This window comes from Crotalus tigris, unplaced genomic scaffold, assembly GCF_016545835.1.
Source record: "Crotalus tigris isolate CLP2741 ecotype Arizona unplaced genomic scaffold, ASM1654583v1 scf7180000019328.220996217465:2438092, whole genome shotgun sequence".
Lineage (NCBI taxonomy): Eukaryota > Metazoa > Chordata > Lepidosauria > Squamata > Viperidae > Crotalus > Crotalus tigris.
Genome location: NW_024097488.1, coordinates 1,875,911 through 2,019,611, shown reverse-complemented (window position 1 = coordinate 2,019,611; position 143,701 = coordinate 1,875,911). Strand labels below are relative to the sequence as shown.

Sequence of the window (143,701 nt, the reverse complement as noted above, 5' to 3'; positions counted from 1 at the left end):
AATAGGTTGGCGGAAGAGCGCGCGCTTCTGGCCAAGCTTCTCGGATTCACGCCAGATGGGGGGGGGGAAACCGCCACGCACATGCGCGCAGACGACCTCGGCGTTGGGAAAGGGGAGAAAGAGAGAGGGGTGAGATAGGTGGCGTTCTCTCTCAGCAGCGCAACAATGAATTGTAGCGTGGGCAAATATGTCATTCCAAATAGCAACACGGTGGCAGGACATTGCAACCGCCCATTAGTCGTAAGGAGTCGTTAGATTTATTATCAAATTACCAGAATAGCAGCAGTAACAGGAATTGACAGCCACCGCTACAGGTTTTTTCACCCAATACGCTAATTTAAGGATTCCTAAATTAATCCAGTTGTCTGAGACTGCACAAAATACTATTTTATCTATTTTATGTTAAAATTTATAGAGCCACCTGACTCCCATCATGGTTCTTGAGGGGGCATGCCGTGGGCTCCTTTCTCAATGAAACAGTTATGACCTCAGGTCCAGCTTCATATTACCTTCTGGGTGGCCACCAGCCAGGAGTGGCATGGATACAATAAATAGCTGGCTAGATTAGCCACTTAGACGATTCTTATCTCTCCAGGAGTTACAGATTCAAATGTACCCCATGTAACCACACATATGCCAGTTCCTTGTATGTAACAATGTACATACAATGTATGTACAAAACAATATAGTTTTTCATAACCCCACTTATAGCTTTAGAACTCCCTGGAATGCCTGGATACAAAAATTTGTGGCCCTTTTTGCATTTCTAGGAGTTTGGAGATGCCTAACTTCACCTCTTAAAAATCCTCAATACACCTGTCCTGTCAGGCTGATTTTAAGGCTGTAAAAAGGACAATGGGTATTTTACCCATTTAATATTCCAAACACATAAAAGGGCTTACAGTGTAGATATACCTACTCTAGTGATGTAATTGTAGGACTAATATAGCTAGTTTTAGCCACAAAAACCTCATTTTGCTGAAAAACTTTCATGTTTCTGTCTTTTAAGAGTCTCTCTCATTTCTGGGCCTCACATCCTGGCCCTAAAATTCCCTGAAGGCTTTGTAACAGCTTTTATCAAAGAACCATTCTGAAAGAGGATACCAATGGAAACAAGATTGGACCCTCTTCTTATTGTAAACAGGTTAGTTAGAATGTACTGAACTCCTCTTTTCTTCTGGCAGATAAATGAGCTAGAAAGTTTGCATAATTAATTAGCAGCCTTATCAGGTAGAGACAGAAGAACCTCTAGAGCAGTGGTTCTCACCCTGTGGGTCGGGACCCCATTTGGGGTCGAACGACTATTTCATGGGGGTCGCCAAACAACGCAGTCCACCATTTTTTCCCCCTTTTCTTTAGCTGTGCTACTCCCTTTTATTCTATTGGCTTTTGAAAGCCAATAGAATAGACTCTCTTGAATAGAGTCTAATTCTATTGGCTTTCAAAAGCCAATAGGAATTGTCCAGGCTGTCTCTGCCCTGCTGAGCCCGCCAAAAGTCCCATTCTGCAAACGGTGCTGCACCAATTGAGTAGTCCTTGACTTACGACCGGTTGAGTAGTCCTCGACTTACGACCGGTTGGGGGGTCGCGGCATTAAAAAGGTTGAGAACCACTGCTCTAGAGGAGCGTGAATGCATTGTTGCTTGTTGCCTATTGCTTAATAATTTCTATGGATGGCCCTACAAATACTACAACATTTTATACACCTTTGTTTTCCAAAAGTGTATATAAGTTATGCTAATTGAGTACTGGGGCCTCTCAATTTGTGATGAAGTCCCCAAGAGCACACCTCTTTGTGCTGTACAGAATAAACAGATTTCAGTTTCCCTCGTGTGTTAATTGGCTACTTTGCACTAGGGAAAAACAAATCCAGCATTTTACTAGGCCAGTCATGGTTTGACCATCGTAATGACATAACTGGCCATACTCCTTGTACCCCTCAAGGAGTACAAAAAGGTTGTCCTCCTCTGCTTTAAAAGGCTATTTGCCAATAATAGGAATATTAGACCCCTTTTTACTTCCTGCAGGTATCCTCCGAGACTCACTTAACCTGTCTGAAAATAACAAACTTAAATATTTATTTATTTGTCAAATAACATATTATAAATCTTAATTCCAAGTTAGAAGATACTTTAAAAAAGTGTAGGAAGTCATCACCCACCCTCCTAGAGAAGGAAATATTTGGAGGGATATTGAAAAAGGCAGAATATTATATTTCCCCAAATTAATAATAGGAAAATCTTAGAAACCAGCCCCCAGAAACCAGCCCCCCCCAGTTTCCCTGCCCCAAGTAGAAACTCGGGAAACCACTTTTTAAAAATGCAGATTTGATAATCCTATTCAGAAAGACTGGGGCCAGGAAGGTTTGAGCTGATGGAATTAGAAAAACAAAGATTCCCAAGGACAGAACATGATCTTTAGGACATAATAGGATTAACCCACCACCATTAGAATACCAAAAGCTCAGGTCAAAGTCCATTGCACAGGAACAGGAACAACTCCAAACACAAAAACCCAAGAAGGTATAAAAACCCACCACACCCAGCTCCATTTTGTCAGCTTTCCCAAAAATGCATGTTGTTGCTGTTCTGTTCTTAAATAAACTGAATCTTCTTTCCTAAGCAGACTCCATCATGTTTATTCCCAGCTTGGACTAGACCTGAAGGTTTTTCTTTCAACTAAAGTATTCTAATTTTTTACTGCAAGATGTAACTAATTTCTAATATGAGTGCACCAATTATGTTACCTAATTTGGTAATGAAATTTCTGCAAGAAAACAACCAATCTCTAATAGTTGCTTCTTATAAAATTAGGTTGATAATATACTGCAGGTAGCCCAGTAGTGGCATCCAAGAGGGTGATCAGATTCATTTGATGAAAACAACCTTTTGTTGAAACACCATAAGCTTCATCCCACATGTGTATCATTATATCGCACATTTCCAAAAGACAGTTTGCACTGCAATGGTGTTTTTGTCACATTACCAGAGCTGCAAGTGTGGGTGTTGTACAAATATATTAATTCCCAATATTTATGGAGGGAAATATTACAGAGGACAAAAATGTGCACAACATTTTAAAAATCTCTACCAACAAATTATATTTCAGTTACTTTAAATCCATAAACTACAGAACAAATTACTGGATATTTCCCACACCAAATTACAATTGTAATATGTTTTGTTAATATCATTTCATTGCCCCTATTTAAGTGAAAGTCCAATCTGGTAGTAGTTTACAATGTTGCTCATATATTAATTAAAAATAAATACATAAACATCCAACAGACATATTAGTAAATAACATTTGTTTCTTTGATATGGCTGCCCATCTCATACATGACTCTAGGTAGCTAACAGTTAAAAACAGAATAAAAAGAAACCAAAATTAAAAATGAGAGATAACATAACGTAGCAGAATTGAACACTCATTTAATAGAACTATAACCAAGAAATGGTAGGACACTCATTTATTATATCATTAGTATTCTTGTGTGTTTGTGTGTATTTCTGTGCAGCCACAATCATAAAGTGCAAAATACGATAAAAGAAAACTTCATGTAAAACCACAGACAGCTCAGTTTTTTAAAATCCCAAATGGATAATCATTCAAGTTGGAATTGGCTTACACTGGAAACTAATCTTCAGATTTGTTTCTTCGGATCTGCAAAACATTATTGCATGCTATTTTAATTTTTGTTAAAGTTGATGCTACTCACCTAAATACAATCATGAACACAGTAAGAGAGGTAGTTTGAACATTTCTGCCCTAGGTGATCTTAAAAATATATTATAATTTCTGAAAAAATTCTGAATAACATATAATAATATATATTTAGGGACAGTTTAGAGAAGAACAGTTTAAAGAAAAGAAGGTCTATGATTATGTTCACATATCATGCTGAACTCTATTATAGTTTGTTTGGTTTTCACTTAACATAATATATGACCCTAATCATTACATTACATACATTAAAACTGTGTTTTATGACAGAAGTGTGTTGCCCCCAATTCAGGTCTGATCCTGGGGCTGAGGCCAATGAAGAATACCAGGCACGAGGTGCAGGTTTTGTTTTCTTTTATTGAAGCACTCCTGACCAAAGGGATTCTGACCAAAATGCCAAGGTACCTCGAACCACAGAATTAAGAAAGCTTTATACATTTTCACTAAAGCAAAAGGCAGGATAAGGCGGGATATATAAGAAATATCTAATAAACATTTCAATAATGAACTAACAATTATTCTATTGGTATCTAGCTGTCCTGTTCCTAAGCCTTGGCCAGTGAATGCTTCAGGAGTTACCTAATACACATTCTATTTGCTCCAGACCATTTGCTCTATTCCTAACTTTTAGCTGAGCTTGCAAGATGCCTAAGACTTGTTACTTATCAGCTTTCTAAAACCATTAAGTTTGCAGACAATACCACCCTATTGGATCTTATTAAAGGTGGAGACGAAACAGCATACAGGGGGGAGGTTCAAAAACTATCCTCATGGTGCCTAGAAAATAACTTGCACCTGAACATCGCCAAGACAAAGGAGATGGTGTTAGACTTCCAGAAGAAAAGAGAGGAACCTGCCCCACTTTAAATCGGGGGGGGGGGGGCGTGTGGCGAGAGTTTCCTCCTTTAAATTCCTGGGAGTCAGCAAAGATCTCACCTGGAAAATCAACACAATCCAGGTGGCCAGAAAGGCCCAACAGAGACTCCACTTCCTTAGGGTCTCGTGAAAGAACAAAGTGGAACAATGACTGATGACCTTCTTTTACTGGTCCACCATAGAAAGTGTCCTCTCACATTGCATAATGGTGTGGTAGCTGGCTTGACAGCCACAAATAGAAAGACACTACAGGGGGTGGTGAGTACAGTACAAAACATTGTGGGCTGCCCCCTGATACCACTAGACGCCATCACTAGGGCCCGCTGCCTTAGAAGAGTGAGGAAAATCCTCAGGGATGATTCACACCCTGGTCAGCACTTCTTTACTCTCCTACTATTGGGTAGAAGATATAGAAGCATAGCAGCCACACCAACAGGCTGAAGAACAGTTTCTATCCATGGTGTGTGTGCATGCGCGTCTCCGTGCGCCCGTGTTGCGTCCCAGGGCAACACGGGCGCACAGAGATTCCTGAATGGAAAATAACTCCATGTATGATAGACTTGCGGGGCTGGCATGTTGTGCAATAGTTCACATGGTGCAATAAGATTGTGTGTTTGTTGTCATTGTGAGTTGTGATGGGGGGATGCACGAAGGGAGGCTTAGCCAATCTCATTGTACACATGTGGTACTTTGACAATAAAATGATTTTTAACTTAACTTTAACTATACACGTGCATATTTCCTGTGAATAAGCATTTTTTGTTCTTGCCAAACAGACTCCCCAATTACAAACTTCCTTTCAAGTGTATGACATAATCTTGCTTTGTTTTGGCAGCCAGCCCATCATTCGACAATCTGTGACTCTTGCATTAGTTTGGCGCTGAATGGCTAATTTTCAGTGTGGGGGGGTTAAGTTTCTTATTTACAAATAAAAAATGTTAAATATATCTGTTTTGAGCTTTTGTTTTGAAACAACTATAAAATGGTTAACTATGGCAGTGTTACTTTCAGAATGCAGCTTTGTTTTTAAAGTGATCCTAGCAGCACCATTTTTACTGTGGATTTATTGATTAGTATTGCACCTGAAAGAGACTACCATATCTTGTTTCACAAATTACTATTAATAGCACAGCTGAGCATGTGTGAAACTACCTTGCTTGTTTCCTCTCTAAGGCTGTTTTATTATTGTTACTACATGCAAAAAAGCTTTATAAACAGCTTTTGTAAAAAAAGCTTTTGTTAAAAAGCTTTACTTAAATATTCCTATATTCCTATGGAGTATATGCACACACATTTTATTTTGTCAATTTGCCTAGAAAACATTATGTAACACGAGAAAGTCACTTGTGGTTTTACTTTGTTTAAAAGTATTGTAATACATTTTATTTCTCTTGGCTTAACCACTAGAGAGTGGTATTACGCTATGCACAGATAATAAAGCCTGGAAAGCAATAATATCTACCACCTCTAGTGCTAGGAAACTAGTAGTTTTAACTGATAATAGTGGATAACTACCATATAAATATGCTTCTATCAGTAAATAATTTTAGTTGCTGCTCTGAAATGCTGAATACAATCTATAATAAAATATTTTTTTAGAAAAATGCAATATATCTAACTTGCACTAACCAGTAATTGTAAAGTCAAGCTCAATTTGACATTCTAATATTATATTTTTTAAAAGCCTTCATAAAATACAAATGCTTCAGATGACTCTTTATACAAAGCCTTGTGTATATATATTTTTCTCTCTCTCTTTTTGTGGTTTCAAATCAGTGTTGATTCCCGGCAACTGTCTGGACAAGTCCTTGCAATTTTGTTGATAAGATTTCAGAAGTGGTTTGCCATTGTCTTCTTCCTAAGGCTGAGAGAATGTGTGTGTCTGGCCTAAAGTCACCCAGCTGCTTTCATGCCTAAAATGGGACTAGAACTCATGGTGTCCTGGTGTATAGGTTGGTAGCTTAACCACTACAGGAAACTTGATGCTGTTGGTGATAAATGTTTGAAAGTATCACAGTATGTATTCTCTGCCTTTCCTTTTTTGTCCTTGATTTTCTGGGTAGACAACATGTGGTTCTTCGGTTCCAGAGGTAATTTTTTTATGACTTTTAAAACTCTCTCCGCCTATGAGTGCTGAGAATTAGCAGTGAGATCTCTTAAAGGAAATCTATTATGTAATGCATAAGCAGGCTTAACATAACAATAAAAAGTCTAGAAAAGTCCTGATCCCTCTTCTGTGTCTTTGTTAAATGCTATAAGGATCAGGAAGAAAGGAGAAATTTTAAGTGAGTATTTCTGAATGTTGGTTTCCTATGGACTGCTTCTCTGTGCACACTGCAGATATTAACAACTAGTCAAGGAGGATCTATTCAGATTCTCATATATGCAGCACAGTGAGACAACTTTCAGTTTCCCAAATAAATTGCTGGAAGGTTATATTAAAATCAAGTATAAGAATATGTGTAATACTCAGCAAGAAGCCATAGCCAGAACAATGACTGTGTAGTAGAAGATGGCAACTGGCAATTGAATGTGAATGATTTGTTTTAGTCAATGTGTTGTCCATTGAGCTGTGTTGAGGAGAAAGAGAGGGAAAGTTGGTGAAACAAGTTAAACATGGAAAAGGAGTTAGAATTATAAAATTAACATTTAAAAAAGGTAGAGAACTCTAATATACTATCTTGAGCTATCATGGCAAGAGAACTGCCAGCTTCTACCATGTTCCATCAAGAGAACAAGGAATGGTGCTGCAGTTTAGGGAGCTCGTGGGCCAGCAATGGACTCTAGAGATCTAGCACTATGCCAGTACTGCGCACAAACTTTAGGAGCCACCACTAAATTCCTTACTAATAAATAAAAGTTATTGAGGAGTAGCAGAGACAACAACATAAAGTAATTGTATTAGTTGAACATTAAGCTGGAGAAAGGTGAGAAAAGAAGGAAAGTTAACTATGTAGAAGAAAACTAAAAAGAGGGCAGAAGGTACAGGATAAAGCAAGATGGAAGAATTAAAATAATGAAAAAGTGGTCAGGGGTCTCAAGTGGGCCAGGTATTTATAAGTCAGGCCAGTTATGTAGGAGGTAAAATGATTTTGCTAAGAGAAAACATGCTGTCTTGTCTTACTCTAGGTGGACTGTGTGTACTTGTGAATTGGTGAATAGGATGTTGAAGGATCAAATGGAAAATATGAAAAAGAAAAGAACTGTCTTGCTCTTTGAGAAAAATTTTCAGGATCTTTGGGTCTTTCAGGGTCTTCTCAAATCAAAAGTGACTCTTTTCTGAGTAGAATGCTCACAGTGTTAATTTGATGGCTATGTCCAACCATGTTTGTGGTTCTAAGCATACTATTGGACTGAATCTCTTTAGCAAGATTTATTGACAAGGAAAGTGTGAGGTACAAAAATTCCAGCAACTGTACTGCTTCCATCTGCATTCAATACATCTCAAAATACATTAAAGGTGGAGACTTCTTTCTTGTTAATTTCTGTGCATTAGAGAGGTTGTTAGATTTTTCAATGATAATGAAGGCACTTGCAGCTGGTTATTTAGATAACCACCTCCTGAATCTGGGAACCCAGCAATACAAAGAGCCTGAGAACTAAGGATGAAGACTTGCTATATAAACAGTCAACAGACAATATTGAAAATTATGTGGTCAGGAGCTTCCATTAATTACTTGATGCTGATACGAGCATACTTTATATCCTCCAGTTGTAGGGCACTTTTTTTTAATAGCCATTTTGGGCTAAGCCAGAAGAGTCTGATCTTGTGGTATCTTCCTGCATAATGCCTGATCACAACTCTCTGAAATAACTTGGTAAATATTGTGTGGGTTACTTATAAAAAGGAATGTATCACTCTTTTGCAAGAAAAATTATACCTGCTTTAAAAAAAATAGCTAATCCTTTGATGTGTACAATATATTTGTCTCCTTGGATTTTAGATGAATATACTGTGAATCACTTTTGATCCCCTTTCCTTATTTCGCCTTATGCATCTAGCTGGGCAATGCCCAGCTCATACTTTGTAAAACATAAGTCAGACGTTACTTTGACTTATATGCTCAGGCATACATAAGATAATTTCTTTTTCAAAATACTGTTTAAATAGCCTTTTGAAGAAGCACTGGACATATATTTTTAAAAAGGTAATGCTTTGTAAAGAGATCGCTATGATCTGTATAGAGCAGTGGTGGCGAACCTATGGCACGGGTGCCAGAGGTGGCACTCAGAGCCGTCTCTGTGGGCATGTGCACCGTTGCCCCAGTCCTAATGGGCCACACCCACCCGGCACCCAACGATGCATAAGTGGGTTTTGGGTTGCAGTTTGGGCACTCGGTCTCTAAAAGGTTCGCCATCACTGGTATAGAGAATGCCTCTGTAAACTGGGAAAGACAGCAGGGCTCTGCTGTTCTATCTCAAAAAGTATATTTCAAGTTTTCTGTTATTTCTGCTGACAAGGAATTTGGATTACTCTACTTTTTAATATTTTTATTATGTTGGGCTGGTGTCCAGGCAACTTTGCCTATTGTAACAATATTTTATATATACCATGAACTGTCTCTGGATGCTGCTGGCAGTGACTTCACATTACTGTACTGCCATATTGTTGTAGCACTTACAACTGTGTTCTTCCAGAAGAGCACTAGTCATGCAATATATAAACAGGTTTCTTCTTGTTACCTGTCATTTAGGCAACTTGAAAATTGCATTATGTCTCTGCCTGTATTTGCCCAATCCATCTTCGCCACATGTTAAGGAAAGCATTGGAGAGTTTTTTTCTTGCCAACTAATGGCATTATAACAGGGAAAACACTCAGCCAAGAGAGTCTACCAACCGCTGCTCTTAAATTATTTCATTTTAAAGATGTAAGACAATATGGTTCACAAGCTTTGCTATTGAAACAGAATTGAGCTTAGCCATTGAGGCAGTACAAATTATTCCATCATACTTTTTCTGCTACTTGAAGCATGTTAATGTGGCTGTGAGAAAGATCCCATAACTAATACAAATCAAGAATACTGACTGGGATCGTACACTGTGGTAAGTCATGGTTTATGGAGTAAGTCACAAAGGCTGGATTCACACGCTAAAGTCCAAATGAAGCAAATTGCATTAGGATTTAATATGTGTATGACCCTAACTACACCATTCTAAACAACTGATCAACCTCAAAACTTCTGGACAGCTTTTAAAGCAGTTCAAGTTCTGTTTGAGCAGTTTACAAAAGCAACATCACAGATTAAGCACATTACAAAAGTCAAAACGCACCAGAATGTAATGAAGTCCAACTTAGTTAACACACTGGCAATGCTAGAAAATGGGAAGAAAAGGCAGACATCAATGAAAATGGAGATAGGGTAGACAGTAGCAAGGCAAAGAACCAGCAGAAATCCTGAGGTTTCCCACAGAGTACAGAAATTAGGATTCAGCCCAATTTGATTGAGGCATAGGGCTTGACTGTGACTCAGACCAGAAAGAAAGAAAGTGGGGATTGGGTGAGGGGAGCTAGCCCTTTTGGCAGGAAATAAGTCTGGTTCCACTACCAGACAATTCATTTATAAGGATGCTCTAAAATGTCTCAAAATTATGAGCAATAGTTTCAGTTCTTAAGAATACTTAATCATCTGCTAAACTAAGAAGGAATGGATATGGGGGCAGGAAAGGGAGATGGGGAAAAAAATCTCTGTTCAGAAAATCAGTCAGAGTGAAAAGAGTGTACACAGCAATATTAAATAGCAAATGATCTTGACAGAGTATTACACTGTCAAATTTCACGTTGCATCTTGCTGCTGCTTGTAAAGGTTCCAGCTTTATAATCTGATAGTAAACAAAATCAATCATTTCTTCTTCTGTGCTGTGAAGGTTCCTTTATGTTGCAATCATCTTATTTTCATATAAAGGCTAGATTGTATTTTGGGGGAAAAATGAACTAAAAATGCTTTCATAAAAGAGCTATATATCCAATGATATGCTGCAACCCAATACTGTTATTCTTTAGGGGAGGGAGGAGTAATTAAAAAACAAAATGCCAGACTATCACGTTCCATATAAAACACTTCCTGAAAAAGCTTTGCTTTTATCATTTTTCCCATAACATAATGATTTGCTGAATGTTGTTTGTAATTATTGTAATTACAATTACCTGTAATATGTTAATCAGCCTTTTGAGGCTTCCTCAGCCTGCAACATAATGATTTTTTAAATAGCTGAGTATGATATTTTCTTCCCATACAATCACTTTGCTGTTTTCTACTGAGGGGCCTCCTTAGAAATCAGAACGTAAGGGGTTTTAGTCTAGGAACTGGAGGCCATCTTCCACAAAATTCAACTATTTTCCACTGCTTTCTTCCTCCTACCCTCAATACTGTAATGAAAAGCAGCTGCTGGAAATTGCAGTCTGAAGAGGAAGAAAAGTGTACAGTAGTATTTTGATACTATTTTAATTCTTACTGTCCTAAATGGAAAAAATAGTCTAAAGCTTTTGGGGAGAAATGGCATGATTCTCTTCAATGGAAGGAAAAGATGCTCAGAGAGAAATGAAAGAAGAAAACGAGCCTGAGGGGACAAGTTCAACATGACCTCATCATTTTTTCTTTCTCTGATTCATATTGCATGACATTTTTCAAAAGAAAACAAATCTATTATTTGGAGGTCCTTCTGGACTCACAGGTACTGCTGGATTGGTAGGTAGAAGGAAGGCAAGATCAAGGTTTTTTCCTCCATCTTTGGTGGTACATTAGTTGCAGTCTTATCTGGTACATGAGGACTTTACAAGTGTAACTAACTCATGCCCTCCTGTAATGTATAATGTGCCTTAGATGGAGCTGCCTTTGAAAAACATCTGGAAGTTACAATTGGTACAGTGATGACCCAGTTATGTGGAGACAAACCATCAAGAGCATCTTATCCTGTGCTCAAAATCCTGCACTGATTCAATGAGCTTCTGAGTACAATTCAAAGTGTTGTTTTGACCTATAAAGCCTGTAAGACTTGATATCAAAGTACATTTAGGACTGCTTCTCCAGCCATAAGCAGCCAACCCACTACGTATGTACAGAAACATTTCTAGCAATCTTACATTTTAGGAAGGCATGTGTTATATACATGCTCGCAAGTTCAGCTTATGGTCATTCACTCACACACTCACAGACCTGGAAAACAGCCACGCTCAACTCACTTTCAACCAAAAGGCACAAATAATTCTTTAGAATACACAAAGACCCAATTAATTTAAGAACAGCAAAACTTTTCTGGTTATAATGTGTGTGTATAATATATATGTGTATGCATGCGAGCTCATCGCTTGTGCTGGTTATAATGTGTGTGTATAATATATATGTGTATGTGTGCCAGCTTGTCATTCGTGCTGCCCAGTTCCCCTCTCCCCCCTCAGCCAGGCCACCAAACTGCAAAGGTTGGGGACCACTATTTATTGCATGCATGCCATACACATTTTAATTGTACAAGTCACCATGATTTGTTAAGAAATTGATGAAAAATCCATAAATCTATTAATATATACCAATACTAATAACAGTTTCAAGTTTAGATTTCTCTTTCCAGTCAGAATTTTTACAATTTAAGTTTCTTATTGACATAACAATCAACTCTTACCAAGCCCTTTAAAGCAGATAATGTCTCCCCTCATGTTCTGCTTGCATCCTAACATCTGTGGGAGATGACCAGGCTGAGCCCGAGGGGGGGGGTCAAACACATCATCAGTCTTGAGTCCTTTCACACCCACAAGAGCTATAAGTCCAGCCCACCTTAAATTCTGTTGACTATTATCTACTGCCAATTTGCTTTGACCATTAGTAGTTCAGATTCTTGTGGAGCATATTAGCATACAATAAATCTATATTCATTTGAAATGCCTGGACTCCTGATTTCCTGCTATATATAGATAGAGTTCACAACTTCTTTATTCTATAATTTTTCAACTCCCTGGTTTATATTATAGTCCAGAGAGTTTCTGATTGTATTAAGTCTTTTCAAGGTCCAGCTTTTCTTAGTTTTTTCAATATCAATCAGTCAAGATTGCTAGATACTTCTAACTGCTGTGACATCTAAAAATAACTATTATTTCTGAAGAGGATCCTGAGTACCTACAGAGCATTGAAGAACCAGTGAAGATCTAGAAAGGAGGATGGTTATTCATAACAGTTCATAACCCCTCCAAAAATTCAGTTAGGCTGATGATTCCTTAGAAACAGCAATACCTCACTACAGGATCTCTGTAGATAACATATAGCAGAGAACTGCCATATTCAAGCCGGTGAAGCAGCTAAAAGAAAGACTTGCAATGAGAAGCTACAATTTCCAATTCTAATGACAATAGTGTATTTAATTCATTTGAGGTATTAGTCTTGCTTATTAAATCTTAAACTTCATTTATATCTTTTCAGAATATCAGAAATTATCTTGGTTTGAGGAATGATTTTAACAATCATGCAGGTTAAAAGAGTAAATAAAATTACATTTTTCATAAATTAAAAACAATACACGAGCATAATAATATACTTCTGTTTTTGAAAGAAAATGTGTGCAGGAAATTGTAACATTAGAGTGAATGCTGGAAAACCCCTGTTCTTCCCCTTTATTCCAAGAGAACAAAATTGTTACGCAGAAGAAATCACCACTTAGTTTTTTGATTAGCTTCCTCTCTGGGAGAGGTCAGAGAAATCTTTTCATACTAAAAGTAAGGCAAATAATTTTGATAGCCATCAGTCCCTTAGAATTAGATCAATACTGATGTCAACATTATGTGGTCTAAAAGAAAATATAGACTAAGTTTCTACTTTACACTATGCCCTGGTTTGCTTGGCCATGGTTAATTGAATGTCTCATTATAACACAGTTAGTTATGTTCACAGCCTTTAACATTGCTTCTAATCATAAAAACTTAATTCATAGAACACATTAAACCCAAACTAAGCAAAGTATATCATGGCTTTATACAACATTATGTTCTTCTTAGGTAAACCTGGGCAATAACATCAAATATAGCTATCTGGGAAAGATTTTGAGGTTTATATAGGCATCCATTAGAAGCTATGATGATTACTGCACCATGATCACCATGATTAAGAACATCGTGGCATCACTGCATAAATGATGCAAATGATATGACTTGTAACAAATTACATGGATCATGTGATTTGCAAGATGACATCCCCAGCACTTCAATTCCATAGACATCTTTGGGCAGGTGAAGCTTAAAATATGTGATTAGGGTTAAGCTATCTTTAGCATATTTTATTAGTTATCAGAAAACATTTATTCAAAAGCAAGCCAAAGTGATTTCAATCTGGCTTACTCCCCAGTAAATATTCAGGTTCACAACCAGCAGCATTAAAAATAGCTTGACAGTTAGCTGTGAACCTTTTTCAATGTTTTCCTCATCTTATTAGGTATTTTATCTTTATAAAAAGAGGTTAAGCTAGGATTAAGTAATATCCTATATTTTAGCATAGCAGCATCAAAGGGAGTTTTTGAGAGTGAGAATAAAATGCAAAATACATTTTTAAAAACAGCCCCAAGCAATAGTTGTTTGCCTTAAAATTTTGCTATATTTCCAAGATAAATAAGTTGGCATAGGTTTTCATAGACTATAGTCCACATCACTAACTGGACTTTATTTATTTATTTTTGTGGTATTAAAAGGTTCAGAACCTGTAAAAATGCAATGCTGGCGGATTAGCCATCAGACATCTGCACTTACTCCCATCTTGTTCATGAACTCTTTTTGTTATCAGACACTATTTTATAGATAATCTTTTTCCAAAAGAAATACTAGATTATTATATTCTCAGCTTTATGTATTCTCATATTGCTATGAGAAAGATAGCACATTGTGGGCTTGTTATGTGTAAATATCAGTTTGCCATGACTACATTTTAAAGATACCAATATGTGAAGTGGATCTGTATTTGAGGAGCACATTGTGGGCTTGCTTTGAGAACTGATTCCAGATATGAGGGAACATTCAACAAAATGTTCTCTGCTGGACCCCTCTTACAAGGCCAGGCCTATAGGTTTGGTTTACTTCTACAGTGAGTAACCTATTTTAATTTCTTACAATACTACCCTGTAGAGTGGAGAACTTGAGAAGACAGCCCCACCGCTCTGTGTCACAGTGTCAAAATGGCAGTGCCAAGCTTGATGAAACTGTTAATCTAGACAACTTTCGAAACACAAAACTTACAGTATTTGGATTGAGTATAAGCACTGGCTTGGCCACGAACTCAGAGCAAATTTATACATGCCATTTGCTGTATGAAACAATTGCTACCTCTGTGCTTGGGCACTGTGCTCATTTTTCTCTATTTGGCTATCCACCAGTCTAAACAAGATCCAAAGGCCGAAGGAGTATATTCAATGATTATTGTATGTATTTGGCAAAAGCAGGAATGCTAACAGCCATAGCATTTTATCTTGGCTGCTAAATTTTAAAAAGGGGGAGGGGAAGAAATCATTTAGCCAAGATAGCATAAAACACCAGCTTTCTCTTGAACTGTCCCTTCCAGTCAAGTAAGGCAAGCACAAATGCCATCCCCTGCTGAAGTATCTCCTTGCCCTCCCACTCACCTTTCTATTTCAAGCGTGCTTTCCTTTTCTTGGAACAGACAGTTGCAATGACAAGTCCAGAGAATTTCTTGAGAAAAGATGCTGGCAGAGATTCTTCTTTGGGATGCTTGACTTGCCCTCCCACACTTTCCTCATTTCTCAGAAAAGCCTGGAAGCTGAAAGACTGGAAGGAGGGGGCAGTGGAAGTTGCTCAGACCATGTGCATGCCTCAGCAGTCCAGGAAGAGAAGTGAGTAAGTAGCTTGTCATATTTAAGTGCCTCCGGCTAGATCTCTTGAACAGTCTGGGAAGAAACAGCTGGAGCGACCACACAGAAGGTTAGTACTTTGTTCACAATTTTATCTGTAGTTGGATGTTATGATCCAGCTCTGGAACAAGCATCAGGAACGAGTTCTGCAGGACCATAATCTGTGGTCTAATGTATTTTTTGTGGGTGGATGGACTGAAACTGATTTCAGCATGTCACTGTCTACAGGCTAGCAATCATCAAATCAGAACAATATGTTTAATTATAATATAGTCCTTTTTCTGGTTAACCAACAAAGGTGATTAGTGGGAACAGTTAAGAAGATAATTTCAGTTTGCTAGAACTGTTTCTTATGTGTTTTCTTTTTTAAAAAGAGTGTCGAGAGTGTATTTGCATATCAGGGAAGCTATTGTTCACCAAGATGGCAAACGAAGGGCAAGAGTGGACACTGTGTAAGATTCAGGAAGGTAAAAGTTTATTTTCAGAGGGAGCAAAACTTCCTGGATTTGGAAATATTTGTATATAAAATGATATAAGAAATTGTGTTTAAGCAGTTTGCGTAAGTATCAAGGATAATTTAGATGTAATTAATTTATCCTAACTATAGGCTGGGAGAAAAATTCCATGAATCACAGCAGCTGCATTTGGGTTAAATACACATTCACAAAACAACTGGCATACAACCTGTTCATGGTCTAGATACTAAGTAATTATAATTGATCATTATTACTGAAGAAATTGAATGAACTTTACACTTTTTGAGGTTCTGGATAAGTAATTTCCTTTCCTCCTCTTTAAGTGTATACATATACACAATTTATATAGAATTGAGATCTGTATACAAAATGGAAATGCTGTCTATTCTTTCTGGAACTATACAGGTAGTCTTCGACTTACAACAGTTCATTTAGTGACTGTTTGACGTTACAACAGCACTGAAAAAAAGTGACTGATGACCATTTTTCACACTTATGACTGTTGCAGCATCCCCATGGTCATGTGATTTACATTCAGATGCTTGATAACTGATTCACATTTATGACAGTTGCAGTGTCCTGGAGTCATGTGGTCCCTTTTTTGCGACCTTCTGACAAGCAATATCAATGGGGAAGACAGATTCACATAACAATTATGTTATTAATTTAACAATTGCAGTGATTCATTTAACAAACTTGGCAAGAAAAGTCATAAAATGGGGCAAAACTCACTTAACAAATTTCTTATTTAGCAACATAAATTTTGGGTTCAAATGTTGTAAGTTGAGGACTACCGCTATAACACAGTTATATGGATTACTGCTTATTGCCTATATATATAGGAACACAAAAATCCAGATGATCATTAGAGGGAGAGGGCAGCAGAAATTGTCATCTAATGGTTATCTGGAGTTTTCACCCAGCTAAGGTAACTCTAATGTTGCAACTTTAAACGTCAAGAGCCAGTTAATTCTGATATTTATTGGATATTAAAAACAAGTGAAGGGAAAATGGAGGCCTTTCCTTTGTCTTCCAGGGCTACCAAAACCTTCTACTACAGAGTTGGCTAATGTGGCCAATAGCTGATTTGTACTATAAATCCCAACTGATTTGGCCAATAGCAGAGATTGTGGGAATAGCAGCATCAACAGTAAATAATACAAACTAAAACTAACTGCATTAGGATTAGCTTGTACCCACTAAAACCGTGTCCAATTTCTAGAGGAAGATATACAGTATAAAAAGAAAGACTAATACTCCAAAATTGTATCTTTGCTCCTCTTTCAAAGATTTAGTCATATAATCATTTATCAGCTCTGCTAAGACAGCACTGAAAAGAAGGTGGTGGATATTGATCTTAATTTGAAGCAGGCACACATGAAGCAAAAAAATCCCTAAAATGATTAGATAATATAGTGCTTAGAGATTTAAAAGTTAGGTAAATTGGAACAACTTAATTAAATATTTACAGTAATATTACAGTAAGAGCCGAGGTGGCGCAGCAGTTAGAGTGCAGTACTGCAGGCCACTTTAGCTGACTGTGTTCAGCAGGTCAGTGGTTCAAATCTCACCGGCTCAAAGTTGACTCAGCCTTCCATCCTTCCGAGATAGGTAAAATGAGGACCCAGATTGTTGGGGGCAATGTAAATATATATATACATTGCTTACTGGTGTACACCGCTTAGAGAGTGCTTGCACTTAAAGCGGTATATAAGTCTCATAAATAAATAAATATTTGAAATATATTTGTAACTTGGGAGGAATAAGATTAAGTGTACAAAATAGTAAACTTTTCGGAGCATCTAGCTCATGTTATCCCAATCTGTAATCTGTCAGTTGTATTGATACTGCAACTTATAAAGTTCTCCACCATGCATATAATGAAGAGAAATTGAAAGGCATTAGGTTTAGGGAAACCTACTGCAGATATTACCTATCAAATTATTATCTTAGTTCACAGGGACAGAAGAATAGCTTACATAATTGTTTGAAGATTAAACTCATTTGTTTTAACCCTAGCCAAAACCAACATTGGTCCATTTACTATATCACCAGATGGGTTTCTTGCAGCACTTGGAGATAGGTAAGTAGGTAGGTAAGTATCCGTGTATATGTATACACACACACATACATATATTCTCTCTCTCACACACACACACACACACACACACACACACACACACATATATATATGGAATGAATAAAGCGCGTTCACCAGGAGAGTTTAAAGTTAAAATACTTTAATTAAAGTATTTTACTATATTAAAAGGTTGCCAAGCTTTCGTTGGGAAAACTCCCCAACATCTTCAGGGCTGAGAGACCGTTTCTAACAAGGTGATTCAAACGGGTTCCATAGACGTCTGCGCGTGGTTCCTAGACTGTGCTAGCATTCCCTGCTGAACAGCTGATAGGTGGGAGGGGGAATCGGAGTAAAGATTTCTTCCGTCGTTCTCTCGAGCACTTTTGTTCACATTTCCGTCGACCTCAGGGGGTATTGTTAAAGTTATGTTCCGCCCTCTCCCGGCAGTACTGGCTCTCGTTGCAGTGGGGGGATTTAGTTTGATGTCATTGTGTATCCTACCATGGAGGCGGGGCTTCATCGGCTGCAATTTAACATCTTTCCTCTGCTGCGTGCTCCCGTATTTACTCAGATTCCCCCTCCCACCTATCAGCTGTTCAGCAGGGAATGCTAGCACAGTCTAGGAACCACGCGCAGACGTCTATGGAACCTGTTTGAATCACCTTGTTAGAAACGGTCTCTCAGCCCTGAAGATGTTGGGGAGTTTTCCCAACAAAAGCTTGGCAACCTTTTAATATAGTAAAATACTTTAATTAAAGTATTTTAACTTTAAACTCTCCTGGTGAACGCGCTTTATTCATTCCATTTATAATTATGCCCGGGAGTCGCATTTTCACCATCATTATTGAATATATATATATATATATATATATATATATATATATATATATATATATATATATACATACATACATACATACATACATATGAATAAAAGAATAAAACACGATCACCGGGAGGGTTGAAGTAAGAATACTTTACTAAAAATATACTATACTTATACTAAAAAGTTGCCAAGCTTTCGCTGGGGGAACTCCCCAGCATCGTCAGGGCTAAAAGGCCCTTGCAATAAAGGTGGTTTAAGTAGGTTCAAGTAACGTTTGCGCACGGCTCCTAGACCATGTTACTGGCCCTAATTGGCCAGCTGATAACCAAGATGTGTCTATAACGTTATGTTCTTTTCTTCGGATGCCCTTCCCTATCCCTCCACTGTTGGTCTTTGGAGGCGTTAGTAACCTTACATCCCCTCCTCTTCCGATAATACCAACGCCTGCCGTATCGGGGGGAAGATTCGATCTGATGTTTTCTTGTGTCTTATGATGGGGATAGGGTTCCGCTAACTGTGGGTTAATATCCCTTCCCAATTGTATACCTCTCTCCTCCTTTGTCGTGTCAACAGCTCTTATCTGAGTATGGTATGCCTCAGCAATCATGTCTTTATTCTCCACCCCAGTCTTCCTTAACTTTACTAAAAATATACTATACTTATACTAAAAAGTTGCCAAGCTTTCGCTGGGGGAACTCCCCAGCATCGTCAGGGCTAAAAGGCCATTGCAATAAAGGTGGTTTAAGTAGGTTCAAGTAATGTTTCCGCACGGCTCCTAGACCGTGTTACTGGCCCTAATTGGCCAGCTGATAACCAAGATGTGTCTATAACGTTATTCTTTTATTCTTTATTCTTTTATTCATAATTATGCCTGGGAGTTGCATTTTTAACAATATTCTTGAAATATATATAATGTTTCACAGTTGCGACTTGAGCCTGCTTAACGCCCCTAGTTGGGGGCTGCAAGGCAAAAGAGATTGTAAAAAGTAAAAACTGCAGCCCACCTATCATTCAACTAGGCTAAAGAGCACTGTAGGGTTCATGTTCCAACCTGGCTGGTTCACCAAACAGGAAGATGTTTTTAAGATTCATTAAGGCAGAGAACAGAGAATTTTAAAATTCTGCCAAAAAATAAACATGTCTGATTACACTGAGATGTTGAAATGTTTGCAAGCAGTTCCCCCTCCCACACAACTGTATTAAAAATATAGTTAACTCTTGATTTAAGAAATAGGAGAAGAGAGTTGCAAGTGTCCTTTAAAGCAAATGTTCATTAAATCTGAATATGTTTTGCACAATCATTTAACATATTTTACACATAGCTAAGATTGTGAATGGGATTTTATGAATGTACAAAAATAGTGTGCAGAATTTACTACATCCAATATCTATTAAACTAAGGTCCATTAAATTGAGAAATTTACAGCATTGGCATCTATAGTAGTAAATGCATGTTGCTTTTTCCAATAGATGACATCTGCAAGGAGCAAGGTGCTTACATGGCTGGCTTAGCTCTGAGAACTGAATTCCATAGGCTTTAGAAGAAAGGAAACGCCCCGTGGATTCAGTTCTACAGCTAGACAGCTAATAAACTCCAGAGAGTCTGATCACAAGTGCTTCCAGGTATCATCAAAGAACTGCCAAGAACAGATTTACAAACTCATTCAATTAAATAATTGCCATCCATCATTCAACTTAGGCACCATTTGTTATTCTTAAAAAGTTAAAGCAGTTTTATTTTAAGCAGCTATTCACCCAACCCAAGCCAATCTTTAAAAAGTTTATGATGTTGCAATGTCACTTTTTGGCATGAAAGAATGACTCACTAAAGTGCTATAAAGACACTATCCAAGTAGAAAGGCTGATCTGATATAGTGGAAAGCATCCAATTTAAATGTGAGCACTCACTTTGAGCATAATGTCAGGCGCAAAAAATCAGGAACTAAGCTTGTTCAAATGAGTGCAAGCTTAATCTGTGCTAGCTACTACAAGAAACTGAACTACTAATAGGCAAGGCAAATTGGTGGTAGATAAGAGTCAAAGGAATTTAAAAAAGGCTGGACAGATCTCTTGTGGGCGCGAAGGGATTCCAAACTGATGACATACTTGTTTCCTACCTTGGGCTCAGTCTGGTCATCTCCTACGTATACAGTACTCTATTCTCAGCATTTGCTATGTGAATAAGGGCACTTCTACATAATTTCCCTCACAAAATATTTGAAGTTGAGCTATAATTTTTCTCACAGCAGCATTTGAAATGTTAAAGATATAGAGGGAACTCATTGCACACAGAATGGAAATAAAATAAATTGCCAATGTCCCTAGCTCTTTGTTATATGAATTTATTTGGGTTGTTTTCAAAACAACATGAATGATTTCTATGAGGTAAGCTCCAAATATGCTATTCTTCTGTGGGATTAAAAACCTCTTGCAAGCTCCAATGGTAAAATAGTAACGTTAGTATTTTTTAACCCATTATTTTCCTAATAACTCTAATTATGTTTGATGTTCTAAATATTGCTTATAAGCAGGAACATATGCCTCAAATCTGGGAATATTGAGAAAGCAGTCCCTTTCTGATGAAAGAATTGGGCAAATTGAGGCACATTGGTCTCCTCACAATGCCTCAGAGGTCTTCTGCAGCTAAACCAATCTACTTCTGACCCTGGGTTCACCATCCAATATAATTTGGCCCTGTAAATTACTTACATCTTTTTAGAGTAACATTTTAATGAATGGTACATAACTAGATTTGTGAGTGATCAATGTGCCTCATTCTGCAAAACTATTTGCTTTGGGACTTGATAAAGCCCTGGCTGAACTAAAGCAACAGATTTGGGATCTAGGTATCCAAAATGACAGTACCGAACTCTGCCATCCCTTTTATAGCACAAACATTCCTTTTTCCTAGTCTTGTTCCTAGGTATTTTATAACATCTCATATGTTCCATATAGGAGACTATTTACTTTGGCAAAAATTGGGGTGCTACCTATTAAGGCAATAACTGGTAGGTATATAAGCCTCCCATATGAAGGTTAAATTTATTTCTGTTCAGACTTGGAGATAGACTGTCTCACATGTTATTGTCCATTATACAGCCAATGGCAATCAATTGTCATGCTTCCAAATATTAATAACTCCCATTGCCATTGTCACCAGGAGACTGTTATCCTAGCACTGATGTTGTTACCTAGTTTGGATATTGAAACATTTGCAAGAAAACAACCAAGCTCAGAGAGCACCAAGGACCCCACAGACTGTTACCCTTTTCCTGGGTGGCTATTCTTCAGAAATCTCCAAGGAAGTTGCACAATTCTTATCCATAGCTCTTAGGAACCATCAGGTTCCTCCCTGATGTTATTCGTTGCTAGTTTTATTTATTTATAGCTAATTGCTTTAGGATTTACGTACAATTTTTATAGCTATTGTATTGTATGCCAGTCTTTTATTATGTTTGGTCTTGAACTATAAATAAATTTTCATTTGGAATCTGACAGAAGGAATTATGATTGTACTGAGCACAAGTGGGCGAGGATTGCCAAAATAATTACACTGGGAAATGGTAAAGTGATGTTATTCCAGGTACAAAGATTCGTAATTTATCTGTGTTGGAAATGATATTTTTTACCAGTCAGAAAATGCTGTAGCACTATATGTTTTTATTTGGTACAAATTTCACCATATTATATGACATTGTTATGGTTTTTTGTGGGACATGGAGGGTTAAATCAGTGGTTTCTACCTGTGCATGTGCATGCATGAGTGAGTGCACACACACACACACACACACACACACACACACACACAGAGAGAGAGAGGGGTCCTTTTTCTTTTGGAGTTTGTAATTTTTAAAAAATCTTTGTTTTTTTTAGTTCATTTAGTATGTTATTATTTATATTTATTTCTTATAATCTTGTTATAAAATACAATACAATGGGCACCCTCCCCCCCCCCAAAAAATATTTCTGGTTCAGCTGCTTCTCCAATGGAAATGGTGCAAAGCTAATGTAATATCATTACCTCTACAGTTGCAAGATTAGTGATTCCATCTTAATGTCCACTTTCTTCCAGTTCACCAGATTTCATTCTATGTCTTCTGGAGTCTGTAAGCTCATCTCCATTGCTTCTAAGGTAGCCATTTTGATCTATTCTTGAGAGTTTGGACTAACTAGGGTTTGGAATATCAGAAGATCTCCAGAGATGGTGAACACCTCAAAAAACAGGCTCTGTTATCTGATGATATGCTTAATCCAAAATTAAAAATAACAGACAACTTCTGTTTCATTTTGACAGTAGAAGTAACTAAACAAGTCATGACCCATTGGTCATGGAAACATAATTTCAGAGTTATTTCTTTAACATTTATACATGCCCATGCATCCTCCCCAACCCTTGCTTTGCTTCCCCCACGCCCCATATATCTTCCCCAACTTATACCACACCCACCACAACTTCCCTCTCCTCTGCAGTATCTCATGTATGTGTGTGCACCAAGCCTCTTGTACACCCCCTTGCCTCCTTGAGAACCCTCACAAATGTCATCAGACCTTGCTCCCTACCCCATTCAGCAGCAGCCCAACTGATCTTGGACTTGTGACTTCCTGCTAGCTTCCCCACTGACTTGTGGGAGGCTGGCAGGGAGCACTGGAAATGACAATCACATGACCATGGCTAACTGGCAGTATGGCAGCTCTAAAGCAGCCACAACGTTTCCAAATCCAATCCCATGGGAGTAATGGTTTCTGGATTTTGTATGTATTCTTTAAGCTAGCCCATTTGAGAAACACTGGTTGAAAAATTGTTGCCCTGTGATGCACCGTTTCACTCAACTGAAGGTTGCAAACAATCAAACAGACACAAGAGGTTTAGTGGTATATAAATAAATACCACTGCTTAGACTGTCCTCTATTTTACAGTTCTTAAACCTGACCCATCAAGTTTTCCAGAGGATGAAAAATGCTGCCATGACTATCACAAGACCAACATTTTTATATCACTTTTTATAACTGTTTCCCATTATATCAACAGCCATTAGGGCCATCTTATACATATATACATATACAGTACACATACACACACACACACACACACACACACACACACACAATTTGGAGGACTTCCATCAAAACAGTATTTCATTAGTTCCTACTTGTTATCTGTATAGTGATGCCTTAGATATACAGTCTACTCCTATGCATTCAGCTTTAAGTTCCCAAGTACATAATATTCTTAATGTTTAAATGGGTTCAATCCACAGATGTTTCAATTCTACTCAGAGTCTAATATACAATCCAGTTTTAACAGGATTTGTGGGCCTGTGAAACTTTACAGACATGGGTATTTACTGTATACTAAAAACTAGGTATCTCTCTCTTCATTCAGCACCATGGCCAGTTATATGATACCTCTCTTTTCCAGAGTGCTTAAGACTTAAATTTTGGAAACACTGCCTAACAGGAAGAACAGTTTGATAATTGGAATCAGTTACTAAATATGATCAAGCAGAAGATAGCCAACAATTGATTAATTTAACTTTGGACACAATACACTAAACATCTTTCCAATTCTAAGATCAAAATAATATTAAAGAGAAAATCAAAATTATTTGACTTTTGCCACAAAGTCAGGAGATAATAACCTGATGAAATAATTTCTTCAAAAAAATACAGTGTTATCATTATACTCAAAAAATATCCACTTAAACAAGAACAATCACACATTAGAACATGCTTGTTTTTATTTAAAATTGCTCAAATAGCTTGTGTACAAATTAGGTTTCAGTCTAATAGACAATCACAGCTTTGTGAATAAGATGATAAGATTCAGAGAAATAATCAATGGCAGAGAAGATATTGAAAAGGCTATTTTAAGAGTTAAGCAAGGTGAATCCTTGCTAATCTAAAATGACAATCCTGTCCCAATGTTAGCTTTCTGTGTATCTGAAATTACAGGTGAAAAAAAATAGATGGCAATGAAATACACTATTATCTTATATTGTCATTTCAAGTTTTAGTTTCTAAATAGAACCATAGTGAATATCTTATAATTATTTAGTTTAGTAGTTAGTGCCTCCCTTCCTTCCTTTCTGTCATACACACACACACACACACACACACACATGACAGAAAAAGATCCTTGGAAAGGTTTGGCGAAAATTTAAAGTAAGGGTAGCAGCAATTCTGATTTTTGCATGGCCTTTCCAATGCAAGAATCATTTCAGATACTGCCACAACAAGCAAGAGCACGAGATCAATTATACATAAAATATTAGTGAATGCACCACCACCACCCCTCCTGTGATTACTGGCTGCAGACAAAGCAATAGACGACTGTCAAATTTTAATGGAATACTATTTTTCACTACCCCCAGTGTTGTGCTTATAGCCCAGTTTTCAGTGTAAGCATCACTAGCTCTTAGAGCGGCAGAGATGAGTGCTTGTTCAGTCAGGATGGTTTAATCTAACTACATCATCTCTTTGATTTCTTTTTCTTCTTTCTGTTCCGCTCTTCACCGCTGTCCTCAGCTTCACTAGCAGTTGGGGTGGGTTCTTTTCTTATGATTGTCTTCTCTATCCTGTATTCTTGTTCTCCTACTCTGGGGTTTCCTTTTACAATAAATTCACCATTCTGGTACATTATGGAAACATCTGTCTTTGGATAGGTGCCATAGACTCTTCTGAGATCATCTTTCACGAAGTCTGGCAAGTCCCTCCTAGGCCCCATAACACGGTCAAGCCTACCCCAATGGAGCTCTCCTCTCAGAACAAACCCTTCAGGCCACAGATCCCAGTTTGGTCTCTGGATTGCCATATGAGGACGATAGTTACTGTAAGGCTGGTACAGAGGAACAGAAGTCACCTGGGGAAATTGCCAGAAAGGATAAGGGTAAAAAAAAGGACTTGGACCATAGATGTGATGGTACTCCATTTGGTTGGATAAACTGCCATTGTAACCATAGTCCATGTTATAGTCCATGATAGCAAGAGGCTTGTAAATGTTGTGCATTGGAACCTGGGGCAGGAATGCATAAGGAAAATTCTGAAACATGCCAGGATAGTATAGAGCCATACTAGTAGATGGTGCACACAGGTTCTTCTTAACCAAATGCCACTTTTTCATGAAGCATTTCACCTAGGTTTTTTCTTCCACACTGTGAGGACAAAGTAAGAGATGCTGAACTTCTTGAAAACATAAATAGTTCATATCTATTTATCAACTCTAAAGATTTAGAACAATTGCATGTAAAGTATACACATTTTCTAAAATGAAATTTGTTCAGGGACAACATTTAAAATACGCCTAAGGGTCTTTTTTCCTTACAAATAATAATTACATAATAAGTGCTCTAAACAATTTATTACAGTACTTCAATAACTTTGAAACCTGTTGAGACAAGTTGTGTGTACCTACTATGGTGTTCTAATAAACAAAAATGAGGAAGTTTTTTATTCAACTGCTTCACCAGGTTACAGGGAGTGATGCAAAATGATGCAAAGCCATACTCAGATTTATGTTGGAAAACTTAGGCTTGAGGCTACATTTTAAAGAGCCATGATTCTGGGTAGAAGAGAATTTCAACTTTGTCCCAATTGTTCCAAATCAGTTTGTATGTGCACATATATGTACATATGTGAAGTGTTCCTATTGCACATTAAGCACGGATTTAACTTTAGCTTCCCAAATAAACTATACTTGGATAGGTTTGCATAAACAGTTGTAATTTAGAACACAAAATTTCTGGGTTCACATCAAATGGGAAGCTACGCAGAAGCAACCCCCAGGGTAGCTTAATAATACTTGATTCCTGTGCCATGGGACTTCCCATATTATGCTTTCCCAATTGCATGCCTAAATGGAAAGCAGGCTGAAGAGTAAAAGCCAGCCACAAGCTCTGTGCTTATTTCCAAAAAATTCTTTATATCTCCTGGGTGCAATCTTAGAAAATAAAACAGAAATGGGCAGCGGTCTAGTATTCTGATAAGAAAACAGATAAAGTGCTAGCAAGTATCCAAGGAGACTAAACAGAGGGGACACCAGCACCAAACTCAGTTGTCATTTCCAAGGAAAGCAAGGATTTTGATAGTACCAGTGGAACGTGTCTTCCCTTATAAGAAACAGGGAGGAGGGGATCTGATTACAACCAGCACAATAGAGATGGCAAAATTAAAGTCTTCAACATTGTACTATGGTCCCACTGTGCCTCAATCTCCCCCAACCTTCAGCTCTTGGTTATATTAAAAATCAGCTAATAATAATAGTAATATTATAAACAATAATAAAGTAGTGTTGGTACTTCACAATAAATATTATGTTTTGCTATGCAATTCAGACACTATTGCATATTTTACTATTCCAGGAAATGGTAAATTATCTATACATGTGCTAAAACAATCATAATCAATTTACTGAAAGCTCATGCTGACTTTACTTCAGTAACACAGAGTTGGGTAAGCCAACTTTGAAGCATATCCTCAGGAATTGCATTTGAAGTAAATAGTAACTCTCTCCTGATAGAAATACAAGTTGTCATCTGAAGCTAAAAAGCAGCCAAAATATTGTTTTTAAAAAATCAGTGAAGTTGGCTAGCTAAAACAAGGACAAATACAACTTTTTACATTTCTTTCTCTTTTCATTTCACTGTCTACAACATCAAGGAGATAAACACTGACTTCCATTGCTAATTTAATATCAGAAGTAAACTTTCTTAAAATGAAAAGTCTAAGTCGGCCTCCTACATTCCATATGGCATTTTACAAGTTCCTCTATTAGAATTAGATTACAGTTATCTGTTTCACAATCTGATTTAGGATTTTACTCTTCACACCAATCCTTACTTTGCATTTTATACCCAACTATTTTTCCCACATGTCCTGTGTCTTGAATACAAGATTTCACAGTCTAGAATGGGATACACATAGAGATACACATCAATTTAGCTCTCTTTAAAGGAATAAAAATAGAATAAAATGCCCCCAAAATCCTGCATTAAAAAGTGAAAGCCACCTTACCAACAATAGTAGTAGCACAGCGGCAAGTAAATTCTGCCCAAGCAATGCCCAAGGATATGTAAGAAAATGCAATTATCACTGCCACAGCTCCTGCCAACCTAGCATTTTGAAAACATGCATATGCAAGTAGATAGATACCACTTTGGTGAGAAGGTAATAATGTTCCATACACCTCGATGTATAGTTATGCTGGCCATATGACCACAGAGGTGTCTTTAGACAACGCTGGCTCCCTTGGCTAGGAAATGGAGATGATTACCACACCTTGAAGTCAGACACGACTGATCAGGGAAAACCTTTACTTTTACTTAAACCTGAATAATATTCTCTCTCTCCCTCTCTCCCTCCCCCTCCTCTCTCCGTTCAGGTTTCAGGTTTTGTTGTCTGAAGAACAGGACAAAGGAAGACATAGCAACCAGATAAACTCTAGAAAGCAGGAGAACATTCTCACAGATATTATCTCAATCTTTTCTTCTTGAGATTATTGTACGTGTTCTGTTCCTCCTTGCCCTTTTAAGGTAACAGTAGTTTGGACTCTTTCTATAGGAGAGTTGTACCTCAGTAAGCAACAAATACTATTGAGATAGCTATGTTTAATTTTTTCCTTACCCTGTAAAAGGGAGTCATTTATCCCGTTACTAACTCTTTGTATTACCACTTATGCATTTTATCCCTATTTTTTCCTATCTATTTTATTTTGGAATTAGACTATGCATGTACTATATTTTATTTTATTTTATTAATAAGGTTGCAAGACTAATCATTCAGTAACAGTAACTACTACTACTACTACTACTACTACTACTACTACTACTACTACTAATTCCTTCCATTCCAGGCCATGTTCCAAGAAGTATGGATTCCAGGAGAAAAGAAACATCCAAAGTCATGAATGATGAAGTATGAGGATTTCATATTTTTCCTTCTTTTTGCTCTAGAATTACTCCATTGGAAGTAATTATGTCACAGCACTACATAACCAGCACATGAGCTAAGCTTTGTTTATATACTGCTGAACTGAGAGCCCCTCTCTCTTCATCTTTAAGTCAGCTAAAAACTATTCTGGCATGAAACATCTTGTCCCAGTGGCATCCCTATCTTGTAGTTGGATGAGGTTGCTATCTTCAGTCACCGTAAATAAATTATAGACTAGTACAACTAAGGGCAATTTACATATGGGCCTGAGAGGAGAAGGAGGAAATGTCATGAAGACAAAGCTGAGAAAACATACTGCCAGGACATATTTATGCCATGATTCAGTGCAAGCAGGGAATACAGAAGCTGTTTATTTTTTTTTTCTTATCCCCAAATTCAGAAGGCTAGCTAGACCATATAAAAACTTTCTACAACTGTCTACTTCAGTGCTTCTCATCCTTAGCAATTTTAATATGTCTAGTTACTCCCAGAATTCCTTAGCCAGTATGCCTCCCCTCATGCAGGCTGGGGAATTCTGGGAGTTGAACTCCAGATATTTTAAAGTTGCTAAAGATGAAAAACACTGGTCCAGTTAAAGGAAGTTTGTTGCTAAGATATTAATTTTTTTAAAATTGCAATAACTATTGAAACCATTTGATTTTCTCTGGATCTCCAACCAAACATTCCTGCATTTCTAAAATCTAGAAACACTTAGCTGGATTTAGCTAATCTCAAAAAGGGAAAAAGAATCACAACTGATTAATACTTAGATATGAGACTATCAGAAAATCCTAATGCTAAAGATGTAAGTTGGAGTCAAATCATCATGACAAGCCACTTTTATACAGTTGAAAAGAAAACAACAAATATATCCATATAGTCACTCAGGGGAAACTAAAAGAGATGCCAAACATAATCCAACTAAAAGGATTCTTTAATACTTTCAGTAATAATTTATAGGAGTGCCCACAGGATACGATTAAAAAAAAATTAAGAGAACAGCTGCAATGATGTGATCAAAGCTCCATCTTCCTCAGGTGAAACTTAAATTGCATCATCATGGCTTCTGTCTTGACTTTAATTTTAAAGATAGTTACAAAGCTGAATAAATTCCATTAACAAAGTTAAGAGAGTTTATCATGAAAAAAAATGATAGGTCTTTGGTATTCAAGGCTGTAAGCAAGGCTATGAAGTTTGAAGTATGAAGTAGCAAGCCTCATACTTCAAGCATTGGTGTCACCTAGTTGGATAATGAAATATCTGCAGGAAAACAACCAAGCTCAGAGAGCACTAAGGATCCCACAGTATTACTTTATACATTTGCATTTGTGTGAGTTTAGTTTTTAAGTTTAACTTTCTCCTACACATGACATTATATGTTTGGGAGCTAACACTGGGACCCAATAGTAGGACTATCAAAATTGTTGCTTTACAAAATAATGACTTAAAATTCCTATCTCCCCCATTATCAAAAGTTATGCTAGTTAGATTGTGAGAATTACAGTCTACCATATCTGGAGATCATTAAACTAGAGGAAGGTGCCCTAACCTTGTCTAGGTAACAGGCTGGGAAGTCTCACTAGCATTTTAAATCCAGCAACACATTCAACAATCAAACAGCATCTCCCAAGTAAGTATTGCTCACGAATTAGAACTGCTCTACTATTATAAAAATAACATATTACAGAAAGTTAAATGTTGTTTTTTGTAAATACATCAATTATTATATTTGCTATTCACAATTTAAAAATATATCATTATTAAATACTGATTACCTTTTAGGACTTTGAATCCCACTCTATTCTTCTACTTAAAAACAAAACATTGTTATCAAACAATCTTACATTTACCAGTATTACTTGCAACTCTCTCTTTCCTCACACTTATTACTTTCAGCTCATTGCTTCCCATTAGCTCATTTTATCAACCCCAGACAACACCTGGGGCAATTTAATTACCTATCATTCTTCTTTGTTAGGCAAGGAAAATCCTAATACAAATCCAATTCAAGAGGAATTCTGTCATTAGGCACAGATAGCCCATTATTTGGAATTATCTCTTGGAGTCAATTTCTTTCCGACTTTACACTTGTTTGAAAAACTTTCAAAATTAATAATGCCAAAACTAGTAAACAGAGTCTTTTTTCCCCAAAGGAAAATTTGAAAAAGGATATGTAGGAGAAGATATGTTATATTGTTTGATGTTAGCTGTAAAGCAGTCTTTCCCAGCATTGGGCATTTCTGGGTTTTTGAACTTCAGCTCCCAGAATTCCACTGCCAGCATGGTGATTGATAACAATCTGGCAGTTTAAGTCCATTAACCTAGAAATGGACAAGATTGGGAAACACTGCGGTAAAGTGTAAACCAGACATGTCAAACACAAGGCCCGGGGGCCGGATGCACCCTGCGAAGTGGTTTCACGTGGCCCGCGAAGCCATCCTGGAAACAGTGAGGGAATGGCCCACGCTGCCTTGGCCCTGGCCCAGGCCGGCCAGGAGCCAATGTACAATTTTGTGGTGGCCATCTATGCTGAAACACATTCAGTCTTAGCTCCACAAGGCCATCTAGAAACAGTGAGGAACCAGCCTCTGCCATGTCAGCCCCACCCCCTGGATGCATGCTGGGGAGGTGTCACTCTTTGTGAGGAATGAAGAAATGGACCATGCCTTGGCACTTGCCCTGGTCCCACCCCTTCTGCCAGAGACCCTCAGATCTGTCCCAATTCTGCCCAGGCCCCTACAGGCATTCTTGATGCGAACTATGTAGAGCTGGCCATGCCCACCCAGTAGGCCACACCCACTCCATCCACGCCCACCCAGTTTGCTGCACCCACCCTGGCCACACACCCCCCTGAGGGCAACCGCAATGCTGATGCGGCCCTCAATGAAATTGAGTTTGACACCCCTGGTGTAAACCCACAGAACAGGTTAGCATCACAGGCTATATTATTATAGTAGGTTAATTGTGTGATCCCCTTTATGGATTACTGCCTTGTCGTGGCGAAGGGGCTTGCGTAACTCAATGAAGCTATAAGCTATGCCGTGCAGGGCCACCCAAGACGGACAGGTTATAGAAGAGAGTTCTGACAAAATGTGATCCACTGGAGAAGGAAATGGCAAACCACTCCAGTATCTTTGCCATGAAAACCCCATGGACAGTACTAAAAGGAAAAAAGATATGACGCTGGAAGATGAGCCCCTCAGGTCGGAAGGTGTCCAATATGCTACTGGGGAAGAGCAGAGGGCTAGTACTAGTAGCGCCAGAAAGAATGAAGCGACTGGGCCAAAGCCGAAAGGACGCTCAGCTGTGGATATATCTGGTGGTGAAAGGAAAGTCCGATGCTGTAAAGATTTTTTCTCCATAGGAACCTGGAATGTAAGATCCATGAATCAAGGCAAGCTAGACGTAGTCAAAAAAGAGATGACAAGAATGAACATCGACATCTTAGGAATCAGCGAACTAAAATGGACAGGAATGGGTGAATTTAACTCAGATGACCATCAGGTATACTACTGTGGGCAAGAATCCCTCAGAAGAAATGGAGTAGCCTTCATAGTCAATAAAAGAATAGGAAAAGCAATACTGGGATACAATCCCCAAAATGACAGAATGATCTCAATTCGAATCCAAGGCAAACCATTCAATATCACAATAGTCCAAATCTATGCCCCAACCACTGGTGCTGAAGAGGATGAAATTGACCGGTTCTATGAAGCCCTACAGCACCTTATAGAATTAACACCAAAAAATGATGTCCTTATCATCATGGGAGATTGGAATGCTAAGGTAGGAAGCCAAAAGATAACCGGAATAACAGGCAAGTTTGGCCTTGGAGAACAAAATGAAGCAGGGCACAGGCTAATAGAATTTTGTCAAGAGAATACGATGGTCATAACAAACACTCTTTTCCAACAACCCAAGAGACGGCTCTACACATGGACATCACCAGACGGTCAACATAGAAATCAGATTGACTATGTGCTCTGCAGCCAAAGATGGAGAAGCTCTATACAGTCAGTAAAAACAAGACCAGGAGCTGACTGTGGCTCAGATCATGAGCTTCTCGTTGCAAAATTTAGGCTTAAATTGAAAAAAGTAGGGAAAAGCACTAGGCCACTCAGGTATGAACTAAATCATATTCCTGATGAATATACAGTAGAGGTGACAAATAGATTTAAGGAACTGGATCTGATAGACAGAATGCCTGAAGAACTATGGATGGAAGTTCGCAACATTGTACAAGAGGTAGCAACTAAAACCATCCCAAAGAAAAAGAAATGCAAGAAAGCAAAATGGCTGTCTCAGGAAGCTTTGCAAATAGCTGAGGAAAGAAGGGAAGCGAAAGGCAAAGGAGAAAGAGAAAGATACACCCAATTGAATGCAGAATTCCAGAGAGTAGCTAGAAGAGATAAGAATGCCTTCTTAAATGAACAGTGCAAAGAAATAGAAGAAAACAACAGAACAGGGAGGACCAGAGATCTCTTCAAGAAAATTGGAGATATGAAGGGAACGTTTCATGCAAAGATGGGCATGATAAAGGACCAAAATGGCAGAGACCTAACAGAGGCAGAAGAGATTAAGAAGAGATGGCAAAACTACACAGAAGAACTATACAAGAATGAGCTTAACATCCCAGATAACCACAATGAGATGGTCACTGACCTCGAACCAGACATCCTAGAATGTGAAGTGAAATGGGCCTTAGAAAATCTGAGCAACAACAAAGCTAGTGGAGGTGACAGTATTCCAGCTGAGCTATTCAAAATCTTAAAAGACGATGCAGTAAAAGTGCTACACTCAATTTGCCAGCAAATTTGGAAAACTCAACAGTGGCCACAGGATTGGAAAAGGTCAGTTTACATTCCAATTCCAAAGAAAGGCAATGCCAAAGAATGTTCAAACTATCGCACCATTGCATCATTTCACATGCTAGTAAAGTTATGCTTAAAATCCTACAAGCTAGACTCCAGCAGTATGTGGATCGAGAACTACCAGAAGTACAGGCAGGATTTCGAAGAGGCAGAGGAACTAGAGATCAAATTGCCAACATACGCTGGATCATGGAGAAAGCTAGGGAGTTCCAGAAAAACATCTACTTCTGCTTCATTGACTATGCAAAAGCCTTTGATTGTGTGGATCACAACAAATTGTGGCAAGTTCTTAAAGAGATGGGAGTACCAGACCATCTCATTTGTCTCTTGAGAAACCTATATGCGGGTCAAGAAGCAACAGTGAGAACCGAACACGGAACCACTGATTGGTTCAAAATTGGAAAAGGAGTCCGGCAAGGCTGTATACTGTCGCCCTGCCTATTTAACTTATATGCAGAGCACATCATGAGAAAGGCAGGGCTAGATGAATCAAAAGTTGGAATTAAGATTGCCGGGAGAAATATCAACAACCTAAGATATGCAGATGATACCACTCTAATGGCAGAAAGTGAAGAGGAACTAAAGAGCCTCTTGATGCGGGTGAAGAAGGAGAGTGCAAAAGTTGGCTTGAAACTCAACATTAAGAAAACCAAAATCATGGCATCCGGCCCTCTCAATTCCTGGCAAATAGATGGGGAAGAAATGGAGGTAGTGACAGATTTTATTTTTCTGGGCTCCAAGATCACCTCAGATGGGGACTGCAGCCAAGAAATTAAAAGACGCTTGCTCCTGGGGAGGAAAGCTATGGCAAATCTAGACAGCATTCTAAAAAGCAGAGACATCACCCTGCCAACAAAAGTACGCATAGTCCAGGCCATGGTTTTCCCAGTTGCAATGTATGGCTGTGAAAGTTGGACCATAAGAAAGGCTGAGCGCAAAAGAATTGAGGCCTTTGAACTATGGTGCTGGAGAAGACTCCTGCGAGTCCCTTGGACTGCAAGGCGTTCAAACCGGTCAGTCCTAGAAGAGATCAACCCCGACTGCTCTTTAGAAGGCCAGATCCTGAAGTTGAAACTCAAGTACTTTGGCCACCTAATGAGAAGGAAGGATTCACTGGAGAAGAGCCTAATGCTGGGAAAGATTGAGGGCAATAGAAGAAGGGGACGACAGAGAATGAGATGGCTGGATGGAGTCACTGAAGCAGTAGGTGTGAATTTAAATGGACTCCAGAAGATGGTAGAGGACAGGAAGACCTGGAGGAATGTTGTCCATGGGATCGCGATGGGTCGGACACGACTTCGCAATTAACAACATAACAACAACAACAATTGTGTGATGGGCCTTATTATTAAGAGCCCACATAAGTCTAATGGTTCATGGTTTAATATTATATGTGTCATGTGACTGTGGAACACCATCATTTCTGACTAGCAACAATGACATTTCAAACAATGACTAATTAATTTCAGCTCTTCGGTGGAAAACTCAATTATCCATGGCCATAATTTTGTTTCGTACTTTTTACTGTTTAAATGTTTATTATATAATTATTTTTGTCTGCTGCATTGACTTTTTATAATAGAGTGATGTAAAATTTTGTGGATAAATAAAAAATAAAATAAACAAGCCACAATCATAGAGTTAGAATCACATGGTAGAAGAAAATGACAGTACACACACATGTACAGTATTCATATCCTTTTGTGGCCCCAGGATATATCCAGAACTGTCTTGCAAAGTACAATTCTGCTAATCTGCTCCAACCATCTAGACTAGAGATTACTTTTTGAGACACTTGTCCCCACATGCAAGTGGTATGGACTAAGTGTTAGGCCTTAATTATAGTGGCCCCTGTGCTTTGGAATATGCTCCTTCCAAAAACAAATTTTATCCCAAGTCATCTTTTCTTCTGAAGAATTATGAAGACTGTTTTATTCCTATGGGCCTTTGACTCATGGATTAATGGTGAGCAAACGGAGATTATGTTCTTACTAGAACTGGAAGAACTATAATCACACAATAGAAGCAGTAGACAAATATTATAAATAATTATAGAGTGCTAATTGGAACAGGAAGTAATCTGAAGATTGTATGATTTAGCTATGTTTTATTGAATAAACTACAGTTTAATCACTGCCATTTACCAAATGTGCACAAAGTTTAAAACACATTTCACTGGTAGTTGATGTACACTATTACTATTTGATGTACACTATTACTAGTTGATGTACACTATTACTATTTAAGGTATGTTAATAGATACAAACGTTTCCCAATACAGTATTCTCATAAAACAGTGATGGCAAACCTTTTAGAGACCGAGTGCCCAAAAACTGGCCCCGCCCCTTGCCCCACCCCCTGCCCTGCCTGCCTGCGGGGTCACTCATCACCTCCAGGGTCCACTGCAGATCGCCCAGGCAGCCCAGCAGCACTATGGCGGTCACGCCCTCTGCCCGCGCCCTGCAGCATCAACTGTGCATGATGGGATGTGAGGGCAGAGTCTTGTCTATGCTGCCTGGCTGCCATGTCCTTGGCTGCGCTGCTCTGGGTGGGCTACGCTCAGGGGTGACTCTCCTTCAGGGGGGCTGCTGGAGAGGAGGGGGTCGTGGGGGGAGGTGAGGCTGGGGCAACGGCACGTGTGCCCACAGAGAGGGCTCCGAGTGCCGCCTCTGGCACCCGTGCCATAGGTTTGCCACCACTGTCATAAAACAGTCATGATATTCCTGTTCTTTTGTAAATAGAATCTGTGAATCATCAGTGGTGACTGATAATACAAACATTGTAACACAATATTTACCGAACAAAGTGAAATAACTATCTTTCTTGACTCATGTATGATGCAGACCTTCTCAGAAAAAGCTAAGTAAAACACACACATGGACATCCAATCATTGTTTACCAGTGTTCAGTGGTAAGAATGCAAAAAGTCAGAAAGTCTAAGGGGCAATTTATTTTCGCAATGCTAGCCAAGACATATTGCTCCAAACTTTTATTCAAATTGAATACTGAACCATTTTAACTACTGTATACAAAAGAAACTTTACTAGATACTCCATTGGTGGCACTACATTAAAGGTGGCATCCGGGCTATTTTGGCAATGAGTTTCTTTTTGGCAAACCAATTGAAGACATTGCAATAAACCTATAAAAGTTCCGTAACACATCACCGGAGGAGACAGACAGCTAATAATCTCTTCAGAATCCTGAACAATGCAGTTCCCTTGAGCATTTTGCAAATAGAACAACAGAAATGGAAGGAACCCTGGAGGTTTCTCAGTCTAACCCTCTGCCAGACATATCTTATTGCATTCTTTGACAAGTGACAAAATTAGTGGACCAGAGGAATGCTGTGGATATAATTTACTTGGACTTCAGTAAGGCATTTGATAAAGTAGATCACAACCTACTACTTGATAAGATAGAAAAATGCGGGTTAGACAGCATCACCACCAGATGGATCCATAGCTGGCTGACTGACTATACTGAGTGTGTGGTTCTCAATGGAACTGCATCCACATGGAGGGAAGTGTGTAGTGGGGTGCCCCAGGGCTCTGTTCTGGGCCCAGTGCTCTTCAACATCAACGATTTGGATGAGGGGATAGATGGGGAACTCATCAATTTTGCAGACGATACCAAGCTGGCAGGAATAGCCAACACTCCAGAAGACAGGTTTAGGATACAGGAGGATCTGGACAGACTTGAACACTGGTCGCTATATAACAAAATGAAATTCAATGGTGAAAAAAGTAAGGTTCTACATTTAGGCAAGAAAAACCAAATGTACAGGTATTGTATATGGGGTACCTTGCTCAATAATAGTAACTGTGAGAGGGATCTCGGAGTCCTAGTGGACAATCATTTAAATATGAGCCAGCAGTGTGCTGCAACTGCCAAAAAAGCCAACACAGTGCTAGGCTGCATTAACAGGGATAGAATCAAGATGACGTGAAGTATTAATACCACTTTACAATGCCTTGGTAAGGCCACACTTGGAATACTGCATCCAGTTTTGGTCACCACGATGTAAAAAAGATGTTGAGACTCTAGAAAGAGTACAGAGAAGAGCAACAAATATGATTAGGGGACTGGAGGCTAAAATATATAAGGAACGGTTGCTGGAATTGGGTATGTCTAGTTTAATGAAGAAAAGGATGAGGGGGGACATGATAGCAGTGTTCCAATATCTCAGGGGCTGCCACAAAGAAAACGGAGTCAAGCTATTCTTCAAAGCGCCTAAAAGCAGGACAAGAAGCAACGGATGGAAACTAATCAAGGAGAGAAGCAACCTAGAACTAAGGAGAATCTTCCTGACAGTTAGAACAATTAACCAGTGGAACAACCTGCCTCCAGAAGTGGTTAATGCTCCAACACTGGAAGTTTTTAAGAAGAAACTGGACAGCCATTTGTCCGAAATGATATAGAGTTACCTGCCTGAGCAGGGAGCTGGACTTGATGACCTCCAAGATCCCTTCCAACTTTATTTATTTATTTATTTATTTATTATTACTATTATTATTACTATTATTATTATTATAGCAAAAAATCTTATACCATCCAGGTCAAATGATTGTCTAACTCTAATCTATTCTTGAAAACTTCCAGTGATAGTTTTTCTTTTCTAAGGAGAGGGCAATTCAGGGGAATATGTCAATATCCCGAAAATGAATAAAAACCACAATCTTTTCCATAATTCGCATCTAACTCCTTGGATATACTGGAAATGCATTGCTTATGTTTTAAAATTACAGATCTTGTTTTGGTGGCTGCTACATTGGAATCCAAATGAACTGAGCAAATACTTAAATATTTCTAACTTACCGACTTGTATTGGAAAAAACCCCCACCATTATCCCACGTCACTGATCTGCATATCATCTCCATGATGTCCTACATACGTTTGACAACAATCAAAGGACAACAACAGTCTGGAATTATAACATAAACAGGATTTACAATATACTTAAAAAATTGAGACCGAGAAGAAAACATCCTGAAGCTGGACGCAAAGCATACGGATCTCGGTAAAATTAGTAATATCACTCCAACAACAACCATTTTCCTGACAACGAGCTAATTTTTGTTATTATTATTGCCCACATCAAACGTGGCATTTAAAGCTTCGCCGCTTTCAGTTTTAAAGATGGCCGTCCTGTGAACGTCACTTGAAACTCCGGAGGTGGGCTCCTGAGAAGTGAAGTACGGCTGCGCGATTCTGAAAAACGGAACAGGCGAATTCGGGCTGTAGATGCCGGTGGGGTTCGGTTAGTGATGGCTGGGTAGGCAAAACTCTTCATAATTTCCTTGAGTGTTTTTTTCCCCTCTTTTGTTTATAGTAATCTGTCTTAAAACTCTTTAATTCTGCCTCGTCTTTTTTCTTTTAAAGAATGTTTGTTCTCAGTCATTCCACCTTAATCCTAATTTTAAAGGGTTACCGCTCCTAGAGTGGTTTTTTTCCGGGTGGTCGATTAGCTTGCTACTGCTTGATTTCCTACAAATGTAGATTCTTGCCCTGCGTTAGACTATCCATTCGTCCATTGAGGTATTTCTTTAGGCTTCTTGGCGGCTTCTTCGATAATGCCTGTCGTATCATATTGACAGGCAAGCTGAAGGATGCTTCCTGAACTCCCGTTTGTATTCCCATTCAATTATCTGCTACAAGAACCTAGACCGGTGTTTCTTAACCTGGACAACTTTAAATTGTGTAGATTCCAACTCCCAGAATTCCCCAACCACTATATGTATGTATGTATGTATGTATGTATGTATGTATAAAGTTTCCAAGTTCAGAAACACTCATCTAGACATCGGAAGTCTGTACACAAGAACAAAACTGTATTGCAAATATACATATGTGCTATGTGATGATTAATTGTAGATTGTGTCACTTTCCTGTTATACTTCTGTGGAAAACGGTATGGCTGAAGGGCAGATATATGCACCCAACTACCTGCTTGTGTATGAAATTTTCACCTCACTTTTTGAGTTTTTCTAGCAGCAGCCTTTGCAGTTTGCAGTGCCTATCACCTGGTGCCAATGCCAATATCTAGTTTCTTTTATCATTTATTCCTGCCACAAACTAATGGTTCCTGGCATCATTTCTCCATAGATTTCAGTTGTAGTTACTTATTCTTCCTCCCATTGTTTTTCTCTTTATCGTTAAAAAATTATGTAGACAAAACAAACAGGTAACTCTCCTGAACACTTTACTCTTAAAATAGATGACATAGTCATAGAACAAGGCACAGTGTTTTCTTGGAAAAAAGGTGTTCAGATTCCAAAAGAGCCAATTAAACATTGAACATTAATGCCATCCAACAAACTCTTATGTGTTTTTTTATGTTCAAAAAATGTACAAAGTCCATGAATCATAGTGGGATTTTCTAGTTGACTTAAGCTGCCAAATATTTTCTTTTTGAGTATGAATATTATGATTTGCTTCCAATTAATAGCTTAGATAGGGAACATTTTGGCTAAAAATTTAGACTGAAAATGCTTCTGATTATAATTGTCAAAATGTTGACTTTAGTTTCGTGCAAGAGGAAATAAATCAGATTACACTGCTGAAGAATAAGAAACAATTTCCTTGTTTCAGTTTAACTTATACTTTGTGGGATTGTACAGTAGTGTTTAGTTGTGGTTGGCTATCATTGGAGGTTAATTTTGCATGTAAAAATCTTAATTTTAAATATATTTAAGAATCTATTTTATTTTTTTCCTAACTTTGCCCTCTGCCTTACTGCATTAGATTCCTATCTGAATTTTTAAAGCTAATAATTCTGTTCACATTATGGTGACATAGAATCATATAGATTGAATTGCAAAAGGTCAAGCTTAGTCTGAATTCAGAAAACACCATCCCAATGCAAAAACTGTGTTTCTTGTTTTTAATCTGCAAACGTTTCGGGTTAAGGCAGTTATGTACCAATGTGCCAGGTGAACTGCTGTTCAAGTATTGTAGTTCATATATTTCATCTTAATTGATTTTTAAACTTGCTATATTCTTTTGAAAGGAGTCTTGCAAAAAACTTGTGCTATCAAGAGACTTGTAATTCTGTAAACAACACATAAGCTGGTGTATTTCTAGTTTTCTCCCAGAAAGGGGATAAACCCTCTATAGAAAAACAAAAAAAACATCTTAGAAGTTAGGCTGTAGCTGCATTAGACAACATACTGAGAGACTTGGAAGAAAACCACATTTCACCCTTGAATATTATAAATACCATTCTGTGTGGTTAATTAATATACTATATCAATCCAGAAAATCGTAAACCTTGATTCAGCTAACTTTTAATGTACATATTGTGTGAACATAGCCTGCACAAAAAATGGGAATTCAAGATCCTATAGCCCAAAGACTCTGGAAATGCCTTATATGAGAAGATGACTATCATGTGTTATAAAGTTAGCACATTAAAAGATATCTTTTTAAAAGGTTAGGCATTCAGCATCTCTTCCTATTTAATATTAATAATACTTCATTCTAGCTGCCTTTCAAATTAGAGTATGATTTCCATCTTCCCCTTACAATTCTAACATACATCTTGAGATAGTATACAAGCTTAAGACATTCTAGTTTGTTCAATTTTAAATTTTGATTTAAAATTAATTTTAAATAATTTCATACACTTAGTTAAAACTATGAAGATGTATCAGCAGAAAAGTTGACTTGATTTGTATTAGATGTATATAAATATTCATAATACAATAGAGCTTAGTGAGCAGTCAGTTTGATTTGAAACCTACTGTCATCTGATGCATTATTCCTTTGTTGCTGTAAAGTATATATCCTATTATTAATTTCCTTTCCTACAACCTATGTAGGTTTTGAAGCACAAAGCAAGACTTGCTGAAGTTGGTTTCTTTGTTGCAATTTAACTTGTCTCTTTCTTTGAAAGAGGAGTAGGGCATGTATCAAAACCAAACATTAAATTGCCCAATTTCTTGTTGTCTGCCCATACAGAGTTGATGATGGTTTGGTCCCACCAACAAGTCAGCAAGTTCTGGACAAAGAGATCATTTTGGAACTGGAGGTGACATCAGAACATGAATCAACATGGGTTTGAGGCTTTTAGCTTGTCTATTCAACGTCCCCATTGGAGTAGTTTATGGATCCTTGTCTCTCTTTATTTCAATTTTGCATAACGTGTTTCTCCTCTACTATGTGGACACCTTTGTTTCTATATATAAAATTGATAAACTTTCCTTTTGGATTGGGGAGGTAAGTTCTTAACTTTGAAAATCCACGTTAGGCCCTTCCTTTCATGAGATAGCATGTGATATTTCAGAAATTAAATTATAATTTATTATGGCATAGTTATCATAGAAAAAGTCCAGTAGATGTGTGAACTATCATCAGTCAGTATTGGCCACATGTATGCAAACATGTGACCAATATATGCATGCTTATAGCATTTGCATTAGTTGTGATGATTCAGTGGCAGTGAAATGTCAAAACTATCGCTTGCTATAATTCTGAGTAAAGTTTAAAATGGAATGGAGTAGAATAGAGCTGGAAGGGATCTTAGAGGTCTTCTAGTCAAGCTCCCTGCTCAAGCAGGAGAACCTATACCGTCTCAGACAGGTGAATATCTAGGTGAATGAGTTGCAGTAATAAATAATTTCAGAGTACAGTAATTAGTCTGAAAGAATCTGGCATAAGCATAACAACATTTTATTTAGATTAGATGTATGCAATATTCAGATCCAAAGTGGGTAAAAGTGCTTTGCATCTTGTGTGGACATTCTTGGTGTACCTTTAAGCAACTCCTTAAAAGGGCATGTATATAGGCATTTCAGTTATTGTGGATATTCTTCCCAATATAGGCATGGCTAACTTGTAAAATAATAGATTAGGTTAAATATTTCAGTATCTAAGTCTCATTTTTTTTTGTTTTTTTCCTAGACTATTTTTCTGATCTGGAACAGCCTCAACGATCCTCTGTTTGGCTGGTTGAGTGACAGAGCTTTTCTTAGCACCCAGCAGTAAGCAGAGTTTCATTTATGTCCTGTTTCAAAGTCTGAACAGCATAGGAAAACAGAGGGAAGCTCATTGACAGTAGTTTTTTGAAAAAATGTAATAATTACATGTTTCATTAAAGATGTCAGATTTCATACTATTCGTAGCAATGCATCTTGCAGACATTCAGACACCCTAGTCAGAAACTAGCTTAAAATTGGAAGCTCCACAGAAAAAAGATAGCTATGTAGCTTGCTTTATTACTGTACTGGCAAGAATTTTTTTTTCTTAATACGCATGCCTTTGTTTTTAATTTCTCTGTAAGTTGATAGGCTGTGAAGTAATCAAGCTTACCCTCTTATATCAATTTAGACTACAATCCTGTGGATCTTGAACCAACCTTTCAGAGGCTTAGATTATATCAAAATGTTCCTTTTGTTTAGTTTGGAGAAAGGCCTTCAACTTTTTGAGAAATTTGATGGTACTTTCTACTTGTGTAGAAAGTAGTTTCCAGCAAAAGGAGAATGTCAGGGAAGAAACTCTGAATCCAGGCTTGAGACAAATTAGCTTACTATGTGGCAAAAAGATGATGTCTAGTTTAAGAATGAATGAATGAAATGGAGTGAAGTTCAACCAGTTTTCATGGACCATTTTTCCCCTTCTTTTTAGGTCTGGAATAGCAATCTCCACTCCAGAAGTTGTTTTAAAGAGACTCAAAGCTCTAAGCCGCAATGGTCCATTATTTGCCGCATCATTTCTGGCTTTTTGGATTGCCTGGGCCAACCCAGGCTTACAATTCCTCATCTGTCTCTGCCTATATGACAGCTTCCTTACTGTGGTGGATCTAAACCAGAATGCTTTGCTTGCTGATCTTGCTGTGTCTGCAAAGGATAGGACTGATCTCAACTTCTACTCTTCACTCTTTAGTGCCATTGGTTCCCTCTCAGTTTTTATGTCCTATGCTGTGTGGAACAAAGAGGACTTCTTCTCCTTCAGGGTATTCTGTGTGGCTCTGGCTTTCTGCTCAGCAGTTGGCTTTACCTTGGCCACATGGCTACTGAGGCAAAGGCTTCAGACAGATGGACACGTGAAATGGGATGAAAATGAAGCATTAAAAGAGTGAGTGGTGTTTGGTTGTCCAGTATCTTTTCTCATTTTAAATAACTGGCCCAGTGTATACAAAATATTGTGGGTAAACAGCGCCCACTTTTTCCAAGTATTGTTTTATTCCTTGTGAAAGAAATGACAAAGACTTTTCAAATTTTAAAATTGTAAAGAGTACAGGTCTTTTAAAAAGCTGTGCATGACTGAGCTTCCTGATCCATGGTAGGTGGGAAACCAGAAAAAACATGCTTTCCAACTGTAGTGGAAAATTTACATTATTAAACTATGAAGTTATTCTAACTGGATTTGGTACTAATCCCTCTACACTGGATGCTTTAATCCATATACTGTATATGAAAAAGCTAAGAGGTTTTTGCAGAACAAGCCTGTTCACTCTGATACTTAAGGGCTTTTTCTGCTAACCAAATAAAAAAAGTAATGCTAGAACAGTGATGGCGAACCTTTTAGAGACCGAGTGCCCAAACTGCAACCCAAAACCCACTTATGCATCATTGGATGCTGGGTGGGTGTGGCCCATCGGGTGGGTGTGGCTGAACTAAAAAGTTCAATCAATCAATTCCAACTTTGCAAGATCTTTTTTTCCCCGCAATTAGTTGAAATTGACTGATTGATTGAACCATTTTTTTTTTTTGCACATGGCGGCAGAGGCCTAAAGCAAAAAGGTTTTATAAAACCCAGCTGAAGGCCTAGGACTGGGGCGATGGTGTGCGTGCCCACAGAGAGAGCTCTGAATGCCGCCTCTGGCACCCGTGCCATAGGTTCGCCACCACTGTGCCAGAAACTGGCTACTTAGCAATTGACTAAGGTTATTTGATTGGATTTCTCAAAAACATTTGGCTAATATTTAGCTTTTTAAAAAACTTTTTGTAATGTTTTGAATAAAATGTTTTAATGTGTGCTCACTATCTCCTTTTATTCAAAATTATGTTTCCTTCTCTTCTGATTTTTTCATGATTTCTATCTGCAGTTTTCTTGGCAAGATTTTCAGTAGTGCTTTGCCATTACCTCCTTCCTAGAGCTAAGAGAGAGTAACTGGCCTAAAGTCACCCAGTTGGCTTGGTGTCTAAGGCAGAGCCAAACCTTACAGACTTTTAGTTTCTACTTTGGTGCCCTAATATCATGCCAAACCTCCTCTCTGTGTATAATTTATAATATAATTTAATAGATAATAAAGTCTGTTATCCAAAAATTAGGGATTTTAATTCCCATCAGATCTCATCGGCATAACCCCTAGAGGAAAGTGAGGCTCAAAATATCTGAAGGACACTAGACTTTCCCCTTCTGATATAATATAGTTGATGATAATTGCCTATCTTTCTTTGTGTCCTCTATCCTTCACCATGAACTTTCTAGCTTTAATATTGAGACATACAGAAAAAAGAAACAAAATATAAGTATCTCCTAAGTGGCCTCACGCTCAGTTGTATAATTCTTGAGCACTTTTGAAATGAACCCTGTAAATAGAAATGGAGCTTGCCTTCTGTAACAAAATGATGACAAATTACACTTGAAAGTTTTATTGGAGTTCTCTTTTAAACAAATTGTATTCTGTGTTGCTTTTGCTTTGGTGGCTGGATAAAAATACATCATTCTATATAAAAGCACAAGACAGAGACTATTATTCATTTGTATCCTGATATGATTGCATGACATGATTGTTTTGGAACTTTATCCTCTCTACCTAACCAAGAAAATAAGTGTTCAAGAAGATAACCCAAATTCATTATACTGACTGTCTTTAAAATGTGGAAATTTGTTCCTGCAGATTATACATTGATAATCCCTCTAGAAATCAAGATAAAAGAATCACACTGGCTGAGTACCTCAAACAGCTCTCCAGGCACCAGAATTTTCTATGGTTTGTCTCCATGAATTTAATGCAGGTAGGGGTTGCATAGTCCCTGTAACAAAACAGTATGGCTGCTAGGTAAAAGCCCAGTTAGCACATTGATAGGGATCCTATCCAGCAGAATATTGATGATCTTCCAGATAATTTCATAAATCTCCAATAATTTTCTCGGTCAAGTGTATTCAATATATGTTTAAATTACAATTTTCAGGCAGCCTGGTTGAGGAGCATGTTGGCTAAGATTTCTAAGAATTATAGTTCAACACATCTAGCAAGCAATGGATTGGGAAATTTGGAATTAGGAAGTGATGTTGATCTGAAAGATGTCAGAATGAAACTGACTAATCAGTCTTATCTTGGCTGTGTATGACAAGCCAGCTATTGGGAAGATTTATGATAAACTCTTCAGTTTCCCGTTTCTTAGACAAAATAATTTGTATGATGGAATAAGAACATTCTTCAGAAGTCTAAATATTTTTATGCTTTTTTCATTAAGAGAAAAGCAATGCCTTCCCTTTGGGAAGAAATTTAAAGTTAATATTCAAAAGTTATGGTGTGCAACAGAACAAAAGTTCCTTTTTTGCATTCTTCAGTACTTTTATATTACAAGAAGAAAGGTTATAAAGCTATTCTGTCTTCAAATATGGCATTCCTTGTTATATGATGAGTAGATCTGCTTAACATTTGCAGATGTTGATATATGTTGATATAGTATTAGTATTAATTGGCAGTGCAGACTCTGTGGTTTTTTTGCATATTAGCAAAAATAATGTACAACTGGAATAATGGATAATGTAGTAGAAATAATTGTTGTGTTACAAAGTCAGCAGCAACTGCATCTTGAAAATAATAAAGAATAACCCTTTTTAGAATAATTTTGTCACCCTGATGTCAATAGAGGCATGTATGAGAATATTCATATTTTCCTGCCAGGTTTTTAGGGTCTTATGAAAGGCTAACAGGGTTGGGGCCATTCTACTTTCTGAAGGGAGGATGTTCCATAGAGCAGTAATCACTGCAGAAAAAGCCCACGTTTTAATCCCCACCAGTCAACACTGTTTGGTTGACAGGATCTACAGCATGCCTACTTTGCTAGATCAAGTTGGATGGGTAGAGAAACTTGGAAAAATGACAATCCCTCAAGAAATCCAGTTCTAAGCCATGTAAGGCTGCAAAGGTGAAAATCAGCATCTTGAATTGCATCCAGAAACATACTGGTAATCAATGCAGCTCACACAGAAGTGGTGCTATGTGTGTCATATATCTGGCACCATTTACTACCCAGGCACCTGTGTTCTGCACCAGTTGAAAACTCTGAATGCTCTTCAGGGGCAGCCCCATGTAGAGCATGTTGCAGTAATCTTGCAATTATTCCCTTCAAAGGGTTTACTTAGAGTTGATTGTGCAATATAAATTACTTGGTTCCATCATTCTCTGGAGCAGATTTGATTCTTTCTGATTTAATACAGATCCACTGAACTGGCTTGAATATTTATCCTTGAGCTTGTATACAAATATGCGAGTCAGGTATTGCGTTAGGGATACAGTATGTTATTTGTTCTCTAATTGTCTTTTTATAGGTCTTATAAATGTGTTTTGCAGGTTTTTCATTGCCACTTTAACAGCAACTTCTTCCCTCTGTTCCTGGAGCATTTGCTGTCTGATCGCATCTCCCTTTCAATGGGATCATTTCTTCTAGGTAAGTCCAAGGTGGGAATAGTAAGAAGCACTGCTCAGCCATAGATTCTGGCTTTCCAGAAATTGTTCTGCAGATGTATTCATCTGCAATGTATAATGACTGTGTTATCTGGGCATATTTAGGGGTATGAAACAGGTAAAGCTGGACTGGAGAATGGATGTTATTCCTCTTTAAAGATAGAAAATATATGACCCATCTCAGTTGAATCATTAGGATCACCATTTTCTGGAAGTACATTTTTTCTTTCTATTTCTTGAAGAAAAAAAAAAGGAAGTTTATAGATAAGAAATGCAGTATCCAATAGTATAGATCCAAATTATGTAAGTTAGTTCTGGTCATTCTCCTAATTAAGTCTGGCAAACTGTAGTCTTTTAAAGGTAGCATTATATATATATTCTTTGTGTGTGAATTTCATGAAAACAAATAGGACCTGTAACAAGACTATAGAATTGAAGTCAACCAAACAGAATTCCATTAAATTTTTCTGTATCCTCATAGTTCCTTTTTCCTCTAACAGTTTACTGGATAAGCTTATTGTAGCTAATAAGTTCCTTAGTGATTTCTCCTTCCTTACCATCCTAACTCCCTCTCTCTGTCCCACAAATGAGTGATACTAAAGTGCCTACTATCACTTTGTCAGATAGTATAGTTCAGATCCATATGGAAACCAATGTTCAAGAGTCAGACAAATTTATTTATTCCAAAGGGTTTGGATTAATATTTCCAGAATCCCTAACTATCATCCATATTGGGTGTACGTTATGAGAGCTTTAATTTAAAAATCTAGATTTACAATATTTTTTAAAATTTCACTTAGTACAGGTTTTTTTTAAGTCCAGAATGAATCTAGGATATAGAATCATGCAGAATGTGGTTTATTTAGTATAAGTTTGGACTTCTAAATTTTAAAACAAAACAAATCTCAAACCCTATTTGAGATATTTACTTATCATAAATATTTATTCCATTTTAAATGGAAAAAGTCCTTAGAGATGTTAGTGCTATGCAAAGGCATTTGCTTAGCAGGAATCAATTAATGTTTACTTATGTCACTGTGAAAGGCTCTTTAGTTATATAAAACTTGAATTCATGTAATCTAAAGTATGTACACAATGAGAACAAACATGACCTGTTCTGCAGAAATTGACATGTTCTTTGGCTGAAAGAACCAGAATGAATATTCAGAACAATATCTATGCATGCTTCAATTTTCCTTCTCTGGGGAAAAGCTTATTGTCATACTCATCATGGCATCTGCCAAAGAGTCCTATTGATTTTGATGGATTTTCAGCGATCAGAAAATTGAGTGATTTAATTTCAAATGCTGTAGTAGTGAGTGTCTATACAGCAATGTAAAGAATTATGGACTAAATCTATAAAATTTGCAGCAAGTTATAATCTAAAAGAAAATTAGTGCAAAGTGTTTCAAAGGTGGTATACAAACTCTAGCAGTAATATCTAAGATAGACTGATCATTGAGAAATGAGAATGGAAATGTCATGAAACATCAGAAACATTGTACCACAGATGTTAGACATGTAGAAAGCCTCAAAAATACTAGAAAGACATGCATGATTTAATGTAGAAAATCTTGGAATTTAAATTTGAAATGAAACCACAACCTACTAGGAATAATCTCAGAAAAAAAATAAGAAAACATCCTAATTTAACAAAATAAGTGTTTACAGTAGGAAGAATAAGTTTTGCTCAACATTAAAAGAAAGATATGGCTATCTCATTGGAAATGTTAACTTGGAGAATATGAGATACTGGCAAAATAGTATATATAGAAGTTTCACTAAATTTAAGCCAGAATTGTTCCCACATATAAAACCTTTCACGCAGCCTGGCAAATATAATCAAGTTTAAATTTTTGCAAATATCTCAAATTAACAGATAGAAGCTATAAACCCAATGTTTTGTTTTTATATTTTTTTATTTTTATTTTTCTTCTATTTTTTTTCAAGTATTTTGATTCTTGTTAAATTTGCTCTGTTTATCTATTTTTTTCCTTTCATTAACACACTCACACTCACATACCAAGTAAGAACATAATGGGCACTTTAATATTCAATAATTAACGATCAAAAGTTTGATCATATTACAATTCGGTGTGAGTTGCAGTGGTTATCTCAATGTTATATTCTAAACTGTATGAAAAAGCTAGATTTTATTGAATATTGTTATTTTAAAAAGTAATTAATATTGACAGAATATTTTTCTCTATTTTTGATACTCTAAGCTATAAGTAGCTATATTAGCTATATTAGTCACAATGTTTGTAATTGGTCCAATGAAAAAATGTACAAAAGAGATGGTTTGCATCCATCAAAGAAAGGGAATGAGTTACTCGGCAATAAATTCACAGATTTTCTGGAGGAATATTTAAACAATGGGGACAGTGAGTTAATTGATACAGAACATCCCTGTCCCCGGCAATGTAAAAATTATAGGGCTATCAGGGCATGTAACATAGATGTGTATGTGGACAAGAATATCAACCTTGCTGTCAAGCAAAATCAAGCTTTTAATAGCAAGTGCCACACAAAGTGCACTAGCCAAACAGGTGGTAAGAAAATAGGGGAACTCAGGCACCACACAGGTTATGTAGAAAGTAAACACAGGGCCAGTCATAAAGGACTCAAATGTCTATACACTAATGCACAGAGTATGAACAGTAAACAGGGTGAACTAGAAATTCAGGTTAATGAGGGCAGATATGATATTGTTGCCATTATGGAAACATGGTGGGATGAAACCCACAAATGCAACACATAGCTAGAGGGATTTAAATTATTTAAAAGAAACAGACCAAATAAAAGAAGAGGTGGAGTTGCTCTCTATATAAGAATTAACTACATCTCTACAGAAATAGAGTACAACAATGATGAAAACTGTCTTGAATGCATTTGGGTCAATATAAAAGGGGGAAAAATGACATTGCCATAGGTCACAGGTCGGCAACCTGCGGCTCCGGAGCCGCATGCGGCTCTTTGAGCCTTCCCCTGTGGCTCCCAGCCTCCTCAGCCTTTGCAGAGAGAGACAGAGAGAGGCAATTTCGCTTCGCTTCTCTCTCTCTCTCTCTCTCTCTCTCTCTCTCTCTCTCTCTCTCTCTCTCTCTCTCTCTCTCTCTCTCTCTCTCTCTGTGTGTGTGTTTGTGTGTGTGTGTGTGTGTGTGTGTGTGTGAAAAAAAGAGAGTGCACTCACAGTGTTATCCGAGGAGCTGAAAAGCTTACTGGGTGGAGCTCCTCCCTTTGCTGCGTCTCTGCAGGAAGCAGGAAGGGCAGGAGAGAGCTAGCTAGCCTAGCTAGGCTGACTCAGGAATTCTGGGAGTTGAAGTCCATGAGTCATAAAAGAGACGAGGTTGCTTGTTGGACAACAGCTTGAAGCTTGCCAGGTGAGCAGCAGATAGGAGAGGGGGGAGAAAGAGAGAAAGAGAGAGAGGGAGGGAGAGAGAGAGAGAGAGAGAGGAAAGAGAGAGAGAAAGAGAGTGGGGGAAGAGGAGTGGCAGACCAAGGGCAGATAGAGAGGGAGGGAGAGAGAGAGACAGAGAGAGACCCTTTTGACATCTAAAATGAAGATAACACTGCATATATCCTTTTTTACCTTTATTATGGGTGTGTGTGTGTTTGTGTATTTGTGTGTGTTTGTGTATACATATATACACACACACATACACACACACAAACACACACACATGCACAAACACACACACACTGATAATAAAGGTAAAAAAGGATATATGCAGTGTTATCTTCATTTTAGATATCAAAATGGTTTTGTGGCTCCCAGTGTTTTGTTTTTGGTGGGAAACGGGTCCAAGTGGCTCTTTAAGTGTTTTGGGTTGCCTACCCCTGCCATAGGTATATACTATAGGCCATCCAACCAAACAGAGGAAATAGATAAACTTTTTGCTAGTCAGCTAACTAAGGTATGTAGGAAACACATCACAATAGTAATGGGGGACTTTAATTATCCTGACATCAACTGGGAGACAAACTCTGCACCTAGCTGACAACTTTGTCTCCCAAAAAGTAGAGAAGGGAACTAGGGGATTAGCCATATTGGATCTAATTCTCACTAACAGAGATGAAATGATAGAAGGTGTTGAAGCCACAGGAACCTTGGGAGGAAGTGATCATGCAATATTGGAATTCAACATTATGGAAGCACAGTCAAACTAGAGTCTTGGACTTTAAGAGAGCTAATTTCAATAAACTTAGAGAGGGCTTGGGAAGGATTCCATGGATAAGAATCCTCAAGGAGAAAATAACTCAAGAAGCTTGAGAAATTTTGAAAAGTGAGATAATAAAAGCCCAGTCTAGCACAATACCAACAAAGAAGAAAAATAACAGCTCCAAAAGCAACCAGTATGGCTGCATAAAGAACTCTCTGATAAATTGAAAGATAAAAAGGACAAGTATAAAAAGTGGAAAGAGGGGCACATAACTAAGGCAGAATATCAGCAAATAGCCCGAGCCTGCAAAGATGAAGTGAGGAAAGCTAAGGCTCAAAATGAACTGAGGCTTGTGACCAAAGTAAAAAATAACAAAAAAAAGCTTCTTTAACATGTAAAAAACAAGAAAAAAAGTTAAGGAAATGATTGGTCCATTAGTGGGGGAAAGTGGCAAGAAGGTGACAAGCAACTGGGAGAAAGGAGAACTATTAACTCGTTTTTTGCATCTGTCTTTACACAAAGGGAAAAAACAGCCCAACCTATCAAAAATAGTGCCATAAAAAGCAGAATAGAAACACAAGTTAAGATAGGCAAGAAAATGGTAAGTGAGTACCTGGTCCAGCCTAGACGAGTTCAAATCACCAGGACCAGATGGATTATACCCCAAGGTTCTCAAGGAACTGACAGATGTGATCTCAGAACCACTGAACTATATTTTTCAAAGATCCTGAAGCACTGGGGAACTACTAGAGGACTGGAAAAGAGCTGATGTAGTTTCCATCTTCAAAAAAGGAAAAAACATGGATCTAGGAAATTACAGACCTATCAGCCTGACTTCAATACCTGGGAAGATTCTGGAAAAGATAATCAAACAACGAATCAGCGAATACCTAGAGCCAAACAAAGTCATTACTAAAAGCCAACATGGGTTTGTCAAAAACAGATCATGCCAGACAAATCTTATTGCATTCTTTGACCAAGTGACAAAATTAGTGGATCAGAGGAATGCTGTGGATATAATTTACTTGGACTTCAGTAAGGCATTTGATAAAGTAGATCACAACCTACTACTTGATAAGATAGAAAAATGTGGGTTAGACAGCATCACCACCAGGTGCATTTGTAGTTGGCTGACCGACCATACTCTGTGTGATCCTCAATGGAACTGCATCTACAGGGAGGGAAGTGTGTAGTGGGGTGCCCCAGGGCTCTGTTCTAGGTCCAGTGCTCTTCAACATCTTCATCAACGATTTGGATGAGGGGATAGATGGGGAACTCATCAAATTTGCAGACGATACCAAGCTGGCAAGAATAGCCAACACTCCAGAAGACAGGCTTAAGATACAGGAGGATCTGGACAGACTTGAACACTGGGCGCTATCTAACAAAATAAAATTCAATGGTGAAAAAAGTAAGGTTCTACATTTAGGCAAGAAAAACCAAATGTACAGGTATAGTAGGTGGTACCTTGCTCAATAGTAGTAACTGTGAGAGGGATCTCGTAGTGGACAATCACTTAAATATGAGTCAGCAGTGTGCTGCAACTGCCAAAAAAGCCAACACATTGCTAGGCTGCATTAACAGGGATAGAATCAAGATGACGTGAAGTATTAATACCACTTTACAATGCCTTGGTAAGGCCACACTTGGAATACTGCATCCAGTTTTGGTCACCACGATGTAAAAAAGATGTTGAGACTCTAGAAAGAGTACAGAGAAGAGCAACAAAGATGATTAGGGGACTGGAGGCTAAAACATATAAGGAACGGTTGCTGGAATTGGGTATGTCTAGTTTAACGAAGAGAAGGACGAGGGGGGACATGATAGCAGTGTTCCAATATCTCAGGGGCTGCCACAAAGAAGAGGGAGTCAAGCTATTTTCCAAAGCACCTGAAGGCAGGACAAGAAGCAACGGGTGGAAACTAATCAAGGAGAGAAGCAACCTAGAACTAAGGAGAAACTTCCTGACAGTTAGAACAATTAACCAGTGGAACAACCTGCCTCCAGAAGCGGTGAATGCTCCAACACTGGAAGTTTTTAAGAAGAGACTGGACAGCCATTTGTCTGAAATGGTATAGGGTTTCCTACCTGAGCAGGGGGTTGGACTAGATGACCTCCAAGGTCCCTTCCAACTTTATTATTATTATTATTATTATTATTATTATTATTATTATTATTATTATTATTATTAACATCACTATATTGAAATAATACAAGGTATCAAGATTTCTAATAATAAAATAAAATGTATGTTTTAATGTCCATTTATTGCTTTTGTTTTTATTTTTAGACCTTTTTCAGATTTTTGTTTTTATCCTTTTATACTTTTATGTAATTTTATTTTTGTGTTGTATTTTTATGTTTTAAATTTTTTTGTATTGCACCCTCCTTACGTTGATCTTTGATCATAATAAAGGTTGATTGGAGGAAAAAAAATCAGACATTAGTTATGTCTGACCTTTATTATGGTTGATTGATTAGGGTAATGATGCTATTGTAAAAGGAGGAACATGATTGGTTGTAAGATATGTGTCTAGTCTGCCCTGCTAAAAATGATATTTAGTGCAGTGAAATCAGATCCATTTTATGCTTTGAGTTCCTAAAATCAAAGGTCCCCAAAGTAATTTTAGCTGGTTTATTCAGAATATATATAAGTTTATGTCTTCATTTCTTGCTGGGTACATAAATGCAAAGGAAGTCATTACCAAGAAAAAAACACCTCTAGTTTGGTATTAACTTCAGGATTTTAGGCAGGTCTGTTTTTTTCCTACACTTCCTCCAGATGATGAAAGATTCTTTCCAGGATCTTTTGTATATAAATAGAGATTGTGCCATTAAGCTCTGACTCTCCTTTATTTATTCTTTGCTTCAGGTGTTTCTTACGTCGCTCCTCACCTCAATAACCTGTACTTCCTCTCTCTCTGCCGGAGGTGGGGCGTATATGCTGTGGTGCGAGGGCTTTTCTTCCTGAAACTGTTGCTCAGTGTGATTATGTTTCTTGTTGGACCAGATTGGATCTACCTGCTCTGTTTCTTCATAGCCAGGTATTTATTGCTATGTTGCTATGACACTGGAGAATTTGGCTAGGTAAACATAATAGGCGAGGCCTGCTATGATAAAATATTAGACATACATTGATGTCATAGAAGTGAAGCTAAATTCTTTAACATTTTAATTCTGGGTGCCTGCTTGATTACTTATATCTCTTGAGATACTAATGTTTTTTGGAGACGACTGAAGAATCAGATTTCTGAAGCTCAGTGGGTTTTTCATTTTTTTTTTAATATTACAAATCTAGCTCCTGAGGAATGAGGTTTTTTAATATGTGTCATTGTGGCTAATGATTTGGTGAACAGAGTTATTGTTGGTGCCATGCTGAGGAGCATATTAAAGTGGGGACAGGTTTTTTAGCTAGAGCCCACATTTTTATTATTTTTATTTTTCATTAAAGTCAGATTGTGATGGCCACAGGAAATTAGAAGATATAAAGAAATGTATGAATAGGTTATGATAAATTTGATGCATTTTCATTGTGAGGAAGAAGGTTAGAAGGAAATAGATGTTTTATGTCCTAGAGAAGCTTATCAAACCTGCTCATTTATCACATATTTCGAACAGACTGTTAGGACAATTAAAAGGTAGACATAGAAAACACAGGAGAGTGCAATCAAAATCTTACACGCAATACAGCCATTTGAAGTTAGATTTCCCACGAGAACCCAAGACCTGATGATAAAACTAGGTTTTCAGCACCTTCGAGGCGGACAATAGGGTTAGGAAACATCTCACCTCAGTGGTAATGATATTCCAAAGGGGTTTTTTTTTCATATTTTTAATTGCAAAGAAATATTAAAAATTGTACAAATGAACTTTTACACTTTGTGCTGATAAATTTTGGAGGGAGCTGTGGGTGTTGCAGCTAGCACCTTTCCCCACATGCTTCTGTATTCCTTTTATGGGTCTTTTCCTGAATATCATGTACATCAGAGGTGGGGAACAATGACCCCTTTGTGACTTGTGGACTTCAACTCCCAGAATTCCTGAGCCAGGAATAGGTTCCCACTCCTGATGTACATGCACCTACATTCATGCGTATATTTATAGACACATACACATAAGCAAACAGAGAGTTTCTTGCACTGAGTTAACTCCCACTTGTTTCAAATCAGCCAAGAATGAAATTTCTCTTAGCCTGATGCTAGTGCTTTCTGTTAACAGCCTCCCTCTCTTTTTCCTTAGTAACCGTGTGTTTACTGAAGGGACTTGCAAATTGCTGAACCTGGTAGTGTCTGACTTGGTGGATGAAGACTTGGTGCTAAATCGGAGGCAGCAGGCTGCCTCAGCCCTCTTGTTTGGCATGGTGGCCTTGGTAACTAAACCAGGCCAAACCTTTGCCCCCTTGATTGGCACCTGGCTGCTTTCTGCTTACACTGGTAGGTGAAGGGCGGTGAGAGAATTGGATGGAATATCAGAGCAGGATAACTGATAGCTTTTCTGATTGGGCAGATAACACATCAGCAATGACAATATTCATTGTTTTGCTTTTTATTATCAGCTTATTAGTTACAAATCTTTTTTCTTGGGGAATAAGTCTAGAATAAATCTAGAAAAGCTCTTCTTAAGCTTGTCCTACATTTTTTGCTGAACTATGAATCTACAGGAGAAAAACAATCCCTTTCCCTTAGTGATGTGGTGGTTCATGTTTTGCTTTTTTAGATACTATACCAGTGAGCTTTGTGATTGAAATAACAAGCTAGGATATTTTGTTCATGAATAAACCTCATACCCAATAGGTTCCGCCAAAAGGAATGGGGGTTTCCTACACTAAATATGCTTGATGGAAAATATTTTAATCTAAACTTTTAAGGATTCTTGTTAAGAGAATTTCATTTTCTTTTGTTTTGCTAAGACCACTTCATGCAGGGAAATATTTGTATTTCTAGCGAAAGATCTTCCTGAGAAGTGCAGTTGCAGTATAAAAGTGAACAGAGTCCCCTGCCCCACTGCCCTGCTGTCACGTGGCCCTTACAACTGCACTTGTTTTTACTATTTTGCTAAAAAGAGAAAAGAAAATGAGTTTTGGTTCAAAATCGAGGGAACAGGCATGGTATATCTTATATTTGATTGATCAGAAGGGACAATTATTCCTTTTTGCCCTGTGAATCAAGTAGCCTTACAAAGAAGTAAATGGCCATCCCAATAATGTCCTGGTTATAAATATTGAGAACTTGTTCAAGCCTGAGTTCATTATTTTTACAAAAGCAGATAATGGAGGCATTAGGACAGCTGTTAATCTGGAAGTGCCTGAATACAATGGGGAAAGAAATGAAAAAAAGTTTTCAGTAAAAATGACAATGACAAGATAAAACTAGACCGTCTCAATTCTTGAAATCATTCTCATCTTTCGTGTTGACCCAGGTTCTCATTCTCATCTTTCTTTTTGACCAGGTTATGACATTTTTCAGCGGGATCCCTTGAGCAGTATAGTGAGTGCCCAGCCAAGGTTGGCTTCCAGTGTAGCTTGGAAACCTACACTACGCCAGGGCTGCTTCTACCTCCTTGTTTTTGTTCCCATGACCTGTGCTTTACTGCAGCTCCTCACCTGGTCACAATTCAGCTTGCACGGCAGACGCCTTCAGACAGTGAAATCTCAACGTCAAGCTTTTACAGAGAGTCACTCTCGAGAAATCAAGACTATTTAATTGCAAGTGAAGATAGCAGTGAGCAGCATCTTCTCACTGTCAATGACTGCATGACCCATTTAAAAAGGAAAAAGTGGGAGCAAAGGGGAATTTATTACATCTTTTTCAGATCAGCCTTGGCTAGTGGAAAATAAATGGAAGCTTTTGAATTATCTTGAAATTTCTTGTGAGGCCGTCCAGAGTCTGGTCAGTCTTGTAGAATTCATAGAGGTTTGAAAGTTTGTATCTTTGTATCCAAGGTTGTCCAGAAAAAGTGATATTTTGTCAATTAACTTGCTGATCATATTGATTCTAATTCATTTCCAGGCTTGGAACTAAACAGTCAGATTATAAATAGTCATATTAATGAAGAAGAGATAAGAGTTGAGTAAATTGGCAACCTTCTGTTCTTTGTATTACAACCCCCATATACTGTTTATAGACAGCTTTGTCACAGGTGACAATAAGGGTTATAGTATTCTATTATCTCTATTCTTTTTTGCATTGGATTGGTGGTCAAACTTGGTTTAACCAAATACAGCTAAAATAAATGTAACTTAATGATTTCTCACAGTGGGCAGTAGAGCACTTAAGATTCTGTGGTTTTGAAACTGGTCATGTACTGTCAACGTTCATCCTTTTCAAGAGAATGAATGTATACTGTATTCCCACTCATAATTCAAGATAGAAATTTGTTTTTAAAAGGAAAGTACTAAAGGCAGATGCAGCTGTCAGAATTTGAAAACATGCATTTTCAATCACTAGTCCTAATGCTTATGCTGAAAACCCACTTTCTCCTGTTCTGCCAAAAGGAGAGCAAGGGCTAGAGTGGTCTGTGTATTTCTACTGAATCAGTGCAAGTATTGGTTTCTTCAACAATTCTGGTTTTCTGAATTTTTCTGCCCTGTGCTAAAAAAGCTGCCACTTGCTGAGCAGAACTGGCTATGAAATTACTTTTATGCAGAAATAATGATCACAGGAAATTGCCTAGAAATACCCTTGATTTCCCCAAATGTTTTGGGCTACATTTCCTGTAAGGACCAAGTTGTATCCTCCTTTGTGTGTGCCAAGTCTCACTTTCTTTGTTTAGACAGTAGCCTAGCTGCTGCAACTGCCATTTTGCCTTCAAAGAACAGGGATCAAGATGATGAAATGTTTACAGCTTTTGTATTGTTGGATGGCTTCAGTAATTTATTGCTCTCAATTTATATACTGATTACATTGATTTTCATTTCATTAAACGTCCTTTTTAAAATCTATTTTGCGTTATGTGTGTGTGCATGAGAGACATTGATGGTTTGATTTGGTGGCTATATGGTAGTTGAGATGGCTTTTCACAAAAGTATTTTGTTCCTATCTCAGGCTATTGGCTGGCTTCACCAAATCATATTAATGTACAATTATTATAAGGGTATACAAATATAAGTGATGGTATCAGGACAATATACTTAATATGAACCAGTCCTAAGCCTTTCTCTCTCTCGTTATTATACATGTAAGAGAAGTCACAATTACCTACTAGGAAACGTGAGACCTTTATAGTATTTCCTACAGTTCTGGTCTGATCTGTTTTTCGGGCGGGGCACTAAGGACTATTGGTAGACAGCATCCTTTCCTCAAATCAATATCACAGCAAACTTTGAGAGCAACAGGGAGAAAATCAATTGTCTTTCTACGTCAAAACTTTCTGTGTATGTCCTGTGAGGACTTTTATATTTCCTTTCTGTAGAAAAAAGGAAGGAAAAACTAATCCGATGAAATCTCTTCATTTTTTTCTGAATTTAGCTTGCATGCCAAACTACAGGCACAGAGGCACAATCCACATGCCCAGAATAGAGAGCAATGCAGACATTGAGTCAGATATGCAAAGGTTTACATCGTATTTTTTCTTTTTTCAGTTAAGTTTGATTTTGTTTTATCACTAAGGAAAAGGAGTAGCTGAACCCTTTAGTCACCACACATTTATACTACATGGCCATGCAATGGTGCTGTAGGACTTTCACTTTTTTGCATTTTGACTTTTAAATTGCCAGGAATGTGAACTCTCTCTTGCTAGAGTCAGAAGGTGGATGCCAACTGTGGTGCTCCAAGACAGGTGGTGGCAGGAGGATCAATCAAGCCACTAACTCAAGTATATTATTAAAATATCAGTAATAACAAAAATACAAATTATATTAGGCCAGCTTGGCTGCATAACCTGGAAGTGTTCCTCCAACTCATTGGAATGTTTTAAACTGAAGAAAGCTTGTCTAGAAATGTAAGAATCCTAGCTGTCTTAAAGGATGCCATGAAAGCTAGGTAGAGGATTAAGATTTGGCTGTATCTGTTACAAACAGAATTACTTCCAAAAAGGACACCAACTTTTCAATATTTTTTTCTTCTTCTGTTTAATTGTGCCCAATTCTCAAAGATTGCCTGGACAAATCCCTGCAATTTTCCTGGCAATGTTTTTTTTTTTTTTCCCCAGAAGTGGTTTGCCACTGCCTCCTTCATAGGGTTGAGAGAAAGTGATTGGCCCAAGTTCTCCAAGCAGGCTTTGTGCCTAAGACTTAAACAAAAATAAGATCACTTACATTAATTAAATCATAAAGCAGAGTCTCCAAGCAAATAACCACACTGTATATTAATAATTTTATTTACGTACAGTAGGTAATACCCAACGGTGATTTTGCACATCTGTGTAAAGTATAGCATCAGACTGATAAAACCAGTGCTGGGTTTGTCTGTTTAGTATACAATTTTACTGCTTCTGATGTCAAAACAAAGGAAAAGTTGCCATGAATTAAATGAAAGGGGGTAATTAAGGATTGTTTATACATAGGAATGCTAGTTCCACAAACATACAGCTATAAACATGAACTAAAATAAATTACAGTAATGATTTGCCATCTTTCATACCAGTACAAGCTGTAGCCCTTATTATTTCCAAATATCCCTTCATTACTGCAATTACAGTACAAATTTCTTTAATACTAAAATTTTCTGTTTTTTCAAGTAACTCAAGCAAGACTCAAGGCCTCCAAAGTAGTAGCCTGCACTGGACACACATTTCAAATGGTATACAACTAGAATAAAATGTGACATTATGATAGTGCAAGGTAAGAAATACGGGCTATTTGCCCTTTCCTGCAATGAAAAACCAATCTTGTGGTCTTCCATGAGAAATCCCAGGTTACCCTGTACATAAATCTTGTCCAAAAAAAAAAAGCTAATACAATACTCAATATTTTTTTTGTAACTAGGCTACTGCGTCTAAATCTGCATTTAATTCTGTAGTTTTCTAAACTTTGTCTAATGTCAGTACCCCGGGCTTCTACTGTATCTGAACACATTTAGAACCAACAGAAAAAAGTATACTTGTGTAGAAAAACAGATCTACAACTCAAGCCTTGATCAACGCAACAATGACCTTGCTTGAGCCTCTGCTTAGAAAGCAAATAGTTAAAATCAAAGCGCATCAACTTCTCAAGATCTTGCTCAGGCATGCAATGAACTTTTGAATCAAGCATAGCAAAAATTTCATTTCAGTTCCAACAACACACTAAATGACTTGTTCAGGAAGGTTTAATTACAACAATGACTGAATTGTGAGACTGTTATTTTGTAATGAGGATATGATCTCCTAGCAATGTCACCTTAGATGGTTAGGATACATCCAAGGTAAGAAAACCATAAATATATCAGGAAATAAAAAAACACACAGAAGATAGTTATATGCAATCATTTGTAGCAGCATTTTAGAACAGCCTTGCAAAATGTAGCGTACAGTCATTTTTTTAGTATTTTAACTATTATTCTCAATAAACTCAGAAATAGAAAATGCTTTATGCTATTCTTTAGTCTTAAAGGATTGTTAAATGGGCAGAGTCTTTCAGACTCATTCTGAAAGATTGAGTATAGATTTTCATGAATGAAAATAAGGACATAATGCTGAAATTTGAATATTATTCATTAAAGGAACAAATCCTTTGCTCCAAAAATCCTTTTTATGTAACAGAAGAAATAGCTTCAAAGGACTCTACACATTCCTTACTACACAACTATTTATGTACACATAGAGAATTGCTGAATTCAGATATGTCTGTTTGTTTTCCTCCCTTATAAGTCAATTATAATTAAAGACTCTTCTGAAAAATATATCTGCTTTTACACTAGAAGGGGACTAAGCAAAACTTACTCAGGGAGAACTGTATCCTTATTCTATTTTTAACACTAAAGGATAGCTGAATAATGCACAAGACTACATGCATTATATGCATTTCTAATCAGCCTGCTTGCAAGAGAAGCTATATACTTTCCTCCATTCAACCAGTATGGATCTTGCTTTTATAAACACTAAAACAGAGGCAGTCTGCCACTAAATGTTCAGTTTGCCTACTTAAATCCTGTGTAATTTTTCTGTCACTGAAGGAAGAAGGAACACAGGCTTTCAACCAAAAACACAACAGGATCACATTTATAATATACTACAATAACACTCTGCTTTTCTCCTCTGGGATAGTACAAGTTCTTTAATTTTTACTCCTGACTACAGTTTCTCTTCCAATATTTGGCTATTGGTAGATGTAAGGCTTCTTTTTCTGATGCCTAATCTTTAAATGGACAAAAATGCAAAAATATTTGGTTTTCAGCAGCGAAGTAAAAAAAATGTAAGCACCAAAATATGTATAAAAAACAAACAAAAATGAGTTCAAAGCAGATTAATTCTCCTTTTTGTAGTATGTAAAATCAGTGGTTGACATTATTTTAGAATGCCAACCTTCTGGAGATTACTATTACACTCAAACATTCTAATACAATTCACTGTTTTCTCATGTGGTGCATTCACTGAAGCAACAAATCCAAAAATAATACAGCAGGGTCACTAAACAGACCTCATAGCATTTAACAAATATTTTGTTAAAACATTAGTGCTAATATTAAACTATGAGCAAATACAATATAATAGAACATAGAAAATGGTGGAACTAATTTTAGTAGTAGTTAGTAGTTCAGCAATCACCAAAACTTCTCAATAAATAAAACAAGTCTCAAAACAATTGCATGGCTCCCACCATGCTTGGCTGAAGACCCCTTGGGCAGAAATTGTGACACAGGCACAATGTCTTTGCATTTGAGGAAGAACCAAGAGTAACATTTAGAACTTGTTTAGGAAAAGAGAGAGGGTGCAGAGGAGGAACAGAACGGGCCATCGAACACATTTTGGAATCTCTTCCTTTAGTTAAATGACAGCTGTTTTATTATAGGCTGACAAAACCAATTGTCTAGAAAAGAACAAAGGAGGGCTTTCTGATCTAGGTCATGCATTATAAACTAGTTCCTAAAATTAACTGCTCCAACTATCATATCGTGATTCCGATTCACACACACCAGCCTAAGAATATACATACATGTACACAGCAGTAAATGGAGTTTAACAGTTAAGAATGTGCTTATTCTCTTTTCTGCATATGTTAGGGAAAAAAAGTGGGGGGAAGGAAAGCTCTGAATTAACCATCTAAAAAATGTCCGCTGAACATGGAAATAACTCATTTTCTGTACTCAGTTTCCACCTTGTCAGCCTATCTGAATTTGATCAAATATTAGTTGACATATTCTATTTCCATCTTATTATTCACTTTTATATTACCCAAAATTTCGTCTGAGACATAATAGGGTTTCCTTCTTTTCCCACAAAAGTTTGTGGGTCACCTAGGGGAAAAAAGGGGGGAACTGATTTTTCCAGTGAATTAAGTCTCATTTTCACCCCACACCACCAGTTGGAAGTCAGGTCAAAACCCAGCTTTCCCTTTGGCTCTGTCAAAGTCCAGGGTGTGCTGGCACCCATCTATCCATTCATGCACACACAAACAGAAAATTCCTTGGAGATTCAGAAGAGAGTTGAAAATAGGAACAAACATCTAAAGAGACCCCTGAATTTGCTTGAGTTAGAAGGTTTTTCGGTGGATTGCCCAGGAACTGTCTTCCTCATATTCTTTCTTGGAAATCCACATTTTCTTAAATGTGTCAAGTGAAGCCAGGATGGAGCCTCTGTAGAGGAAAAAGCACAGGAGTTAGTTGCAAGACTATCAGGAACATTTTAACTCTTTCTAAAAATACCATAGTTATTAAGCTGTTAATTAAAACTAAAGGATGTCTGGAGTTTTCTTTTCAAAAGTGTGGCAACAAAATAAAAAGCACTTGACTTATCTAAATCTATCTATCTATCTATCTATCTATCTATCTATCTATCTATCTATCTATCTATCTATCTATCTATCTATCATCTATATTACTACTACTACTACTACTACTACTACTACTATCCTGAATCAATTCAATGTAGAAATAGAGCTTTTTTTTTTTACTGAAGATTGACTGGCCAAAGTCAACTAGCTGACTTCTAAGTCAAAGCAAGGATTGGAACCTGGATCTTCCAGCACCTTAACCACTATACATTAGCAATCACACTGCCTCTAAATAAAGTGCACATATGCTGGGAGCATTCAGTTCATATGGCAAAAGTGAGTTCCAGTTAGCCCATTGAAAGTTTAATAAGTAAACTTGCTCTCTGGAATTTGTTTAATATCTTTTGCAATGCAAAGTCATGCAGGACTTTATCTAAACACGTCAGTGCAGGCAATGTTTTCTTACTGTGTGCGAAAATACATATTAGAACACCACCTTTGCCCATTTAAGAGAATAAATATAGGTCCTACTAGAGCTTCCAAGTCTCTTCATTTTAGCATATCATTATTAAAAAGTTTGTTTCAAACTTCCCTAAAGAGCCTTCACATTATTTAACTGCAGTAATTTGTTGTATATCATACAGAGTAAAAGACTCTAGCTTTAAATGAATCACTTTTTATTTTAATGAAGTGTGTAAATCCATGTAAAGGCAAGTAAAACTACAATTTCTGTGCAGGAGATGTTGTACATACCCAATCCATGTAGAATATAGTCTCTCTTGAGGAGCAGATATCTAGTGATTAAAATAAAAAGTGAGGAAGATTTAGAAGAAGACATTTATTGTCCAGACGTCAAACTTACAAAGCTCTTCTATTGCAGGCTATTGGATTTTTTTTTTCTAACAGTCTCAACCAACCAAATGATTTGAAAGTCAGAAAGGTACATATGACTGTGGTTGACAATTCATTAAAATGACTCTTTGAAGTCTAGAGTTGTGTTTACCTGACACACTGAACCATAAATCACCTTTATATTTTGGCCTACTACGTTTATTAACATAGCCACTAATGTTAATTTATGATTAAGTAGGTCATCTAAATCCTGAAAATTCATAACCATAGGTTAGTTAATCATAGGTAACTACATTATACAACCATAGTAATTTATGTCTCTCCAAATTAATTTACCACTCTAAGCGACTCCAAGGATCTTGAGAACTACAGTTCAGCAACATATGGGGCCACAGTAATCACATCACGCTGTTCAGATTTCACTGGAGGGGCACTACTAGCCATGGCAATAATGAAGAGCTGGTAAATAGATTGGCTCTTCGATAATTCCACTTTGGACAAGGAAAAGACTTAAGATTGTCCCCAAGTGCTAAAGACAGTTATCCCTCACAAGGAGACGACAAGACAGTGGTCTCAGGCAGGTTTAGAGCTCTAATAGGTAAAGGAATAGCCATCTTGCTCAAACTGCAGTTGGTGCCTTTGAAAAGACACCAAGTTTGCATACTTTGTTTTAATCACTTTCAGGAATTGCTTGTCAACTGCTTTTCAGCTATTGGGAACCATTAGATTGACAAGTTTTACCACTCTGAATGAGTTTCCATCAATTGTTAGCTAAGCACATTTAAAGTAAAGTTTGAGAACTTAAAACAATTTTTTAATAAACGGCAAAAGGGTGATTAAAACTTTGATTTTAGAAAGTTACAAACAACCTGAGGGTCCAGATAAATCTGAAATAAGATTTTGGAATTAATTATAAAGAATTCTTCCAGTAAGAAAATGAGTTTGTTTTGCATGGGGTTTTGTTTTTTTAAAAAACCAAAATAAAATAAGATTTTAAAAAAATGGGAACTAGAGGGAATTTGAACGAACTAAAGATTACAATTAAAGAAGAAGACTCAAACTTAACTTATAAATACAGAATGAAGCAAAATATTTTAATATTGGACATAATAAACGATAATTTTTGAACAAAAGATCCAGAAGTTAATTTTACCTCTATGGATAGATTGTGCCTAAAATATGTTATGAAACAAATTCTACTTGACAAAATTGAGACAGTTAAAAGTGGATTTAAAAATGGCATAGTACAAGAATGACATGCAAAAGTATGTTACATTGGATATGCAAAGAAACTGGCTAGCATTTTAATGATTAAAAGGGATTAAAAGAAGAAATCAAGAGAATGAGTTAGATAATTTTCCAAACTCTGTCCACAGTTAAGAGTTCCATCCTGACCAGCTCAAGGTTGACTCAGCCTTCCATTCTTCTGAGGTCACTAAAATGAGGACACAATTGGGGGGGGGCAATATACTGACATTTACAAACTGCTCAGAATGTGATGTAAAGCACTATGGAGCGGTATGTAATTGTAAGCGCTATTGCTATGTTTGAGAAAAAGGCTTGTTAAGGTTTTGAAGAATCTTGTGAGAAGGGATAAAGAAAAAGTTAAAAGAAAGAAAAAGGTTTATTAATTTGAAGGGATTAACTCTACTTTTACTTAGAAGTAAGAAGAAGGATAATACTAATACTAATGCTGGAGTTGGAAGGGACCTTGGAGGTCTTCTAGTCCAACTCCCTGCTTAGGCAGGAAACCCTTTACCATTTCAGACAAATGGTTGTCCAGTCTCTTCTTAAAAACTTCCAGCGTTGGAGCATTCACAACTTCTGGAGGCAGGTTGTTCCACTGGTTAATTGTTCTAACTGTCAAGATGTTTCTCCTTAGTTCTAGGTTGCTTCTCTCCTTGATTAATTTCCATCCGTTGTTTCTTGTTCTGCCTTCAAATTCTTTGGAGAATAGCTTGACTCCCTCTTCTTTGTGGCAAGCTCTGAGATATTGGAACACTGCTATCATGTCTTCCCTAGACATTAAACTAGACATACCCAATTCCAGCGACCATTCTTTATATGTTTTAGATGCCAGTCCCCTAAAATCGGTTTATTTGATCAAGGGTAAAATAGATATGTTGTTGTATCTGGCAACCCTTAATAGACTTTTGCTAACATCAGAACTGAAATGACATTTTTATGGATTTGTTTATAGACAAGAAATGGGACATGGGAAGAAGAGATCATTTGATGTATTTTAAGAGAAGGTGATAAGTTATTAAAATTGTTTATACTTGTTATGATGAAGCCAGCAAGCCACTTCTGCATATATTTCTTTTCTTTTTCTTTACTATATTTTTCTTTTTCTTTTATATTTTCTTTATTTCGTGTATCTTCTGCTCTTTTATGTTGTCTTTTTAGTTTGTATTAGTTTTTATTGTTGCAAATATAATTGTTAATAAAATTACCATTAAAAAAGAACATGCTTTGCTGAAATCTGAGTAGATTCTAGTTAAAACAGAGTATGACAGGGTTCTTAAGTCCTTTCATGTGAGGATTATATAGTCACGACATGTCACCCTATTGGTTACTAGGGTCGATTCTGCGGACCAGGTTGGTGTCCCCTTCCTCCTTCACTGCTCCGTGTGCATCCCTCCCGAAGCTGTGCAATTGGTGGAAAAGAATAACCATCCAAATAGGAGTGTATTGATCTTCAGGCAAGTGTATACAGTAGTTGTGCTCCCCTGTTACAACCTCCAAACAAGCTCTACATACCCTGATTTTGACATCTTTAGGGGCCAGTTTCTTTACTTCACTCAGAAGCCTATCACCAAAACCTATTAAATATAAGCAATAATTTGAGTTAACAACCTAGGATACTCTAAAGTAATCTATGTTTCCTGAAAACAAATCTAGAATCAATCAACCACTGAAACAACATCTACATCTTTTTCCTCTATAATAAAGTAATATATGAAGTGTGTTAATACATAAACTATACTAGGCGTCCCCAACCCCCTGGCCGTGGATCGGTACTGATCCGTGGCCCATCGGCAACCAGACTACACAAGCGGAGGGCAGGCGCACAAAGCTTCATTTGCGCACGAGACCATCCCTTCTTTCTCGCTGCTGCCGCTACTGCTGCTACCAATCAATGGAGGCAGAAAGGTTGGGGACCGTTGTACTATACAGATCAGATAAATGATAGAATAGGAAAAATCATTTAAACACACAGAAACTGTATTTTGTTAATATAAAAAAAGAGACATATTAAGAAATGCTATGACTATTTTCCCAGAAATAATATCTAGCTTGCTGACCTTCAGTTCCTCCAACAGGGCTGGAAGAAGATTTTTCTGGGAATTTTTTTTCCTATTTCCAGGAAAAGAATTATATAGAGTGCTGCTAATATTTACTTCCAAAGAGCTAATATTATTTTCAACAATATCAAACAAGATAAGGAGACTAAACTTATTTTAAGTTAAGTTCAAACCACATAAAGTCAAATAAGCATCAGAAGGAACCTTTGAAAAGTGTTGAGCCTCCAGAGAGCACAATGTTGGAAAAGAGAGTTCGCCTTAAGTCCATATCAGACTTTTGAATTGCAAAAACCAGAACTTCATGCAATCCCTCACATTCTTCTCCAATCAGATCTGGACGGAACAGTAATTCAGGAGCCCTGAATCGGGCAGGACCAATCTGCAAAGAGAACAAGAATATCAGCATTCTGGATGGTATATAAGAAATCTTATTTCCTAGATTGAAAAACTGCATCACATGAATATTCTTATGCTCATACAAAGACTTTCTTCCCATCCCACTAGTCTAATCTAAAAGGTCCCTTGAACAGAACTTGAAGTGCAGAGACAAGGACACCCCCTTCAGTACTATGGTGATGAACTGATGTGCTTATAAATTACTCTTTTTTAAGATTCTAAAGTAGGACTTAAGCAATCTGATGCTATCCAAATGTTTTGGACAACTTTAACAATATGTCAACTTTTTCATTGACTTATTGGCAGGTCAGGTGAGAACTGAAATTCAAAACATTTGAAAACTGATAGATTTCACATTTTGTTCTACAGCAGTTTTGAGTAAACAAAACTAAAAAAAGCTCTTACTGTAAATACAATCTTACTAAGACTGTGTCAGATGACTGAGACTAGAAGTAACAGTCATACCAATCCAGTGAGATAAAAAGGAGAAAAGGAAGGAATGGCAATTCAAAATAAACAAAGAGATGATTAAAAGATGAATGAACTTAAGACAAGACCACATATCCTAGAATCCTGAAGGAGCTTGCAGGCATCACTTCAGGGCCTCTTTCCATAATTTCTTTAAGAAATATTTAAATTATGTGAAGTTTTAACAAACCTCAATGGTGCTTCCATCAGGAAGGTAATATTGAGCTTTTTCAGTTTCTAGAGTTTCATCCTTCTGAGGGTTTATTGACAAATAGCAAGCCCGCTGTGGAGGAATGACAAGCAAAGATAATAATCATCAACATTCAAACAAGCAGCTCCAGATGCACTGTCATTCAATAGCTTTTTGCCTTTTAGTACTGTTTTTATTCCCATTTCTAAATGTAAGGCGCCTCACCATCCAAATGTCATAAAATTCTTAAACCATTTAGTGATTAAAAATGAAAAATTCTAGAAAATTTATCAAGAACCAGTAGTTCTACAAACAAAATCCGTGATAATAAAGCTTTCCAACAGCATGTTGCTTTTGCATAAGACATTATTTTGTGGAATACAGATGAATTTATAAGATGGCGTTTTCAGCATAAACAGCCTCATTCAACAATGATACAAAGGTCATAGAAGAGCTTTTACAGTATTTATTTGACTTACTACACTCAACAGCAATTCTGTAGTAAAACACTATATGATCTTTCCAGCCACACAGAATATGCCATTAAAATGGTATATCAGAATGGTATATTTTGAGTGTCTCATGTGTATTTATGTAAGATAAACTAGCTCTATTATCAAAGGTGAGTTGCTCAAGTGACTAAAGAAATTATATTTTTAGTGGTACTACTTCAGTTGTAGAATTCACTCTTTAGGGAGGCTTATCTGACACCCATTTTGTTATAATTTTAAGACAGATAAGACTTCTGCAATTTTCCAAGTATTGTTTTCCCTCTTCCTTTATCTGAAATTTCAACTTTTTGTGGTGTTCTACATTGTTTTAATTTTTTTAACATTGTGAGCCACCTGGGAAGGACAACTTGTAAATATTAAGTAACTAGAGTTTCTATGTTTTAAACACAGAGGTTAAGAGGCAATGTTTTTCTAGAATGACCTAGTAGCTTCATTATGGAACAGAAATTGGAATGAAGTAATTGTTTTCCACTCACTTTCTCAAGTATCATGCTATAACATAATCATTGACTGTTATAGTTAAACTGAGTTTTTACGCCAAAGTTGAAGTATCTATGAATAAGAATTAGGCACATCTACTTTATTATCCTTGGCTTTTGTAGAGCTCAGAAATCCTTCTACATAAGGAAAGTTTATAATCAGAAGGGCCGAGATTCGTGAATATACTATAACTAGTAGCTTTCCCGAAAAAGACCAGGGAAACAGCTTTGCCCAACTTTGATTTTTCTTGCTAAGATGTTCCTATTGCTTCTCTAGTAAGCAAATTCTGCATTCCTGACCCAATGGTTAAACAGACAGTGAAATCTTGCATATCAGCCATAAATTTACTGATCTACCAGTGGCAAATAAAGTCCTTGACTTCATGCAAAATACAATGTAAATTGGTCCCAAAGATGAGTATCGTTGATATGCTGTAGGTTTTTAAATTTGCATCTTTTTTTGTAATTGGATTAGACAGTAATTTGAAAGGATCATGTAACGGAATACAACCATTTTAGAAAGTGGTATTTATGGAAATGTCTGAAGGATTTCCCCGTTTTACCTTTTTTTAACAAAAGAAAAAAACTCCCACATATACGCAAAAAGCCAGGGTAAGAATATTCTGTTTATTTTTCAGATGTGATAGCTTTCTAAGCACCAAAGATTTCTGTCAAGGGGATTAATTTTAAAAGCTGTAATCTTGTGTCTAGTATATGAATGAGCATAGATAAGACTGTAATCATATAACTTCTCTAAACATACTGTGTGGATTGAGATTAAAGTAGAATTAAGAGACGATGGCCTTCAAGAGCCAAAAGAAAGCAGTTCTGCATCATAGATGCAATTTAAACAGACTTGTTTTTCCATCTTTTCTTGTAATCTGGATAGACATTAGCAAATGCTATGACATATATCAGCTGTAACTGCTCAATCCACCCTCCTCTGCTCAGTACCTTAAAACAGAAGAGACCCCAGAATCAAAAACAAAGGGCATCCATGCACCTCTTTTATGGTTTTGACGATCTCAAATTCAGATGATGTATGGAAGTCATAGCCTTCCTTCCGGAGATAGAGACGAAGAAAACGAGAGACATCACGGCCAGCTATGTCAATTCGCATAATGGAGTGGGGCATTGCAAAACCTTCATAAATAGGTACTGCATGGGTGACCCCATCCCCAGAGTCCAACACCACCCCTGTAGTTCGTCCTGTTGCATAACTACAGAAAAGAGAAAATCAATGGTATTTGATGGATAATCTGTAACACTTCCAAGACAGCAATTCCCTCATCATAATTCTATTCTAATATAGAAATAACTAAACAACAATCTTTATGAAAAAAAATCGGTGACAATAATTGATGTATTATTACATCAATAATGTAATACTGATGTAATAATACATAAATTATAATCAAATTAAAGCAGAGGAAAGTTAAAAATTTTAATCCACTATGAAAGTGAGGCATTGGACCAAAATCCCCAGAGTTTATACAGAAGCAGCAGTAAAAAATCCACTCTTTATATGTACTAACAGAGTGGATTTTTACTGCTGTTTCTATATTTGTAATATGGGTTAAAATCTCTTAATTGTCAAAGCAGACACCTTTGAGGAAATCTTTAGAAAAAATCCAGATGCAATGAACAAAGATCTACTTGTGTATGCATGTGGAAAATCTCCTTGCATTCCATATACAAAGTATTACAATGAATTGCAGAATTTATTTTCTCTTCCACATTGAGCTTAAAAAAAGGAGTAGGTAAGATACTTACAGGCTAAGCACAGCTTGCATAGAGATGAACAGAGCTGGCACATTGAAAGTCTCAAAGAAAACCTCAGCTGCTCGTTCACGGTTCTTACGAGGATTCAATGGTGCTTCCGTCAAGAGCACAGGATGCTAGTGATTAGGAACACAAGGGACTCAGCTAGCCAGAACTCTATGACTCTGTGACTTGTTATAGTAGAGAGAGGAATTACTATGTTGAAAGGCCATGTTTGCATCCCCTCATATGTTAAATCAGAAAATGTTAATCCACTTTTGTTAAATGGCTGAAGTCACACATCAGATAGCAATAGCACTTAGATTTATATACCACTCATAGTGCTTTACAGCCCTAAGCATTTTACAAAGTCAGCCTATTGCCTATTGCCTATTGAAAATGTTCCTCATTTTACTGACCTTGGAAGGATGGAAGGCTGAGTGAACCTTGAGCTAGTGAGAATCGAACTGCTGGCAGTTGGCAGAATTAGCCTGCAATACTGCATTCTAACCTCTGTGCCACTACAGAACATCTTATGGTTGTTTGGTTCTGACTCAGTGCAATGCACACTTTCAGCCATGACATACTCAATAAACTATTGCTTAGTCCCTGTATGAATCTAGCCAAATCAGGCTAAGCCAAAATAAATTGGTACATATTCTTACATATTACCTATTCTCACATTAAGTCAAAATACAGCAAACATGCTTGGCATCATGTGTATAAGACTTCAGGTCAGATATGAATATACATCCTTATTCTTCCTGAAATTCATTCCTACATTCAGAAATAAGCTAACAGCAGAAGCTTCACTCATAGAAACTTATAAGCCTGGATAATTTTCTAGACATGGAAGAACAGAATAAAAAATGCTAGCAGAGTTGGCATTGAGATTAAAAAGCAGATACAGGTTTTTCTATTATTTGCTGCTCCGAGACTTAGAGAAAGAAAGGTAGCTCACTTCTTCAGAGAATGTCTGGAGTTGATCTTTTGAATACACATACTGCCAAATGCGCTCCATATCATTCCAGTCCTTCACTATTCCATGTTCCATTGGGTACCGTATAGAAAGAAGACCTCTATGTTCCTTAATAAAATTAAAGAGACAAGACAACCAATCAGTCAGAGGAGATATATAAACACACATTGACTTGCTGATAAAAAGATTCCCACAAATAATAACTACTAAATTTACAATGGAAATCACACTTGTAACATAACTGAAGAAATATATTCATCATGCAACAAACCTTTATTTTATAACAGCAACTGTGTAGATATGTACGCATCCATAATGTATATGTTTCCTTATGTACAGATAAGACATGTGTTTGTTACTTTAATCTATTTGAGTTCATTCAGGAATATCTCTAATATAAACCTAAGCAAATGGCTGGAACCCCATCTGTTTATCAGGATGAACATATGAACTATAAATATTGGACTCTGTTTAGATAAAAAGCATAGGCTGTTTCTCAGTTTCTGGTGACCCTAAAAAAAAAAAAATACACTTTCAGTCAAATCAACATAGTGATCTTACCTCTGCTTTTGGCCCAATGAAAATGTCACCTTCCAAAGCTCCAGCCATAACTCGGACATGCTTTGGTCTGCCAACACTGAAATAAGTATCGCAAAAGGAAAAAATGGACCCATGAGTTCAAAAATTTACTTATGAGAGACCATTCCAGAATCATTAGATTAAGGTACTGCAACCTGAACTGAGTGGTTGAGTTTAATATCATAGGATGATTTATTTTAACCATGGTTATTTTAACCTTGGTTAATTCATAAATCATGGTCTACAAACGAGAGTCAATAGTTCATGCTACACAACCAATATCAAATATCTCTGAAATCCAACACAGGATTAATGAAAAAACTAATTTGTTTTGCTTCTTATAATAAGCTAAAGTGTTCCAATTTGCTGCAAGCAGCAAATTGCAAATATCCTTAAAATTCCCAATCAATTTCTGAGCCCCCCCCCCAAGCCCTCAGTATTAAGGGATTCTGCATCCTAGTATAGGCCATGGAATAGCCTAATGTAGGGGTGTCAAACTGCCGGCATCACGCGCAAGCCGTGCCCAATCCAGCTCCAGCAAGGGGAAAAAGTTGTGATATGTCATAATACGTCACATGACGCAATGAGTTTGATACCCCTGGCCTAATGCATAAGGAACTGTGTGTTCAATTGCCAGAGCCAGCATAAGTTAAAAGTCTCAGTCTACTCCATGCAGAAAATGTTCATAGTAGAAAATTATAGAACACCAATCAAAATTATGAGGATACTTACTAGTTTGGAAAACAGTACTTAGGTATTTGATCACCTGCAAAGCCAGCTTTAATCATGCCAGAACCCTGTTGGGATAAAAAACAAAGATCACCAAATGAAATGAAATAATTATTCATGAGTATCTTGGCTCCAAATCTATGCCTATCAACATAAGAAAAAAATAACCGTCCAAATTTAGCACCAGTGGCTTTGTTGAGCCCCTTCAATGAAAACCTCGCCCAATAAACTCCATTATTAAAACTGTATGACTTGTTAGTGAATTTCTATGACCACTAGATGGAGCACATCCCGTTACCATACTTAGGAAGCCTCAGACCACCCAAGAAGAATTCCTTTGTGTGGGACAAAAGTTTTTAGAACTAGATAGTAAGACAGAAGATCTTTTCCTCAAGAGAAGTACAAAAAACAAGAAAGATCCAGTGAACAGCACTAAATCACATCACCCTAATAGCTTACAGAACACAGAAGCATCCTCCCCTCTTTATATGTCTGTAGGAATTTATAAAAATAATATGCCAGACAAAGCTCGGTTCAGACAACAAACTTGCAAGGTTGAAATCGTGTTGGCTAATTTGGGGTTAATTTGGGACTCAGTGGCAATATTTGCAGAACATGTTAAAACTTTAGTTTAGTGCAGTGGTTCTCAACCTGTAGGTTGGGACCCCATTTGGGGTCGAACGACCATTTCAACGCAGTCCGCCATTTTTTCCCCCTTTTCCTTAGCTGTGCTACTCCCTTTTATTCTATTGACTTTTGAAAGCCAATAGAATAGACTCTCTTGAATAGAGTCTAATTCTATTGGCCAATAGGAATTGTCCAGGCTGTCTCTGCCCTGCTGAGCCCGCCAAAAGTCCCATTCTGCAAACGGTGCTGCACCAGTTGAGTAGTCCTCGACTTATGACCGGTTGGGGGTCATGGCATTAAAAAGGTTGAGAACCACTGGTTTAGTGCATAAATAATGGTTAATTTAAGTTTGGATAAGCATGCTATGTGAATGTAGCTTTGAAAGTAATAAAATCTCAGGTGAGTCAAACCTGACTCCTGGTGAATTTATGCACATGTTCATATACCCTTTGTAAGCAATAATAGAGAAATTATTTGCAATTGCCTTCTTCTAACATTTTTTAAATTTTTATTTTAAATTTTTAAAATTGCCTATGATGAGTTAATTTATAGCAAACCTTGAATAATAAAAAAATAACCTACTATGTTGTGTAAACAAGTCTTTAAAATACAGTTTTAATGGCTGTGCACAACAAAATCAAATATCTTTATTAAGCTTTTACAATTAAAAATACAGTAAAAGGAAGCTTTAACACAACAGTTGTTAGGGAAGGGAGGAAAATAATGGGAGACTAAAACAGCGTATCTAATTAAACATTTTTGCGCAGTTGTGTGAACTTGGTAAAAAAAAATTGGTGGCCTTATTTGTAAGTGTAGGGTTAGTGTCCCTTAAAGAGTAATAAACATAAAGTTTACCTGCATGGCCCTCATATTTGGAAATGATTGGTGCAATCAAAGCATGTTTTGGAGTTTTGAAGAAGGGGCATTGCATTGCATGAGAATGTGGGTGATTTTCTACTCTTCTAGAATCACAAGGACAATAATGTGAATAAGGGATCCCTCAAGTGGAGGCGATGTGACTGGCTCAAAAAAAGCTCTAGAAAAGGCCCATCTATTTTTGCTTAGTATTAAAACTGTTGAAGTATCCAGCAATAGAGGCCTTGTGACTATCCAACAAATGGCAATGGTGTTAGGTGCAGAACAAAAGGATTCTAACAATCTTCCTGAAATTAAAGGTGGAAACAGATGAACTTTTACAGGGAAGGAATCCACCTCACCACAGAAAAAGCTGTTCCATATTCCCAACTACCTAGCCTCTTTCTACCTAATTAGCACACAGAAGAATCCCTGAATCACATCATATAACAAAACTACAGACATGTTCTTCTAGAAGGAACATTTTTTTCTATGACTTGGTTATAAACCACGTGGAGATTTATAGGTAAAAATCACTATTTTGAATAGGTTGGGCAGTGAGTTCCAGAAAGAATTTTTGAACATAACATGGAAGTTTGATTCACCAGATTTACTATGATGAATATTAATTACCAATTACTAAAACCTATCTTCCAAGGTTCAAAGATGTATGCATCACAGTAGTGTATATTTTAAAAAACACTTTGGAGGATCCACAAGCACAGCACTTGTTTGCTAGTATTTACTGAACTAATCTTTCATTTGAGGGGTCCTTGGTGCTCTCTGAGCTTGGTTGTTTTCTTGCAGACGTTTCATTACCCAAACTAGGTAACATCATCAGTGCTAGTCTAGACTAGCTACAAATATTTCCCTTTATTGACTCTTCATTTCTCAGGCTTTTGCATAAAGCTTGGTAAAAATGCAACATTTAACAATCATATTAACTAATGAACTGATTCTTAATGCAGCATTGTCGTTTTCTGGGTCACAAAGAAATCTGAAAAACGACAGAAAAGGAGGCTGGGCGGGATCTAGGAAACGTTTCCTCACTGCACTCCTCCTGCAAGCCCTGTTTTACAAAAAAAAGTAGTGCGGGTAATTATACGCAGCAGCAAAAATACACATGGGGAAAATGGAGGAGAGCTAGGCAATGTTCGGGGCCCAGCTACCTAAGCCATTCTCTCGCACACTTTGACAGGACCAGCCGGTCAGAACAAAACAGCACCTTAAAGGTCAAAAAGAACAAATACTGTAGCCAACGCGCCAATAATCGCGCATGAACTCCGAAAAGGAGGAGCAAATCTACATCGCGAAACGCGAATCGATGACGCTCAACGAGAATGAGGACAGGGGGCCAATCAGAGAGCGAGGAGCTCAATAGGGCGTGAATTACCTGCTCCGTTGTTCTTCAGGCTGCGCCGTTCTACCATTGAATGGCAAAGGCATCGACCAACGAGAACTTGGGCACGGGTCATCGAGAAGGAGAAAAGAGCCCAACTTCGGTTGGAAATGGCGAGGGACAGAAGACTGCCCGGAGACGGGGCGGGGGGGGGGAGAGCAGAAAATCACCGGCTAACAGATCCGCTCACTGATTTCTATGAGGAGCAAAAAACCCTCCGTGCCAATCGCAGCGCCCCCCCTCCCCCCCTTCTCTCAGAGCAGACACAATCATGCTCGGACTCACGTTATCAATCACCACCGGCTGATTCGCGATCACATCGTAGGACTCCATGGCGAGCGCCTATGCGCCGCCGGCGACACCCACCTCAGTTACCTGCCAAGCAAGCGACAGCTCAGGGAGCAGAGCGCATGCTCAGAGCAAAGGCAAAGCTTGCCGGGAAAGCGAGTTTCTATGGAAATAATTACCGTCTCTGGAGTTTACGCCAGGAAACAGGAATTTTTTTCATGATTGGGTGAATGAATGAATAATACTATTTATTTGTTCTAGTAAGTTAACGTGGAGTACCGATTTGCAAAACTATTTTTGCCCTGGAGAGGAATGAGAGGTATTTTTAATCAATGAAGAAATCTAAGATTTTTGATACGACATACTGTGTACAACTTTAAAAAACCTCTATAACACACATATTGAATGCTGTATGTGTTGATGCAGATATCCTATATACAATATATTAGGGTTCTCATATTTAGTCATAAAGCAATGCAGAAAATTTAGCCATTTTACAGCCATCTAGGGACTACACAAAAGATTTGGAGACCAGTTATGATAGGCCTAATGTACTGTACGTTTATTTATTTATTTGTTTGTTTGTTTGTTTGTTTATTTATTTATGAGACTTATATACCGCTTTAAGTGCAAGCACTCTCTAAGCGGTGTACACCAGTAAGCAATGTATATATATATATTTACATTGCCCCCAACAATCTGGGTCCTCATTTTACCTACCCCGGAAGGATGAAGGCTGAGTCAACCTTGAGCGGGTGAGATTTGAACCGCTGACCTGCTGAACACAGTCAGCTAAAGTGGCCTGCAGTACTGCACTCTAACTGCTGCGCCAGTCCTGTTAATATAAATTCTAGTGCAAATATACAGCTATTATTTCTTTATTTTGATTCCTGCCTTTTCCCTTTTATTATGCAAGTAAAGGCACTGTTGTAATACATTTGTAGACTTCACAGATTTTGGGGAATGTGCTGCTTTCACTTTTGATATGGGGAAAGGTGAGAAAAAAAATTAGAAGGTCTTCAAGACAGAAGTTCAGAGGATGTACCTACTAATATCTTTTGAATATGATTTTTCCAGTTCATAGAAAGAATTATGCTGAAAATCTATTGTATGGAAACTTTTATATGGTCCATTGTATAAGCCATCTGCAGTGATGTGAACAAATGTGACAGTTTGTATTAGTATTAGTACCAGTGCTCTTTAACTTTTTCATAAATGACTTAGAAGTTCAAGTGATAATAGTGAGGTAGATGGTGAAAAGTTTACATTTAGATATGCTAAAAAAAAATAACATTTTCTTACAGTTAATTTCTTTAAAAGATTATGCGTATTTTTACAAAGAAAAATATTTTCAGGAAACTCAATATAGTATTAAGCTTATTGAGTTCAAACCTGTACCCCATGTCTTCAGAATGTTCGGTGTAGGGAAGGGACACAGTGGGGTACCACCAGGTTCCGTCTTCGGCCCAGTACTTTTCAATATCTTCTTAAATGACTTAGATGAGGGTATAGAAGGGGAACTCATCAAGTTTGCAGATGGCAGTAAGCTGGCAGGAATAGCCAAAACTCCGGAAGACAAGGTCAGGATTCAAAAAGATCTTGACAAACTTGAACAACGGGCCCTATCCAACAACCTGAAATTTAATGTGGAGAAAAGCCAAGGTTTTACACCTAGGCAGGAAAAACCAAAGATACAAGTACAGATTAAGTGAAATCTGGCTCAAAAATAGTAACTGGGATAGGGACCTTGGAGTCCTAGTGAACAATCACTTACACATGAGCTTGTAGTGTGTGGCAGCAGACAAAAAAGCTAATGCAATCCTTGGTTGTATAAACAGAGGCATAGAATCAAAATCACATCATTCTAAGTCCTTAGTATGACCATACCTGGAATACTGCATCCAGTTTTTGTCACAATATTACAAAAATTTGTTGAGATTTTGGAAAAAGTACAAAGAAGAGCAACTAAGATGATTAAAGGCCTGGAGACAAATACTTATGAAGAATGATGGCAGGAATTGGGTATGGACAATCTAGAGAAAAGAAAGATAGGGGTGAGCAGTATTCCAGTATTTGAGGGGCTGGCACAAAGAAGAGGGGGGGAATTTATTTTCCAAAGCACCAGAAGGTAAAACAAGAAACAATGGATGGAAACTAATCAAGGAGAGAAGCTTGAGATACTTCCTAACAGTGAGGCAACCAGTGGAGCAGTTTACCTTCAGAAGTTGTGGGTGCTTCATCACTGCAGGTTTTAAAGAAAAGACTGGACAGCCACCTGTCTGAAATTGTATAGGGCTCCTGCTTGAGCAGAGGGTTAGACTAGAAGACCTCCAAGGTCCCTTCCAGCTCTATTCTGATTCTGAGATAAGAACATAAAGTGAACTATCCTTTTAAAAATCACATATATATACAACATCTATTAAAGAGTTGCAGACAGAAAATTGCACAATACATGTTGATTGGTAACACTAGGACTGCCTAACAGCAAGCAATTTTTAAGATAAACCCAGCCTAAGGTACTGGTAATATTAGAATGTATTTCCCAACTTATTGCCCTCTAGGTATGTTAGGATTGTACTCCTCACAATTCTGTATCAGTGATAGTAGGAATTAAAGTACCAATACTGTATATATCACACCAGTCCATTAATACTTCAGTAAATAAACCATAATTATATTTTCACCACATTTTAAACAATGTAATGGTTAGCAAGTCGCAGTGCTTTTATTTGCTATTGTGGCAGATAGAAAATGCCATTAAGGGAGATGGAAAAATACTATAAACAACATTTTAATTAACAGAGGTGATGTTTTGAAAGCATTAACTAATATTATAAACTGGCTGAGTGTGATGACTTCTGCAATTCTATGAAGAAACATTTTTACAAGAAGTGCCAACCGAAAGTCACAAATGGTGTAAGATATTACACGTGTAGGGGAGTGTGGTTTTTCTGCACATTGTATAAACTTCCCTTTTCCTATGTGTGTGGTCTCAAGATATGAACTTCTCTCTTTTAGTATGTTAAAGGTAGATAAGAAGTCATCCCTTGGGTAAAAGCGTGGGTGACAAGCTGTATAAAAATGACACCCTGGGAGTAACTCAGGGTTCAGAATTTGTCATATGAATATTCTGAACCTTTGCGCAAATAAAACCTGTTTCCTCCAACCCTTTGGGTCTTGTCTACTGATGTAAGTATCGTGGTTTTTCCACTACACTATAACATGCTAAGCCACAAACAAACATAAACATTTATAAATATTACATGTATATGTACATATATTATTTATGAATCACACCACTTGAATAGGTGGAGGTGGAGGTGGTTGACGGGAGAAAAAAGACCTCATCCCAGTGCTATCCATGTCTGGTTCTGTTTTTTGCATGGTTTTACATTTTTAATGTGCACAGATTTAAAATTTTAATTGCTTTTCTATTTATCCTTTTACGTTCTATAATCTCCCCAAGTCGCCCTATCGGGCAGATGCACAGCATATGCCATATAACTACTGTTTCTATAATGCAATAGTGGACGATTCGTTAAAGATAAAACTCTTTGCCCTAGGATGGGTTCATACGCTACGATCTTTTAAACTAGGATTTGATAAATGAAGCAGAGTTCCCGGGATACACACATCGCGATAAACCGCAAGCTAGCAAATCAATGATGGCTTGCCGCGCGACATCGTTCTCTCTGCCCACTGCGGGCAAGAAAGCGTCAGCAGTGCAAACTAAGCGACGCCAGAGGTCAGAAATGCGCCGGCGAAGAAGGGGTGGGACACCGGGTGGAGGCGAAGGTGGGATTATGTCAGCCTCGTCTTTCACTACGGTGTGATTGGCGAAGTCGGTGGCCTATCAAGACTGGAGTCGGGGTGAGTGGGGGGACGCTTTTCCCTGCTCCTGCTGCTGGGCCCTGCCGGGGTCGCGAAAGGAGTTTGGAGCGAGCTGTGATTTGTCTGCGGGGGTCTGGATTGTCCCCCACCCGCTACGAGCCACATTGCTTCCCTCCGTTCTTTACGGGTTCCCTCATGGAGACCGTCGCCCCTGTTCCTCCTGGCCCCGGGTCGGGACCGTTTCCCTCGCTTTTCCCCCCGGGGCTACACGGCATCTACGGCGAATGCCGGCAACTGTACCCAGAGCAGCCCAACCCCCTGCAGGTCACGGCGATTCTCAAATACTGGTGAGTGGGACGAGAAGAGTAGGAGCTGGTTCCGATCTGAAGGCTTGTTCCGCGGGTGGGTAGGGGAGCGGTAATGGCATTTAGGAAGAGGCCTCGGGAGCTCCTGAACGAGTTTGGGCCTGGGCGAAGGGACCGGTGGGCGACAAAGGGCGAGGGGTCTGCCTCCTTGAATGTGGTTCTCCGAGGTTGGAAAGGTGATAAATGTGTGTGTGCGCGTGTCTGTTGTGAAGGTGGATCTGTCGGAAACTGGGAGTGGCTAAGAGTGGTAGAAGGACTTAAGTTTGTGACGGCTTGTAGTACTTGCATCAGAGATGGTTGATTTGGGGGAGAGAAGGAAAAGTTATTGGAACAGAGGATACCTTATTAGAACATTATGCCCAGAATGTTGTGCCAGGGGTTTAGGAGTTGCAGTCCAAAACAATGAAATGACACGGGATCCTGGCCTGTACTCAAATCTAAATCCTGGGTGGTTGAAACCCAGATTTTAAAAATGACTCCGAATTTGGAAGAGTGATTTACCAGTTTATAAATTGTAATTATTTATGGGTTGGTGATCTGATTCCTGTCTGTGTATGAAGAATATGGGAATGTTCAGAGAAACAGCTTGAATTTATAAAGGATTTAAAATTTTGTTGCACTGAATCTTGCATGCAAGATAGATTGAAAGGAATTGTTCTTAAATTTTGCCATAGTTACTCTGAATAAATATAACAAACCATTGGAAGCCTGAAGAATTTTTTTTATAAGGGCAATATTGATAAGGTTCTTCAATTTTCATAAATGAATGCATGCTTTTTCAGACTGTCCTTCATATTCATTATATCTTTAAAAGTTGGCTTTTGCATATTATTGCTAGCAGTGAGTGGACTGATTCTTTTCCTTGTGTGTAACTGTCTTCCACACTGCTTCCATTTCTTATCATATGCAAAGATATTTTTCCTTTTGGCTTAAATCAATATGTCTGAGTCTTAGTGTGTCCATGTAATGTTACACTTTAGCTCCACAATATATAGCTTTAAGGGGAAAAAAAAGTATTCTGAGAGCCCAGTGTTTATGTTACTTTGCTTATCTTTCAGCATTGAATACTCTTCCCCAAATGGATAATTTCTGATATTGTGGAAGTCTTACGTTTTCAGGCTGGATTATTAGTTTTGCTGATGTAGTCAGGCAGCAGTTGTGTCCATACATGAACATCTCCTCTTTTCATTAGCAGTGGTTTCATTCTCAGTCATATCGTCCCATTTTTAAAAAAAATATAATTAAATGTTATTGCCTCTCCCAATAAAGTTCTCTGAAAGTGGCAGCCTGCCTGCTACTACAAGCTGTAGGAATGCTGCCTGGCTTGGCAGTTCCCAATATAACCAGGCAGTCACTGATTTCATAAATTATCTAGTACTGGATGGTCACCTAAGTCACCTATTGATGGTTTAGGTCAAATTAGATTAGTTGTTCTTCACAGACATGGCCAATGTTCTGCATATACCATGACTGTTGTGAAAGAAATAGGTTGAAAGAGAGAATTGTAGTGACATTTCTGGATTGAAATATTGCTATCGATAAACAGTAGAGAAAACTGAAGTTGAGAAAGTTAGATGAATTTGCTTCAACTTGTAACAGTTTTGAATTCAAATATTGCTGCTATTTAATACTAAGGTCGTGAAATGGTTGGGATCATGGAAAAAATAAGAATACTTCTGTGCCAGTACAAGTAGCCCTGGACTTATGACTGGTTGCTTAGTGACTGTTTGAAATTATGGTGGACCCCAAAAAAGGGACTTAAGACCAGGATTCAAGGTTCTGACATCCTCCTCCTCCTGTAGTCACATGACTGTATTTTGGGTGCTCAGCAACCAGCCCACATTTAAAGCCATAGCCATGTGATTGCAATGTATAGTGTTTTTTTTCCAGAAACTAGTATTTACCTCCAGTTTCTGATTTAAAAAATGCCCAATTGAGAACAATATGCCCACAGCGCTTGCTTAATGACTGCCACATTTGTTTAATGACGTCACAAAAAAAGGTTGTAAAATTGGGCACAGTGACATGATGACCAGCCTAAAAACCATCATGATTTAAGACCAAAATTGTGGGCTCAATTATCATCATAAGTTGAAGACAATATCAGAGAAAGGACCTGGTAATCTGCCTTTTACTTGTCTTGATTACTGAAGAAGATTTAAGATTTTTAATTGTACAAGTCAATTAACACATTGTATCAGTCAGTCAACAATAAAAACATAACCAATCCATAAATGAAAAACACTTTGAACCTGCATCATTTCACTTTAAAATGTTTACCTCGTCATTGTCAGTTCAAATCAAAAGCCCGTTTAAAAAGCAATATTTTCAGGGTTTACCAGATTAACAGCATAAGATTAAAATTTTATTTGTCTACTCTGAAAATATTCTTAGAATACAAATATGGCTTCATTTCATTCTAGAAGATTTCATTCATTACCTAATATGAGCAAATGTAAGGTTTGTCGGTTCTGCAGTTTACAGTGGGCATTGATCTCTGCATAGAGCTGGTCTAACAAGGAAGAGAAGAGAAGAAAGGGAAAAAAAGAAGAAACCGAGTTGGAATAAAGAAAAATAATATGATGTAACTTATATTTCTTTGTAAATAAGAATATATACTCATATTGATTATAGAATTGAATGCAGTGGTATGACTAGTTTGTGCAAATTGGCACTAAGAGTGAAGGATTTTGATTCCTACAAAATGATACGGAAACTTTATAATGCAAGCAATTTTTTATGGTAAAAATTTTTATTTTTCAGGCATAAGCCTATTTAAAATCATCCTGTTCTTCTCTTGAAAGTGGTATTTTGCTTTTTTTGTGCTTATGTAAAATTACTAAATTAGCTTTCCTGTTGATAGGGATATCTGTAGCTTGGGAAGAGCACCTTCCTAAACCCTTTTAAGACTGACATCTGGTGGTCAAGCTTTTCAAAACTTTATTTAGGTCTGAATAAAAAATGTTTCACTTCTACAAGCCTCACCTGGTGGCACCATCTAGGTGACATAGTCTGCATTCAGAAGCGAAACGCACGGTAATCTGATTATGAATAACTTTTGACTTTACCAATAAATAAATAAAATTGCAGGACCATGGAAACTATGAAATCCAGTCTGTCCCAAAAGAGACTTTCTCTTTTACTTTTTTAAAACTCTATACATTCCAATTGTGATTTTTAAGATGTCTAAATAGAGGTTTTATTCAATCTTATCCTCTTCTCTTACTTTTTTCTATCTGAAAAACTATTAGGTCTTTCTGTAAAGTGTTTGTTTTAACTTTGCTCTTAATTTTTTTTCCATACAAAAATGGAAACTACTTAGGCTCTGATCAGGCCTGTCCTGTGATTATCTCATTGTTTATTGTATTTCTCTTCTGACATCATCTTGTTGAAAACTAGGCTATATTAATTCTACTATAGAAATTGTTCTTGCAGTTTTTTTATATAAAATATCCATCTCTTGGAACTTCATGCCATACATGTATGAAATGAACCAAGATCCACTTTATTTCTAATTTGGAAAAAGAAATGTTATCCACCAGTTTTGGGTAACAAATGGCATATATCACTAATTCTGATAAAGATGGTGATTACTATGATATGTTTCACAAAAGCAAAATATGCTACTTCAGTTTTTTTCTTATTGGTTTGCAATGATTAAAAGGTTATTGCTGTTTGCTAGTTTTATTAATAAGATATGATCCTAATAAATACTTTACAGGTTTTCCTTAATAGCAGAAAGATAAATATGGTATGTAATTCTGAATCTAACTAAACTGAATTTAACTATTAACTAGGTCAACACTCATATTGTATTCTCAAATTGTGCTTTGATTTGTTTTTCTTAGGCTTAGCATCATGCATGCAACCAACTAATTCTGTCTTATCAGCAAACTATAAATAAATCATGGCTGATATAATATGTGAATCTAGCCAGTGCCTGAATCATTTTTAGATAAATACTCCACAAAGGCACATTATATTTTTGAATTTATGTAGGATGCTTATGGTATAGTATTATGGAGAAAAAAATAGACATATCAACAATGTTTGTGGACAATTCTGATGCTCTCAAGATGAAAATATTCATTTTAATTATGTTTATTTGGCTTTTGCAGTACACTAACATCTTTGCAGTCCTGTAATTTATTCAGTGTTGAAACAGGAAAAGAAAGAAAGCCAAGCAATACAGAACTTTTAAGATCTATAACAGTGGTTCTCAACCTTTCTAATGCCGCAACCCCATAATACAGTTCCCCATGTTGTGGTGACCCCCAACCACTTATACATCACCGGGTACCAGGGGCGTGGCCAAAGAAAAGGGGGGGAAATGGCGGACAGCCTTGTTTGGCGACCCCCATGAAATGGTCGTTCGACCCCAAATGGGGTCCTGACCCACAGGTTGAGAACCACTGATCTATAACTATGTAGCTATGATGATATCTGGCAAATTCTGATTTAGCTTCAAAAAGAAGCATTAACTGTTTTCAGAAGGAAATGGTGTAATAATGTGGAGTAGAGATAAACCCATTTACTTGAAGCTATTTCCCAAAACTGGATTAAACAATCTCATTTCTCTTTCTTTCTTTTTTAAAATAGGTTAGGTGGACCAGATCCTCTGGACTATGTTAGTATGTACAGGAACTTGGGAAGTCCAATTCAAAATGTTCCTGAGCACTGGCATTATGTAAGCTTTGGACTAAGTGACTTATATGGTGATAACAGAGTGCATGAGTAAGTCTTTAATTTCTATATATTATGATTTGTTGTTTTCTGAAGTAGTTGGAAATACAGTAGAAAAAGCATAAATACATGCTTCGAAATAAATAAAGACTAGTTACATGCAAATAAATAAAGACTAGTTTTGTGCATTCAGTTAAGAAATGGTTAGTTTTAAATTTCCAAAATCTCAAAAGATCAACAGTTTTCACATTTTTTTCTGTTTCTACTTGAAAAAAATGGGAAATTTTGAACAAGAACAGGAAAGTTTTGTGAGTTTACAAGTGAGAAAGAAAATTATATGGTATTTGGCAAGCTCATAGCCAAAAATATTTACTATAAATCCATGCTTATAATTTGGCGTTCTTTTGGATGAAAAGAAGACACATCCTGTAAGAGATTTATAAGGCGTTTGAGGATAAAATTGTTTACTTCATGCTGTGTTTTTGACACAGTACCTACTAAGACTACTACTGCACCACAATTGTCTGGGTTCACTTTTAATTTTTGAGACTCAAGGACATAGATCAGAGTTCATCGTTGCCCTAATATTTGCATACTATCTTGATCCTTGACTATCCTGACAACTGAGCAAGCTAAAGAGATTGGGTGGCTCTAGGAATAGTGAATACAATGTGATACAACTACCCTTAAAGAAAACAGTGATCCTCCAGTCTCTGAAAAAGTCAGGTCTGGATCAATATTATATAGATTACTATCCAAATACTCAAAAATTAAGCTGCAGATCCCTGATTGTTTCAGCTATTTCCAACCTGGTTCACACTTGGTTTTGGAAAGGATCAGCTATAGTTATCTAGATTGATGATGCCATGCAACAGATGGAGAGGATAAAACTGCTAGTACAGCTTGGTTTTTCAGCAATTGTAGTATTCTCTGGACCAGTGGAGGTACCGTGTTAAAATAATTTCTTTGCAGCACAATTCAGGAATTGGACTTATTGGCTCACAGAATGACAACTGTTGTAATGGCCTGAATTATTTTAGTCATACTGAATTTGTAGGAAACATCAACTAAATTTGGGCCTGCCTTGGGTAGAGTATGATAGTTTAGCCCTGAGAAAGGCTGACAGAAGGAAATCATGATACCACTCTTCAAATACCTAAAAGGATGTCACTTAGATTTTAGAAGACCAGTATCTGTGGTGTCTCATTCTAGAGTGTAGGACACAGAGTACTGGATTAAATGACAACAAGGGAAATTCCAATTACATGTTAGAAAAGTCTTCCTAATATAAAGAGCAGTTCCATGGTGGCTCCAAATAGCTAGAGAATGATGAACTCTCTTTCACTGGGTGTATTCAAGAGGAGGCTAGATGGCCATTTGACTGAGATGCTTTACTTTGTAACAGAGCTTTCCAATGTAGCACAGCGGAAGACCATAGATCTCCTGATACTTCATACTTTACCTTGTTTTGGTTGAAAACTGTCAAACGTAGCTAGCTTAAGCTTAGCATCTTTATTGCAGATAAGGACAAAGCCCTGCTTAGCATATGATTGCTCCTGGTGTGTTTGCCAAAAGTGGCTGAGTGCTATTTTTCAGTAACACACGGGCATGCCTTTTCTGGGGTGGTATTTCTATTGGAATGGATTCCCACCCTCCCTATTGTAGGGGAGTTTATGAAATGAAAAGTGTTCCTGTTTCCATCTCAAAAATTGCATCCAAGGAATTCTGTTGATCCCTTTTGGACTGGCTCTAGTTTAGTAGAAGAAAATCTGAAATATTTTGACTTCTATATTTTGGCAGAAATGAATTCTTTAATAGTTTCAGATGGCTAAAAAATGAAATTCATAACAAGCTTTTTGGGGCTGCAAGAATCTGGGTATGCAGAACAACCTTCTTTTAGTCTGTATCTGAAAAAAAAAACATGTATCAATGATACGTGAATAAAGTATCCAAAACATGCATGTCTTGGTTTGTATATGAACCACCTCAAAGTAACTGTTCTGCATGTAAAACAGTTTGGGCATAAACTGATTTACACATCCTTGTGTTACTATATCTTTTCAGCGGTTGTTAGAGACAAACCTCTTTGTCCATTCTTTCCCTGCATAAATGTTAAATTAATGGTTTCTGATTTATTTGTTTTTCTTTTCATCACACTTTTTAATGAATATATTTTATTTTGTATATATTGTTTTAATAATTGTATTATAAGATGCTTTGAGATGAGATGCAATTGTACAGGAAGCAGTATTTTTAAAAATAATAAATAGGATACTCCTTAAAAATCCATGAAATCAGAAGATTTGGAAGCACTAGCATACAGTGCAAACTAGGTTTTAAAAATAGTTCTGTGTGGTATAATTCAAAGAGATCGTTCTATTTGGGTCTTAAAGTATCGTTTTTAGGGTATGAAAAATTGCTGTAATTTATAGTTACTGTTATGAAATAACTTAGAAGGAAATTTCAGTGTGAAATTATGATTCATTATGAAATTTAATTGTAATTGTCTATTGCATGTTTTCTTGCTTATAAGTGTTCAATTAAAAAAAAGTATTGCTGCAAGACAGTATTTACTTATGTATGTTTAAATAGAATTGTTGCATTTATGTATCACATAAATAATCTGTATTTTATATTCTTTCATTATTACTGCCTGTTCATGGATTGCATACTAATATGTAGTAGATCAACGGCTCTCAATTTATTCTATACCCCGCACCCCTAGAACGCTTCTGATATATTCTCACACCCCTTACAAAAGTTCGAAATAACAGCAACGAATTATGCATATACACTATAATTTTGAAAACCCAAGTTTTCACACCCCCTGCAATATCGTCTTGCACCCCCCCATCGGGAACCCCTGATGTAGATGATACTACATAAAATGACTTTTGGCATGATTCAGTTTATTAAGTCATAATTTATTTTAACAGTGATTTGTGGCATGGACATAGTGACTTGCTTCATGGGTAATCTTAAGCCATAAATCATTGTTGCAATACAATGGCATATTACACTAAGTGTCATGTATCTCCCAGACACCAATAGTCATAAAGCAGTTAATGTAAGGTGCTACAGATTTGGCTCTGCTTTTGTTGCAAGTGATGCATCCCAGACAAAACTATCTTGCTGGAATTATACTTTATAACATGTAGCTGTGCGCATGTGATTGTTATTGATGTTACGTAGATAGTTCTCAACTTACGATCACAATTGGGACCGGAACTTCAGTTGCAAAATGATGCAGTCGTTAAGTGAGTTGTGCTAAATTTTAATCACCTTTTTGCTGTGTAACTTTTGAATGGCCATTAAACAAACTGTTGTAAGTTGAGGAATACCTGTAATGCATCTGTGATAATATGTTTTAAAGCTGAGGATTATTAACTTTGTTATGTGCAAGAATTCCTAGTGATGTGTTCAAAAGTATTTGAGAAAAAAGAACATTATGACCAATTTGTCATACATACACATATACATATATACATATACTCTGATGACATTGGCAGTTAGCCAACGAAATCTAAGTGTATTAAAACAGTTTTGTTTGTATTTTATCCTGGTGTTCGATTATCTTCTTGAACATATATATATGTGTGTGTGTGTGTGTGTGTGTGTGTATTGCTCCTCGAAGCATGAAGCTGAAAACACCAGCCTGAAGATGACGAATGGGACTTCGTCGAAACGTCGCCAAGACACTTCCAATTTTACACGGGAGAAAACCCGAATAACCAAAGACCTACATACAAACACCCGTGAAAACCTCAGAAAACAAATATACATATAATATATGTGTGTGTGTGTGTGTGTGTATGTATATAGATATAGATATAGTCCTTAATTACGCTAAAATATGAATCCCGGGTATACTTATATTCAAGAAGATAATCGAACACCAGGATAAAATACAAACAAAACTGTTTTAATACACTTAGCTTTCATTGGCTAACTGCCAACATCGTCATAGTAAAATGCTGGTGTTTTAGGAGCTTGCTTATAAAGCTGTCCGTTTTTGCGCTCTGCTCATGGAGCGACTTACCGGTCTGCCCATCCCAATTGGGCGTATTGCTGTGGGTTGATTTTCTAAAGTCTCCTGTCCTATGGCCACCCGTCCTTTTGGCTGTGCCCTGGCTCCCCCCCCCGTGCCCTGGCTCCCCAAAGAGCCTCTCCCCAGCAAAGAAAGATCCTCAGTGGTATATAGAATAAATTGCCACTGCAACTACGTTGGTGAGATGACCAAATGGCTCAGGACCAGGATTCACGAGCAAGAGCTGGCCATCAGACGGCAGGAAAAATGTTCACAAGTATGGGCACATATGGCCAGCTGCAACCACACGTTCGTTCTTGCAGAGGCGGAGACCATTGCCCAGGATACCACCAAGGGTGGCCGACTACTTAAGGAGGCCTGGCTATCCGACGGACACTCGATCAATTGCCACAGAGACCTAATGCCAGCTTATTAGGCATTAAGGGAGTGGGAGGAACAACTTGCGATGAAGGCAACAAGCGTCGGCCATGCAGGATCAGAATGGCTGGCCCATGTGACAAAGAACTACAACTGCCGAAAGGAAGGAATCCCCAGTGCATCCTGTGCAAGAACTAAGGGGGGGAGTTAGGGCACAACCAAAAGGAGGGGTGGCCACAGGACAGGAGGCGTTAGGGAACCAATCCACAGCAACAGGCACTCGGACACGAACCAGGCAGACAAGAAGAGCAACCATAAGGGAGGAAATGATCCCTGAGTTTAAGAACACACGGACTGACGCAGGACAGCTAGAAACAATACGGCCAATTGGGGTGGACAGACTGGTAAGTCGCTCCATGAGCAGAGTGCAAAAACGGCCAGCTTTATAAGCAAGCTCCCAAAACACCAGCATTTTACTATGATGACGTTGGCAGTTAGCCAACAAAATTTAAGTGTATTAAAACAGTTTTGTTTGTATTTTATCCTGGTGTTTGATTATCTTCTTGAACATATATATATATATATATATATATATATATATATATATATATATATATATATATATATATCTGTGTGTGTGTGTGTATGTATATTCATTCTACCTATACTATACACACATACTTATATCATTATATAATTAGTCTTGTTGAAAATAAAATATTTGGTTGACTATATCAGGAGCTGGCTTGAAACTATAGAGTATAATATAGTGATCATTTTAGCTGGCAGTGCCTGTTTTACCCTTTGTTTTGCAATTCAGGATATATTATCCACAACTTTTTATTCGGTCTTCTCTATATGTGGTTGCTCCAATTCTGTTTCAAGGAAAAAGAAAATAAAATGTAAATATTTTCAACCCATTTGTTTTGGGATAGTTATATATATCTTAAACCTTTGGCCACATATCTTACATGCAAAACCTGAATCTTTTATGCACCCCACTAAGGCATTTCAGCACATTTCCTGTTCTTTGTTGGTGGTAGACCGCCCTGGAAGCCATGACCACCTTCATTTTTTGTTTTGCTTAAGTCTGATGGAATATGCTTGGCTTTAAAAGTCAATTGTTTGAGGTAGCTAATTTGAGAAACAGCCCACCTACAAAGAGGCTGACATGAACTACTTAAATTCAAACACAATTCCTAGATCTAAAATATATCAATATTATTAAAAACTCTTTTTTGTTGTTCTAAAAGCATGGAGAGATATTTGCTTTATATTTATAGCACAGTAGTTGAACTTAGAAAGATTGTTTTTAATAAGAGGAATGTGACTAAATTTAGCTCAGGGCAAAGCCGGTCTGCAGCATATCTGCATGTGCTTCTTCAGAGAATAATCTCCTTTCTAGTGTAAAAACAGTTTTTCAATATTACATACTGAGAGAGGAAAGAACTAATTATTAAAATTATTAAAACAGTAAAGATAGACAGATTCTCATTTATCTTTTTTCAGTATTACAGATTGGCCCTTTCTTTCTTCCTGATTTCCTTACTTTGAATTCTATCCTCTTTGCATCTTTTGCTATCACACAACAATGCTGGAGGACTGATAATTAAGAATTCCAGTGCTGCTTTTATCAAGCCCTTAATTGTATCTGGGAGTTTGACAACTATGTGTGACCTCTGCTTGCTAATACTAAACTCATCACCCCCTCTCCTCCCAACACAGCCACTTTGGCATTCTTAAGGTCAGTTGTGCTTTCTGCAAGCAGTCCCTGAGTTAAGAATAAGGTTGGTTCCCCTAGTCTGTCTTTAACCTAAATTTGTATTTAAGTCAAAACAGGCTACTGTATCTATACTTCCGCATAACAGACATGAACACTGCAATTCAACCTTTAATGATCCTTTCCTAGGGCAGTGCAATTCTTTAGAAAAAGAACGGTCTCTACTCCTATTCTCAAAATTCCTTTTGGCTATAGTGGCAGATTCCATGAATTTGTCTAATTTTCAGAAATGTGTGACTTGGAAAACTTGAATTTAAGCTAGAGGGACAAGGGTGGCATTTGCAGTCATTGTACAGTATAAAGATTAACTACTGTAGTTTAGAATTTCATAAGAGTTGTCTCTTGTTTTCCTTGTAGAAGACCCAGAAGGGCTACAAATTCATAGCCCTTCCTTCCTTCTAAATCCAGAGAATCAAAAAATCTGTTTGCTAATTTGATCTTCATCTGGAGTAAATGGTTACAGCTACCATACATGCATCCTTTACAGATCAAAACACTAATTGTATAACTTCTAAAATGAACTTGGTATCTTTGTAGAAAAAGGCATCTTGCTGAAGACATTTACTAGTCATTGCAATTTTGTCTGCTGCAGTAGCTATTGAAAGTTTGGGAAACTATCTAAGACTGTTCTGATGGGATGAATATCTATTTTCTAGCAGCATGGAAACTAATGAATTATCCAAGTTACATTAGTAAACTTTCTGCATAAATTCCTCTAAACTCACCCACTTTTATAATTGCAATTTCTTGATGTGATACTATTGGAACTTGGGAGCCATTCTAGACTGACAGATACTATTTAATTAAGCTTTGTTTTATTTTTGCTGCCATTATAAATTAGTTTTGCATCTTTCTAACTTTCACTATTGTGAATTTGTATTGATACAGAGGTATGCTAATAGAACAAGTAGAATAAATGAACAGTGGATTTTTTAAGCTTATATTCCTGAACCTTTGTTATGAAACTTTTTGTGGTTAATTTCCTTCAGGTTTACTGGACCAGATGGACCAAGTGGTTTTGGATTCGAGCTGACATTTCGCCTTAAGCGTGAAACTGGGGAATCTGCACCACCCACCTGGCCAGCAGAGTTAATGCAAGGCTTAGCCAGATATGTCTTTCAATCAGGTATAATTTAAATATTTACTTTAAACACTAAATAATGTTTTTTGCAATAATTAGTTCTGAGTCTAACTCCTATTTCATATATATTTCATTAGTTTGAATTTTGCATAAAGATAAAACTCATATTTTTATTTTGATAAAACAAATTAGAGGCTATGACTTGCACTAGTAAGGACTCTGGAAACTGTTCATGATCTAGGAATAAGGACTTTGAATATTTAGTTGAATAATGGTATCCAGATTATTTTACAGACCAGTTTAAATCCCAGGCTTTTTTTGTCCTGTCCTTTTGAGTTATTAGTTCTGTAGCTACTTGTTTTCCAACTTGGAACGTCTCTGCTGTCTATTTTTTATTTACAAATTGGTTTTCTCTGGTTTGACCGTTTGAAATTCCTATTTCACCAACTTCAGTCCCAACAACCAATAAATAAATCAGTTCCTACCCCTCTTCTTAATTATTGTTTAGAAAATAGTTATTTTTCACCTGAAAGACATCTTTCTTTTACTGAAGCCTTGTTTGCTAAGCAATTCCATTCAATATTATTTGACAGCCAAAAGTTTAAATCTTTCTCTACCTTCTTCTGATACTTCCTTTTATCTTAAATGTTATAAAATATTTAGCCCTTTTTGCTTGCAACACATTTTGCTGTCATGTTTCCAAAGTTAAAATATACCTTCAATTGCCGGGTCCTTGGTGCTCTCTAAGCTTGGTTGTTTTCTGCAGACATTTCATTACCAAACTAGGTAACATCATCAGTAGGAAGTGGGGTTTGCTCTCATTTTATATAATAATGACTTGCCCTGTCAATGGTCTTGGGGGGAATGCTCTTGGTGATCTTATTTTGAATTGGATAAAAGGGAAGCAAGCTCAGGGTGAGAACATTAATAATTGAAATCTCTTCTCCGTTAACAAATTTTCTAAATGAAATAAGATTTAATAGTCCAAATCATTTCATTATGTAACATCCTATCATAGCACCTTTGCTTTACTCAAATAAATATTTTTATCTTGTATTTTTCCTTTATTTCCATTTGGGTATCTATTACTTTGTAGTCTCTATACTCAGCTAATAGACAATTCCTATCTTTTACTGAACTTTTTATGGCTTTCATATTAAAAAAAAACCTTGGATGTTTTATGCTGTTTAAATTGGCTTTTGCTTCAAAAGCTTTATCTGTTTTTACATTGAGTCTCAATGGCTGTAGCCTTCTGTCATTCAGTGCTCTCAAGCCTCAGCAGTGTTTTCTTCCTGTGTATCAAGTAGAGGTTGGGTAATATTTCATGGGATAATGACTGCTTTGACCTCTGAACAAGAGGTACATGTTTCAGATTTACCTTTCAGTGGTTATTGAGTGAATCTTTTTAATCTTGCATTCAAGTGGATTGTAGTGTTGATCATTTAAGTGTTGAGAGTGGCAGTTCTTTGGAAGCACATTCAGATTGCTCCAATTATTATTTGAATCAGTGACATCTTTGTTGAAAGTAAGAGTTTAATAAAAGAATATTTAAACTACTATTATAAAAATATTGTATAGTTGATTTTAACATTGTGAGTAACAAAAGTATTACAAACAAAATAATAAAGTAATTTAATTGATCGTTGGATACGTGAAAGTATTTATAATTTCATTTTAAAATTGTTCTAGAATGTCATATTTTTTGTTCTGTTACTTATAGTAAGCATTTTCTCATATGACGCAGTCAAAGATATTTTAAAATAGGTAACATTTCTAATATGTAAATGGTTTTTGTAAGCATTTATTGGAAGTCATAAGGATTTTAAATTTCCAAAATAAAAGCTTATGTCACCACACAATATTGTGACTAATTTAGAATCCAGTTTTTCAGTTTGCAAATTACTTTTGGCACCACTGTAATTATAGCACACCTCACCTCAGCTATGATGTGTGAATCCAGTGACAGCTGAGAATCAAGTTACCGTATACTCTAAGATTATAAACCTTCATCAGCGTCATCAAAAACAGGCTTACTTTCTAATTTCAATTGTCACTATCAATTCCAGTTTTATTTTTGCAATGGCTCCTCCTTATTGTCTGATTTTAATTTTTCCCTCATCTATCCGTTTCCAAATATTTTAACGAATTGGGATCTTCAATTCCTTATTCTATTCTAGTTTTAAAATTTGCATAGCAAATAGATTTATTAAAGATAAGTATTTATAAATATTTTTTGTGGGGTTTTTTTGTCTCAACATTTAGTGATATTCATTGAATTTCAGTAAATCTCAATTTATTGAAGTATTTCAGAAATTAAAAATGCTGGTGGTCCAAATCTAGGTATTAATAGGTGTCATAATTGTTATACTGCCAGTGGGTGGCAACAGAAAAATGATAAAGAGTCTTAATTCTTATTCATTAATTGATTTAAAGTAAAAAATCACAGCATCCATCCATATTTTTCATATAACAGGTTATGGTTTTTAAAATAATTGTTATCTGCGTCTTCTTACTGGCTTTCCATTCATTTAGGATATTTAGAATTTTGATACGATTTGGGTTGAATGATAACATTGGAAGATGATACAATCCACTGAAAATTAAAGGAATTAGTCGTCGTTTCAGTGGTAAAATGTTTGTTTAATGTTTTTTCACAAAACTTCAAATTGCATAGCAGTAATCTGTCTTGATAATGATTTGATCCAAGTATTGTGGGAAATCTCTATAGATATAAAGACAGGTCTTGCATGTTGTTTATGATAGCATTTTTTAAAGCTTTGGTATTGGATTTACTCACTCTGAGGCTTTTAAATTGAATCCATATAATTTTTCATATAGCTGGTTTCTGTAGTTTAATTGACAGTCGGTATAAATGTTACGTCTGTAAAAGAAAGACATTTCTTAAGTAGTCTTTATTCAAATAGACAAAAATAGATGGACTTTCAACAGATATATTATATTAGCATTTAAAAACCGGTTGCAAATGGTTAGGATTTCCTGAAGAAAGAAATCTAGGCAGTAAAATACAGAACTGAGAGAATATTGTGACAAAAACACAAGCCTCAGGAATAAGTCTCTTTTATAACTCCTTTCAGTATGGAAAATAGTGACTGAGGTTTACATAATTAAAGCATTTAGTTAATCAGAGTCTTGGCTAGTGTTGTACATGACTTGGAAGACATTGAAAATTGGAATGCTGAGGACTCTTAAGATGGCTTTGAATATTCTTGAACAGCTACATGTCCCTTTTCTTTATAGGTCTTTACATGCTTTTGAAATCTGAATGTATCAGTTGATTTTCCATACATGTCTGTTTAAAATAAATGTGAAATATATCTTGCTGAGGTTACACTTTAGTTCCCTGCACCTAATTCTCTGGCCAAATTCCTGTAGCTTCATGGTAGTAAAAAATCCAGGTTTCCCTCAAAGGCTGTGAGGATTTCCAATGAAAATATGTTCTTCCTAACCTTCCTGCAAGATATTTTTAAAGTGGACCTGGAGACTAAAAGTTACGTTACTCCCAACCACCAAGGCCTAGCTCTAATAAACGATCTAACTTTCATATTTGTTGAACAGTAGAATTTTGTTTTCCTGTAGCCATGAGATTAATGGGACACGTTTCATCTAAGCCAGGTTTTCCAGGATCAGATTCTGTATGGATCCAAAGATTCCCTGTAATGGGGGCCAGTTGTTAGAAATGCATATGCTATTAAAACTTCTTTGCATTGATTCTTTTGTGCAAACAGATAAAATTAATAGAAAATAATGGCATATCTGAGCTTTTGATACCGCCATTACAACAGTACTGTAAGCCAGCAGCCAACTATGAATGATTATAATAAATGGATTTTAACTTTACTGGTATACACTAAGCATTTTTATTCTGACTAGTTTGTAGAAATAAATAAAGTAAAAGTAAATTTTTGACAAAATATTTGGGCCACTACTTTAGGATGTTTTGCCAGGGTCTGAACAATTTATTTATCAAGGTCATATTCATTCATTAATTCCTGCCTTTATTATTTTTATAAATAACTCAAGGCAGCAAGCGTACCTAATACTTCTTTCTTCTCCTATTTTTTGTACAACAACCTAGTGAGGTAATTGGTCTGAGAGAGAGTGATTGGCCCAAGGTCACCCAGATGGCTTTCATGGTTAAGGCAGAGTTTGAACTCCTGGTGTCCTGGTTTCTAGCGTGGTGCCTTATTGTTTTTGTTATAACTTTGTAAGTCACATTGACATTTTTTAATGAAGAGTGATATATAAAGATGCAAAATAAAAATAAGTTTTCACTACATTTTCCTGTTTATTGGAAGTTAGGGTTCCTGCATGGGTTGGTAGGACCAACATTTTATGTAGAAAAATTCATGGAATCCAATCCAGAGGAATGAGTAGGATGGTTAGAGACAAATTGTCCTTTTGTACCAGCTTGCTAAGTAGAATGAATTTTAAAGAATATAGTCACTTCATAGAAGACTTGTTAAAAAAAATATCAGAGTGGTAACTTTCTTTGCCTTCTAATCAGTGATGCCAAATGGGTGTGACAAACAATCAAGATGGCAGTCACAGCAAGTGTGATTGAAATCTCAATATTTGTATATACAGGTAGTCCTCGATATACAACAGTTCATTTAGTGACCATTCAAAGTTACAACAGCACTGAAAAAAGTGACTTAGGACCATTTTTCACATGGCCATGGCAGCATCACCATGGTCACATGATCAAAATTCAGATGCTTGGCAACTGATTCATATTTATGACGGTTGTAATCTCCTGCGGTCATGTGATCAGCTTTTGCAACCTTCTGACAAGCAAGTTAATGGAGAAACCAGATTCAGTTAATAACCATGTTATTAACAATTGCAGTGATTCACTTAATATCTGTGGCAAGAAAGGTCATAAAATGGAATAAAATTCACTTAAGAAATGTTTCACTTAGCAACACAAATTTTGGGCTCAATTGTGGTTGTAAGTTGAGGACTACCTGTAGATGTTAGCCATTTCACTTTAAAAACAAAAAAAATCTTCATTATTATACGTAAGAACAATAGAAAATAAATGGGTAGTGTTTCTGTTGTAATCTTTTTATGGTGATTTGATGATTGTTTTGACCATTTATTGATTATTCCAGTTTTTTAAGAAGATTGCCTTCATTCTTCTCAACAGAAAACACATTCTGTAGTGGTGACCATGTATCATGGCATAGTCCATTGGACAACAGTGAGTCTAGAATCCAACATATGCTCCTTACTGAAGATCCACAAATGCAGCCAGTTCAGACACCATTTGGAATTGTAACATTTCTCCAAGTATGTATTCTCTAGAAGTCAGTATTCTTATAACTGTCTATAAGAAGTAATATTTTATTTTTCCAGATAAACAATTATCTGTAATTTCATATTTTCAGATATTGAAAAGACATTATATACCATTTCCCATTAAAAATTATGTAAGTAATGTTGGTTAAGGCTAAATTTCCCATGATAATTTTGGTAGTCTTTTAAGTCACTTTAGTTCATGGGATGGACCTCAAATCTGATGAAAATGCTAGCAGATGCCAGCTTTCTGAGCCTTGGGGGTGGGGAGAATGTTTCTTCCCTCTGGAGTCTTTCTGAGCTTTCTAGAGGGGAGGGAAAGGCTCAAAACACTCATGTTTCACTAACATTTTCCCTTCTTCTCCAGAGCATTTCTGTGCCATCTGTTAGGGTGGGGAAGGCTAATGAACGACCACGGGTGTTCTGAAAGGCTACACTTGATCTTAGCCAAAAGGCATTCGCTAGAGTTTTCCCCAGATTTTAGGTCCCGTCCCTCACAGCACAGGACTTTTCCCCTTTTTTCTATCATTTAAATTTGTGCTGCATCATGTTAGTTTTTCCAATATATTTTCTTGTTATGTATAAAAGATATTATTATTACATATTACATAATATTACATATTGCTCTAGATTGTTGGAGTATGTACAGAAGAGCTTCATGCAGCACAGCAGTGGAATGGGCAGGGTATACTAGAATTGCTTCGGACTGTTCCTGTGTAAGTAGAACATTTTCACCTGATTTGGAAGTCAAATTAGCAATTAAAAGATAATGTCTGATTAAGTTCAATTCAGCCACTTCCTAATGCCACACTTGAAATAATATTAAAAAAAACTGTATACTTAAATAGTTGAAGGTTTTTCCCCTTCTAATTTCACAGTACAACTTGAAATTGCAATTTATTTGGTTAGTTTATGGCATGAACATATCACACAAGCCAACTAAAGCCCTCCAAAGCATCCTAAGTAAACTAAAAGACCTAGCAGGCCCAGAAGAAAAAGCAGGAGCCATCTGCAACATATAGTGTAAGGACTATAACAGCCACTGTGTAGGACAAACACAGAAGACTAGCAGAGCACATCCATGAACAACAACTAGCAGTCAGACGATGTGATGAAAACTCCTTTACTTCACAACACATGGACAGACTTAATCATAGTTTCAGCTGGAAAACAGACCATCCTAGACCAAACCAAGTCCAAAAATTCTAGAGAATTCCTGGAAGCATGACACTCAAATCAGCCACCAATAGGCACATAGAGAGAAATAACATCTATATATCATTCATTCTTGACTGCAGCCAAGAAATTAAAAGACGCTTGCTCCTGGGGAGGAAAGCTATGGCAAATCTAGACAGCATTCTAAAAAGCAGAGACATCACCCTGCCAACAAAAGTGCGTATAGTCCAGGCCATGGTTTTCCCAGTTGTAATGTATGGCTGTGAAAGTTGGACCATAAGAAAGGCTGAGCGCAAAAGAATTGAGGCCTTGGAACTATGGTGCTGGAGAAGACTCCTGCGAGTCCCTTGGACTGCAAGGCGTTCAAACCGGTCAGTCCTAGAAGAGATCAACCCCGACTGCTCTTTAGAAGGCCAGATCCTGAAGTTGAAACTCAAGTACTTTGGCCACCTAATGAGAAGGAAGGATTCACTGGAGAAGAGCCTAATACTGGGAAAGATTGAGGGCAATAAAAGAAGGGGACGACAGAGAATGAGATGGCTGGATGGAGTCACTGAAGCAGTAGGTGTGAATTTAAATGGACTCCAGAAGATGGTAGAGGACAGGAAGACCTGGAGGAACGTTGTCCATGGGGTCGCGATGGGTCGGACACGACTTTGCAGTTAACAACAACAACAATCATTCAAAAGAGGCAATCAAAAACCCCAAAAAGAAAAAAAAAGACCAAAACACAGCAATCAACATCCAGATGAGCAAAGATTAAAATCAAGATGAACACTAGACCAACAATCAAGAAATAAATACCTCAATCGGGGAACTACCAAGTCAGATAAACAAGCTAAGAGTAAGGAACAGCCTAATCAAGGAATCACCAAGATCATTCTCACCAACACTGAGAGAACAAGCCTATAATATATAAAATGAGATCAATCCACAGTCCCGTCTTGCACTGATGAGCTTACCTAGTTCGGTAATTAAATGTCTGCAAGAAAACCACCAAATTTAGAGAATACCAGGGATCCCAAACTTCAATCCTGAGTTACAAAATATTCTCTTCTATTGGTTAGGTTAGGTAACATGGGGAAAATAAATATCTTCAGAGTGAGAATATTTTAGGTACCATATTCCCTTAGGATTGTGATACCTAAAGAATTATGTACATCTGTACAAATTTGATAGCCTGCAAAGAGAATCTGAGAAGGCATTTTATGGTCTGAGATACAGTTAGTAAAGATGCACAAGACACCCTAAAATTCTGGGAATAGTTGCAGTTAACTGTTGTTTTTTTGTACATCTATAGAGCAGGAGGTCCATGGTTAATCACAGATATGCGACGTGGGGAAACAATATTCGAAATAGATCCACATCTGCAAGTATGCATTTTAATTATTTAGTTTATTGATATTTCATGACAAATGGACACAATTACTTTTGTTACCCAAAACAATTCTCTCCTTGTATTTGAATGTTCTCAGAAAAAATGGTCAGTTATTTTGTTGCTTTGCTACCAATTTTTGACTTGTGAGTCTTCATGCTTCCAATCCTTGGGAACCATGGTCAATAAATGGCTCAGTTCAGATTAGTTTCCCTGTTGTTACTGAACTGGGTCACAGGCATCATTTCCTTCCGTCCTTCCTTCCTTCCTTCCATCCATCCATCCATCCATCCATCCATCCATCCATCTCTGACATATGTAAAACTGCACAACTCCAAAATGACTCTGGATGGCATGCAGTAAAAATAGTTAAAACAGAATCAACAAAAGGGCCAATCATGTGCAGATTCCCTGATACCTTGTGTGCTTGGGGGAAGTTGGGGGATATAAATGGAAAGGCATCTGTTCATTGTCTTTTTTCTAGAAATCAATATGATTTATGATAACTATAAGGATTTCAAAAGCTTTGAAAAACTATATGTAACCCTTCACTCCTGGGTTGGAAATAGACTAGCATGCTGAAATTGATCTTTGTAACCATTGACTGTGTTGGAATATTGCATGTGAAACTTTTCAGAGTGAGGTCTTCCTTCAGTATACCAAACATCATAACCTATAGTTGATGGATATGTAGTTTCTGACAGTTTCTTCAGTGATATTATCAAGCAGACCAGGTTGTACATGTGAGAAGGAAAATTGAATCGCTTTTCTTTCTTTCTATTTTCATATCAAACTGCTGCAGTTACTGCTACTGACTTTAGAAGCCAAGAGTTAGTTTCACAGCATCATCTGGTGGTGAATGTTAGAATTGAAGACAAATCGTTTTCTTCATTTTTTGAACCGGTAGTTTCCATGAGATGCAGGAATATCTCTTTCTGCTATTGATTTTGGAAGTGAAGCATGCTGGGAGGATTAATGGTTGGAATTCATTAAACCTTTGAATCAATGCTACACTTTCGTGAAATGTAGTTTTGAATTAAATGCTATGACTCAAGACATCGAATGATAACTGGCAACTCAGACATACTGCCATCGCTTGGTGATGGAGCATAGGCTTCATCATGCAGAACTACTGAACTTCAGTATCTCTAGATAGGGCTGGAAAAAAATCCCATGAAGCAGTGTAAGTGACATTACACTGGGCAGAGCTACAGTATGTTCTGCATTTTAAGCCCATTGTATTCATCGGCATTGATTTGCGGCTAACCTTTGTGTCTTTAGAGCAGTGAAAATAAGTGTTGCAGCTCTTAATTTCTCAGACATTTAGTATTTATAATATATATATATATTAGATCCTGTAATGACAGAACTATATTCTCAAATGCTTGCTTGTTTGGGATCTTTTTAAGCAGGACCGAGTTGATAAAGGGATTGAAACAGATGGCTCAAATCTAAGCGGTGTCAGTGCAAAATGTGCCTGGGATGACCTTAGCCGGCCACCAGAGGACGATGAAGACAGCAGAAGTATCTGCATTGGTACACATCCTCGACGATTGTCTGGAAAAGGTAAGTTAAACTTTGATCAGACCAGTCTAAGGTTTATTTTCTCTCAGCCCAATCCACCTCACAGGGTTGTGAGGAAATAGATAGATAGATAGATAGATAGATAGATAGATAGATAGATAGATAGATAGATAGATAGATAGACAGACAGACAGACAGACAGACAGACAGACAGACAGATTGATTCCTGGATCTCTTAGTAATATGGCTACCATACCAAGAAACCTAGCAAATTTTTGACGTCAATTCTAAAAGTTAAAATATTTATTTCCCAGTGAAAGTGAAAATAGAAGGCAAGCATTTTCCAAATATACTCAGACCTTGTGCATAAGCAGATTTTTAAAAGTTATTTTAAATAAACAGTATTATAGCTAGGCAACCGTTTCCAGCTCAAGAATATATTAAATTTCAAGTTAGGTCTTCAACAAACTTTGTCAGTACTGTGAAAACCAGTCTTTACCCAGATGCAAGGTTGTGCACACATGTTCATAGATAAGCCTCCACCCCCTACTCCACCCCCACATATACTGTACAATCTTATGGAAATATACATAATTTTACTTTTCACTGAACATATATGTCAGTTTCCATTCCCCATTTGAAGCTCACTATCTCCCAGTTTACCCTGAAGAACATCTATAATGATCTCTTCCCCTGACTCTTATTGAGTACTTATGCAGAGATTCCCTATATACCCTTTCCTTAGCAGCCAAAATGGAGCTTTTTGCTGACAGGCAGTTGCCTCCCCCCAAGTGAAGAAGGCAAACTCTGTTTCCCGGCCAATTGCATTTTGAATCTTTTTGCAGAGAGAAGGGCAAACATCTGGGAGGAGGCATAAAAATAGTCAACTCTGGGTTTTTCTATTGTCATGATTTCAGTGTGGCTATGCAGATAGAATGTCATAGAACTAAACATTATAAAGCCTGTAAGTACAAGCTGATAACAAATGGAGTAAGATCATTTTCAGGGTAGTGCACACTGTCAGTCAAAAAGTGAGGTAAGTCTTGAAAACAACATGGGAGTTACTGATGCAGGGCAAATTCACAGAAATTTTCTTCTCCTTTTCTCTCATTGCAGCGTCTCCTGAAATTTCATTCTGTAATTGAAGAAATCTTTTATTTGCAGAAAGACAATTCTCGTTCTAAACTGTTTATTTAGGAAATACTGTAGTTAAAGGGTGTAATATTTTACAAGCATAGGTTTTAGTACTGAAAAATTTGTATACCAATGCCTGTGACTTTGTGTTAACTCTATAGCATTTTCCCATTCATAGGGAAAGGGGTAAACTCAGAGGACCAACATTGCTATTATATACTGTAATGCTTCATTCAGTGCAATGTGACTAATGTTTTCCCAAAATCATAATTTGAAATATTACTCAAAGCTTAGGTTTTGGGATTGTTGTTTATATTAAATGAAAAGAAATCATAGTTGCCAGTTTGCTGCAAGAAACTAGGGTTTTTGATATACACATGAAAAAGGAAGTATATGGTCTTTGTTTTAGTATTCCAATCTACTGTTTGAAAGATCACCTCATCTATATTTAACCTTATTTTTACATTTTTGAATTTTCAGACACAGAGCAAATTCGAGAAACTCTACGAAGGGGACTAGAGATTAACAGCAAGCCAATTTTGCCCCCAATTAATACTCAGAGGCAGAATGGATTGAACAGTGAGAGAGCACCGTAAGTTTAGTCTTATAGATGAATCTTGAAGTGAGAAAGAATGAGTTTTTCTTAAGATAATAATGGAAGGAAAGGCTATTTTTTTGTATATAATGTTTGTTGGTACTATACTTCAAATATATTTTATTTAACAATGGATTTGCAACATTTTATACTGCTTTTAATTTAGAAAATTAAATTTAGAAACTACCAAAGTGGTATTGGATATACAGTATATAACAAAATATGAAACAAAACAGTAAAAATGGCTTAAATAATCAAAGGAACACAAATAACAACTTATTTATAATTAGGGCAGTTGAAAAGAGTCAGTGGAAAACCTGGCTAAATAAAGAACATTTCAATTTCTGCAAAAATACTCAGGTTTGGGAATGCTAATCTCTGCTTGGTATTTACTCCACTGGGTAAGCATCATTAAATTAAAGTAGCATAAAACAGAAATGACCTTAGAAGTCATTTAATCTCTGCTCAGTGCAGGATCTCTTAGAATATGGTTTTAACGTATGTATGCATGGATGGATGGAGAGAGAGAGAGAGATTTTTATGTGGTAAAATGGGCAGCCAATACATTTTATAAATAAATAAACAAATATCTCTAACCAATGATCCAGCCTCTTTTTCAAGTTCACCAATGAAAGAGAACTCATCACTTCATCACTAGCAATATGGGATACACAAGAAGTAAGTGCATTTAGGTCATGTTACTTGGTCTTTTGTGTACATTAGGTATAAAAGTGTGTGTGTGTGTGTGTGTAAACAAAAAAATAATTTAAGTTTTTTTTCTCAGTTTCAAATGTTCCTTTGCCCTCTATATAATATGAATAATAGTATATTATTGTTCACAAGTAGACAAAGGATAGTTGTTTTCACGTAAACTCTGAAATACTCAATGTTAACAAAGAGAGTTTTTTTGTCTGTACCCTGAGTTGGCTGTTTGACTTATTAACATTACATTAGGTTCTGCGTGTCGCTTTTTGTAATGTTATGAGCGTCCAAGGATTGCAGCCAAATTTTGTAAAAAAAAAAAAAGGAAATATTTTCACCTTTAGAAGAACTTTCAGGTTGATAGAACTAGAAAATATCTAGACAATCTTTTCCCTCCTCTCCCCCCTCACCGCCATATTAGCCCTGTAGGGACTGGGTGCTCTCAGAAGTTAAATAATGTAGAGTGAACCGGTGGTGTGTAGAACATGATGCCTGGGCTAATAGTCATAGATTGTTCTCCTTGGAAGAAGAGCTGGCTGAAACCTTATATAGTAAAAGCTATTTAGAACAGACGGTATGCTACAATATAACTTTAGCATTTTATATCTCTTCTGTAACTTTGTATCTCTAACTTTAGTTATTATTAGTCCTCTGTTGTAAAAATAAACAAATTATTATATCATTACTTTTTGTCCAGATTAAAGTGTATATAACAAAGGAAGTATTTAAATGTAAGTGCAGCATTGCAAATATATCATTTTTTCAGCATTACCCAATCAGCGCTGATCTTTGGTATCAGTGTTTTCTGATATTTTTATATTAATTGTCTGTTAAAATATAGCACAGTAAGTCATGAAGACTCTTGAGTTAAGTAACTTTAATTTACTTTTTAGAACTTTTAATTTAAGTAACAAGTAGCAGTGGAATATTGTATTTGTGCACGTCCACTTCTCTGTCTCTGAATCAAATGCTCCAGATAGTAGAGCTCAGAAAAATAGTCAGCATTTAAGGATAATTACCCTAGTTTGTTATTTTATTAGAAAGCTTTAATCTCTTAAACAATGTATGTCATAGCAAATCTTAGTTTCTTCTTTACTTGGACTATAAACTTTTATTGAAACTTTGGTCTCTCAGATTGAAATTCTGGTCCGCAGAAAAAGTGTAGGGTAGTTAAACTGTGTAGCAAGCAGTTGTTGATTTTTTTTCCCTGGAGAATTGATAATGACTGCCTTCAAATGACATGGTTTATAACATCTCTCTCTAATATTGCAGGAAGACCAAAGATGATTGCAAATTTGTTTATGCGACTGTGGCTTCTATTGCTTTCTTAGCAACAGTAGAGATGTGGTTTTCCTGCAGAATATTAGCTTTGCTTCAGCTACCCAAATCCAGAACTAAAATTTAATACAGCAGTACAGCTAACAGTGTTCATCTTAATTCATAAGATGTAGAAACCAATTCAGTCTGATAGTAAGAACAGAAAACAGAAGGAAGAAATAGTTGAAAGTCAGCAAAAGTCACCTTGGTAACTGCTGCATTGCACTCATTAAAAATGAAGAGACTTCAAACATTGACTACAAAAGAATTTAATCATCTGAAGAATTAATCTGACAACTGCCCACACTTACACCTCCCACAATCCTTCAGTCATTCAGAATGAGCTTTAATCTCAGATTCCTTCTAGTTCCATAAAATGTTAGATATGCAGTCTCATGCTGGGGCATTTCCGGCATATTGCTCTCATTTAAATGCATCTTCTCTTTCCTAATACAGAAGTCACGGCTCTTGTCAGGTTTTATTCATTTCTTTATGGATATAAGCTGAGAATCCACGAATTATTTGTGTTGGTTGAGTGGAGAATTTTATGTGGTGGTTTTTAAAGTATATTAGTTAATGAAAACCTGAAAAAAATTGTGTTAAATAGATCTGATTAAGAGTACTTTATGTGTGCAAGAATAAATGAGGGTAAGAGATGATAATCCTAAAAATGAACATAACAAAAATAAGTAGAAATAAAACTGAAAACACCCGATATAAAACCTGTATTAAGCTCCTGCTTTCAAAGGTACATTTGCAGAGAAAAAAAGCTGCAGTAATAAGTTCTTAGGCTCCCCCTGATTTTCCCTAAAGTGTTAGAAATTCCATCACCCCCTCAACTAGGTTGTCTTCTTCCCCGGGACCATGCATGGTTTTCATTCAAGCTGAAAGAAAGAATACTTGATTCTTTATTCAGCTTAGTGTTGGTTATTGAAAATCTTATATGTGGGTGGCCCTGCCAATACCCTTCTTTCTTAAGAACTGGCAAGGCAAAGAGAAGGCCTTCATTTCAGATACAAAGAAAATGGAAAAACCTCTATAAACAGAAATCTCCTGATGTCAGCCGCTGGATCTAACAGGTTTTAATGAAAGATCAGTTTTAGGAAAGCTTGTCCCAGGACCATTATCTGGTCAGAGGTAAAATTCAATAGAATGTGGTCAAGTGAAGAAATTAGGCAGGATAACTTTCAGAGTAAAATGCAAACAAAATGCTGAATTGGAAACAAAGGTCTAATAATAGATTCATTTATTTTTAAAGTTAGAATTAGTTTATAGTTTGTTCCAAAGAATTATTAATATAAACATCTCCACTGAAGCCAATAATTTGTTTGGCAGAAATCCAGAATATTGGGATATAAATATAACTATATATCTTGATAAAATATGTGACAAAACATAATGATTTAATACCGGCTCCTGAAATTACAAACAATTTTTATACTGTACTTGGTGTATTCACAGTGCTAAAGATATTCTGTAGATTTGGATATCCCAGGCTTTTGTTCATAACCTTACTTCCAGGCAACGTTTGTTCTGAGTGTTGAATTTGTTGATTCTGAGCAAGATAATTTACCATGGTCAGAAAACCATAACCACTTAACCATATAGGATAACATTAACCATTAAGAAAATTCAGTTGAGACTCTTTTTTACTAATACTATATGTAGAAATCTCAATTAAGTCTGACATAAATAAATTGTTACTTCCGTTGGTTGGAATGGATTGGACTGTGGGTTTTTTAAAAATTTACTTAGCACAAGTTTCAGGTATGTCAAAAGTGCATCTTTCCTGTGAAGTATTAAGTACACCCCAGATCCAGCTCTCAATATTCTCGCTGCATTCACCAGCCAGGTAGTGCAAAGATCAAATCCACCCATGGCAGAACTGAAGTCATAGATAATTAATAATAATAAAATTATTATATACAAAATAAAACAAGTTGGCGAAATCTCAGCAAAGGGGACTCTACACACAGAGCTGATATAAAGGCCTCATATATATTTTGTAAAATATGTTAAGTCTTACAACCTAAATATTGCTCCAGTAATTCTCCGCTTAAGGATTTACAGTGCCAGTTTGGTATAGTGGTTAAGGCTCTGGACTAAAAAGCAGGAGACTGAGAGTTCTAGGCCTCCCTTAGACGTGAAGGTTGAGTGACTTTGGGCGAGTCACTCTCTCTCTCTACTCATTATACCTCATAGGATGGTGGTGGTGGTTATGGTGGTGAAAATAGGGGGCAGGAATATTAGGTTATTCTCCACCTTGAGTTGACCCAAAATATATTTAAAAGATGGGATAAAATCCAATACCTTCTTTGATTTAGGAGTCGTAAGGACAGTTTAGAAAGTGACAGCTCAGCAGCAATTATTCCTCATGAACTAATTCGCACAAGACAGCTTGAGAGCGTGCACCTAAAATTCAACCAGGAATCAGGAGCATTAATTCCACTTTGTTTAAGGTGAGTAGAAGGTTAGTTTTCGTATGAGGGGCTGTAAGGATCATTCTGTTGTCCCTACATTACTGAGGTCTTTTCAAACAGACTTAAAAGGCTAAACTGAATATGTTTACAAAGCATTTAAGCATGTAATATTATATGCCCATTGGGGTTGAGGAGTGCCATTCAGAGGGTACTGCATGAAATGAGCAATGTGCCTTTGTTCAAAATGTGAAAGTGCTATATCTCAGAGATTTGGCATGATCCTTCAAGAGACATTGCTTTACTAAAATAGTAATTCCAGTGCAGATATCTTCCCTGAAAGCACACATATTCAAACAACAGGGGAAGACCTTGAAATGGCTGTATAAAGTCTTTGAAAGGACAAGACGCTTTGTTTTGCGCAACCCACACCCTCTTTCCTGTGGCCTCCCTGCACTTGCATCTTAGCCCCCCTCACTCCAACTTGTGTGTGGCCTGCACAGGGCCTCCTAATGTGTATTTTGTGGTTAAGAGAGCAAGCTGGGCTGTCTGGATTGTCATTGGTAATTGACGTTAACTTCATCATGCTTTATACCACATTGCTTAGTGACAGCAGTCTGGTCCTAATTGCCATCGTAACCTGAGGACTATCTGCATTTCAAGGCTTTGGTTAACTCTTAATATGTCAAGTCTCAAGTGTCTGAACTGATTGTTAACAATTCTAGCATATTATAATATGCTATATAATCTTACCACAATCTTGTATTTTGCTATATAATTAGATTATTATATCTTTTTACTTGAATTCTAAAATAGAGAGTTTTCCTGGTAACCTTAGGAAATCTTCCAGCACACATATATTATCTTAATTAGCTATTCAAATACCCTTTTTGTTTATGAAAAAAACAAACATTACATTTAGATGGAATGTGTCTGGAAGAGAGAAATATAGGTGAGATATAGAATTGTTTTCATTTAACTGCATCTCTTTCATTTCATTGATCATTGTACTGTGAAAGCGGCTTGTTCTGTGATACAAGTCATTGAGTTTGCAGTTTGTGTATATTGGAACTTAGATGAATTTTCTTTTTTTATCCATTCCACTAGATTTGTAATTACTGTAGTTATAGTTGTTTTCTTTCCTTCATCTCTATTTCATTTTTTTTCTTGAACTCTAAAATTATGGGCCTAAAATATTATATGTATTGAGGAGTACGTGACGTGACAGAATGCCACAAGGGGAAGACCATATTGATTTGAAAGTCATTTTTTTGTTTATTATTTCAGAGGCAGATTATTACATGGTCGGCACTTTACATACAAAAGTATTACAGGAGATACAGCAATCACTTTTGTATCTACAGGAGTTGAAGGGGCCTTTGCTACAGAGGAGCATCCATATGCAGCACATGGACCCTGGTTACAGGTATTTTATTTTTATATTTTTTATTTATGAATAAGAACCTATTTCTCCCTTTTTGTTTCAGCTGCTTTAAGTTCTTACTAATCTTTTTTTTTTTTTTTTTTGGTTTTGCTGTATTATTTTAGGCCAAGAATGCTTTTGAAGTCTTTAACATTTTTTAAGTATTTAGAAAGTGGAATTTTAAGCCAAAAAGAAATGGCAGTTTTTAATACTCTTCTCTATGTAAACAGCAGTTTTCTCTTCCCAAATCCCAGAACATTTTACAAACTCTGTATCCTCTAATTCTTTTTTCCACCACTGCAATGCAGTTGCCTTTGTAATCACTGTTGTTTTCAAACAGTGTGCAGCAATTGAAAAGGCAATCCTACAATATTTGAACCTGTTAAAAACTCAAAAAGAAAGCCAAAATAAGTAGCCTTGCAAAATATCTTTAGGTTAGCATGAAGAGGCTTATTTTTAAGAATATACCGAATTCTTCCTTCTTCCCTTAGAAGAAACAATGGCAGAATTTTTAAACAGTTTTCTAGAAAACTAGTTATGGTTCCACAAAACACACTATTACTGCATCTTTCTATCTTTTGTTTTATATTTGATTAAATCTTGGGAATCCTGTGCACTGAATATGTTGTTGCATCTTTTGTAAATTCCTTCTGTTGTGACTTCTTGCATTTCCCATGGTAACTAATCAAGACAGGAAGTAGAACTAAAACACAGAATAAAGTAGCAGACTCAGCAAACAGTCTTGTGAGGAATTAGTTGAATTATGGTGTATGTAGCTCACAAGGCCCATATATTCCTAAGCATTTTTTTTTCAAGATACACTTCCAAAAGCTGAGAGTTTAAATATATAATCTCTACCTAATTTTAAAAGAATAAGAAGAAATCTTATTATGCAGCTATTTCTGATTTAACATGGTTTCCAAAGTTAAATTTATTTTTTTACTTTGAGTCCTTCTGTTCTTAGCTTCTCTAGAAGTCACAATCAAACCTTCTATAAGTATTTCGTATTTTTAATGTTGCCTACAGGTAATGGCCTGCTTATATTTTTGACTAGAATGTCTTTAGTTTGTTTGCTGTGAAACTGAATTTTCAAGTACACATGGATGAGTCAACAGTAGGTCCATGTTCTGGTTATGTTTTCTGTAGCTTTATTGGAATTAGCAAAAGGAATTATCGCTTAGGATGTATAAATACATGTAGCACCAGGGATTTTTCATAATAATTAAAGGATAGTCTGAAATTGTTGGCTTTGGGTGTGCTCTTTTTTTGAAAAGCTACCTTTATAGGTTTTATACACCTCTTGACAATGCTGGTCTTTAATTTAGGTAGAACTGAAGAAAACTGCCTTCCATTGTCTGTATTATGATAAGCCATGCTGAATGGGAGAAGAACTCAACATGTCTCAATCAAGAGACTTGGAATCCATACTTATTCCACTCATTCTTCGTGATTCAAAGCAGCCTAAATTAGGTTGGAGCAAAATTCAGTAATTCATTATCCTCAGTGTTCTTCCTAAAGCACCAAGCTGCTTGGTAACTTTTACTTAATCCTGTAAAAACATTTTCCACCAAATATTCTTGGCATGCATCAGGGGTTTGAAACCCCTGTCAATTCTATGCTCTCTATAAATAAAATCATTATATATATTAAAAGCTTAACACAAGAATAATAAGCTAAGCACTACAAAATAGCTTCAATGCTATGAAATATAAAAAGTTGCCTTACAGGAGGTCAGATAATTCATTTGTTTAGCTCAGCATGATCTCTTCTGACTTGGTAGGAATAACTTAGGTTTCAAGCAGAGGTTTGTCTCATTAATCGCTACTTGAGATTGAATTAGGGACTTTTTGCATTCAATACATATTCTGCATCAATGAACCATTAATATCTGACTTACATTCATTAATTTTAATAAGTGCAAGTCTTGTAGAGATCAAGTGTTTACATATTGGGATTTATACTTTGTTTTACCACGAATGTTCTCCAGATATTTTTAAAACAAATCAAGCTCCCCTCTGATACTCATCCTCCTTAAAGATGTAGCAATAGAAATATGAGTTTGATGATATTCATTGATTAATTGGTTCTTATGAAAGAAGGCAATTGTTTAGATAATTTTCACATCTCAAAAAGATGCTGTTATGTAGGAATTATTTCAGTTTTATCATTGTGGAATCTTTGTTCTTCTCAAGAACTTAGAGATATCATGATATGATTTGTACTTTAATCATGTCTTTTTCAACCTGTTGAACTATAACTATAAAAAGCCAACACAGTGTTAGGCTGCATTAACAGAGGGATAGAATCAAGATCACATGAAGTATTAATACCACTTTACAATGCCTTGGTAAGGCCACACTTGGAATACTGCATCCAGTTTTGGTCACCACAATGTAAAAAAGATGTTGAGATTCTAGAAAGCGTACAGAGAAGAGCAACAAAGATGATTAGGGGATTGGAGGCTAAAACATATAAGGAATGGTTACTGGAATTGGGTATGTCTAGTTTAATGAAGAGAAGGACGAGGGGGGACATGATAGCAGTGTTCTAATATCTCAGGGGCTGCCACAAAGAAGAGGGAGTCAAGTTATTCTCCAAGACACCTGAAGGCAGGACAAGAAACAACGGATGAAAACTAATCAAGGAGAGAAGCAACCTAGAACTAAGGAGAAACTTCCTGACAGTTAGAACAATTAACCAGTGGAACAACCTGCCTCCAGAAGCGGTGAATGCTCCAACACTGGAAGTTTTTAAGAAGAGACTGGATAGCCATTTGTCTAAAATGATATAGGTTTCCTGCTTGAGAAGGTGGTTGGACTGGATGACCTTCAAAGTCCCTTCCAACTTTACTATTATTATTATTAACTTCTAGTCAAGATGTTATTAATTATGCTGACTGAGGACTCCAATCAAAAGCTGTTTATCAACAGAAAACATGCATACAGTTTGTATTGCTCTGATATAGCTGGATATAGGCGGAAGGATGACAGAATTAGAATTCAAAAAGTAGACTCCTGTACTATAATATACTTAAATATAATGTAAGACAAAATAATTTTATTATTGTTAACTATCTTTGGGTTAACTATCTTTGTCTTTGCATTTTTGAAACCTAATTACTCTAATGAAAGATTAATTGCTGAGTCTGTGGACTGAAGTGTTTTATATGAAGTGTCATATAAACTGAAATAATAAATGATAAACCAGCTTACAACTAAGATAAAGTAGGAGTGCACTATGATAGATTATAATAAAACTGTGATAATATTTTGCAGTGCAGTGAGTGGTAATACAAAAGTACAATATTTAGTAACTCTATAGATTGGGATGTTTAATATTAATAGATAACATAGATTGTAATCAAGTTCCTTGCTTGAAATTCTCTTAAGAATAGGGTAAATTGGCAGGATTTTCCAATCCTATAAAATTAGCAACAAAGCATTAAATAACTCATGTTCTGTTATGAAATGTATCAAAGAGCATTATGGAAGGCGGAATGTCAAACTTTACTACAGTAAAGGTATGGCAATATATCAAAGCAGTAATGAATGTAAGTTTATTATAGTCAAAGGAACCAAGAGCAAACAAAATAACAAAGAAAACATACATTTTTTACATAAGAAAAACAAGTCATTCAGCAAATAATTTCTTCCTATGTCTAATTATGGCAGGGAAAAAATTGGCTACCCTCAGAGTCACATTATTATATAAAAGAAAATTTACTTACACATGGTTTAAATTGACTCATTGAAAAATCAATAAAAGGAAAATAATGGTGTCTTTCAGATCATGATGCAGTCCACAAACCAAACATATGTGCTCCATAGACACTATTCTGAGTAATTTCGAGGTCTGAATTTTTGTGCAAAAGGTATAATCTGGAATCTTCCTAATAGAACTTGAGCTAGAAAGGCTTTTAATTGTACTTTTGCAAAAGTGATCTGATAAGTATTATGATGTAGATTGGTTAAGTATGAGGCCATACATGAATTATTTTGATAGATGCCTAAATGAAGTGGAGAATAGTTAGTTTTACTAATCAAGTCCTTTGAGCTTATATCCCAAAGTCTTTGCCTATGTTAAAAAAAAAAAAAAAGCTGAAATATGCCCCATTTAAAAAATAAGTGATCTGGAGAGAAACCTATTTGACTAATTTTCTGACATGCTCTAGACACAGGCCGGATGTGTCATGATGAAACTGTGCCCACCCCATTGCCAGCAATGGAAAAAAAATTTGCGATACGTCGCAACACGTCACGTGACGTTGCAAGTTTGACACCCCTGCTCTAGTTTAAACCAGAGCCAGTTTGGTGTAGTAGTGAAGTTACCAGGCTAGAAACTGGGAGAATATGAGTTCTAGTCCCACCTTAGGAATGAAGCCATCTTGGGGACCTTGGGCCAGACACTTCGTCCAAGTCCTAGGAAGGAGGCAATAGCAAACTATTTCTGTAATCTTGCCAAGAAAACTGTAGGGACTTGTCTAGGCAATCTCAGGAGTCAACACTGACACAGAGACATCGTCTCTCCCCACACACAAAACAATTAAACAAGGAACCGATAAATGAATCATCGAGTTAAGAAGTAATCCTGAAGTGGAATAAAGAGTTTTCATAACTAACCATGTCCTGGCTAACCCTTGTCCTGTTTCTAAACAGTCATTTGGTACACAGCTGAATAGTGTTAAGTGGCCTGTTGCAAAGTAGGCCTGAATTTTATAAAGCCCTTGAGATATTTTATTTATCAACAGTGACCCCATAAGGGAGTATTGATAATTCTCATTACAATTATAAATTAGTATGTGTTGTTTAACTGAAAAAAAGCACAGAAGTGCAAATAAGGTGGCTTTTGTCTACAGAAGATAGAACAGCAGTGTGTTCATCAGGACAAAGAATATTAGCCAGGTAAAAAGCTTATTCAAGAGGCTAGGAACTAAACTACAATCAATTAAAAAGTGTAAACCATGGACTTCTGGTTCCAGATCTTATAACCATAACATTGAGTAAAAGTCAATATAATACTCACATGATATTGGCAGAAAGGGAAGGAAATTTTGTTCAGTTCGAACTGGTTAGAAATTTTTGTAATCAAATCTTGAGGTTTGATAACCGAAAAGCTTTAATATGGGAACCAACTTGGCATAGAAAGAAAGCTAGAGTCAGGTTTAAACATGATATAAAATGTTACTTGATGGGTTAAAAAGGCTTTAGAGAGTTTGTTTGATTTAATTATGAATGAAGGATGGGAATTTCTTGATATTATACTTGATAAGTATTTGAAGGTGTAAACTTTTTCAAGGACTTAAAAAGATTTTCTATAGCTGTAGATTGATGAAATGATAGAATATATTTTTAAAAATAGAACTGTATCTGTTGGAGTTATGTTATTATTTTAAATATGATAACTATGTTGTAATAGAGAGAGAAGAAGAGCTATTTGTGATAGGGAAAAAATCAGTTTCAATGAATGACCTATTCTTAAGGATACCTGAAATCCCAACTATATGTTTACTAAAACATAATTGGAGTATGACAACTGTAATTAGTAAAGCTTAAAAACAGGATATAGATTATTATAATCGCAGGTGATTGATGATTTTTGTTTGATTGAACTTTATCTAAAACTCTATTAATTTTAATAAGCAATATTATATTTAGAAAACAGAGAGGAAATTTATTTTATTTTATTTTATTTATTTTTAAAATTTATAAGCCGCCCCACTCCCGAAGGACTCTGGGCGGCTAACAATAAAAAACACATAAAATATAACAAAACAACAATACAAAAACAATCATCCAGGGGTAAGGTTTTATAAACCCCAGGCCTGCCGGAAAAGCCAGGTCTTAAGTAGCTTATGGAAGACCAACAGGGTAGGAGCGGTCCTAATCTCCGGGGGGAGCTGATTCCAAAGCGTGGGCGCCATCACAGAGAAGGCCCTCCTCCGCGGCCCCGCCAAATGGCACTGCTTGGCCGACGGGGCCTGAAGGAGGCCCAGCCTGTGGGATCTAACCGGACGTAGGGAACTATGAGGTAGTAGGCGGTCTCGCAAATAGCCTGGCCCTGAGCCATATAGGGCTTTAAAGGTAATGACCAACACCTTGAATTGGACCCGGAGACCAATAGGCAACCAGTGCAGCTCACGGAGGATAGGTGTAACGTGGGTGTATCGAGGAGCACCCAATATCACTCGCGTGGCTGCATTCTGGACCAACTGTAGTCTCCGAATACTTTTCAAGGGTAGCCCCATGTAGAGTGCGTTGCAGTAGTCCAAACGTGAGGTGACAAGGGTGTGAGTGACTGTAAGGCGAGCCTCCCGGTCCAGGTAGGGTCGCAACTGTGCAACAGGCGAACTTGTGCAAAGGTCCTCCCAGCCACAGCCGTCAGTTGATGTTCCAAATTCAGCTGTGGATCAAGGAGGACACCCAAGTTGCGAACCCGCTCCAAAGGGGGTATATTTTCCCCCGCAAGAGTCAACACTGGACAGTCGACATGATCCTTGGGAGGCAAAATCCAAAGCCACTCGGTCTTGTCAGGATTGAGCCTGAGTCTGTTAACCCCCATCCAGACCCTCACGGCTTCGAGGCAACGGCCCATCACATCGGCCGCTTCACTGAGAGAGCTCAGAGAGGAGATATATAACTGGGTATCATCAGCATACTGATGATGTCACCCAGTGGCTTCATATAAATGTTAAATAGGAGGGGAGAGAGGACTGACCCCTGTGGCACGCCGCATTCAAGGGGCCTCGGGGTTGACCTCTGCCCTCCCACCAATACCGATTGCGACCGGCCAGAGAGATAGGAGGAGAACCACCGTAAAACGGTGCCTCCCACTCCCACCCCTTCAAGTCATCGCAAAAGGATACCATGATCGATGGTATCGAAAGCGGCTGAGAGGTCAAGTAGCACTAAGACAGAGGAATAACCTCTGTCTCGGGCCCGCCAGAGATCATCCATCAGCACAACCAAAGCGGTTTCTGTGCTGAAGCCGGGCCTGAAGCCAGATTGAAAAGGGTCTAGATAATCAGCTTCATCCAGAGACCGTCGGAGCTGGAGCGCCATCACTCTCTCTACAACCTTCCCCACAAAGGGGAGATTGGAGACTGGACGGAAGTTATTTAAATCAGCTGGGCCCAGGGTAGGCTTCTTGAGCAGGGGCCTCACAACCGCCTCCTTCAGGGATTGTGGAAAAGACCCCTCCCTCAATGAAGCGTTGATCAACACCTGGAGCCAGCTTCGTGTCACCTCCTTGGCAACCGAGACCAACCAGGAAGGACACGGGTCCAATAAACAAGTGGAGGTGCTCATTGCTCCCACCGCTCTGTCAACATCCTCAGCGGTCACAGACTCAAATTCATCCCATAAAACTGAGCTAAGATCTGCCCCAGTGATTTCAAAAGGCTCTGCCCAGTCGGAGTCTAGGTCTGTCCGAATCCGAGCAATTTTGTCTGATAAGAATTGCACAAATTCCTCCGCTCTACCCTGTAAGGGCTCCCCAGCTTCCTGAACATTAAGTAGGGAACTGGTCACCCTAAACAGGGCGGCAGGGCAAGATTCTGCAGATGCAATAAGTGCGGAAAAATGTGAACATTTTGCCGCTCGTATCGCCACTAAATAAGTCCTAATATAGGCTCTTAGAAGTGTCCGGTCGGATTCGGAGTTACTAGCCCTCTAGCGTCGCTCTAGATGTCTCTTCTGACGCTTCATCTCCCGTAGCTCCTCGGTAAACCAAGGTGCCCTCCGGGATCCACAATCACGGAGAGGTCGCAAAAGCGCGATCCAGTCTAACGCCCCTGATGCCGCCTTATTCCAAACAGCGACCAAGGACTCAGCCGGTTCGTGGAGGAGGCAATCAGGAAAACCCCCAAGCGCTATTTGGAAACCCTCCGGGTCCATTAAATGCCTGGGGCGGAACCACCTAATCGGTTCCGCCTCCCTGCGGTGGGGGAGTAGGACTGAGAAATCTAACCTCAACAGGAAGTGATCCGACCATGACAAGGGAGAAGTGACTATACCCCTTAAATCGAAATCACGTCTCCACTGTCCCAAGAGGAATACCAAGTCGAGCGTGTGTCCTCCCCTATGGGTCGGACCCTGAATTATCTGGGTCAGGTCCATGGTTGTCATGGAAGCCATGAACTCAGCCACACCAGAGGATTCGCCGAGTGACGGCAAATTGAAATCCCCCAGCACCATAAGCCTGGGGAATTCCACCGCCAACCTGGCTACCCCCTCCAGCAGCTCAGGCAGGGCTGTTGTCACATAGCTGGGAGGCAGGTATGTCAACAACAAACACGACTGAACCCTTGAATCCAACCTCAAGAGAAGGGACTCACACCCAACAACCTCTGGGGCTGGGATCCTGCGAGGTCTCAGGGATTCTCGGACAAGAATCGCCACTCCCCCACCCCTTCCCTGGAGTCACGGTTGGTGCATTATCTGAAACCCGTCTGGGCACATCTCTGAGAGAGGAACACCTCCCTCTTGGCCCAGCCAGGTCGGCCTCCTCATCCAGTATCAAATCCCGGATGAGGGGGGCTTTATTAATAACCGACCTGGCATTAAGAAGCAGCAACCTGAGGCCAGGGTCCTGAACACCCCCCTCTCCAGGTATTGGAGAAGAGTCCAAGGGGTCGGAACAGGTAATCGCTCTAATGCAGCGAGTCCTTGTTCCCCGAAGATGGCCCACCCCTTGGCTCCCGCCATATCTACCTCTCCCTACAATAACCGGGATGTTCCGGCCCACCTCCACCCCCAAAAACTCCCCACCCACCCCGCAGGTCTCCCTCCCACCATCCCCATTAATTTTTGATAATTAATTTGAGCTATACTTATATGATTTTGTTTTTGAATGATTTGACACCCTGACCACCACGTTGTGTCCTAAGCTGGAAAAAAACGGAAAAAAAACAATAATTTTTTTTATATAAAACAAGTGTAAACCATGCAGAGTCCATTGGGAAACAAATGCACCATTATCAAATGAGTACCTGGTTTAGTAATAGTAAAAGTGAAAAATATATTAGAATACTGATGTGTATATATGTATATATATATATTAGAATACTAATTAATTGCAGATTGAGTATGAGTCAGCAGTGTGACATGACTGCAAAAAAGGCTGTATCTTCTCATTCTGAATTACAGGTAAATAATATTTTCACTTTGAGTATTGTGTCCATTTTTCATATCACAGTTTAAGAAAATTTCAGAGAAATTAGAACAAGTTCATAAAAGGGAAGTACAAATAATTAGAGGATTAAAAATATAGGCTTTAAGAGATGAGTATAATTAGTCTTGAGAAAAGACAATTGAGGAGAGATATATCTTAAAGAGTGATTCACATAGAAAGTCAAGATCTATACACTATCATTCAAAATGTAGAATCCAGAATAATGGATTTGGCTTACAGAAAGACAGATTTTGATTGCTTGTTTTTTAAATAGCAATAGTAAAAACAATTTATTAATAATGTCAGTTATCCAAAGAGTGGTACGGTTCTCTTTATTCAATTATGTTCAAGCAGACACTAGAAAACCATCTGTCTGAAGGTTCTCTTTAATTTAGATTTCTGCATTGAGCAGGATTGGATTTGATGGTCTAAATGTCACCTTCCAGCCCTGTAATTTTATGATTCTGCTGATAATACTAGTATTTCATAATGATTTGCAGAATGACATGTGTTGGGATTTTGTGTCACCTCCACAAATCTCCCTGAAGTAATTTTAGCCATTTATGGAAATGGAAATATGGTAACAAACACATTCCATTCTTGCCATTACTAGTCCCATTATATACTCCTTTTCTCTTTGCTTAAACAAGTTTAGAAATGATTTAACATATTGTGCACTAGGCCTATTCCAGTAAGGAGATCTGGAGGTAAACATTTCACATTTAATGGCTTTCCCAGAATTTGTGACTTTATATACATCATTTCCTGCATGTCAAGCAAAGTATCCTATTTTCTTCTAGGTGCCACAAGAAGCTTTTTTTAAAAAAGGCTTGATTTTAGAATGTCTTTCTAATTTTAATAACTCTAAACAGCCTATATTCTTAATTTAAAAAGAAACAACAGTTTTAAATTTTTATTTTTCCTTTTTTTATTGAAATTTTTATAAACTTTTTACAATAAAATACCTCCCCCCCTCCTTCCCCCCATAACCTTCCCCCCTCCTTCCCAGAGTTGAATACTGGGTTAAAAAAAAAAACAAGAAAAAAACAAATTAAATAAACATCAATCAACCATATATACATCCAAAAAGATTAAAAATGCTTTAACTCCAATACATTAAAAACAACAAATCTAACCATAACTACTTTAAACTATAAATTATTCAAAGGCTAAATAATACTTTCTAATCCCATATTTATTCTGTACAAAATTTACCCATCTTTTCCACACAGAATTATATCTCTCTTGTGAATGGTCTTTCAGATAAGCCGAAATTTTAGCCATTTCTGATAAATAAGAAATTTTAAGAAATCATTCCTCTAAAGTAGGCAAGGAATCTTTCTTCCAATATTGCCCAATCAATAACCTTGCTGCCGTAATAAAATTCAACATTAAGATAATCTCTTTACCATCACAATCTTCAATAATACCTAACAAAAATAATTGTGGTGTAAATTTTATCCTTCTATTAAAAATTTTCTGAATTTATATTTCTACATGACCACCAAATATGATAGTACGTTGCATCCAAACACCCACATCTCCAGCATTTGGACTGTAGATTCGGATACATACGAGACATCTTTTGTGGATCAAGGTGCCACCTATAAAACATTTTATAAAAATTTTCTCGTAAATTTTGAGCTTGGGTAAACTTAACATTCCTCACCCAAATCATCTCCCATGTATCTAATAAAATCGGCTCTTCAAAATTTTGAGCCCACTTAACCATACAATCCTTAACTAATTCTGTTTCTGAATCCAATTCCACTAAAACATTATAAACTCTTTTTATATGAGCTCGACTTTGATCTTTAATTTGTTTCATCAAATTCACATCTTTCGTAATAAAACCCACCTTTTGATCTATACTCCATCTTTCTAATAATTGCCTATACTGAAACCAAAAATAAATAATATTTTCTTGTGTTAATTCCTCCATAGATTTTAATTGCCAATTATTCCCTTCCCACTTAAGCAATTGTTTATAAGAGATCCTATCCATTTTCACTCCTTTCTTTATCCCCTCTATAGCATGCCCAGGAATTCCCCACAACGGTATTCTAGAATTTAATCTATAATATTTCTTCCAGACACGCAATAAAGCAATTCTTAAAACATGGGACTTAAAAACCCTATCCACCTTTTTATTATAAATTAAATACGCATGCCATCCAAATAATAAATCCCATCCTTCCAAAAAAAGTATATTTGAATTTGTTAAGTTAACCCAATCACTAATTAACGTTAAGACCACCATCATAATACAGTTTCAAATTCGGCACCTTGAGTCCTCCTCTCTCTCGAACATCTTAAATAATTTTAAGCTTAACTCTTGGTTTTTTCCCAGCCCAAATGAATCTATTAATACCCTTCTGCCATTCTTCTAAATTTACCTCTTTCTTTAAGATAGGTATCATTTGAAACAAAAAAAGAAATTTTGGCAGAATATTCATTTTAACTGCAGCAATTTTCCCTAACAAAGATAATTGCAATTTTTTCCAATCATTAAGCCATAACATTTCATAATTATTTTTATAAAGTTTTACATTAGAATTAGTTATATAAACCCCCAAGTATTTTACCTTTTTTACAATTTCAAAACCTGTCAAATTAACTAAAATCTCCTTATCCAAATTAGACATATTTTTAGATAATATTTTAGTCTTATTATTATTAACTTTAAAACCAGAAACTTGCCCATACTGATTTATAATCTGTAACAGCTCTACTACTGAATAGGTTGGTTGAGACAAAGTAACAACCAAATCATCAGCAAAGGCTCTTAATTTGTAATCTTTCTTATTAATCATTATTCCCTTTATTTTAGGTGATTCACGAATTTTAATCAACAAAATTTCTAATGTTAAAACAAACAACAAAGGGGACAATGGACATCCCTGCCTTGTACCCTTTCCAATTTGAAAAACCTGAGATAAACCTCCATTAATTATAAGATGTGCCGATTGTTTTTGATAAATACTTCTAAGAGCTTGCAAAATTTTATCCCCAAAATTCATCTCTTCAACCAACCTTAACATAAATTGCCAATTTAACTGATCAAAGGCTTTCTCAGCATCTAAAAAAATCAAACCTGCAGGAATCTGATTATTTTTATCCAAATATTCTATTAAGTTAATAATTTGTCTAACATTATTCTTCATATATCTCCCGGTTATAAAACCGGTTTGATCAGTATGTATCACTTGATTCAATACAATCATAAGTCTATTCGCTAAAATTTTTGAAAATTTTTTATAATCTATATTCAAAAGAGATATAGGTCTATAATTTTTAGGTAAAGTAAGATCTTGATCCTCTTTTGGAATCAAAGGTATAAAAGCCCATACATTTTTATTTTTCTTGTTCACTAAGCATCTTGGCTTTTTTGCCTAACTAACTTAACTTGATTAAGACTGATTGTGCAAAGGAGACAGCAGGTTTTATGCTTCATGGAAAGTAGGATCACTTGTAAGGAAAGGAAACTTGCAGTTGAAAAATAGGAGGCTTACATTCTTCACCAGTGGATAGCCTTAGGATCTTATAGCCCATTGCATGAAATGAATATCTTCAGTCCTCTTTCTCCCTGCATGTTCTAAGACAATGAAGTTTTCTGCAATATCTATTTGAAAGTTATTGCATAGAAAGCAGCAGAAGCTGTGGCACTTTAGAAAGCTAACCATTTTAGCATTGATATTTATGTACTAAAGTCTCCTTTTTGGGATATATGTATATATGAAGGGAACAAATTAAGTCATTGTCAATAAAAACAAAAATATAATTCTGTATAACTTTTAAGATGTAGAAAAAGAACATCCATATACAATTATACTAATATGTGTTTGAGAGGAAACCTGCTATTAAAATAATTCAGTTACATCTTTATCTCTATATACAGATAAACAAAAATTGCTACACATTTCATCAGATTTCCTTCTGGTTTAATGCTGCCAAGGGTTCACTATTCACTATCTTTTGTCCCTTATTCATTATTTTCCCAATATGACAAACAAGAATTACAGGGCAGACCTCACTTTTTTTTTCTTTTTTTTTTTTAAAAAAAAGTTTTTATTGATTTTTTTTAATACAATTCAAAAGTTCTTATTCAACAAACGTGTTGTCTGAGTATATCATTCACTAATACAAACTGAATTCCTAATCCCTTATTCTTTTCTCCATCCATTAATAAAATAAATCCCAAGTTTGAAAATATTCTGTTTCTTCTTTTTCTTTCCTCAGAGTAAGTCTGTCCATTTCTGCACAATCTAGTATTTTTTAATTATTTCTTCCTCTGGTGGTATTTCGTCATTTTTCCAATATTGTGCAAATATGATTCTTGCCACTGTTATCACATGTAAAATCAAGTATATACTTTGTTTGTCAAGCTTTTCTGGTATTATACCTAATTTAAAAAGTTAAGGTTTAAAATCTACCTGTTTTCCCAACAACCTTTCTAGCCAAGTATGTATTTTTGTCCAATATCTCTTTGCTTTAACACATGTCCAGCACACATAATAATATGTACCTGACTTGTGATTACATTTCCAACATCTATCTGACATATTTTTAAACATTTTTGCTAGTCTTGCTGGTGGCAAGTGCCATGTATAAAACATTTTATATGTTTTCTTTGTAAGAGGTTGACATTGTCAATTTATAATTTCTTTCCCATAAGTTTTGCCATTTCTCTAAATCTATATTGTATTCAAAATTCTTTGCCCACATTATCATTGTTTCTTTTACTTGTTTGTTTTCCATGTTCAAAGAGAGGTTAATGATATCTGATCAACAATCACTTATTGATTGTCCATAACAGTCATGCAGTGACTGTTCAAATGTTCAGTAATGCTGAAAAAATAACTTCGTGACCAAGGTGCTAATGTATGACCTTCACAGGGACCATGAGTTAAAGTCCCATCTTACCCATGAAAGCCATCTGGGTGACTTTAGGCCAGTCAGTCACTCTCAGCTCAACCCACTTCAGAGGGTTATTGTTATGGGGAACATAGGAAGAGGAAGGTGTATTGGATATGTTCACCACCTTGACTTATTTGTAAAAAATAATAAAGATGGGATATAAATATAAAATGTCTCTCTTTCAGTCATATGTTCACCATTAAGTCTGTTAGTGCATGATGTCCTGTCCCTGACACTTTTTTCCTATCTTTCCCCCCTTTGGAGAGATTACTTAAACAAGCAATCTCTTTCTAAACTGCTTTTCTCAAGTTAACAATTAACATGTTAATTAGCTAGCTGGCAGCTGCTGCCTGTGACTGACAAGATCACTTTCATACTTTCTGTTTTTATTACCCTCCTAATAAGCCTAGGGTTTGGAGAAAAAAGCATATTAGGCAAACATAGGCATTAGTATATTCTTTTCAATATGTATTCCCCATCTTGTGCCTTCTTACTCTCTTTTAATCCCTTCCTCTCAAATGAATGTAAATGGAAACATTAATTCCCTTCTTGTTGATTATCCCAGGGTAAGCATTCCAAAGGGGGAAGGAATGGGGGGGGGGAGAAAGCTGAAGTAAACTCATAAGCACAATTGTAGTCAAATGATTTTTTACTTAGTGACCAAATCATTTAATGACTAAGTTGCCAGTCCCAGTTGTAGTTGCTAAACAAGGACTACCTGTCACGGTTCACTTGACTTGGCAGTTGTGTGTCCTCTTCATGCAGCATATATTGGAATCTCCTTTTAAAATTAGTTTAAAAATTAGTTAGAAAATAGCAACATTCTTTCATTCAGATTGTATTGGTAAGTTGAAATGTCCTCCATTGTTTTCTGAGTCTTATCATTTCCAGTTTTATATTTGAATGATCTTTTTCATACGCATAAAAATATGTATAGAAAACAAACAAATTGCTGGTAGTTTATATCATATCACATATCAGAAAATGTATAGTATAATTATTTTGTGACATTGTAGTTGAGTTATATTATGTCTATAATAGTGTTGACAGTTCTACCTTCATATTCACTGAAGTATTTAGGTTGATTATAGAGTTTGGGCCTTGTGTTTGATTTTGAAGGCCTTCCTAAACAAAAAAGACAAAGTAATATTTAATGTATCTGTCGTTGAAGTAAATACAAGGCAAAATAATATTTGTCAAAGGTTTTTAAATAAAAATATATGAAGAAAAAGATAATCACTTTGCCCATTTAGTCAGGAAAATATCTTTATGATCAATTAAATCTTGGGAGTTTACCATATCTTCAGGAGGAAAAGCACTATAAAGATAACAAAAATAATGCAGTTTTCCTGATTTCTTGGAAATATTTCATTTTTTTGCAGCAAAGGCCATTTAAAAAGAAATATCTTCTTCTAAACCATTTATATTATTGTATCCTTTTGCTTTAAAATACACCATTGCTGAGAACCAAAGCTTTGCTCAGATATTAATAATGGAGTGTTTATTCAGTAACAGCAGCAAAGATACGTGTTTCCTGACCAAACGGGCAAAGTGACATTGGTAGATTCTCTGCTTCCCCATTGTTTTCCTCATGATATTTTTCATTCAAAAACGTATGGGGAAAAAAATCATGGAATTTTGTCCAGATACGTCAGCACTTTGATTGTTATTGTGTCTGTTAACATCATTTGTTTCTTATAAATTCCCGTGTTAGATTAGGATGTTATCTAGAAGCAAAGACTGTTCTTTCACTCATCGCTATAAATGTAGAATTTCATATTTCAGAATGGGCAATATAGTCTTTATGATAAATTAAAGGTACTTTAATTGGGAAATGATAGTAACAACTGATATGATCAGAAATAGATTATAGTGCTAGTCTGGTCCTTTGCTGTACAGGTAAGGAAAGCCCCAACTTTCTGCAATATTAGTTCTAGCAATACTTTTATTAAAAGCTTATTTATTTCTCAGGGTGATTTTTGACAGTTATGCTATTATTTTCTGAATACAGGTCGTCTTGTACCTATAGCCATTTGTTCAGCAACTGTTCATTGTGGTGATAGTGCAGAACCCTGGTGCTGATGGTTATGAGCAGTATTCAGAGTTCCAGGCTATACCAGCACTCCCATGGTCATGTGATTGTATTCTGGATGCTTGGCAACCTGTTTATACTTAAGATAAGTTGCCATGTGCCTGCATCACTTGATCTCCATTTACAACCTGCCCTGCCTGCTTCCCTAGAAAGTCAGGGAAGAAACTGGCAGGGATGGTCACAAGTCTCCTGTTGGTGCACCCTTCCCCATCCCTCTGCACTTGCTCCAACCAGTCATGCACCCCTGTGCATTTTCCCCAGACCACACTGCACCCCATGCAAACTCCCTGACCTGTATAGTGTCTCTTGCCTGTTGTAATATGAGGGCTAACTACATTAATGGAGTTTTCTGTTATTCTACTTTTCTACACTGCATAGTTAATTGTTTTCTTGAAAAGGTGCCAATGTTTTAATTTTTTGTACATGGGCCAAGAAGTTCCTTAAATTACTGACTATTTGTCCCATTCATCTATTGGAAGACCCTATTTCTGGTTACAGGACCCTTTGGAAGGACAGCAGATAGTTTTTCTACTCTCAAGTTGAATAGATTTAATTGGATTTCTGTAAGAATTTAAAAAGAAGCACCTAATCTTTTTGCTGAAAGTTATATATGAATTCAATATGAAGATATGTTTTTTAATCAGATTATGAGATTATATTACTATTCTGGTATAGTTAATGAATTGAATTTGCGTAAAGTCAATCACTTCTGCCTGCAAAGAACAAAGAGTTTTTCCAGAGATGCACAACTTTATGAGTATCCAACTCTATAGTATGAACCATGAGTTCCCTGTCTCACCCAAACACACTCCAAATGATTCTTGCTCTCATACTCTATGAGTTACCCCTTTCTACCCAGAAGACAATAGCAGACACTATACAAAGGCCATGTAATTTTCAGCAGCTGTACATGACATATTTTGCTGCAGTAATTATGCAGGGTAACAACTGGAACTCAAACATCCACCTTTGTAAAACATATTGGATACTTGATTCCCATGAAATGCTTCGTTCATTAGGTACACTTGGCTAACTTGCTGATGTGATTTCCTGAATCTACCAACCCAATATTGAATCATATCTCTGTGACTCATAGAAATCCAGATGAAAGAATCTTGTTGCTTACCTGCAACTGTTGCTTCTTGAGTACTGATCTCTGTATTTCATAATGCACTCTCTTCCAATTTGAGGTTGTTATATTAAGATACGTATATTTTATTTTCCATCTTCTCCTTTTTTTCCCTTCTGCCCCAGTTAGCCAATATGACCGTAATTGTACATAATCTTCTAGGAGAATGGTACGGGGCCACCAAAAGTTTCTTATTCCTGGAATATCCAGGATCAGGCACTGCAAGATGCATAAGCCATATGTATGAATTTGTATATAGGATCTGCATATGTTTGGCTTCCGGTTTGTGATTGCGGCATTGGCGGATGTGCTGGACGATCGCTCTCTCCGCTGTCCAGTTTTCTCCCACCGGGGGAACCTGAAAAGGGTTAGAAGTTGCCCTGGAGGGGCGATGAGTGTGAAGAGGACTCCCGAGTGATCGTGGAAAGGCGGCAGCCCTCCTGTTTGATCCCGGGCAACTCTTTGAACTGACGAGGAAAAGATCGGCCATTAATATGGCCCAACACTAAGCTGCTACCAGCCGAGGCCAAAATTACTAACAAGCACTTCGAAAGCACCACGGAGGAATTGGGTGAGATCTTACCTTCTTTGCACCCCAAGTATTTTCCTGTAAAAAGCTGCTTGAAATTTATTCCCCCTGTGAGGAGAGAGGAAAGAGAACATTCTCCTCCCACCCTCTAAAATGGCAGCATCTGACTACCTTGGGGAAATAAAGCCTTGAAAAGAACAATTAAATAATTGGATTTGCATCTATTTGATATTTGGAAACCCAAAATGTTCCTACTCTCATGGGGACTTGCTACTCTATCTACTCGTAAAAAAGATGAAAAAGAACCTAAATTGGATAAAAACCTAGACTAGGATTTGAAAAAGATTTTTAAATGTTATTGAGGACATTTTGTGGCGAAACTTGGTACAGCAAGTGAATATTCTTGACAAAAAGACCTGCTCATAGCCCAGATCTGTCCTTGGTATTATCTAAAAGAGATTAAAAGCTGAGAGAAGAGCTGGGCAGTGAAATTGCTTTTTAGGACTGTGGAGGTGAATACTTACTGACTCTTGTCTAATAAAATAGCCTTCAGTAAAGGACCAGCTATAACCATGTCAGAAATGGAGGAGGACCAGCAACAAATTTCAGCTAATTATAAACTTATACTTGAAAAAATTCTTGAAGCTACTGAGATAATTAAATCTAGACTGAAAGACAAAGGCGCCAGCTTAAATCTACAAAGCAAAACTCTGATTGCAACTAAAGAACTTACAATCCAAAAAACAACTGAAGCAGAAAAAAATAGCACAAAGACAGAGGACTTTAAAGATCAACAAGTACAACATATTGAAATTTTAGACAACCAAACCCTGATTGCAACTAAAGAACCTACAACCCAAAAAACATCAGAAGCGGAAGAAAGTAATACCAAGACGGAGGGCGTTAAAGATCAACAAGTACAGCTTACTGAAAACTCGGACAATCAAACAACAACTACAAAATTGGATATGACTTTCTACTTAAACCAGACGAAACCTGAAGAAGAAGAAGAAGACCAGATCGAATTGAAGACAAATATATTTAGAGCAAATATGGGGATCTGAGCCACCAGGGCGACAACTTAATGATTATAAATGGGCCAGTTTCTTTAGAAAATTGACAATTAGATGGTCTCCTTTAATTCAAGTAACATGCACAAGAATGAAGGGAGATCTATCTGATGATCTAAAAGCATTGGTATGGAAGCCTGGTTGGCATAAAAAGAAAGCTAGAGTTAGATTTTAAAAATGGGGTCTTTTCATTTATTAGAGAGTATCCTAAAGTTTCAACTAATGGGCTAAAGGGAGATTTGGAGATGAAGGGAAATTTGATTATTAGATTTAAATATTGTTGGAAAATAATAAAAAACAAGGGATTAATTGGCTTAATATTGAGGATTTAGATTTATAAGGGAAATGAAAATTAACTATTAGGAAATAGCTTTGAATAATTGTTTAGCCCAGATAATGCAGATGATGGATTTGAGATAAAAAGGATACTCCATTATTGTGGTGATGTATTAGAATAAGAAATAGAAAATGTTTTATGAAATAAAATGAGAATATATTTACGGAAGTAATATGTGTATTTTATACTATAACTTTTATGTAGTGAAATAAAGAAGATTTGGGCTACCAGAAAATTAAATACTATGGATATTAAAAATTAAATTGGAATATTGCAAAAACTTAAAAGCAGGATATGGTTATGTATAAGCAAAAACATATTGATACATGTTTTAACTGAGTTTGATATAATTAGAATTTTACTAGCTTAAATCTGATATAGCAAATGTTAAGGGAAATAGAGAAGGAATTTTTGATGATGTAACCTGAGATATGTACTAAAGATTTTGTTATTGAACTATTGACTAACCCAATCACCATGTTGCTTTCCAAATACTAAATTGGAAAATTGGAAAACTAATAAAAAATTTGTTATAAGGATCTGCATACATTTATAGGTAATCCATGAAAGTATTACAGTTATAAGTAAGTTACAGTTCTTCTACATTGTAAAGCAAATTATCTCAAAATGTAAGTATGTCTTCTCCATATATTAAAAGGCTTTTGATAGCTTGATTTCTCATATTTTGCAGTTATAGTTAATTAGTTCAGAAAATCTGCCCCCAATATCTCTCAGCAAGGCCAAAATTAAATTTTAAAAGTAGTAATGAATTCTGTAAATTTAAATCATAGATCTCAAAACCAAGGTAAGTCTTGCTGCTTATATAATCATTTACAGCCCTTTGGTGTTCCAAAATTTGGATCAAGCAATATGAAACACAGATTTTCTTTTTAGAGTATTTGGGTTTCAAGGAGGTATGTTAACAAATTATAAACATAAGAAGGCATTGATGCTTGCATAATGTATATCCTGCTGTATAGCATCTGTTAGAAACTACTGGGAAAGAACATTTGGAAATTCAAAGTCTTTTACTTCCAATATGCTAACAGTTGCCACCCTGGGTGAAATAAGCTTTTTATCCCCCTTCAGCTGATGCATCATTTGTGACCCATTCTTCACAAGGGGGATCTGGCTACAGTGACTCACTACTTGGGCTTCTGCAATTTGTTCCTCATAGAGCTGCCTCTAAACACCTCTTGGTAACTGCAGGTCATCCAAAATGTAGCACCATGCATGCTGACAGGATTTGTCTGTTTGATCATTTTATATCTGTGCTGCAAGATCTGCACTGACTACCTGGGAGATTCCAAGTTCAAATCAGATACTGTCTATGGGATTGTCTGCTAGAACTTGAGTCAACCGGACCAAGGCAGATCTCCCAGGAAAGGCTACTGATTGTCTCCCATTTTTTTAATGAAGAAGTATTATGAAGCCAGAAAACTGTACTCTTCCAGAGGGCTTTTGGACCTGAATGTTCATATCTTTTACTTTACAAAGTCTAATTATCTAATTGTTTTGTTTGTTTAACTGATTTTCTTATTAAACTAGATTAATATGTTATATTACATTATTATGGATTGATTTTAGGTTTAATATTGGATGTTATATAATTTAGTATCTCATTTATTATTATAAGCCATTGGATTAGATGGTACATGAATAATAATTATTGCTTTATGATGGGCACATATTATTCAGTCAACGTTGTAGACATTTTTGATAGAACCATCACTGAAAACAGCAAAGTGAATTTAGCAGCTGGGAAATAAAACTGTCAAATTCTCTTGTGGATTAGCAATTAAGAACAAGAACCAGCAAGCAGAAATAATCTTTACAATGGAAAGAGATCAATAGTAGTGTCAGTGCGACGTATACCAAGTGTATTGGATATCTTAGGAAAGGGATGTTGGAATTGTGGGAGTGTACAAGCAATGCTGACATGGCTGCATTTCGACCTCATTGTAGAGTTGAGAAAAATAAAGAAGGGGACAACTAAAATGGTCATAATATTGTAATATTTTCCCAATAAAAAAAAGAATATATTAGGGCTATTACATTTAGGGGAAAAAGAAAAAGATACAGAGCAAATAGAGAAGTGAATTTTTTGACAGCAGATTAAGAAAAGATAAAAAGGCATAATACAAACCAGATCTGTTTTGTAGAATTATGTGGCTTTGAGAAATTTACGATATATAGAGCTGTCAGTATTAGCCAGGATAGTTAAATAGAACCTCTTGATACAGTGGTAGTATTTCTCCAGATCCCAGTTGCAAGAAGACAAATAGCAATTCATGCCCTGCTTCAGGCATCCCTGAAGCCCATTTTCAATATACAATTGGTCATGCTTTACCCAGACATTTCAGGATCCTTGATTTACATGTTCTTCTGTTGCTCATTTGACTGGCAGCATAAATCCTGGTGTGAGTATCTTTATCTTTTCCCTCTTTGGTGGGAAAAATCTGAAGACATTGTATGTGGGCATTTGGCTCTGGGAAACACAGAAGCTCTCTGAAGGAGCCTTATGACACAGAGGCTTCTCCATACGATTAAGCTAAATATGCACTTATGAATCCTTATTTCCTCTATCTAGAAAGGTTGGGAAAAGAGGGATAGTATACATTGCTCTGTGTTGCCTTTCCATGTTCAAGTATGTTGTTTGAATAGAGCTTTTATATAAAACACTGTTCTAGCCTAGGTAACTGAGACTTTGAAAATCCACTTTTCAAGGAAAGCACTCCATGTGAACACTTTTTATGGGATTTTTTTCACCTTTGCAAAAACTAGGGTGTGTTGCAAGATCTTCATTTAAAGACAGAACTATGTCCCTGCCTGAGGAATCAGTTGAGTAATCATGATAGGAACTATTTGCACCATTTACCTGAGTTATGTTTTTACATTCCAAAAGGTCCATAGCAAATGGTATTTGATATTCTGTCATAGTTATAGACTAGTTTTGAAAATGCATGAAACAGACTAGTTTGGCCTGTGTTTGAGGTTTTTTTTTTTTTTTACATAATTACTTCAAAGATTTTTTTTTATGCATTGGAAGAATAACTTGGCTTTCTTTCAATTGTATTCTGTAGCTAAAAGGTCTTGCATATTCTCCTCACACGCTGATAAGTTTGAAAAAGAAAACCTAGAAAATGTGACATAGCAGCTTGTGATATGATTTTCTACAAATGCCATCTTTAACATGCTGATCAAATGTGTGTAATGTCTATTTGTAATGTGGTGTCACCATTGCAAGAGCAATGCAGTATAGTTAGCTATTGCTTTGTATACATTTCAATAAAAGCCATGAGAGCTGGAGATTTCTGGGATTTGAAGTCCAGATATCTTAAAGTTGCCACAATTGAGAAACACTTCTAGTGTAATAATATGAGTGAGAAGCATGAGATCTTGTATTGCTGTACCTCTGCATCTGTCTCCCTTTGTTTAATCTGCCTTTTAAAGGAAGCGTAAAGGTGCATCCAGACTTTTCAGTAATTGCGGATTAATTCTTGAAATTTTGAACATGGTTTAATAAAAAAAAATCCTATGGATAAATTCAAATTCGGCATTCTCTTTCCTCCTCTCCCTCTCTCTCTTTCTCTCTTCCTCCTACCTGTTCAATTATTAGCTAGAGTTCATGTATTAAAAAATGGGTACATCCATTACATTGCCTGCCTTCTCATATAACACCATGTTTCTTTACAATTCTTAGATCTTTACCCTTTCAGAATTGATGTTTTATTTGGCACAGGAAATATTGATGATGTTATAGATGGATTCTGTAATAATTGCAGGTAATACAGGAGGAAGCAAATAATTACCGGAGGAAGTGAACTGACTTCCCAAGCCTTAGTGTATTACAGGATGAGCAACATGGAACAGTGTTCTGAGCACTAGAACAGCCTGCTGCTTGGCAATTAAGGGTAATTTGGTGCATAAAAGAATAAAAATCATTGCTTCTCACTTTTGCAGATCTTACTTACAGAAGAGTTTGTGGAAAGAATGCTGGAAAACCTAGAGGATCTGAGTTCTCCAGAAGAAGTAAGTTTACTTAATCCTAATATCTGAAAAGACACTCTTTACACAGGTAGTTTTCAACTTACAACAGTTCATTTAGTGACTGTTCGACGTTTCAACGGCACTGAAAAATGTGGCTTATGATCATTTTTCACACGACTGTTGCAGCATCCCCGTGATCATGTGATCAGAATTCAGATGCTTGGCAACCAACTCATATTTATGAAGTTGCAGTGTCCTGGGGTCACGTGATCACCTTTTGCCATCTTCTGACAAGCAAAGTCAATGGGGAAGCCAGATTTACTTAATAACCATGCTACTAATTTAACAGCTGCAGTGATTCACTGACCAATTGTGGCAAGAAAGGTCGTAAAATGGGACAAAACTCACTTAACAATAGAAATTTTGGGCTCAGTTGTGGTCGTACGTTGAGGACTACCTGCATATCTTGGCTTATGTATGTAACTTATGTAACTTATTGTATAAATCAGCATCAACATTTGGAATTCTTTGCTGGATGAACTTGAAGAATTAAGATGTTCCTTCAGTAGGGACCTTATGCTAAATTGAGATTTCTCCATGTACTTTTTTTTGCCATGTATGCTCCTTTCCCTGAGACATTTTCCCCCTTTTATGGTAATTTATAAATCTATAAATGTATTACTTAGAGCAGTGGTTCTCAACCTTTTTAATGCCGCGACCCCCAACTGGTCGTAAGTTGAGGACTAAACAACCAGTCGTAAGTCGAGGACTATCCAACTGGTCGTTTAAGTCGAGGACTTTCCCTGCCCGGGAGTGCCACGCATGCGTGGTGCTGCCCCCTGCGCCGGCCGAGACATAGCTGGCAAGTGGCAGAGACGGAGCAGGCTGACCACCAGCTGGGCCACCAGCTGGCCCAACCCAAGGGAGGTAAGGCACCCGCCGGGCCCCATGCGCACCAGCAACCCTCCCTGTGCCCGCTGGCCTCCCACCTCCCATCCCTGGCCCTCTTTTACTTACATTTTTAGTAGTTGTTCAGCAGGGAGTGGTGGAAGCTTCCAGACAGCTCGCCTTCGCTGCAGACAACTTGCTGCATCGTTTGCAGACTGGGACTTTTGGCGGGCTCAGCAGGGCAGAGACAGCCTGGACAATTCCTATTGGCTTTTGAAAGCCAATAGAATTAGACTCTATTCAAGAGAGTCTATTCTATTGGCTTTCAAAAGCCAATAGAATAAAAGGGAGTAGCACAGCTAAGGAAAAGGGGGGGAAAAAGGCGGACTGCGTTGTTTGGCGACCCCCGTGAAATGGTCATTCGACCCCAAATGGGGTCCCGACCCACAGGTTGAGAACCACTGACTTAGAGGCAGGTTTTATTGCAATAATATTTATATACTATGATTAAAAATTATGAACATTCTGTTATTTAGAAAACTTAAAAAGTGTTGAAATTGAAACATCCTGTTTTCCCTAAAAGGTCCAGTACTTTGCTCAGAGGAAAGTGCTTCAACTCCTTTTGTAGTTTTTGTTGTACATGTTTTTAGATTAATTGACCTTTAACTTAACAAACTTTCCCCATGAAACCATTTTTTTAATTTTTCCTGCTTTGTTAACTATTTTTCTATAAACTATCAATCATCATACAACTGCCCTCAAGGTTTTTTTTTTAATAAAAACAGTGAATAAATGTAAAAACATCATAGCCATCTTGTACTATACACTTATTGTAATGGGATTGGAGAGAGTATTTTTCCATGGTCTCCTTGCACAAATGTTTTCTTTGCCATCTCATTTGCTTCCTTCTTACTGTTGAGTTTCTGAGGATTCCTTATCTTCCAAAGCTGCATAACGTCTGTTAAAATTGAGTATCATGAAATCTAGTATGTATAGAATTCTTTATTGACCAAGTGTGATTGGACACACAAGGAATTTATGTCCAGTGCATAAGCTCTCAGTGTACATACAAAGTGATAAGTCATAGATCATATATAAACCCTGGTGAAAAAAATCCTCATTGGCTTGTTAATCTGATACCCTTTCATTTGCGCCTATATTATATAATGATATAAAATATCTTGAAAATTTGAAAAAAATATATTTTCTCACATGAAATATTTTTTATGCAGTTTTATCTATGGAGATTCTCAGTCATGGAGATTCTCAGTCAACCAGGTCATGGTTGTCCCAAAGATGCTTTTTCAAGAGGCAACTGAATTTTGTTTTCTTTGAAGACGTTTTGCTTCTCATCAACGAAGCTTCTTCAATTCTGACTGGCTGGTGGGAAATGGAAGGATTTATATTTCTTGCAGACAGCTGGTCATTTGCATTCTTTTAGAGAATCATTGAGGCCACTTGGAGGTTTATTTGTGTCCTTAGGGTCACCTGAGTAGTGCAAATGGGTGTGGAACCTTCTTGGAACTGCTGAAAGGACTGTGTTGTAGACTGGAGATAGATAATATTGTATCCCTCCCTGTTGAGAAAGGGTTGTTCAGTTTTGACATAGATGGCCTCTGACCCCCTCTTTCAAACCAGCGGTCCTCTCTGTCCAAAATGTGGATTTTGTTGTCTTCAAAAGAGTGGCCTTTGTCTTTTAAATGCAGATAGACTGCTGAATCTTGTCCTGATGGGTTTGTTTTATGTTGAGTCATGCATATTTCTCACTGCATTTGTGAGACATGTACATTGCAGATGTACATTGGGGAAACAAAACAACCACTTCATAAACGCATGGCAGAACACAGGAGAACAAATCCATCAAGACAAGAGGCCATCTGTGTCAAAACTGAACAGCCCTCTCTCAACAGAGGGGAAGATATAACATCATCCATATTCTTTCTACAACACAGTCCTTTCAGCAGTTCTAAGAAGGCTCCACAACCATTTGCACTACTCAGGTGAACCTGAGGACACAGATAGTCTCCAAGTGGCCTCAACGACTCTCTAAAAGAATGCAAATGACCAGCTGTCTGAAAGGAATATAAATCCTTCCATTCCTCACCATCCAGTCAGAGCTGAAGAAGCTTCTTGGATGAGAAGCAAAAAGTCTTCAAAGAAAAACAAGAAAGAAAGTCCAGTTGCCTCTTGAAAAAGCAGCTTTGGAACATTATGCAGTTTTGGCTTCTGAAAATTCTGTTATGTTACTATCAGTAGCTTCCGCTTCCTCTGTTCTTAATTTTGTTATTTTCATGGTCTTCTAAAAACTGAGATTTTTTTTGTATTGAAACAAGCCTCTTTTTCACTAATGTCTATTTATTGTCTATTTCCATAGGTAGACTAGTAGTTTATTTCATATCACTGTTTTATGCATCATTCAGAAGCAATTACTTTTTTATGTAATTCTGCAGAGAAATTATAAAACAATGTTTTCAAATTTTGTTTTTCTTCCTGGGCCCTCAAATTGTAGTTTTATTCACCCTAGATTCTAGCAATTTCTATAAACACTAACTGATTTCTTTGTTTTTTAGTTCAAGCTTCCAAAGGAATATAGTTGGCCTGAAAAGAAACTAAAAGTCTCCATCTTACCCGATGCTGTATTTGACAACCTACTCCATTAAAGAAAGCTGACACCCACAAGCAGCAGCTTACTGTTTATTGCCCAAGGACTAATGGGAGGATTGAGTAAAGTTGGTCCTGACAACTGTTGCTGCATAACTACAGCAGAAGAAAGGTTACTCAACAACAGTTCAGCCAGAAATGAGCATGTCTGGTTCTCTCCTTTTTCATCATGGCTGAACGCTTGAGTATCTGCATATGAATGAGTACAAGAGTTAGACTGAAGAAGATGTATTCCATTATGAATAGCCGCTGTAATACATCTACTACTATTTTAACTGGCTCTAGAACTGCCTGCTGCCTTAGTTCAGGGTTTATATTCCTCATCCGCATTTATTGTACACATTTTTCATCTGTAAGCACATAATTATTAATTAGATGTTTTCCATAATGCCAAACTTCTTTTGTTAGCCAGGCTCTCCTTAGAATTATTCCTTTAATGCAAGTTGCAATTCCAAAAAGAAAGTGAGATTCTCCACATGTATTGACAGTAAATAGAGTAAAAATTACTCCATTATCTTGGCCCCAGGCATTTCTTGTGGTTTGGCTGCAGTGAAGTTAGGTGGGTGGGTTTGGTCTCTTAGCTTAGATTAGTTGAGTGCAACTGAATTTTAGAGTGCAAATTTTGAGCCCTATCATAAAATGAGCCTTTCATTTGCTTTTCTGTAAAGAATCATTACTAAGATAATATCCAAAAACAGGTTAATGATAATAATATCAGCAACAACTTTCAAACTGAGCCTGTGAATATTAACAGATTTAGAAAGAAACCTAACTGTATTCAGTTGGACTTATTTCTAAATAAATGTATGTTAAATTATAAGTTTTTATGTATTACTTTGAGAATGTTTGGGGACAATAAGCCCCCTCCAACCCAACCCTTTTCAGACACTTTAATTGATAAGATAACCCTGAGTTATTGGATTATAAAGCATATTAAATAATCACTCTTATTTCTTTTATTGATGACCAAGCAAGAAATATGAGTGATTAATTTTATATGCTTTCCTCATTGTACTCACTGAGCTATAAAATGAGTTAATGGCTTATCTTATTTGTATTAGCACTGTTAGCACTTCTGTTTTTATGAAAATTCCTGATGCTGCATTCTTTCTGAAAAATTTCCACCAACTCTCATTGTTTCAGGTCCTAGAGGTGCCCAAGAGCCTGTTATCTTATATCAGCTTTGCAACAAAGCTGTCTATAAAACATTTAAGTTTTGTTAAAACCATGTTCTCACTTTTTATTAATGTAATAGAAAGCCATGAATTTGATGACTATTGTTTGAATCAGGCCTCTCCAGAAATTATCATTCACATAGAAGTCTAAATTGTTTTTGAACTATGTGAAAATATGCGTTTTTTACAACAGGGATCCCCAACCCCCAAACCACTACCGGGCCATGACCTATTCAGAATTGGATCCGCGCGGGTGGCTGGCCGGAGCACACGCATGTGCGCACAACTCAACTTGCATGAGCGGTGGGCTGGCGGGCACTCATGCATATGCATGCTGGCCCGCTGTTCACGTGGCCCAGTTCTCACCCCCCCCCCAAGCCAGGCCACCAAGTTGCAAAGGTTAGGGACCAGTTTTACAATCTACAAATATTCAGTATTCATCTGCAACTCAAAGGCTAGGTTAGAATCACATTGGACAAAATAAGGGGATACTTTTTTATGCTATGTCCTTTTGCTAAAAGAGAGAAAAATATATACTAAACATGAGCTGGTCTTGATACATTCTGAAACACTGTTTATATTGTCAGTAGAATTTGTCAGAATCCCAGTAACCTTTGTTTTCATGTTAAGATTTTGGATACTGTGATGTACTAATCTGTTTTTATATTTAAAGATCATAAAGCAAGGCTTTGGAATCTATAACACAAGTGAGAATCTTTTGGAGTGCCTGGTTAGTTTTGAGTAGATGTTTAAGTAAAATTAACAATGTTTAATTAATAATAGAAGATTGCAAAGAGGTAACAGAGCTAACTTTAAGATTCTCTAAAGGAAATGCACACAGGTGGTGTTCACACATACCATGCAACTAAGTTCATTAACCATTATTTGTTGAGCAAGCCAGAGTCAATTTTCTGGGACAACAGAGTGACTTGTTTGATCAATTTCTTATTTTCCCTCCATTTCTTCTATCAATCAGTTGATATTTAATAATATTCTTAACAAAAGTTAAATAACAAGATTATTTGTTAGTTTGTAGGAAAATTTGCTCTATAATTAAGCAAGTTGTAGCCCCAGGGCCAAGTGTGGTGCCCAGATCTTATTTTGATAGCTCTCAGATCTTCATCCATCTGTGCTGCAAATGTTGGCAGTTCAAATGATAAACCATGCTAGCATGGTTTCTCACCATTTTCTAACAAAATATTCATTAAAACTAGTATATGATCTTTAACACACTACATTTTTTTTAAACAAACAAAAAAATCCTCTGCAAAACCCAGAAAATTCTACTACTGCTCATTTATCTGAGAGCCCCATCCACTCCTTTGCACCCCAGGAAATATGTATTATAACTTCCATCCTCAAAAAGGACAGTTCTGGGTTTTTGTGATTATTGTTGTTTTGGCTGTGTAAAGTTTATGGAATTGGTTTTGCTTCCTTTTTGTCATTGGCAGCTCTGTGAGATGTACACTATATTGGGTTTTTAAAATAATTTGTAGAGTTTAGAGAGCAGTCGTGTTTTGTGTAGGTTTTGTTTTGCCTGTGTCTGTTGTCTGAGTATGGTTAGTGTTATTTCTGTGAAATGGATATTTTGTTGAAATGTGTACACTTTGCTTTGGCATTGGGAAGCAATTCCCTATCCTTTCAGGGAGGAGTTAGGCATGGGGGGAAAAATTAGCCTGAATAGCAGAAATGCTGTGTAGGTTTTCCCACAATGGTACTTATTTAGTTTTTGAAGGAACTGAAGTGGGAAGCCTACTTCTTAATTTTTATGCTTCAAACTGTAATTGGATCTAACATCACTGAAATGCTTTTATATGGAAAGAAAAGTGATCCCTGCTGGTAGAAAACAGCTATGCTGGAGAAATGACTAAGCTAGAGAGAGCCTTTCCTACAAGATCTAATTTATTACATATAAATATTGTGTGTGTGTGCACATGTTTAATTTAAAAAGTCCAGCTGACCTGGAGAAACATTTGATCTATCTTGTTTTTTCACAGATGTCTTTAAGAATCTCATAGGTCAGAATATAGCAATAGCATCCTCTTCACTTCTCAGGACCTAATAATTAGAGACATAGTTAAGATGATAAATAATTGTCCATTCTGACATGAACTCTCGGGAATTGTTTCCAGCAACCAAATTAGTTTATGTATATAGTTTATTTGGAAATATATTCATTAATGTAATGAGGAAGTGTTAGTCACAACTGTCTCATTGATTTCTCTCTATAATTAACTCTCTGTTTGTTCTCTTTAAAGTTGAATAAGGAGTTTCTTGTCTAAGGAATGAAACAAGGGAGGCAGAGTCAGTATACAGTACTGTGAAATGTAAACGAATTAAAAAACCCTTGTGAATTTCTCATGAAGGATCTACAAGTTAAAGCTAAATAGAATTACCTTCTATGTCTCTCATAGGATTTTCTGCAAGATCCTAGTGTTTTCAGTGTTATGTCCTGCATGAGTATTTATTTTGGAGGGCAGGACTGACCCAAAGCATATTTTTTAAATGACTGTCTTGTTGGATTTCCAGAGAGAGTGCTTTCAGGTTCTTTATCTACTTGTATGCAGCCACAAGTTACTGGCTTGGCAAATCAAAGGTATGGTGCTTTTATATGTTTTTGTTTAATCAATAACAATTTATGACTGTTCTTGTCAGTTCCCTAAAGGACATAATGGAACAGGGCTTGGTCTCTCCTCCAACTCTTCATGAGCAAATACATGGGCTAGTTATGCTAGCTTTTTTTTTTTCTCAACATAAGGCAAGAAGAGTTTGCTTTGCACTCTTGTTCTTTGCTTGCTAGTTCCTGAAGTGTTTTATCGGAAATAGAAGCTTTGGCTGCTCTTCAGTTGGTTTGCACCTGCTACTTAATCCCTTCAGCACCTGGAGCAGTAAACACCCTTCCTGGCTTGCTGCAACAATTATTAACTTTTAGCGCAGCTGTTGCACTAGTCATATGCCAGGATAATGCTAACAGAGCCACCAGACCATTCCAGAGTGTTTAACTATCTAACTATGAAAAAAACTAAGTTATCATACAAGCTATGAGTAGAATAGAGATTTGAAGCTATTGCACATGTTGCAGGTTCTGGCCTATCGCCTGTTTTGCTCAGAAGCTGAATCCCACAAAACCACTACAGATTTTTGTAATGCAAAAAGGTGTAAAAGGTTCAAAATGTAAACAATTGGATTGTATTTAGAAATAAATCCTATTTAAATATACAGTCCTATCACAAATAATGTTTTAAGCACATTTAAAATTGAGGATAAGCTACTTGAAATATGGTAGGAGAGCAAAAAGGAAGAAAGTAATTGTTCACTGCAGAAACAGGTATAAAAAAAGAGAAGCTGGGCTCACCCTGAAGGAGACAAAAGAAATAAACATTTGCATGGTTGTTACATTAAATTGTACATCTGTAGACATCTCTAGTGTTCACAGTATCTCTGTCTATTTTATATAAATGTATACATCTTGAACTTCATGTTTCCCTTTTGTCAGATGGTGGTTGGGCAAAAGTAGGATACAAATCTTTGAAGCCTCTGCAGGATATTTTGCATTTCAGTCTGATGATCAGTGCAGAATTAGAAATGAAAGCAATTTCTGGGCAGATTAAAAAAAGGATTTCACTGTCATTCCACTGCATTCTCTTCTCCCAGCAGTAAAGACATAATTACAACATGCTTTATATGAACCCCTTTTGCACACGATCCCTACACATAAGGGAAGTAAGGGATCAGGGAGCAATTCTATTTATACAAGCATTTTAATGGTTTGAGACAAAAATATTTAACATTGTTTCCCACGAGTATCATCGTTGCAGTTTTTAGGAAAAGAAATAGTGCCTTCCTTCTTTGGTAGCTCTGTGGTGTTTCATTCCCCACTTAACCTGTATGTCCTTTTCTGCTAGACATCTTGAAAGTCAAAATTCGTACTATATCTGATATAAATTTATAAGGACCCCAGGCTGACCCATTTCTTAATTCACTTTTGAATATCAAATGTATTATGTTTCATATATATTTCTTATTCCCTTCTTAAATTGCTTACATACAATCATAGGAGCTTTTAAGCTTTCTATTGTTTTTCCCAGACTGTAATAAAATGTTTTTTTTTTATTTTTAGCCAGTTGTTTTCCTATATTGCAAATATTTTGAAAAAAACCTTCCTCATTTAGAGAGTTATAATATAGTGAGCTCCAGAAGAGGTGAGGGAATCATATATTTAACCTCCTTCATTAATTATATTTTCATTTCAGAAATTGTTTTAAAGCTTTGCTGCCAGCTAACTCTTGTGGCATCTTCCTCAGCCCTTATTTCCCTTTTCAGAGCAAAATTACAGATTTCTTCTTCCATTGGACTCTTATGACATAAATCTTCAATGAACAAAAGGTGATTCTATGATCCATGTTCAGAGTATATAATATAATATGGGCACCGTGGTTAATACAAATGGCTGTTGTGAGCCCCAGTTGATAGGAAGATGCAGGAGCATGCAAGTTCCTTGCTGGATCTTTTAATTCCAGGTTAAGCTGAACTAACTTTCTCACCAGTTTTACTTTCAAGACTAAAAAAAAAAATCACTTAGAGAAAGAAAAACCTATTTAAATAATTTAAAAATGATGAAACAATTCAAAAGATTAACAGTGCTTTATGTTTATGAATAATGCTACCCATGACGTAGCTTTTCTGGACGTGTAGTTTAACAGTAGTAACGACTCGTGCGTGTTCGCATGTGCACTTGCGCGCATGCATGCAAATACATGCACAATTTAATCTAGCTTAAGGATATAAAATTGGTATTTGCTAGTAGCAGTTCTGAATTCTACTGCAGCTGAAAACAGCACATGACCATGTTAAAAGCTTAAGGTAGTATCATGCTTCAAATGAAAAGTATCTTTCCTTTTTGAATAGTTTTATCTCAATAGAAACTAGAGTTCTCTATTAAGCAGAGGGCTTGCTAACTTTTTTTTCTTTTTAAAGAGAGAAATGCTCTTGGGTGTTAGTTTTATATTTCAGATGGCTGTACTGTAGTTCTAGGAAACTTCAAACAAATTGAAATATACTTTTGGAATTAATCCTTTGACTTGTTCAGATGCTAATTCTGACTGCTGAAGCTGTTTTGAAAAGCTTCAGCTGAGATGAACCTTTTTGTAGTTCATCTATGAGTGTGTGTGCGTGTGTGGGGCGAAGCACGTATGTGTGTGTGAGTGCATATCTCTACACATATTAGAGTTACTGAAGAAACTGACTGAAAACAGTTTACTTCTGCTGCAGTAATATTTCAATATTTTAGTATATCTTTTTCTACCCAAAAAAGTAATGAAAACTTAAACTAGCAGTTTTAAAAATATTTTATATTAGTTTGTAATGTATATTCTTACATTATCACAGTGCTGGTATGAACTACTTTTTTGTAATATTTTTGTGAATCACAAAGCTTTTGTTTCCCTTCTGTGTATTCAAGGTACATTAAACCTGTTTGCATATTGTGTTCGGTGTGCATTTATTGATTGCAGAGCTGATAAATTAGATTTTATTTTTCACTCATACTTAATTTTATTTTTCCAACTGTTATTTGCAGGTTGTAATCAGATAATAGGCAATATATAATATGAAGGCTGACCACCAGCATCTCCTTATTCACAATCTCTGTTGCAATTCATCTGTTGTTGTTCTCCACAGTAGTCTACTTCAGGAGAAACATTTGAGTAAATGCAGATATATGCTAATATTTATATGATGTGGAAATCAATCACACAGGTGAAGGAACTTTACTATATTGTATAGTAGCTATCTTTAGCCTAGTAACCTCTAGATGTGTTAGGACTAAAATAGGGGTAGGCAACCTTGGCTCTTTTATGACCCGTGGACTTCAACTCCCAGAATTCCTGAGCCATCAGGAATTCTGGGAGTTGAAGTTCACGAGTCATAAAAGAGC

The 143,701-nt window shown here is 36.9% G+C and overlaps 3 protein-coding genes across 4 annotated transcripts; 2 read left to right on the top strand and 1 right to left on the bottom strand.

Moving 5' to 3' along the window:
* Positions 1-38,544: 38,544 nt before the first annotated feature.
* MFSD13A (major facilitator superfamily domain containing 13A) lies at positions 38,545-58,359 on the top strand. Its single transcript, XM_039361727.1, has 9 exons — positions 38,545-38,889; positions 41,574-41,831; positions 42,516-42,595; positions 43,239-43,688; positions 45,460-45,577; positions 47,146-47,242; positions 54,292-54,463; positions 55,659-55,852; positions 56,868-58,359. The coding sequence occupies exons 2-9, from the start codon at positions 41,667-41,669 to the stop codon at positions 57,119-57,121; spliced, it is 1,530 nt and encodes a 509-aa protein (XP_039217661.1). The 5' UTR covers positions 38,545-38,889; positions 41,574-41,666; the 3' UTR covers positions 57,122-58,359.
* Positions 58,360-59,712: 1,353 nt separating this feature from the next.
* Positions 59,713-76,810, bottom strand: ACTR1A (actin related protein 1A). Its single transcript, XM_039361646.1, has 11 exons — positions 76,684-76,810; positions 73,521-73,585; positions 72,771-72,846; positions 72,192-72,317; positions 71,243-71,367; positions 70,473-70,689; positions 68,479-68,571; positions 67,629-67,803; positions 66,880-66,941; positions 64,021-64,061; positions 59,713-63,130 (listed from the first exon to the last, which is right to left on the bottom strand). Exons 1-11 carry the CDS (start codon positions 76,729-76,731, stop codon positions 63,028-63,030), a joined length of 1,131 nt encoding a protein of 376 aa, XP_039217580.1. The 5' UTR covers positions 76,732-76,810; the 3' UTR covers positions 59,713-63,027.
* Positions 76,811-80,453: 3,643 nt separating this feature from the next.
* On the top strand, positions 80,454-143,252 carry SUFU (SUFU negative regulator of hedgehog signaling). Of its 2 annotated transcripts, none has more exons than XM_039361644.1 (12): positions 80,454-80,864; positions 85,482-85,616; positions 92,740-92,876; positions 97,999-98,141; positions 98,778-98,863; positions 100,624-100,696; positions 102,111-102,264; positions 103,837-103,948; positions 108,295-108,429; positions 109,675-109,813; positions 133,016-133,084; positions 136,501-143,252. In XM_039361644.1, the coding sequence occupies exons 1-12, from the start codon at positions 80,713-80,715 to the stop codon at positions 136,588-136,590; spliced, it is 1,425 nt and encodes a 474-aa protein (XP_039217578.1). In that variant the 5' UTR covers positions 80,454-80,712; the 3' UTR covers positions 136,591-143,252. The 2 variants fall into 2 exon arrangements, with proteins under 2 accessions (XP_039217578.1, XP_039217577.1); XM_039361643.1 differs by having other exon boundaries at positions 80,455-80,864; positions 102,108-102,264.
* The last annotated feature ends 449 nt before the right edge of the window (positions 143,253-143,701 follow it).

Bases quoted from the DNA above. Each gene is read 5' to 3' on its own strand.
- MFSD13A (XM_039361727.1), top strand. From the start codon at position 41,667: ATGGGTTTGAGGCTTTTAGCTTGTCTATTCAACGTCCCCATTGGAGTA. The intron at 41,832-42,515 runs GTAAGTTCTTAA...TTTTTTTCCTAG, and splicing joins TTTCCTTTTGGATTGGGGAG to ACTATTTTTCTGATCTGGAA. The intron at 47,243-54,291 runs GTAAGTCCAAGG...TCTTTGCTTCAG, and splicing joins AATGGGATCATTTCTTCTAG to GTGTTTCTTACGTCGCTCCT.
- ACTR1A (XM_039361646.1), bottom strand. From the start codon at position 76,731: ATGGAGTCCTACGATGTGATCGCGAATCAGCCGGTGGTGATTGATAAC. The intron at 72,318-72,770 runs GTAAGATCACTA...AATTTTATTAAG, and splicing joins TCATTGGGCCAAAAGCAGAG to GAACATAGAGGTCTTCTTTC. The intron at 64,062-66,879 runs GTATGTAGAGCT...TTTAATCACTAG, and splicing joins CTAAAGATGTCAAAATCAGG to ATATCTGCTCCTCAAGAGAG.
- SUFU (XM_039361643.1), top strand. From the start codon at position 80,713: ATGGAGACCGTCGCCCCTGTTCCTCCTGGCCCCGGGTCGGGACCGTTT. The intron at 100,697-102,107 runs GTATGCATTTTA...GATCTTTTTAAG, and splicing joins AAATAGATCCACATCTGCAA to CAGGACCGAGTTGATAAAGG. The intron at 109,814-133,015 runs GTATTTTATTTT...TCACTTTTGCAG, and splicing joins CACATGGACCCTGGTTACAG to ATCTTACTTACAGAAGAGTT.